Genomic DNA, 144,179 nt, shown 5'->3' on the forward strand with positions numbered 1-144,179 from the left:
AATGGGTACAGGGCAGCCTGGTGCTATGTAGGTAAAAACAGAGGGGTACTGGCCAGTGTAGCTGGATGCCTTTTTCTATACGAAGTCTATGGTTAATGGTAGTAATGAGAGAAGTCCACAGCAATCTTCATGCCAAAGCTGATTGCGCACTGGGTGTGATCAGCATTCATTACCCCACTGGTTAATAAGGGCCTTGTCATCTGTAGAGGTTCTTGGTGTGAAACATCAACATCCCGTGGCCAGCTGGGTGAAGCTGTTCTCGGGAACCCTGGGGAGATGCAGCTAGACTCAACTCCAGGTCAGTTGAACTGTGTTTCATTTGAAGGGATGAAATAAAACATTTAGACTACTCTTGTGTTAGTCAGATGATGCAGTGTGGGGACAAGGTTAACTTTTGGAAGCCCAGGTAGATTAATGGATACCAGTCCGGGCAGAACAGCCATATGGTTTCAGAGTGCCATGGGGTCTCTCAGACTGCTGGGGGAAGGGAGATGGCAGCATTTGTCTCTGACTGTGGAGTAAGACTCCATTCTAGAGATGGAATATTATGCAGGGGCTACTCCACAGTCAAGGTTGCAAAGGAGTTTCCATTATAATCCTGACGTTTTTTGCCCCCGACCTACTCCTCTGCCACTAAACTCCACAAACAAAAGGAATATCAGCCTCAACTTTGGCAGGTTAGATCTGGGACTGAGGTTGACATTGTCTACCCAATGTGAAGGGAATTGGACAAGGCTGTCCAGAATTATTACAATCCTCTGAAATTAGTGGTGTTCACCTGCATCCAGGTCTTCTAACCTCCTTGGAGCAGAAAGAAGAGAAATAAAACTTTATTGGACTCACTTAATTGTGTCCAAGACTAGTGATTAGTTACTTAGTTTTTAGTTTTAAAAGTTGTTAAGATTTTGAATACTAACATCAGATAGGCAGAGTGGCTCCAAGGCACTGAAAATAGGGTGCCAAATGACCTCTGGAGAGCTACGCTTTCATTTTAAAAAGTAAGGTTCTAGCCCGTCAGTATGAAGTGACTGCATTTTAGGGTTGTGCTCGTCTCGAGGCCCCAGCAGAGATCAGGGCCCCATTGTGCTAGGTGCTGCACAAATACGTAGTAGGAGCGGCCGGGCCAGATCCTCCGATGGTGTAGAGCAGCACAGTGCTGTGGAAGTCAACGGAGCGACTCTGACGTGCATCAGCTGAGGATCTGTCCTGACATGTTGACTATCTAAATAGACACGACAGCGAAGGCGGGGGGAGAGAAGGGGCTGCGGTGAGAACCAACTTACTCTCAGCCTTATCTACACCTGCCCCAGATTTTTTTCCCTGGGAGTATCGCGCATTCGGTTAGTCATTTCTCAGCAAGAAAAAGCATCAGGAGCAACAGGGCTCTGAACCCAGAGGGGCTGGAACAATTTGTGGAGTGGGGGTGCTGAGAGCCATTGAATCAAACTGTCAACCCTGCATAGGATGGAAACCACTTCAAGCCGGGGGGTGCGGTAGCCCCCCCAGGACCCCTAGTTCCCGCACCTATGTCTGAACCTGCTAAAGTCCATGCAGTATGTGTGGCACTAGCCTTCAGAATCTAAGACAAAGCCTCCAGTAAGGGACAGAACAAAGCCACAGAGAAGGAAACTGAATTATTTGTAATCAGGGGGTGGAGCGGTTCCTTGGGGGAACCACCCCACTGTCCATGGGCAACAACACACCTGGCTGAGACGGGCCAGACATGTCTCTCTCTGCAGTGGCTCCGAGCACTGTCCAAGGCAACACACGGACGCTCAGGCAATGCCAGGAGCCGGCCTCCCCTCAGGAGTCACGTACGCTGCCCCTCGCAGCCCAGGGAACTCGGAGCACGCCTGGGCCTGCGCTCGGCTGTGGCTGCCCTAGGCCCGTCAGTCTGGCCCCAGGGCTGAACTTTCCCGCTGGCTGTGATGAGCAGTGAGCAATGGTGCTCTATGCCCCACTGTGGGGCAGAGCTCACTGTTGTCAGCATGTTGGCCAGAGCGTTGCAACAGGGCGTCAGCCCTGGGACAACATGATGCCAAGGAATCACCCCAATTCAAGTGAGACCTTTTACCTTTCTCTGTGCTATATTCCACTTTCCCTGCCGTGAGAAAATACAGCCTGCAAAAAGTCTAACTGCTCTGTTCTCAGCTTTCTCCTGTGAGCAATAAATCACCCAGGGTGGGAAAAGAAACCCAAAAAGAGCAAGGAAAAGAAAAATGGGCAGGGAAGCAATTTTCCAACACCACCGCTGGTGTTCAAAGAGCTGCAAGTTCCTTACATCAGACTCTGGAGTCACTGCTCTGTTTCTGACCACTCCCATTTATAAAGTTTAACAGCCACTAACCCCTGCCTGGAAGTTCTTACTTCTGAAATCCATTTGCAAGCGTGGACGAGGCGAGTGGGACGAAAGAGCCGTCCTTTGTGTCACTGGCAGAAGGTGAACAGCTCCCAGCTACCATCCCAGCTTTCCCGAGGGTAAGCAACCACATGGCTTTATTTTCCTCCACTGAACTCTTATTTTTGGTTGGGTTGTGTCCTGGTCTTGCTCCTTGCCTTTAAACAAACCCCTTCTCTGGCTGGTTTCATAATGTTTTGTTACAGTGGCTTTGCTTTCTAAACAAGTGGGTCCTATCTACCTGTGTGTGGATCAGGATGTGAAGAGAGGGAGTGTGTCTGGTTTAGCAGGATTGTGTCTCTTTACAGAAAGTGTGGTTAGAGTTAGGGAATGGGTGTCACATGTCCTGTGGTCATTTCTCGGCTTTGCTGCTGACCGGTTGGGTGAGCTAGGTAAGCCATTCAACCGCTGCATGACGCAATTTACCCATCCATCCGTTGTTAATAATAATAATTCCTGCCTAGCTCATGGAGGAGTCATGAGGCTTCATTAATTAATATGTGTAGATGAAAGGCCCTGTAGCGGTGCCAGGTTTTTGTGTATGACAAAAGCAAAGGGCACCGCCAGAGGCAGTAGCTCTAATCTGACTGGGGGAGTGAGAGGAAACAGCCCAGTGAGGCTGAAGAGAGCTGCCCAGTGGAGCAGAGCTGGCCAAACCTAATTCTTGGGTCAAAAATCAAAACTCTTAAGGGCAGATGCAGACATGCATGGCTGAGAAAGCATTGCCTGGGACCGGCCTACAGAGGGGCACTTGGCTGACAAAGCATCCAGGAAGCAATTTACCGACTGCAAGAACGAGGTGGATCCAGAAAAACCTCTCGCTGATCCCCCCACAACACGCACTCCCACGCATGCCCTCAGCCCCATCTCACCCCTAGGGTATCTCAGCCACGTCCCACTCTGCCTGCTGCACCTAACAAGCCATTTGACCATTCTGCTGGAAAAGCTATTCACAAAATCCCCTTTTCACAACCCGCCCCCACCCCTCGGCGTCCTACCTGATGTGTCACGTGTGAGCCTCTCGGACAGGGACTGTCTTTGTGCAGTGGCTGTACAGGGCCTAGCACATGCCAAACAACCGTCACAGGGACACGTTCAAACCTCCCAGGAGTGGACGGACAAAACAAACCAGAGCTACTCGTAAAAATCGTCCTAGTAACCATGAGAGCAGCATTCCTTTAACCACACTCTCTGTTACAAGTGCTATTAACTGAATACAAGTCCCCAGTGTGCCAGCACTGGAATAGACACAGATGCTAGGAAAGGAGGGTATCTTTGGCGAGGCTTTTCAATCGGGTGATTGACGGGCAGCCTGCTAGTGGGGTCTAGAGGGACTGCAGCAGGGCCTCTTTCCCCCTATGGTTACTGACTATATACACACCCGCATTTCCATTTTCCCCTTTTTAAGTCCCGTGTTTGGGAAAGTACCTTAAGCACCTGCGTAGATCCCATTAACTTCAATGAATGGGGGGATAGATTTAAGCAGGTAGCTAAGGCCCAGCTCCACAAAGGTATTTAGGCTCCCAACGTCCATTGGAATCAGTGGCAGTCAGGAGGAACCTAAAAACCTTTGAGGACCTGGGCCTAAGCACTTTCCAGACTCAGGGCCTGAGCACTTTTCCACTGGGGTCAGTGGGAGCCTTTCCATTGCTTTCAGTGGGTATTGGATCTGTCCCTCAACCCCGCTAATTATTCTTAAATCTGCCTCTCGTCCCTGAATCAGGGCTTGACAGGCCAGCAAACAAATTACTTGCTGCTGTGGCAATGTTTTAAAAAACAAACCATCAAGCCCAAGAGAACAAAAGAAAGACTCAAATCCCAAAAGCAACAGCATTCTGCCCTTCTACTTTCCCTGCAGCTTGCAGGGCTGGTGGGAGATGTCTGCTGGGGTAAGGCCACCAAATCTTCCCTCGCAGCAGGACTAAATGAACCAGGAGCAACTAGCCTAAAGGCTGGTCATCATTTCTTGCTTTGTTTTCCCTCTTCCTGTGCTTTTCTTCTTCCTCTCCTCCCACCCCCCCTCTCTCATTTGCTGTCTCACTTTGTTTCTACTTTCCTTTTCTAGCTAGTGTGTGCTCGCTTTCTCTCCCTCCTGTATTTATTCTCTCTTGCGTCTGCCTGTCTTTTTGCTTTCTTAGAAAAAACCGCTCCCGCGCCCGGGTTTCTTAAAGAACTGTAAGCGTGAGGAGAGTTCTGTGGGGCTGCACATGTGGCCCAGGCTAAGACTGGCTGTGGTTAGCAGAGGCAGGCTCACAGGCGCTGAGAAAGCAGTGTCCAGAGGGTTCAAAATGGTGAAGAAGGGGTTAATAAAGCAGCTTGGGGAAATTGTCCAGCAGGCAGCATTTCAGAAAGTACAGCACATGGCCTAAAAAGCAGGAGTAAATAATGAACCCAAACACCTGAAGAGTAATAATTATCAACTGCCAGGGAAAGTGATGGAAATACAGAGGACGGGAGCTCAAGGGACACCGGCACTTGCTTCTGGAAAGGAGGTGTTGGAGCAGTCTCAGGGATGGGGTTAAATCTAATCAACAATGAGCTGTGGAACAGTGTGTCAGTCACCCCTTGTGGCTGGCAGGAAAAGGGTTAAAATCTCATCCGATGAAGTGAGCTGTAGCTCACGAAAGCTTATGCTCAAATAAATTGGTTAGTCTCTAAGGTGCCACAAGTCCTCCTCTCCTTTAGCAGACACGCCTTCATCACCTGCCTGTCTTTACTATCGGGAGCCCAGTCCTGGGGGCTGGGCTCACCTTGGGTTAATTACCCCATTAGAGGGGAAATCCAGGGCTTATAAATGGAAGCACATGGAGTGAGCTACTCTCTCTTAGGGGCTGGATTACTCCTGGAATGAGGGAGTGACTCTGGTGCTGAGATACTCTTTGTTTATTGAGCTGTGGCTCTAGGGCCAGTGGGTTGTTCCTCTGAAGCCCTTGGCCTCAGTTGGCTTTGCCCTCTCCCAGGCCAGAGAACCATTTCATCTTTCTAAAATGTCTTCTCTCCGCAGGTTCCAATCTGCTGACTGCTTGCTTTCCAAAGCGCTGTCAGCAAAGCTGCCTGCTTCTGTGCTCTGAGGCTCAAAGGCTGTCCCAGGTTAGCAAACACTGTCCTTTTATCGCCCTGATACAGGAAAGAGAACCGCAGTCTGTCTGAATAGTGGCCCCTCTGCTGCATTCATCTCTTTCTTGTCAAATACAACACGGTTTGGGTTTGGATTTTAAAAACTCTTTCCAGCTCTCTAGGGAGAGCCATGGGGGCTCCTGCAGCCGGTTAGCTCTCTGAGACTGGGATCAAATAATTGCCAGGAGGCAAGTGGCAGACAGCTGTTTAATGCAACAAATCATTAGGAGGCTGAACATTGGCTTTCTGCTTCCTTCCCAGTCACACACAACCTATGGGCCTGATTCTGATGTTGGTTGCATGGGTGAAACTCAAACTCAGTGGTTTGAGTGCAGTTGCTCTTGGATTATACTGGTATAAGGGAGAGGAGAAGTAGACCCTAGAAATCTCCAGCAGCTCACCCTATGTTCTGCCTCTAAGAGGACTTCACAACACATGGCCACACTGTGGGGGAAGGAAGCCTGGCAGCAGCATGCCCCAGGCTGGAATGAGCTGATCTTTACCCCTTGTAACCTTCATGTTATGCTTCTTATGCAGCAAACTATTAGGATGGCTGCTAGGAGGCTATTCAATCGGACCTGGGAGCTTCGGGAGGGAGGTGTGTAAGTCTTCTAAGCGACCTAATATGAAAAGGCTTTAGAGCCGCTCAGACAATCTAGACAGACTGAGACAGCCATTTGCCTGACCTCAGCCTAAACCCGCTGCTCAGCCAGAGTGTGTTCTGATAAGACTAAGACAAAGCTTTGCCCCTGTACAAAGGGGAGCTTCCCCAAATACCCTCATTCTTGACTCTGGAGAAAGGAAGCCTCTATAAGCTCCCATAGAACACTTTTCAGATGTCTGGCTTGCGTCCAATCTTAGCCACAGCAATGGTCTCTAATTTAGCATGCGCATGGGCTCACACCATATAGAACAGAGAAGGATGATGCCTTGCTTGTGTCCGAGTCTTGTTTCTCTGGAGGTGCTTCTTTCAGATAAAGTCTCTTAGACGTTTTGCCAAGGCCTCACCCAGTATTTTAATGTAGGCATGTTTTTGCTGTGTTTTTTAAGATCTCTTATCCTTATGTTCAGGTCAAAGGTCCCTTATGTTGAAATTGAGTAAGAGCCGATTACGATGTTGGGCAGGTTATGATGTCAGAGGGGAAAGGTGCCTCATGAAAGAATGAACTCCTGTTTCTTAAGCACAAATATCTGACAGCTGACTGTTGGGGCAGAAGGTGGCAATGACTCAGCAATTGGGGGGCAGAGACTTTGATGTGAAGGCTCTGTTCCTGTCTCCCCTTCTTTGTCGAGACCAGAAGTTCTGTTTACATGCTAATTCTTGTCAGGTAGGGGGACCAGATGTCCTATTTTTATAGGGACAGTTCTGTTTTTTGGGACTTTTTCTTATACAGGTGCCTATTATCCACCACCCCCATCCCCTTTTTTCACAGTTGCTATCTGGTCACCCTGTTGTCAGGGATCCAAGATCGTGCCTCTTGGAGTTTCTGTGGTGAGATCGGTCACGTCAGATTGATTAGAGGTTGCCGAAAAGCAGCTATGAAAAACTGCAAGGATGAGAATCTTGCAAATGAATAGGGAAACAATTTAAAAACACCGCTCCAGAAATGATCTCCAAGGTGCTTGTATTTCAATGTCAGCAAAAAGAAAAGGAGGATTTTTGGCACCTTAGAGACTAACCAATTTATTTGAGCATAAGCTTTCGTGAGCTACAGCTCACTTCATCAGATGCATTCAGTGGAAAATACAGTGAGGAGATTTATATACACACAGAACATGAAAAAATGGGTGTTTATCATGCACACTGTAAGGAGAGTGATCACTTAAGATGAGCTATTACCAGCAGGAGAGTGGTGGGGGGAGAAAACCCTTTGTAGTGATAATCAAGGTGGGCCATTTCCAGCAGTTAACAAGAACGCCTGAGGAACAGTGGCGGGGGGGGGGGGAAATAAACATGGGGAAATAGTTTTACTTTGTGTAAGTTAATTGTATCCAATTTGCAAATTAATTCCAATTCAGCAGTCTCTCGTTGGAGTCTGTTTCTGAAGCCTTTTTGTTGAAGAATTGCCACTTTTAGGTCAGAAATCGAGTGACCAGAGAGATTGAAGTGTTCTCCGACTGGTTTATGAATGTTATAATTCTTGACATGGTGTGTGGTTGCCCAAAAAGAAAATAACAGAACGCCACTAGCCGTCACCTTCAGCCCTCAACTAAAACCTCTCCAACGCATCATCAAGGATCTACAACCTATCCTGAAGGACAACCCATCACTCTCACAAATCTTGGGAGACAGGCCAGTCCTTGCCTACAGACAGCCCCCCAACCTGAAGCAAATACTCACCAGCAACCACACACCACACAACAGAACCACTAACCCAGGAACCTATCCTTGCAACAAAGCCCGTTGCCAACTGTGCCCACATATCTATTCAGGGAACACCATCACAGGGCCTAACAACATCAGCCACACTATCAGAGGCTCGTTCACCTGCACATCCACCAATGTGATATATACCATCATGTGCCAGCAATGCCCCTCTGCCATGTACATTGGTCAAACTGGACAGTCTCTACGTAAAAGAATAAGTGGACACAAATCAGATGTCAAGAATTATAACATTCATAAACCAGTCGGAGAACACTTCAATCTCTCTGGTCACTCAATTACAGACCTAAAGGTCGCAATATTACAACAAAAAGACTTCAAAAACAGACTCCAATGAGAGACTGCTGAATTGGAATTAATTTGCAAACTGGATACAATTAACTTAGGCTTGAATAGAGACTGGGAGTGGTTGAGTCATTACACAAAGTAAAACTATTTCCCCATGTTTATTTCCCCCCCCCCCACTGTTCCTCAGGCGTTCTTGTTAACTGCTGGAAATGGCCCACCTTGATTATCACTACAAAGGGTTCCCCCCCCCCGCCCCACTCTCCTGCTGGTAATCGCTCATCTTAAGTGATCACTCTCCTTATAGCGTGCATGATAAACACCCATTTTTTCATGTTCTGTGTGTATTTAAATCTCCTCACTGTATTTTCCACTGAATGCATCCGATGAAGTGAGCTGTAGCTCATGAAAGCTTATGCTCAAATAAATTGGTTAGTCTCTAAGGTGCCACAAGTCCTCCTTTTCTTTTTGCGAATACAGACTAACTCGGCTGCTACTCTGAAAAATGTCAGCAAATTGTCTCCTAAGGACAATGGAAAGAAAACTTCCCTAATGTGCTGACAAATATTTTCCTCTGGGAGAAAGGGAAAGTAGAGGGGACCAACTTGCACATCCTGTTTCAATGTAACCTGGAGATCTTGGATTTAGAGAGATGGCAAAACCAGACAGTTTAACTTCATATTAATGTTTATGGTGGAGGAAGGAAGGTATTTTCTGCTGGATATTTTCTTTTTCTAGTTGATGATGACCAGGAAAACAACAATGTTTCTGTGTTGATTTTTGTGGATTTTAAGGTTAGCTAACGTCTTATTCAGTGTCAATCAACCCTATTTCTTTACCCACATGAAAATATTTAGTTACCTAAGGGCTGCTATTTGTGAGGTTCAAAACAATCACTACATGTATCACTTAAAAATCTCAGAACTAGAAATTCCAATGTAAGGTTGGGTTTAGATTGAGTTATGTAACTTTAACTCCTTATGGGCATATGCACAGGCCAGTAAACAGAGCAATTATCACTGACCAGAATCCAAACAACTTCATTCTGCCTCTGTAACAACACACTAGCAATAGCCACAGACTAAATCAGCCTGTTGTAGAAACAACACAACTGTTCCATATCAACATGAAAACTTCCAAACCTTAATGTCAGTGCAGAAGTGTTACAAAATCTGGCCTTTTAAACAACCGTACATAACTCTCACTGTGCTCCTATAACAACTTGGGACTGTAGAAATAAGCTACAGACAGCACATCTTCCCCCTGAGCAAAATAGTTCCATGAACCCGCACTTAGAGACATCACTGGAGGTGAAGCTAGTGTATGGACACAGTTGAAACCTAAATCAAAGGCAAGATCAAAACTATGTCTTTGGATTAAAACACCTGGTGTCAGTGTTGTTCCAAAGCTGAGATTCATTATATCATAGGTATGTGCATATAAGCTAACATATAGAAAAAGAATTCTGTACAACAAATCACAGTGTAAATTCTCCACCTAGAAAGTATACTCCATGTTGAATATAAAGGACTAAGAGACGTACAGGGGTAGAGCTTAAGTTGTCTTAGTGCTGTTTCTCCTGCAAATTTAAGGCTGGAACAACCTGGCCTGTGTAGTCATGATCAGCTTGTCCATCATGTAGACTTTAAACAGTAAGTACACATGGGCTGAGTTTGGTTGATAAAAGTAATAGTGTATCTTTAAATCAAGACTGGATGTTTTTCTAAAAGATCTGCTCAAGGAATTCTTTTGGGGAAGTTCTCTGGCTTGTGTAATACAGGAGCTTAGACTAGATGGTCACAATGGTCCCTTCTGGCCTTGGAATCTAATGACCACAGGCACCAGTCTGGATACTGATGGTTATCAGTGCTCTCACCCACTACCTCTCATCCTTCTCAACCTGCAACATGTTAGTTTCTTACGGGTCAAAATGTGGGTCTCCATTTACCTACCTTCCAAAAGTTTCCTTTGTCTCAGCCTGCTCTTTGGATCTCTTGCAAACACCCCCCAACACACACTGAAATTATTCTTGTATTAGAATCGATAAGTGTAACAAATGGGAAGCTTTCGCACTTGTGATGTACTATAGAGCGTGAGGCGTATATTGGAAGTTAAAATCCTATCCTGTGTATCTTAAGGTATTCCAAAGGGTTTACATACCTTGTAGGGGACTTCTGTGCATCTCCGAGGCTAAAAAATAGATCATATTTCAATATTAATAAGCTAATATAGATGTTTAGTGGAACTTCAGGGTGGGTTTTTTTTCTACCTTTGGTGGTGGTTTCTCTCAGGAAAGGAATAACACCTTTATTTTAGGAAGCATAGAACCTTATCGGGAATTACTTTTTTATTGTCAAACTACTTTAGCGTTTCAAGTTAATACAGCCAGCACGTTTTTTATAGTGGCTCATGCCCTGAAGCAGGAAAACTTGGGTCATAAGTAGGCAGAGGGCTGGCTGGCTGAGGGATTGATAATGAGATTTTTGGGGTCTTTAATGATTAGGTAGGTGGTTGGTTAAAATCGTGTCTGTTGCTAAAGACCAAAAGTTAACATCTGATGGCATTAACTGGCGCCCCTGGAAAGCTGAGCAAGGAGGCAAAGAAGTGAAGTGCTCATGTTGCCAGAGGAAGGAAGGTCCAGGGGTTAGGGCACTATGACTTGGCACAACTGGTTCAAGTCCCTGTTCTGTCACTGTGTGACTATGGGCAAGTCACTTAGTCTCTCCCTGCCTCAATTCCCAGTCTGGTTTTTTTTTTTAATAACAATATTTCCCTACCTTGCAGGGCTTTGAGGCTAAAGGCACTAAAGACTTGAGTGGTTCAGATGCCATGGTAATGAGGGCCATATATATATACCTAAGAAGATTCTGAACACTCTCCATAGGAGAGGTCCCTCTTAATCAGAAGTCAGACATACGGATTAACTCTTGGTTTCATTTATAAATAAGGACTTCAGCCTGCAGGGCTCTCAGTATGGTACTTTTCATGAGCACTAAATAAAGATTGAAAGGGGTGAGTTCTTGATTCTTCAGTCAATGTTTAACTAATGTCCTCCTCTGAGGCTGTTAATTGAAAAGTAACTAGATGGAGGGAACTCAACTTCATGAACAAGGGAGTACGAACATCAGATACTGGGAATTCCTCAGAGTGCTTTTCAAGAGAAATATAGTTAAATATTGCTAGTGCTAAGTAGATACTTTGGCACTTGGAAGAGCAATTACTGCTACTTGGGAAATTGCATGACAGGACAGGAGCTGATAAAGATTTTCAACACTTGTGAGAGCTAAGGGGGAATTAGAGAGGTTCTGTAGCAGATGATCACCAGTTAGATTTGAAACTAAAATTCGTGCTGGAAAACCCAAAGTCTCTGTTGGAAAACTTCAAATGATTATTTTTAGATGGAATTTTCTGGAGGAGGGGGAGGAAGGGTTGGTTTTCCAGCTAGCTTAAGCTTTCTCTGCATCCATTACCCTCAAGTTCTCTCCAGATTGTGAAGTTCAGTCTTTGGAAGGCCTAATATTCCCTTGGAGGGGTTGCAAACCCTTGTCTGCCAAAGCACTCTGAATGAGCTGTGCACACAGACTATAACCTACTGCTCCTGACAATGTCACGGCCAGTTAGCCATACTTTTTTTTCAGCTGAACTGTATCATGTTCTAGTCAAAATGTATCAAGAGGGGCAAGTGGTAGGTTCTCTCTCTTTGGGTTTAGGGCTCTGCTAGCTGCCCTACTTAAGGAGGGGAGACCTGGGCTTCACTCAGACCTATACTTCTCCAATATATCTGCAAAGATATTGGACTATGTTCAAGCCCTAGACTCAAGACTGGAAGAGATGTGTGACACTGTTCAGGGCAACTGAACCTGTGTTCCCCTTCCAAGGTCCCTGGGCGAAGACCTATGTCTCTCCCTCCTGAGCGGGGTTTATCCGGGTTGCACCGTGCCTGCCTATGCTGCAAGTTCCCCAACAAACCAGACTGCCTAAACAGGCCAGAGCCTGTGTTTTGCTTTCCTCTCAGCGGCTATAAACAGCATAGTTGCCCACAGTCGTAAGTTACCACAAAGCCCTCTTTAAGCAAACACATTTATTCTTAAGGTGAAAGCATTCTAGAGAAAACATAGTAAAAACATAATAGTTCCTGTACACATGCTAAAAGCTTACTAGCACTCAGGCTTATGGGCCTCAGTAGGCCAAAGTCCTTCCCACCTTCCTTGGAAGGCTTGGGGCCCCCACTTGGACCAGAGGGCCTGTCCATTTGCTGGATCAGAACAAAAGCCCTGAGTCAGTTTAAACTCAGGCTGTTTATCCAAAAGGCCTTTCATTGTCTATTGGTCTCTGGAGAATCCAGTTTGAACCAGTATATGAGAGCCTCCCCAGGAGGGGTGGCACTTCTCTGGAGTGTTACAACCTGTGTGAATTTGCCTAATCACCCTCCTCTGTTCTTAGTTCCTGGGGGACTGGTGGGGTGGGGGTCACCTCCCACATGGAATTGCATACAATCCCTGTCCCACAATAATACGTAAAGTTAATCCAGTAAACGCTCCCAAAGATAGTCCAGGAAATTGCCAGATCTGTCACAATGTCCAAAATGCTAACAGAACTGAGGCTGTGTAAGAAGGAGACAGTCAGCAGGCTGTGCAGCGTATGACACCCATTGTTCACTCAGTTTAACTGAGCCCTAAAGAACTTCCCTTAGATTTCTTTCGATGTGAAGAAGGGTTGTAAGGTTGGTAGCTGTGTTCAGAAATGGTTTGATTTTAATTGTGTACCCACATTGAACTGACTGAAATGCCTGAATATTAGGTCAAAGACACCTTCTGATAAACCCTGGTTATGTAAACCTTATCTGTTACTTTCAAGGAAAGCTAATCTATGTGGGAGAACAGACATATGGTCTCCTCGACATTCTTAAACATTTCAAAAACTTCAAGAAGAGGGAAGAAGACCAAGTACACCCTTTCCCCTTCCTTTCTCTGCTTAGATTTCTACTTTGACACTTTGGATAGCTCTGCTATCAAGTTGATACATGTGTAAAACGGGGAAATAAGATGTAACACGCCAAAGATCTCAAAATGTTTAATCCCAAAAGAGATGTTTTAATGCCTTTTAAAGGGCTGTTTAGAAACCAACCTAAATAACACTGTGATCTGTAGCCTCTCTACAAACAAATGAAGGATACTGCTAGAAGTGTTCAGGCACACACTGATGCATCGTAAGTGATCCTTGTCAGCCAAATGTTGAAACCACAAATCTACAGCTGTTGCTGAAAGGAAACCACTTCTGATTGATTTTTGAGAAAGTTTTCTTATCTCTAAACTTTCCTCTAATTTTAGACACCTTTTTAAAGACTTGCCAGGAAATTAGCACAGGAATCTTCCCAAGCATGTTCCCAGATTTCAGGATTAGACAGACACAGCTGGTGTCTCTTGCCATCCTGAAAACAATCAATCAATAGACCAAATGGATTATATGTGGTGGTACTGTTAAGAATCGGTGACTTTACTACAAATTCCTTCCTTGTAACAAAGCACGGAACTACTAATTAAGTATAATTAATATGTGACTAAATTTGTTACAAATGAAGATTGTAAATAGGCATCCTTATTTTAGGAATAAGAGTTACTAGCAAAAGTGAGTGTTGAAATGTTTATGCACGTACTATTGAATATAGGAATGTTAGAGATTTAAGAGTAGCAATTGATAATTTAGCATAAGATATTGGTTAGAAATCATGTTCCTTGTTTATATTTCTGGACATTATTCTACATAATGTCAAAAACAGAACAGCTAGAGTACTCAATATTAGGAGCTAGGGTCATTATTTTATAATGAACTCTGGAAGTTATTTGAAATCAAATTTGGGGAAGAAAATCTTCCTACACTTGAAGGCAGGATGGGAAAAATTTTCCTCAAATTAAAGCTAATAGCAAAAAGAATGAAGCATAAACTTTAAACTTCACAATTAATGAAACGTTGAGAAAATAATCCCGAAATTTACAACAGAATGTGACTGTTCATTGTTTCATGAAGAATTAGCAGAGAACCAAACTAAAAACTTCTGAGATAATTTTGTTAGTATTATACACTTATAATGCCAAGTAAGAATTAAAAAAATCCAGGAAAGAATTGCAACTACATGGGAAAACTAACTTTTCTGAATCGTGGATGCCACCTATTGGATGGGTAAAAGAGTGCAATGACACCAGACCTGCCACAACGATGGATTCACCTGTAACCTGAAGATGGGACAACAACACGTTTTGGGGATGACCAATAAGAAGGCACAAAATCATGACAATGATCTTTCTGGGGGATGGTTCAACTCATCAGTCCATCTGAATGGAAGAAGAATGCATAAAAGATGCACCACCACCAGGTGAGTAGAAGCAGCCTCATTTGAAGATCAACAGATCCTGAGTGCAGAGTTGTCTTGATCTCACCCAGAGAGAGTGGCTACCCACTTCAAGCAAGGAATGATCAGTCATTTGAGTTTCTTTAAATGAGTCCTTCACAGACAAAAACCTTTGGGTTTGGCTTCTGGGCCCAAAATTCCAACTATAAGTCCAGCTTGGGAAAGAGGAGGCTTTCCTGAAGATCAGAGACACTGAGAAGATCCCACCACTACTAGAGAAAACTCCAAAGACCACTGAGTTAAGGCTGAGACTATCCTAATCTGCTCAAAGAGTGGAGGGACTGGGAAATCAATATTTATTGCTAAAATATTCCATAGGGAAATTCTGCACTTCACAGGTAACACAGAACTTGGCCTTGGAGAGCAAACATTTTGCTAACTTTTGTTATGCGCTTTGTCTTTGACAGACATCCTCTCTTCTCTGTGCAAATTAACTTGGATGGCATAATCATCCCCACTGCATCCAACTCCAGCTTTTCCAGACACTGCTCACTTTGCCTGACTTCAACTTTCCCCTTACACACTGCTTGACTGCACTGCTTCATTATCTCTCACCATTTTAAACACACATTAACACACAGAGCTAGAGCTACACCATCCACTCTGTATTGTTATAACAATCTTCAGCTAGGTGTGTGTATGAACACTCCATGACTTTAAGTAGTAATGTCCAATGACCTTGATATTTATCTCTTTGAATCCTGTGCTTAGTCCTAGAAATACCACTTTCTTAAACCAGGATTAAAACGGAATTGCTAGTTTACTTTACTAGCCTTTCACTGACACTGCTCAGCAGTATCCTGTCTATCTTGTTAGCTTGTATCTTGATTTTTTTCCCCTGTAGTCTATATTTTTGGGCTTAGACAGATTAGATTTTTATCTGTAAATGTGGATTTCATCATACACACAAACTGATGGAAAAAACATTTCCCTCTACGATAATGTAAACTTTACAGTGAGGCCAAGTAAGAAAAATGCTGCTTGAGGACTTATTAGAATTTGATTTAAGGATATTTACTTTGTATATTTTGACGTGTGATGTTGATAATTTGTGTTTTAATGATTATAAAGCTTTAAGTTTTTTAATCTCAACATCTGTCATTAAATAATTCGCCCCCCCCCATTGTCTGCCCTTCCATAATTTCCTGCATCTGTGAACATTTAAAGAGATAAAAATAGGAGAACTTAAAATAAATATATTAGCCACTGAAATTATAAAAAAAAATCGGATTCAGCCAAGCCTAGATATTTTTGATAATAAGTTGAAGTCTAGTATTGTTTTGTGACATAGTTTAATTTATATCTGGTTATATGGCAGTAGTCCTTTAATTATGGACATTGAATTATGCTACCGGTGCCTGACGACTATCTCAATTGAATAGAAATACTCTTTTGAAGCAATAGCATTCCAAGTAGACAACTGAATGCCATTGTGTTTGTCACTACTTTGTTGAACTTTATACTCCCATCATATTAGTCCTTCGGACATAGCTAATCAAATTATCTTTTTTTAATTTCCTTACATTCTAGAATTTCCCACTTGACTAAGATGTTGCTCTTTAAGCATTAATACCTGTTTATACTGTAATGATTTACAAACTCTCTTCTGGTGGCTGGTTTTGTTTTATTTTTGTCAATAATTTTTCAAAATCAAGTTCCTCTGTTAATTTTGGTTGGCATCTGCTAAATTCTAGGAAAGTAACTCTTGTTGACAGAACATAGGATCAGCTCTCTGGAATAATCTCATAAGTAATGATTATCAATACTTCCATCTGTTTGTGTTTTATTTTCGCTGAGCTAGTCCTACGAGAATCAATTAGTTAATAAGTCCATCTAATCGACTTTTTTCGCAGCTTTCAATTTTGATTTGGGTTTTTTGGTGACTTTAACTTTACAGTTACCTGGCACTTCACCCTGTGCCAGCCTCTCCGAGGGAAGAAGGGAATTTAGTTTCTGCTGCTAAGGGCTTCGTAAGATGCGGGAGAGACCCGGTGTGCAGCATGCTGGATGAATTGAAATGGGTGAATGCCATAAGAACTACCCTGAACACCAAGAAGTCCTATAGACAGAGACTTGTAATAAACGGTGAGGTCACATTTATCTGTGCTGTGTGTTTAGGAAAGGCTGGTAGGTAAAGCAGAAGCTTCCCAATTTAGATCCACTGGACTGCTTGACTGTAGCTGGAAAAGAGTATCTGTGTCTTTTGATTTATGGGATGATTCTGATTCTCTGTACAATAAATATTTCAAGTCTGGGATACCTGGTAACAAATCCATGGCCACCTTGGACTGGATGGCTACAGCAGCAACAGAGAGTATATTTCCTATTTCAAAGGCAAGGTACCAATTGTGCTGAAGGGAATTTCCATTATCTGCTAGCAATATTGGGCCTATGACCTACAGCTGAGCTATTCTGGTTTCACTGAAGGGCAATGATGTGTATGTACACACTCACCAGTTCTTTTCAGTGGTACATGAAACAAGACCCTTATTGTTCTGGGTAATGTGTTCACAACCTAGGAGTTCTTAAGCAACTCTATCAAACTACAGTGTTAAAGGATCCCCACAGTTACGTCTACTAAGGATTGTGTAGCTTGTGTAATAACACTCCTGGAGAAGTTGTTTGTAGGGACTAATCTTGGAAACTGCAGAGCTAAAAGCATAAGCCTCTACTGCTTGAGCTAAAAGACCAACCAAATCTGTCAGCTCAGAAGCAGTAGCAGGCTCATAAACCACTAAGCACGATCTAGCACTAGAGAGGGACAAAGACCATAGCGAGTTAGTAGACGTTCTGCTAGGATAAATCTTAGCAAAACCACTAGAAGCAGGTGTGTGTGAATAGAGACCAAACAGACTGATTATTGTTTAGGGTTCAAAAGAAACAAAAATCTTGAATGTTTTCTGCACAAAGGAAGTGGAACTAACACCTGAAATCACTGTCATCTGAACCTGCCGTGGACACGGTCAATATATTCTCTGCCTTTACTGCGGTGGTTTTAGTTTTCTTTTTCCCATTGCTAGAAGGCGTCCTGTGGAGCAAATAACCACAGTTTAATGGGCTGTAGAGAAGTGATGAGTTGGGATGTTGTTGCACACAGTGTCTGCTGGCCCTGACCCTACTAACAGTTGGAAGAGAGTTTGGGTGAACGCATAATTAGACCCGCAGCTTCCAAGGATATAAACAATGGCTAACTAGGCTTGAATAAATCACCCTAGCGATGATCAAGGTTTCCAAGGCTGATGAAATCAATTTGCTTTCTCTGTTACACAGAGGTAAAGTGAGTTCATTGGCTGACATGTGAGCGAGGAAATGATGGTTTATTTAGCTTAATGGCTAAACCTGCCTTTAGGGGGAGAATGAAAAGAAGTCATACATCAATCTTGAATATCATCTGGTACCCTAGCAGCTTATTGGCAAATGCTGTAACCTAAGTACAGAGATGTATGGGGAAAAGCACTGACAACCACGACTGAGGGAATGGTCCCTGGGAAACAAGGGATCCTACTCTAACTGGTAGGCTAAAGGCAACATGCTGCTTCGGAAAGTGATGGGATCTGGCTGCGCCCTCTTCCTATGAGCTGCGCTGGTGTCTTGGGAGGAGAGAATCCAGATATCTTTCTGCCTGCGAGTTTTTGGCTAATGGACAAATGTTGGCTGCTGCTACTCTGCACTGTGCTAGAAAGCACTGCTATCTGCTGTGATTGAAACGCCCATCTAAGCTATGATAGCCCCACTTTTCTGACTGCTTAGACTTGCAGGGGTAGTCCATAGGCGGACTGTGGGCCAAATCCGGACCGCCAGACACTTTTGGATGGACTGCAACATCTTTTTATTTACTTATTATCACTAGTATTGTTATTGGTTTTGTGTTCTTTTTCTCCTGAGTCTGGACCTTGACGATACTTTGACCAAGGAATTTGGACCGTGACAAAAAATAATTAATTGCCCCTGGTTCCTGATCTGGAATGCCTTGTCTCTTGGGCCACCGTGACCCGAGACCTTAAACCAGTGGTTCTCAAACTTTTGTACTGGTGACCCTTTTCAAATAGCAAGCCTCTGAGTGTGACACCCCCCCACCCTGCTCCTTACAAATTAAAAACACTTTTATATATATATATTTAACACCATTATAAATGCTGGATGCAAAGTGGGGTTTGGGGTGGAGGCTGACAGCTCGCGACCCCTCATGTAATAACCTTGTGACCCCCAGAGGGGTCCCGACCCCCAGTTTGAGAACCCCTGCCTTAAACTATGTGCATTAGGAAATTCTGGCCTCCAGGGGAAAATACCAAATTCTGAGATGTTTAGCTTTCTGGAGCAGGGGTGTGTGTGTGTGACTGTGACTGTGACTGTTTCAGCTCTTCCAGGTGGTCCTCCAGAACCCTCTTAATGTCCCCCCTTCTGTTCTCCTCATCCTGCTCCAGTTCTCAGGGCAATGCAACCTGCCTTCTGGCACAGGGGGGGCTTTGCCTCCCTTCAGAGCCACTCATTGCTGGTCCTTCATGTGGCCAGAAGCGAGCACCATGAGGCCTACTCCCAGCCCCTGGTAAGTCCGGCACAGCAGTCTGAACTTGAATCCCCCTGCCTGGCAGTAACTAGGCTGTTGTGCTGGGTTTTTAAATAAAGCTTCTGTATGTTTAAGACTGTTAAAGTTGTGACACAAATTAACACAGCTCACTGGTAAAATTGCTCATACACCCATAACTCTGTTGTTTGCTGTTCTTCCCCTTCATGAATTCAGACAGGTCAGCCTTGGCTTTGAATTTCCTGCCTAGCATTGGACAATGTCACAACCCTGATGTCTGAGAAGTAATTGTAGAGCCTTTAATTACTTTATAGCCCCTCTGTCTTGGTCTCCTGCTGCCGAGAAGCGCTGTCTGACTGAAATCCTAACAAAGCTTCCCCAGAGCTGCATTTGGCGAGAGGGTTCAAAGGTTAAAACCACTTGCAGAACACAGCTTGCTAGAGAGTTCCAGCACTCGCGGCTTCAGGTGGCAGCGCACAGTAATTGTTCTGACTAGTCCCACCAGTAAATCCTTGGAGAAAAGAGCCAACTGCAACAGGGAAAAACTAGGCTGTCCACTTAACACACGCGGTCTCTGCCACCTAGCCAGAGGCATCAGGTGAGTACTGAGATGTTGGGCATAACATCGGCCAGTACTTCTTAAACTTCATGCATCAACATTCACAGGCTTCCTTCCTATCTTCAAAGCTGCAATGCAGTGGCTCTTGTGCGTAGGGGAGATGTTGCCCTGTAGTGGTGGGGCCTACAATAGGCTCGGGAACCTAGTCGCTTTCCTTTAACTCAGGCAGTAAAGACCTAGTGTGTTCTTGGCTCTGGTTCTAGTCCTGGCTCTCCTCAGGATTGCCTGCTTTTCCTGTAGCTCAGTCCTCCAGCTTCCTACAGGGACCAAACTTTTTCTCTTGCTCTCTTCCCTGACATGATCCGTCTCACGCAGCTGCATTTTGTCAAGGTGGCTTCTCTTTCTTCCGGCTGTAGGTCCACGTCTATTCAGTGTCCTGGTTGGCCCTTCCAAGTGCATGATTTTTCTTCCTGTTTCCACAGGACTTGGGCACAGATTATACTAGTTAGAAACAGAAACGTACATCCTCTTAGATCACAGGAGTCGCTGTGAGGCTGGGGACCTAGTCTCCTGACAGAAGATGCTTTGGATGCTCCACTTATTCTAAGCCCAAAGGACACTTGGGAGCTGAATTCTGAGCTGAGAGTTAAGCTGAAACACTGACTGTGACACTTGAACACAGAGCCCAGCTCTCTGATAGGCACAGCCCTGCCGATGGGGCCTTGCAGAGCTGCACAGCCCCCGCAGGAGCATGGGGGAGCTCCCTCCCAGGTATACAGGCTGGGGCACTGACACAACCCTTCCCTGTGTTCTTCCAGCTGGGCTGAGCTAGGGCGTGGGAGGTCATGTCCTGGTCTTAGCCTTACCCTCTTCAGAGTGGCTGTCATCTGCAGGGGGACTGGCCGGGCTTGACTCCCATGCATGGGGCTCAGGGGGTCAGAGGCTCTGTATGCTGTGTGCGGTCGCCTAGCAGCTGGGCCCTTACTGGTCTGGGATGATGCCCATCACTGTGGTACTGGGGTAACTTGCACTGATTATAAACAGTGAGAAACAAGAAGTCCCTTTTAAAATAAAGGGCCTCTGATAACCCCCTCTCCCCCATTGTAAGAATGGGCCACCTATCTGTCAAAAGCCTGGCTGGATAGGTCAGATAAGTCTGACACTGTGCCCCACAGCTGCTTGCCAGACCCAGGACGGTCAGGCCACCGAGCACCGCTTCCAGTGATCCAGAAGCTCCAGCCTCAGGACTAGCGATCATGCCCTGTGCTGCAGGGAAGAGGGGTCGTCCTTCAGATGAGCCACAGAAAAGGAGACCTCCTGCCCGGTGACAGATCCTGCGGCACTTTCTGTAACACGCCGAGGACAGCCAGTCCAAACTCGTGGCCAATAAACAAAACTGTCTTTAAGGGTCCAGGCTGAGTGAGCTATTGTTGGAGACATAATGGCTGCTCTGTTTCCAGGCACAGTAACTGTATGACAAGTATGCCACTGATTTTTAGGACGGTCTGGTGTAAAGCAAGCTGGGAACCTGTAGGGAGAGGCTTCACCCTTTCCTCGCCAGCTGCCGGTCATTAAGATTCACATGCGTAAGGGCACTGGCAGTAGATTAGTTCTGTAATGAGCGACGAGGCTTAGAAAGCTTTCAGTGCATGGGTGCCAGGAGCAATGCAATGGCCACTAATAGACAGAGGGCCAGGACGGCGCACTGACCTCTGTCCGGCTGGAGTGCTACGTGTGTGCGGGGGTGTGTGTGTTCAGCTAATCTCCTCCCTGATGGGCCAATCTACCCACCCTGCTTCCATCCTGGCTGGCCTGCTCCCTCCAGTGACCTCTGCACTGGCTCCCCCCATAGCTCGCTGGTACTGCATGGGCCTCTGCCACAGGGCAGCGCGAGCTCGTCTGACCTGGCTGGAAATCACATCCTGCCTTGGGGCCGTTACATGACTGGAGAGGGTCAGTCCCGTCCGCTCCTCACACGATGCCTCTGCCTGGTTTCTCTCTGCGCACGGCAGATGCTTTGGGGAGGGGAAATCAAAAGCAATTAGAAGAAGATACATTACCCAGTACCTCCAGTGCAGCTGTTTCTGGGGAAATAAGGCCCTGACTACTGGGAAAGCAAATGGTTTCTGTTGCACCCAGGAATGGGATAAAAGACCCCTTCTGAGTACTCTGCATGTCGTACCACTTAGCGTGGGTTGTGCGTACATTGGTATGTTGCGTCTAGCGGGACAGCGTGCTCAGACTGTCAGGATTGAAGGTGTGTATCATGCAGGTCGATGGCTACCCCATGACCTTGCACAGAGGGAGGGCAGCTGTTTATTCTTTGGGTACCTTCGCTCTTCCACAAGTGACAATAGCTGGGGATAGTTAAAGTGTAATTGTGTCTTTGAATTGCTTTGATTCCAGAATTTGAAAACACAGCGTTTTTCCTGTGAAGTCATTGCCAGACATTTATAATTTATTTCATCTTAAATCAAGTTCTGTACCTGGGGCTTTTCCTGACCCTGCCGCCTCTACTCTCTGTGGAACTACACATTGCTACAATGTGAAGTAATCTACCCAAGATGCTCGCTGTGTTAATTACTGCATCGTGCCTGCTCCTTTTGAAGAAGGATGGGGCAGCTCTTGCAAAACTGTTCGCTGGCTTAAAATCTTAGTAAAAGGAGCAGGGTTTGAAGAGCTCTGTGCTTATAAACTGGAACAATGGTGATGCTATATTAATAGTAAATAGAATTATCTGGGCCGAGGGGGTGGGGCTCTGTTAACAGACGAGGAGGGAGAATTCTGTAATTGTTCTAAAATGCTAGAATCCCTGATCTGCTCCTTGTAATCGATGCTCAACATGAAGACCCAAAGACTCTTGGAGGGACACAATGAAGTAGTGATGGAATCAATAGACTATACCTGTGAATGAAAAATAAATCTAGGGTAGGGAATACTTGCACTTGCTGCAGATCAGTAGGGCCAGGGTCGTTAGCTAATTGATTGACTGAGCTACTGGCAATTAGGTTTGAATAGCCAGGGAGACCTGATTTAAAAACCAGAAGGGGGGGGGGGGCGAATGAGATGTACAGACCTTCTGTGAGGGGAAAGGAGGAAAAAAGAGCAATCCTGGTAACTGCCATCCAGTAAATCGAACTTCAGTCTCTAGTGAAAAAAAACGAACAGCGGCTCAGCTCCTGCGAGCAGGAATGGTTGTTTCCATTATTCCCCAGGTGCTCTCATGAGCAGGAAGCTGCAAGAGACCGGCCACGCCAGACAGCAATGAGCTTTTTAATGTTGATTGAATTACAGACTGTTGACTGCTGGATCTCAGGAATGTAACAGAGTTGGAGTCTGTCACAGCATTTGATAGGGCTCCCCAAAGTTAACTGAGATGGATGGCATCTGAGCACTGTCCCGCTGACCCTGAGGACTCTTACTCTCACGCGACTGCAAGAACAGGCGTGCCCAATGATTTCGTTATGCTTTTTGGCGTGGGGGTGAGTTTTGAAAGTCAAAAGGGGTAATTAGGCTCCCAGGTCCTAACTAAGGCAATGAGAGTTGGGTGCCCATCTGCCCAGGGTGCCTTTGAAAAGCTCCTCGCTATCTACCTCCCTTCCAGACGGAGTAGGCCGAGTCTCTAATTTCTCTGAATGGAATGCGCCTTTGGTGTCCTTCAGTTGCTCTTCCCCGGACCTCCCCTGCTTCAATTGGGAGTCGAGAGAGGAGACAAGCAGTGAGAAACCAGAGTGTGAAACTAGTTAGATGGACATTCATTTCCAGTGTATTTGAAACAGGCTGCTGGAAGCAGCCCACTGGTACCAGGTTCAGCGATTGCCTGTAGGCCCCGTGGGGATTGCCTGCTCATAGTGTCTCTCTCCTCAGAAAGATGAAGAAGCGCTATTTGATAGTTGGGATTCTGACTGGCTTCCTGGTGGGCCTGGTCCTTTTCTTGGGGTTTTTCTTCGGACTGCGCTCAGCTCTGCAGCCCCCAGCGCAGGATGGACATCTCTACAAGAAAGCAGCTGTAGCCACGGATGCTGGGCCGTGCTCAATAATTGGAAGGTATCTCTCTTTACTCATGTCCGTACATTCTCTTAGCTATTGTAACAAAGTCAAGGACCCAAACTCTTCTATTTGCTTTCGCTCAGGAACTGCTCTGCTAGCCCTCTGCCTGTGGCATGCACTAGTGCTCTGTAATCTGTCATTAAGGTCAGGATACCAAAACGGAGGAGTCTTGCAATGCTTGGTTTGCTCTCCATGCCTGGGAAACATGGTTGCTGGCAATCTAAGCTATGTACAATGGGTCCAGAAGGATGGGAATTGCATAAATGACTGAAATAAACTTTTCAAGCTGCTTTTAAAATCCATTTTTCCAGTCTCCATGGGGATTTTCAGTGGCCAATTCCCACTTTACATTTAAATGGGAACTGGACATCTGAATGCCATAGGCAGCTCTGGAAAACCTCAGCAGGGTTTTCAAGCTGATCTTAATCCAGATCTGTCCAGCCCACACCAGCAGGAGATCGCTGCTTTTTAAAAATTACTCTGTAAGATGGGGGACGCTCAAGAGTAGAGGATGCTACCAAGGGAGAGCTCGGTTGTCTGCAGGCTTCTTCCCTGTGAAACTGAACCAGGATGCATCTTTGTCATCTTGAATAAAATGCTGAGAAGGCGACCAGATGCTGCTTCCCTCCTGCCTCTGTGCTGAATCAGGCAACGCCTTGAGAGCCTGGGCACAGAAGGAGGGAGTGGCGGCTGTGATGGGATGCTGAAACAGTCTTATAACGTTCAGCCACTAGGTGATGCCATGGGTAACATACCTTATCTGAGCCGCTGGCCTCAGAGAGGGCAGCTCATTAAAGTATCTCTTAGACAGAGAACACCTCTCGTGTCTCACTCTGTGGCGGAAGCTCTGTGGCCAGTCCACATCTGGTACAAAGGCCTGACTGTCTGTAGCTGCCCTGCGATCAACCCTGTACAAGGAGGTCCTGAAAGTGCTGGAGAAGAGGGCTCTGTGCTGCCGCTGGACCATAATTTTGTTCTCTTTTGCCGGCTCAGGGATATCCTTCAGCAAGGAGGGTCTGCAGTGGATGCTGCAATTGCAGCTCTGCTCTGCGTGGGCCTCATGAATCCTCACAGTATGGGAATCGGAGGGGGTCTCTTCCTCACCATCTACACCAGCACAGGTAAGAGGGTCTGTCATAAATGATGGGCAGCACTTCACTTGAGACATGGCTCTGTCTAAAGCAAAGTTGTTAATTCTATCCTAGCACAGGGCGGGTCTGATAGACATCATGCCCTACCAACGCGGGAGTTAGCTCTCAGTGCTGTAGGGATCTAGTTCAGAGGTTCAGTAACACAAAGCCAGTGTGCTGTGTCTAGAGTGAAGAGCTGATGCCAGCCTTATTCCTTGTGTCTTTAAAGGGAAAGTAGAAGTCATTAATGCAAGAGAGGTGGCACCAAAAAATGCATCCCTGGACATGTTTGGGAACAACACAGAGCTCTCCCTTAAAGGTAAGGAGACGTCAGGTGGTGCTGACATGTTGATTCCAGCCAGTGGATCCTTGGGCTGTTCAAACTTTAGCTACTGTTGCAATATCTCCTGGGTTCAAAGTACTTCTGACTGTTCTGAATCTTGTGGCTGGAGTTGGCCCTACCCAGCCACCTGGGATTCTCACCTTCTCAATTGCCCCAGAAATCTCTTCCTCCTCCTGCTGATTGGTGCTGTGTATCGTCACTTGTCCAGGAGATCAGAATGTACTGTCTCGTCCGTGACAGTCAGTCACCACAGTGCCCATTGTCTCATTCATACAAAGAGCAATGTAAAAAATCAGTCTTAATACACAACTGTTAAGGGGCCATATTTTGTATTGCCATGAACAGCATAGCATCTGCCCCATGCTCTGATAGACAAGAGCCCCTGCTGTTAGGTCTCACCCATGCTTGTGTTGCCCTGAGAGCCATCACTCGACTGTCTTATTAATGGTGGCTCCAGTTGGAGACCTAGAGGGTCCAGAGGAGAGGCAGAAATTCTCCTGACTGGAAACAGAACCATCTCTAAAAGACATGAAGTAGCTAAACCAACTGACTTCCCAGAGTGCTTTGAGGGACCTAGGAAAGCAAGTTCTTTTGCTGGGGTACATCTGTATTTGAGGCGGGGGAGAGAAAAGTCTCTGTGGGGAAAACTGGTATCCGAGGACTACGTTACAATTTGGGGAGGTGCCAATAAAAATGGGACTGTCTAGACGAGGTGCACATCATTGCACCAACCCATGGACTGAAATCCCATTCGCATGGGTTACTTGTACAGTGCCACATGTCCACACCCAATAGCCATCCCAGTGCAGGTGGATGCAATGAGGGTCCTATGGTTCAGCTGTGGTTGTATTTGTGCCCTTTCCTACAGTCTTTCGCCCTATTTTTGGATTGGAAGCCATAAGCTGCTTCACCAGTTCAGCTAGCTCCAGCGACGCCATCCCACGCTGCAGGGCCTCGTGTTGGGTAAAAACCCCAAACCCCTTGCTACCAGCAATTGCTTCAAGAGTTTCCGAACATGTACAGGGAGTGGCTGGAGCAAAGCCAGCTCCGTCACACAGCGTGATTGTATGGGTGGGCTGAAGTGTTGCAAAGGCAGGAGATGCGACCACCCATTTCATGCAGGCGATTCCCATCAAACAGCTTCCTTGCTAAGTGAACATGAGAGCAAGGCAGCGTTTTTCAGACTAAACTCTTCTCTGCCAAAAAAAGCAGTTTTGCATCAACTGAAACTGTTTGAATTCAGCAAGTAGCTTCAGCTTAAAAAAAAGAAAATTCTGCATACTTTGATTTGACACTTCTGAAATGAAACATTTTGACTTTTCTTCTTGAAACAATGTTTTCATTTAGAAATGTAGCTGGATTTACTTAAATAGTAAATAAACACACAATAAAAAACCCCAAATGTTTTGGATTGAATGAAATGTTTTGTTCAAAAACAAAACTTTGTTTTATTTTTGTTTTTTCGGTTTGGTGAGAAACTCAGCTTCCAGTCCAATTTTTTTCCTGGTTTCTCTCCCCCCTCCTCTCCCAGTTTGGCCACTGAAGCAAGAAACCAATTGATTGCTCAGCTCTAGTGAAGACCTGGCCATGGAAGGGGTCCCCTTCACTTCTTATGGAAATGAGTAAACGTAAAGACAACTCTGTCTTTGCTCTTGCTTAGTGTTTGTTGCCCAATGGCCTAATGTATTCCCTGTCTGCTCCAGGGGGCCTGTCCATTGCGGTTCCAGGAGAAATTCGTGGCTATGAAATGGCTCATAAGCGGCATGGCAGATTGCCATGGAATAGCCTGTTTCTGCCCAACATCAAGCTGGCGAGAGAAGGGTTCCCAATTGGGAAAGCTCTAGCAAAAGTCATCAAGTCAAAAGAGAAAGCGATTGAAAGCAACCCCTCACTGTGGTAGGTAGCGCTTTGGAGCCTGCATCGGTGCTATTCTAATTGCCCCTGCTTGGACTGGTAGCAAGCTTTGAATGCAGAAACTTCAGAACCAGCAGTTTGAGCCTCTGTCATTTGAGCTCAAGGACAAACCCCCATCCCTGGCTTCTGTGGTAGCTTTGATCTCTTATGTGGACCAGCTACTAGTCTATTAGACAAAAAGAGCCACTCTCCACTAGTGTAGGTTACACTCAAAGTGCTGAGCCTTGAGTTTGTTTTAACTCTGAGGCAGGAGTTCCTTGTGTGTATTGTTCAGTGAGCATGCATGGCATTACTGTCTTGGTACTTGTGTCTGGGGGACCATGTGAATAGCATGTCTTCTAACTCAGCAGTCCTGGTTTTCTCTTGGAAGCTGTTAGCCTGAATACTGTGCAATTCAAAGCCAAAGATGTCTGTGGTGAAGCTCAATGTCTCAGCTGATTTACTCACTCTCTTTTCCTTTCCCCCTCAGTGAAGTGTTCTGCAGAGGAGGAACGATCCTACACGAGGGGGATGTCATCAAGATGCCCAAACTAGCAAACACCTATGAGACTTTAGCCAATGAGGGAGCAGATGCCTTTTACACAGGGAGTCTGGCACAGCAAATTGTCAAAGACATCAGGGAGGCAGGTGAGAAACCAGGGGCTTGAGTATCTTTTTTTTATACACCCCAAACTTATTCATCAAGAAGAGCTGCAGAAGCTCCACTTCCATGGATGAAAATCTTTGCTGTGATACCAAGTCTCTGATTTAGAAAAACTTCTTATAATGGCCAAAGAAAGTGAAACCCATTAGCAGCTGGCTGAAGTTGAGTCATTGGTTATAAGTCAGTAGTCATGGGGCTGATGATTTAGAGCAGTGGTTCTCAACCTTTCCAGACTACTGTACACCAATCAGGAGTCTGATTTGTCTTGCATACCCCAAGTTTCACCTCACTTAAAAATTACTCGCTTACAAAATCAGACATAAAAATGCAAGTGTCACAACACACTGGAACTGAAAAGTTGCTTACTTTCTCATTTTTACCATATTACTATAAAATAAATCCATTGGAATATAAATATGGTACTTAAATTTCAGTGTATAGTATATAGAGCAATATAAACTAGTCACCGTCTGTATGAAATGTTAGTTTGTACTGCGTTTGCTAGTGCTTTTTATGTAGCCTGTTGTAAAACTAGGCAAATATCTAGATGAGTTGATGTACCCACTGGAAGACCTCTGCGTACCCTCAGGGGTATGCATAACCCTGGTTGAGAACCACTGATTTAGCATCTTATTGGAGATAAGCAATTTTTTGGGGAGAATTTTTTGTGCCCGATTTAAATTTAATCTTGGGGGAACAATAAAACAGTGTAGACTCTTTTCCAGCCAGTAAATAACCTTAAGTGAAATCTCTGATCCAAAGATCTTTTGCTTTTAGACTCATGGGAAGTACTGACTTCCCATAGCAGATCAGGGTCTGCTGTCTAATCTGAGATGCAACCTCTGATAATAGTTTATACCTAAAAACATAGGCCCAAACCATGTGGCCTTAATCTGTTCTGTCTGTGGGAATAGGGCTCTTACCCTCTGTAGGCCACTAAATGGTGACAGAAGCATAGGCTTAGCTAGTACCTTGTACATAGCTCTGGAATTCACAGAACCGTAGTAACCCACCTATTGTGTTTGTCCTCCTGGAGCAGTGAATTCCTCCAGCTGACTATATACTGTTTTTTGTTTGTTTGTTTTTAAGTAATTCCTTCAATTGGTTGTAAATGCTCTGACGCTTAACATCACTGAGTGCCCCCCTCCCCCCCGTTCTTGTATTATGGGATAATGATCCACAGCTTATAGCGCTTTTCATCAGATCTCAAAGCACTTCCCAAAGTACGATGGGGAACTTGAGGGACAGAAGGGGTAAGAGGAATGGCTTGGTTTTGACAACATCAGTACATAGAAGCCACCAGTCTCTTCTGTCTTATCCTTTCTGTGCTCAGTCTAATCACCTTCATTGCCCTTCTCAGGAGCTCTGTCAGTTTTTACTGTATTTTTCTTAAGATGAGGTGATCAGAATTGGATGCAGCCTCTAGATGGGCCTGGGCCACCTTTGCATGTCCTGTCCCTCTTCTGTCACTTGTCAGCCACATCTCTGAACACCTAGGGCCAGGGACACCTAGTTCACCCATTTTCCTTCAGTTCTGTCCGGGGGCCTGTCAGCTCGTGGGGGTAGGAGCCTTCACAAGAGTTTGTCTAGCTCACACCATGCTCAGCACTCTGGTGCCTGAACTGCCAAAGTCCAGTTTATCAAAAGTGCTTGGCACCCACAACCGGGGCCTGCTCTTCAGAACTGCTCTGCACCCCACCCCCCTTGTTCTCAGTGGGAGCTGCTGGGTGCTGAGCTTTCTTGAAAATGTGGCCACAGGTTCTAAAGTGCCCTTGAGCTAAAATAAATTAAAATCACTCACTGTTTCTCACCTGGGTGTATGGTCCACCTGGCTGGCTCCCTCAGGAATGCTCTCTGACCCTCTGAGTGCATCCCTTTCAGGGGACGTAATACAGCATGGATGAGACTCCCCAAAAGCAGGGAGGGTGGAGACAAATAATCCCTGTTCATGCAGTGTTGGCCACCACTTTCCTTCACCGCACTCTGAAAACCCTGCATCAGTTCCCTTCCTGTGAGGCTGGAAACAGACAGCGCCAAGCACTCCGCTTGTGGGGGGCATAAAGCAACTGCATCCACCCCAGCATTTTTCCTCCTTGTAAAACAAGAGGATTCTGTGGCTCGCTCCTGGATGTTACCAGTCTCCCACAACAAGAGAAGCAGATGGCCAGAATCCTGGCTGGTATAAGTCAGTCCAAGAGTGATGCAGATTTTTGCAAGCTGGGGATATGGCCCTGAGTCAGAAAGGGATAAACCCATCTCCATTCACACATCCCCTTAACTCAGTAAATCTGTGGAATCTCACTGGTTAGATCACAGTCATGGTGAGTCCACTGCATTCCCACCACTGGCAGTCACAGCAAGGATGGGGAAAAGGTTCTTCCTCCTACTGGAGATCATGTAAACCCAGGGCCACAAATGGCTTTTCTCTCTGTTCTAGGGGGCATCATTTCAATGGAGGACCTAAGAGACTATACTCCTATCCTGAGTGAAAATCCTTTAAACATCACAATCGGGGAGTTCACCATGTACACACCCAGTGCCCCCGTGAGTGGCCCGGTGCTAGCACTCATCCTCAACATACTGAAAGGTAAGAGCAAGCCTCAGTGAGCCACACTGTGACAGGCAATAGCAGCCTTGGGATTCCCAAAGACTGTGGCTGTTCAGCTGACTTGCTCTGCCATAGCAATCCTGGGTAGATAAACAGCAGCATTCTTAATCGACCTCAGTTCTGAAGTGGCGAGTGACAGAAGGCTGTTAGCAGAGCACTTTGTACATCTGGGAATCAGCCCTCTAATTCCATAAATGTAGGGTATGGCTTCAGCATATGAAAGAAAAGGCTCAAGAACGAAAAAGATTCTCTTGATGGGTGTCCTCTGATACCTGCATGTGTGGAAATGAAAGGGACACTGCTCTTTGAAATGTGCTTACCTGCCATTCTTGCAAGTAACACCTAAGGTCACTCTAACAGAAACTAGAGGACATGTTCTCTCTGAAGTGCTTACAGCAATCTGTATTGTCAGTGGCCTGTTTTTTTTCCAAATGGGTCTTCCATGCAGCAACAGCAGAAAAGGAAAAACTAACGGTGACTGTCAGACCCCAAGCAGTGGCTGTTGGGGCTCAGAGGCTGGGGCAATGCCTGCTTTGGAGTCTTTTCTTAAAATTACTAGATTTCAAGTTGACCATCTTTCAGAGCCAGTTCCTGTTTGCCACCCACTGGCCATGTGCTTTCAGATGTGCTCACAATGTACTATCTACTATTGCCAGGATTTAATTTCTCCAGTGACAGCATCACGACCATGGAGAAAAAGGGTCTGACTTACCACCGCATTGTGGAGGCCTTCCGCTTTGCGTATGCCAAGAGGACTTTACTGGGAGACCCAGCATTTGTCAACATTACGGAGGTAAATAGCAGAGAAGTCACTGTATTCCCTGTCCTAAAAGCAAGATCTTTCTGCATGTCCAAAGCATTATGAAAGCCAAGTGGCGACTGGCTTTCAGCTTCCAGCAGGGGACTCCTGATAGTTCCAAGGACACTTCAGAATTCTGTTTGCCATCCGCAAGTTGATGAAACACAGATCTGAATCCAAATATAAAGCCATATGTTACCACTGATCCATGGCTGACCTGCCAGGGATATAAAAATGAATTTCCCCTGGTGTTTGTGGGCAGTGTGCAGCCATTGGTTTGCCAGTAGAATTTACAAAATATAGATAATGCTTTGCACTTCCATAGCAAGTTATGTGTTCAACACGCTATACAGACAATAACAGACTATGAACAAGGATAACTCCGCTTGTCTGCCTACCTCACGGGGATGGTGACAAGGGACTTCCATAAAGTGCTTTGACAATGAAAGACGTGAACGGGCCTCAGTGATATTAATGTCAGTGTGTATAGCGTTCTCTTTATGAAAGCTTGAAATGCTAGCCGCATGGGGTCAGCTTTCTGTAAGGAACAAAGAATTCCAGACAATTTTCAAGGTCTGATGTGAGCCATCTCACATGGGTTCCAGCATTCTATAATTAAATCTTTAATTGAAACTTATTGGTAGCATTGAGCTGAATTTGTCTCTCCTAACAGGTGATCAGGAACATGACCTCTGAGTTCTTTGCAGATAACCTACGGGGGAAAATCAATGACAACGCAACCCATACAGTCGACTACTATGAGCCAGAGTACTACACTCCAGATAATGCCGGTACATCCCATCTCTCCGTTGTGGCTGATGATGGCAGTGCTGTGTCCGCCACCAGCACCATCAACCAATAGTATGAGTTCAGACGTTACTTCCATGTAGGCCTCTGCCATCTTCATAGTGGTTCTGTGGTTGGTATAAACATCACTGGACTGGTATCTCCATAGTGGGTTAGTCGTTGGTAGAGGAATTGCTGACTGGAACTCCCTTTACTGGAGTCATATAGGTGCCACTGTTCTGGTAAGACTTGAACTGGACTTCTAGACTCTATACTTTTCTCTGGTCTAGTCCTGCCAGGTGCTGAGCACCCTCAACAGTCATTGAAATCCATGGGAGCTGAGGGCACGTTACAGGTCAGGCCCCTAATGCTGAGTCCCATGCTATTGAGTAGGACACATAAGATCTAAGGCCTCCATTATGCTGCATTCAAGCCCACTCTTGTTTAATTTTGCCATGACCTATTCCAACCCCTCTGTCCCTGAGCTTTGCCGTCTGGGAATCCCCTACCACACTCAAGTACCTCTTTTCAATTAATGTTTCCTTAAATTGTCAGACTCTTCCTGTTTCTTTCTTTCCTTCTGTCATCACAAAGGAAGTATAGTTACTTCAGCTGCTCTCCCCATTATCGGCACACTAAGTGTTGCACTGTTGTTGGCTATTAAGAGAGTTCTTTAGTTAGTGAACAGAGGCTTTATCCTTATTTACCAGACTGCAGCCAGGATGGCCTTTCCTCCCCTCTGCTCAGAGTGAATCTTTCCTGCCTGATTCTCCTGGTGAGCTCAAATCCAACCTATCAAAATGCCTGTGACGTGTCAAGTGTTGGGCTGTGGCATCACTGAATGAATCGGGTGCGAGACACTAGCGGGTTATAAAGACGATTGCAATTTATTCAGTTGCCGAGTGATTTAATCAGTAATGAGAAAATGTAAACAAAGTACATGATGCTGCTGTGGCGTTCTGGTGAAATACTGCCTCTGTTCTGGTAGAGATGGGTCTGGATCCGAGCTTGCAACTCAATCCCATCTCCATGATGCATCTCTACCCCTAGGGCGGTTTGGATCCGGAGTTCAATCCGCACATTTAGGCACGTTTGGGTATTTGGAGGTTTGGTTTGGCTCCAGTATGGGAAATCTGGGTCCTGATTCTCTGCTGTCCTCACACCTGGGATAGTTACACATGCAAAGTGTCTGTAAATAGAGTTTCCCACTCATGTCGGTGGCAGTGTCTCCTGTACAGAGAAGGTTACTACACAACGTGAAAGGCAGAGGAGAAATGGTTCCCCCAGGTTAGATCCAGAGGTTGGTTAATGCCCCTCTGTTTGTCTGCCAGGCGCTCTCTGAGTGCAGGCCTGTCCCTTGTAGGGTGCTGAGGTCTCACTCTGAGATACAATAGTTTCATGTAGGGCTGTCAAGCGATTTAAAAACTTGCGATTAATCGCACTAACAATAATAGAATACCATTTATTTAAATATTTTGGATGTTTTCTACATTTTCAAATATATTGATTTCAGTTACAACACAGAATACAAAGTATACAGTGCTCATTTTGTATTTATTTTTTATTACAAATATTTGCACTGTAATAAACAAAAGAAATAGTATTTTTCAATTCACCTCATACAAGTACTATAATGCAATCTCTTTATCATGAAAGTTGAACTTACAAATGTAGAATTATGTACAAAAAATAACTGCATTAAAAAATAAAACAATGTAAAACTTTAGAGCCTACAAGTCCACTCAGTCCTACTACTTGTTCAGCCAATTGCTCAGACAAATAAGTTTGTTTATATGTGTGGGAGATAATGCTGCCCTCCTCTTGCTGAAAGTGAGAACAGACGTTTGCATGACACTGTTGTAGCAGGCGCTGCAAGATCTTTATGTGCCAGATGTGCTAAAGATTCATATGTCCCTTCATTCTTCAACCATCATTGCAGAGAACATGCATCCATGCTGATGATGGGTTCTGCTCGATAACGATCCAAAGCAGTGCGGATAGATGCATGTTCATTTTCATCTTTTGAGTCAGATGCCACCAGCAGAAGTTTGATTTTCTTTTTTGGTGGTTTGGGTTCTGTAGTTTCTGCATCTGAGTGTTTCTCTTTTAAGACTTTTGAAAGCATGTTCCACACCTCATCCCTCTCAGATTTTGGAAGGCACTTCAGATTCTTAAACCTTGGGTCGAGTGCTGTAGCTATCTTTAGAAATCTCATGTTGGTACCTTCTTTGTGTTTTGTCAAATCTGCAGTGAGAGTGTTCTTAAAATGAACAACATGTGCTGGGTCATCATCCGAGACTGCTATAACGCGAAATATATGGCAGAATGCGGGTAAAATAGAGCTGGAGACATACAGTTCTCCCCCTAGTAGTTCAGTCACAAATTTAATTAATTTGTTATTTTTTTAACGAGCATCATCAGCATGGAAGCATGTCCTCTGGAATGGTGGCCAACGCATGAAAGGGCATACGAATGTTTAGCAGATCTGGTATGTAAATACCTTGCAATGCTGGTTACAAAAGTGCCATGCGAACGCCTGTTCTCACTTTCAGGTGACATTATAAATAAGAAGAGGGCAGCATTCTCTCCCGTAAATGTAAACAAACTTGTTTGTCTGAGCGATTGGCTGAACAAGAAGTAGGACTGAGTGGACTTGTAGGCTCTAAAGTTTTACATTGTTTTGTTTTTGAGTTCAGTTATGTAACAAAAATCGACATTTGTAAGTTGCACTTTCATGATACAGAGATTGTACTACAGTATGTGTATAAGGTGAATTTAAAAATACTGTTTCTTTTATCATTTTTACAGTGCAAATATTTGTAATAAAAAATAATATAAAGTGAGCACTGTATACTTTGTATTCTGTGTTGTAATTGAAATCAATATATTTAAAAATGTAGAAAAACATCCAAAAATATTTAATAAATTTCATTTGGGATTCTATTGTTTAACAGTGCGATTAAAACCGCGATTCATTGTGATTAATTTTTTTAATCGCGATTCATTTTTTTGAGTTAATCACGTGAGTTAAATGCAATTAATCAACAGCCCTAGTTTCATGTGATCTACAATTTACCTGAAGCTTGTCCTTGACCTAGAGTCTGGGTTTGACGTGCCTTCCCTTCTGCTTGTTCTATTTAGCTTTGGCTCAGAAGTTCGCTCCAACGTGAGTGGAATCATATTTAACGATGAGATGGATGACTTCAGTTCACCTTACATCATCAATGGCTTTGGTGTCCCTCCCTCTACTGCAAACTTCATCGAACCAGGTAGCACTTCACGCCCTCTCCTTAGCCAGTATCATGGCTGCCTTTTGCATACCAAAGTGATGCTGACTGCCAGCTAAAGAGCAGCATCCCCTGACCTCTCATTGACTCTGTACTGACATGACTGACATCATCCTCTGACCTCTCACTGAGTCGAGGTCCCTGTCACATGTTGGAAACACCTATGTTCTGTATACTACATCACTGATAAAAGCTCATTAACTACAGATCACGTTTCCTTACTGTGATCTGTATGCACTGGCTGGCTGAGAGGAACACAAGCATTTGTAGTGTCGAGGAAAACACCTGGGACTTGCTTATCCCCAGCTGTCTGAAGCCCTCACAAAGGTGAGCTCAAAAATCACTCCAAGTGCAATGCTCCACAACTGCAGGAGAGCCTTGGACATCGCTGATCAGGGAGGCAGTAAGAGTGAATGTGGGAGGCCCTGGGAGTGGTGCACAACCATGCAGCATTCCAACAATCTGCGGGCTGCAAGTAATTTGCATAAATATTTAAAATGCATTTGTGTCCGTGTGTATGCTCTTCCTCCCCCATGATACCTTTGGAATACAGCTCTAAAAAAAATACACTGTCTTTTGCTAACCTTTAAACCCAGGTCTCTTCCCTTTGCTTCCCTGGTTTCCATTTTTTTATAGGTGAAGTGGAGTCAGAGAGGTACACCCCCCTTTATGTAAAAGCTGCCTTTTGCCAATGACAAGGGTGGATCATGGGGCAATGAAGATGAGATGGAGGCAGCCCGGCTTCCTCAGGGGGCAATTTAAAGGACCTGGGGCTCCCAGCAGTGGCTGGAGCCCCAGGCCTTTTAAATTGCCTCCAGAACCCCACTGCTGGAGCCCTGGGGTAGCAGCTGCGGGGCTCCAGGGGCTATTTAAAGCCCTGGGGTAGCGTCTCCGGCAGCTATTTAAAGCCCTGGGGTAGCGGCTCCAGGGCTCCCCTGCTTCTACCGCCCAGGAAAAAGCTGTCACCCTAGTGCTCTGTTTCCTCTGATAAAGGCTGTTGCTGTTCCTCTTTGGGCACTGCAGTGATAGGGGGTATGTGTGGTCTAGATACAGAGAAGTGCAAAATTCAGACACTAACTTTGAATGCCCTACGGTTTTGCCCTTTTTATTTACAGACAGAAGGGCTCAACTGAGCAATTGGGATCTGGGATTCTGAATTCCACCTCTAAAGCACAGCCGTGTTGGGCAGGATCTATAAAGATGCTCAGACCCACTGCAGTGCTGCTTTTGTGGTCCATTCTGCTTCCTGCTTATGTTTTTTCTCTGTAAATATTTATGCTACAGTGGTTCTGAATCACCTGAGCAGCCCTGTATACTGGGGTGATCTCCTGTGTCCCGTTCAACCAGGTTTAGAGGCAGTATTGTATGGGTAAAGCCTAACATGCTGAGGAATCTGGCTGTCTTTCACTGCAGTATTTTGAGACACCAATGTCCAATTTCTCCAGGTGCCCCCACTACCCCAGGGCTCTGGGGGCTATTTAAAGGACCGGGGCGGTAGAAGCAGGGGAGCTGCAGGCCCTTTAAATAGCCCCCAGAGCCCTGGGGTAGCGGTGGGCTCTGGGGGCTATTTAAAGGGCTGGGGCTCCTGCTGCCTCTGCCGCCCCGGTCCTTTAAATAGACGCTGGAGCCCCGCTGCTTCCCCAGGGCTCCGGCAGCTAATTAAAGGACCAGGGCAGTAGAAGCAGGGGAGCCCCGGGCCCTTTAAATAGTCCCTGGAGCCCCGGTCTGCTGCTGCTACCCCGGTTGGGGGGGGTAGGAGAAAGGGGGGCACTTACCTTACAGGGTGGGCTGGGGCTGGCTCTGACCTCCCATCAGCCCCGCCCCTTCCGCCCTAGGTCCCGCCCCTTCCGGGGGCCAGAGCTGGCCCCAGCATACCTGTAAGTCACTCGACTTACTTTCACCCCTGGATGGGGGGCCAGGGGTTTAGTGCAAGGGATCCTCCCCAATCAGATCTAGAGCTACAGAGGTTCTCACCCAGACAGAAAAGTGACCAGGAAGGGCTCATTCCTCAAGGATGAATTCTGAAGCGGACCCCTGGCCTCCAGTGTATGGGTGCACACATCTGGGTAGCTGGCACACTGAGGTGTGCCCATATGTCAGGGATCAGCTTAAAGCCCTTGTAGTTCTCACTCCCACCCCCTCTACAAAGCCAACGACAGGGGAGAATCCCCTTGGCAGCTGAAGAGAGAGACTTGTGCGCTGAATCAGCAGATCTGGGATCTGCAAAAGACCATCGGTAGCAGTGTTCTGTATTTCTAGCCTAAGCAAGCTATGGTGGTGTGGATTCAGATGCTGAGCATGTAATTAAGTACAAGTTAATGTCTGTGTGCACTCTTACAGGTAAACGGCCCCTGTCCTCCATGTGTCCATCAATCCTAGTGGATAAAACAAATAAGATCAAGATGGTGGTTGGTGCCTCTGGAGGAACAAAAATCACCACAGCAACAGCACTGGTATGTGTCACTGTGGGATGGATAAGGAGACAGATAGTAGAGGCCAGACAAGGTTGGAGAGGTGGCTGAGTTACTCCATCCTGCTTCTCATTGGGAAGGCTCCCATGAGATTGCCTTGAGATTCATAAATTTTAAGGGTAGAAAGAAACATTTTGACGATCTAGTCTGACTCCCTACAAAATGCAGACCTCACCCAGTAATTTCTGCATCAAGCCCATAACGTCTGTGTGAACTATAGCATATATTTTAAGACATCATCTGGATATAAAGACTGCAAATGATGGAGAATCCACAGCCGCCCTGTGTAAGTTCTTCCAGTGATTACTTGCCGTCACTGTTAAAAACCTGCACCATAATACTAGTCTGAATTTGTCATTTCCAACCATAGGATCCCATTATGCCTTTTCCTGTTTGGTTAAAAAGCCACTTACTGACGAATCTCTTCCCCATGTAGGTAGTAATAGACTGTGATCAAGTCACCACTTAACCTTCTCTTGGAGTAAACTCAATGGAGAGATTTAGGAAACTCAGTCTATGAGAAGTTTCAGAGTAGCAGCCGTATTAGTCTGTATTCGCAAAAAGAAAAGGAGTACTAGTGGCACCTCAGAGACTAACCAATTTATTTGAGCATAAGCTTTTGTGAGCTACAGCTCACTTCATTGGATGCATTCAGTGGAAAATATAGTAAGGAGATTTATATACACACAGAACATGAAAAAATGGGTGTTACCATACACACTGTAACGAGAGTGATCACTTAAGATGAGCTATTACCAGCAAGAGACCGGGGGGGATGCGGGGGGGGGGGGGAGGAAGAAACATGGGGAAATAGTTTTACTTTGTGTAATGACACATCCACTCCCGGTCTCTATTCAAGCCTAAGTTAATTGTATCCAGTTTGCAAATTAATTCCAATTCAGCAGTCTCTCGTTGGAGTCTGTTTTTGAAGTCTTTTTGTTGTAATATTGCAACCTTTAGGTCTGTAATCGAGTGACCAGGGAGATTGAAGTGTTCTCCAACTGGTTTATGAATGTTGTAATTCTTGACATCTGATTTGTGTCCATTTATTCTTTTACAATGCCGTAAGCTTTTGGAGGCATTTAAAAAGGCTACTTTAAAAAGCATCTGTGTGTCCGTACAACCCACTGTTGTTTCCACTAAGCCCCGTACTTGTGTACATTTCTGAGCACGTGAAAATTTGTATCTGTCTCTTTGCATGAGATGTTCCTGAGTGCAAAAGGGTGAATTTTTTTTAGGCTGCTGAAAGAGTTACTGGGTCAATAACACCTGGTTAGCAAATACAGTAGTCTACTATCCTTGGAGGTAAGGAATCCAAGTCAGATTTGGTACAATGTTCCAAGCTTCTGAGGTAGCTTTCATGGTGTGCCCTGCTTTGGGGTGATAATGGTCCAAGTACATTTTAACAGAAGACCAGCAGAGGCTGCTGTTGAGCCTCACTCTGTATAACTTATTCACAATTAAGGGGACAATCTAGGTCACTTACCTCACAGGCATGAAAAGTTATTAACTTATCCAATATTTATGTTTCTGAGAGCTACATGGTTTGCATGGGAACTGCTCCTTCATGCATTTCTCCACATGCAGGACTCTCAAATGGCAGCTGTGCTGCACAGCTACAGTTCACATTTACTGGAACTCTGAATGCATCCGATGAAGTGAGCTGTAGCTCACGAAAGCTTATGCTCAAATAAATTGGTTAGTCTCTAAGGTGCCACAAGTCCTTTTCTATTTACTGGAACTCTAACTTGGCTTAATTTGAGTCCACTTTAGAAATGTGGATCCTCATGATTCACTGTACAAACTTCTTACAGAAGCAGCCTTACGAAGTGTTTATGGTTAGCACAGGAAGAAGCTGTCACCCTAGTGCTCTGCTTCCTCTGATAAAGGCTGTTGCTGTCCCTCTTTGGGCACTGCAGTGAGAGGGGGTATGTGTGGTCTAGATACAGAGAAGTGCAAAATTCAGACACTAACTTTGAATGCCCTACAGTTTTTCCCTTTTTATTTAGACAGAAGGGTTCAACTGAGCAATTGGGAACTGGGATTCTGAATTCCACCTCTAAAGTACAGCCGTGTTTGGGCAGGATCTATAAAGACACTTAAATCCACTAGAGTTCTGCTTTTGTGGTCCATTCTGCTTCCTGCTTAAGTTTTTTCTCTGTAAATATTTATGCAGTAGTGGCTCTGAATCGCCTGAGCAGCCCTGTATACTGGGGTGATCGCCTGTGTCCCGTTCAACCAGGTTTAGAGGCAGTATTGTATGGGTAAAGCCTAACATGCTGAGGAATCTGGCTCTCTTTCACTGCAGTATTTTGAGACACCAATAACCGATTTCTCCAGGTGCAGGTCATGTACTAATGCTGCGGCTTTCTGCTTCATCCAGACAATCATCAAATCCCTCTGGTTCGGGTACGATATGATGAAGGCTGTGGAAGAACCTCGAGTTCATGATCAGCTGTTTCCCAATGTCACGGAGCTGGAGCAGAATGTAGAGCAGGTCTGTCTTCTCTGGGAAGGATTGGGGTTGGGGGTATGATGTCCCACATGATCCTGGTCTCCGCAGGCACCGTGGGAATGGTTTCCCTTTGTTCCATTGCATAATGTTTGTCTGTTTATGAACATAAGAATTAAAGCTGGGCAAAGCTTTGGCCTTAGTCCACAACAAGGAGTTCAAGGGCCCATCATCCATGGGGGTTTGCACTTGGAATTTTGGCTGCAAACAAAGCCGGAAATGCCAGTACTGCAGAGCTGCCCTTGGATTTGCCTGGAGGGAATTTAATGTTGTCCTTGGCCCTGCATAGCTTAAAAACTTTTTAAAATACTCAGCCTGGGCTAGGCATGAAGTTTGTAACGACTACAAACCCAGTGAATTTCAACAGGCTTTGTCTCTTAATGTATTACTCTCTTCGTGATCCTGAAGAGTTGGGTATGAAGCTGAGTCGTTCTATGGCACCTGAAGGATGGCCAAGGAGATATTCATTCAGTGCTGAGATCACCCTTGGAAATCCATAGAAAACTTCCACTTACATGGGACCTTTGCTGTCCTGTCAATGCATTGTTACACTGGTGTAAAACCTGCCTTCAGTCTGGATTCAGAACGACAGATACCACTCCACTCAAGCCAGCAGACCTGCTTCTCTGACTCACTTCTCTGATACACTAATCTGTCACCCTAGTGCTCTGCTTCCTCTGATAAAGGCTGTTGCTGTCCCTCTTTGGGCACTGCAGTGATAGGGGGGTATGTGTGGTCTAGATACAGAGAAGTGCAAAATTCAGACACTAACTTTGAATGCCCTAGGGTTTTTGTCCTTTTTATTTCGAGACGGAAGGGCTCAACTGAGCAATTGGGATCTGGGATTCTGAATTCCACCTTTGTCATAACCATACAGCTAAGGGTAGCATAAAATCCCTCCTTTACCTGTAAGGGATTAAGAAGCTCGAATAACCTGGTTGGCACCTGACCAAAAGGACCAATAGGGGAAGAAGATCCTTTCAAATCTGTGGGGGGAGGGTTTGTTTGTGTGGCCTTTTGTTGTTCTCTCTGGGACAGAGACGGACTAGGGCAGGAAAAACCATCTCCTAAAACCCTACCTGAAATAAGCATCCAAGATTAAAACAATTAAGGAAACGCATTAGCTTATCTTTTGTTTTAGCTTGTGAATTTTTCCCTAAGAGGGAGGTTTATTCCTGTTTTTTGTAACTTTTTGCCTAGAGGGGAATCCTCTGTGTTTTAAATCTTATTACCCTGTAAAATTATCTTCCATCCTGATTTTACAGAGGGGCTTCTTTTACTTTTTCTTTATAACAAAGTTTTGTTTTTAAAACCTGATTGGTTTTTAGTGTCCTAAAAACCCGAGGGCTCACCTTGTTTGCCTATTTGGTTGGTATATTATTCTCAAGCTTCCCCAGGAAAGGGGGTGAAGGGGCTTGGGGGGGATATTTTGGGGAAACAGGAACTCCAAGTGGTTGTTTTCCTGAATCTTTGTCTAACTCACTTGGTGGTGGCAACGATACTGTCCAAGGACAAGGAAGAATTTGTACCTTGGGGAAGTTTTTAACCTAAGCTGCTAGAATTAATCTTAGGGGGGTCTTTCATGCAGGTCCCCACATCTGTTCCCCAGTGGGAAGGGAATCCTGACATCCTCTAAAGCACAGCTGTGTTTAGGCAGGATCTATAAAGACCCCCCAAACACACTGCAGTTCTGCTTTTGTGGTCCACTGTGCTTCCTGCTTATGTTTCCTCTCTATACAAAGCACACCGCTGAATTGCACACATCATTTTCCCAAGCTCATACAATGTGCATTCCTTTGCCTTTATCCACATTGAATGTCATCTGCCATTTTGTTGCCCAGTCACAGAGTTTTGTGGGATTCCTTTGTAACCTGCTTTGGCCTTAACTGTCTTGAATAATTGTGTATCATCTGCAAATTTTGCCAACTCATTGTTTATCCCTTTTTCCAGATCATTTATGAAAATGTTGAACAGTATTGGTCCCAGTATAGCCCCTTGGGGGACACCACTATTTACCTCTCTCCATTCTGAAAACTGATCATTGTTTACTATCTTTTAACCAGTTACTGATCTATGAGAGGACCTTCCCTCTTATCCCATGACAGCTTGCTTTGCTTAAGAACCTTTGGTGAGGGAACCTGTCAAAGGCTTTCTGAAAATCTAAGTATACACGATCTCCACTGGATCACTCTTGTTCACATGCTTGTTGACACCGTCAAGCATTCTATTTAGATTGGTGAGGCATGAGTTCCCTTTACGAACAATCATGTTGACTCTTCCCCAGCAAATCATGTTCATCTATGTGTCTGACAATTCTGTTCTTTACTATAGTTTCAACCAGTTTGCCCAGTACTGAAGTTAGGCTTGTAATTGCCGGGAGCGCCTCTGGAACCTTCTTTATAAATTGGTGTCACGTTAGCTATCCTCATCTGGTATAAAAGCTGATTTAAATGATAGGTTACAAACCACAGTTAGTAGTTCTGCACTTTCACATTTGAGTTCCTTCAGAATTCTTGGGTGAACACCACCTGGTCCTGGTGACTTATTACTATTTAGTTTATCAAGCTGTTCCAAAACCACCTCTAATGACACCTCAGTCTGAGACAGTTCCTCAGCTTTGTCACCTAAAAAGAATAGCGTAGGTTTTTGGGAATCTTCCTCACATACTCCACAGTCAAGACTGATGCAAAAAATTCATTTAGTTTCTCCGCAATGGCTTTACCTTCTTCGAGTGCTCCTTTAGCACTGTGATCATCCAGTGTCCCCACTGACTTTTTGGCAGGCTTCCCGCTTGTGCTGTTACTTTTTGAGTCTTTGGCTAATTGCTCTACAAATTCTTTTTTGGCCTGCCTAATTATACTTTTACACTTGACTTGCCAGAGTTTATGCTCCTTTTCTATTTTCTTCAATAGGATTTAATTTCCAATTATTAAAGGATGCCTTTTTGTCTCTAACTGCTTCTTTTACTTGGTTTAGCCATGGTGGCACTTTTTGGCGCCTCTTACTGTGTTTTTTAATGTGAGGTATAAATATAATTTAAACCTCTATTATGGTGTTTTTTAAGTTTCCATGCAGCTTGCAGGCATTTCACTTTTGGGATTGTACCTTTTAATTTCTGTTTAACTATCTGCCTCTTTTTTGTGTAGTTCCCCATTTTGAAATTAAATGCTACTGTGGTGGGCTTATTTGGTGTCCCACCACCTCCACATGGATGTTAAATTTAATTATGTTATGGTTGCATATTACCAAGTGGTTCAGCTATATTCACCTCTTGAACCACATCCTGTGCTCCTTTTAGAATTAAATAAAGAATTGCATTCTGTCACTTAGTAGCAAAACTCCTTGGAAAGCCGGAGAGAGGAGGTAGCTGGTTGGAGGAGTGGGAGGGTGGAGATGGTGGAACAGGTTTCTGTGTGGAGCTACCAGCAGCAGAGGGGACCTGGCAGTGGGGGCAGCTCAGGGGTACAGTATACTTGTGCATTGCGTGTGAGGTACATAGCATGTACTGTGTAATCTCTGTCTGCATCCTTAGGTGCCTCTCCTGTTGTGTGTTTACCCCTTCTCTCTGCATTCCAGGGCATAGAAGTGGAACTAGAGAAGAGGAAACACGATATCAAGAGGACTAACAGTAGTGCCGTCGTCCAGGCCATTCTGCAGACTGCTGATGGCTGGGCTGCTGTGTCTGATTCCCGGAAAGGTGGCTTCCCAGCAGGCTACTGAACTCACTCAAGTTGCTCTGACAGCCTGCTGCTTTGCGGAACTAGCAACCAGCTTACATGTGGGGAGAGGGAGGCAGGGAATACTTGAGCACTGCAACTCAGGGACTGTCACAGGAAAGAATGAATTTGCCTGTGGTTCTGCTAATAGATCGGGACAGATGTTTTCGAGGGCCATTATTGAAAAGTGCCTTTCAACAGATCAGTGTGCTAAGAAAAAGCACAAATCTCCCAGAATATACAGCACCTACCTAAAGGGTCTAGTCCCTACTCCTGCTCACCAGGGATTGAGTACACAGCATTTGGAAGGTCCCCAGCTGCAGAAACTGTTCCTTTATTTTTCAGCTTTATCCAGCCAGTGGCTGTCCTTGCCTGTCTTCTAGCAGTGACCGCATTCCCAGGAGAAATGTATGATGGCGTGTGAATGGGATGTAAGGTGCTGGCCACTCTACACTGTAAACTAGTACATATGAGCTACAGTCTGAAGAGTGATTGGGATAACCCTTCTCCACAGCCTCACCAATTTTTTAAGACTATCGTCTTGCTTCTCATTTCAGGAGTTTGAGGGATGATGAGGTAGCTGAAGAAGTGATGGTGCCAATGTCTGTTGTTTGTTTTTTATCTGTTCAAAAGCTGTAAAGGGAAGACAGAGGCTACCTGTTTAATTTATGCTGAAAAAGAATTACAGGCCTATGGAGGTAAACATCCTTGCTTTCACCTGTACAGTACACGTGTCCACAAGGAACCAGGAGGCTCTATATGACTGAGGCTCTGCAGCAATTTGGCTCCTTGCTGCAACTCCTTCATGTCCCAGAGAATAGGCACATCTATCTACCCCCTTATCTATGATGAGTCTTCCCTTCTCCCCTCACCCCAATTTGTCTCTCACTATTATCCTTTCTGACAGCATGCAAGAGTCCAAGGGAAAAAGGAAGGAAGCATTTAAAGCTGAATATCATAGTATAAACCACTGCCACCCACTACAGCATGGCATCTTGTCTTTCAGTTACAAAGCATAACTTCTGAGGGGTCGGTTTGGTTATATCACTTTGATGTGGTGTCTAGAAGGTGAAAAAAGAATAAGGGGTGGGGGGGATGCAGGGTGCCCATCCTTAAACTCCAAATTTGATGCAGTTGAATACATAGATTTTTCTTTCTTACCTGCCGCTTACCCCAAAGACTTGAATATTGCAGTTGTGTCTTAGATGAGTGTGAAGCTGTGGTTTCAGCCAACTGTCCCCCTTGAACTTTTGAGTTGCTTGTGACTTTCAGCCATCTTTATAACGGAAATAAGCACATTCTCCACCTTCAGAGCTCGGGTTCATTCATTTGGATTTGAGATGCAAGGTGGGTAAATAAGGCCCAAGCACCCTCGCTGCCTACTGAAGTCTCCCCACCGGGAAACCCTGTCAAACTGGCAGCCTGCTCCTCTCTCCATTGTCTGTTGGAGTTGGATGAAATCCAAGAACTCAAATATAACTGGTCTAAACAGGATTTTAAAAATCTATTCGGTTGCAATAACTGGTGGCATTAGTAACATAAACAAGACTGCATTGAAAATGAATGTTAACCTGAAGTAGCTCTCTAAAGAACAAGCTCAAGTATTTGTTCACCTGTATTTTAAAACAAGCAACCAAAAACAAAATCCACAATCATAACAACTAAATGAAAGTCAGGTCATTCAGAAGGTATACCCCAAAGGATTTTGGAGCACAATGGCAATTGTGTTCCTAAATCCTTTAGGTGTGGAGCAGGTCAGGAACTGACTTTTTCCTTCGAGAATTTCTGATGAAAACAAATGTTTTCATCAATTGTTGCTGAAAATGCTCAGATTTTGCAGTTACTGAAATTTAATTTCTTAAATGTTTTGGGATGAAAACTTGCTTTTCCAAACTCCTTTTTTTAATGAAAAATATCAGTTGAATTCATTTCCTGTCCCATTCTATATAGGTCCTTTGGCTACAGGGCAAGATTCTCAAACTTTTTCCACAGTATGTCAAGGTTTAGCTGTCACGGTGTTGCTTTGATAATACAGAAACCACAATATGAGTTATTTTCTAGCTGACAAACAAGTGCCAAAGTATGGCCTTCAAAGATTTGACCTGAGTTGCACTGATTATGTTTAAAATAAATAAATAAATAAATCCATAACTGTGCACTGACATGGCATGATTTAAAGTCCCAGTAGAGGAAATTAAGTAGACCTTGGGTACTATTTTGGAACGCACCAGAGCAAATCATTCTAAAATGACTGCTTTAGCGTCTCCAAATCTTTATAATGACACCAGTTTTCTCACAGCACTCTAATTAAAGGAGCCTGATAAGCTCCTTAGCAAGAGTTAGGCTGTTGCTATTTCACAATCATTGTGGTAATTTTCAGACCCCCCCCACAATTCAGTGCATAATGCAGGACCCAGGGATCAAGCCATGCGAGCACAGTCCAGGCAAAGACACCCTTGTTTCAGAGGTGAAGTGCAACATGTGGCTGTTCAAAGCCGCCTTGCTGCTATTGTAAGAAATGCCAGAATGACTCGGGATGGTAGAGAAATGGAAACCACACTGCTGGTTCCATTCTCTAAGAACTGATCAGTTGGTGGGTGAGGTAGGGCTGCAGGCTAAAAATTCCCAGCATCTACAAGCCATTTGTAAAAGTAGTTTATTAAAAATATAGCTTTGTAAAACAAACTTCACCTGGAAAATAGAAACATATCCTCTGCTCACAGTGTCATGTAAAGTCTATGGAAGGTGGCAGTGTGCAGATAAACTGGCCCCTGCCCTTGGCAGCAATCAGCCTGGGGGAGCCAAACATTGGAGAAGCCCAGGGCTAGACCTGAGTGATGCTGGGGTCAGGCTTGAGGTGTAGTATGGTAGCAAAAATAGCTCCTGCCTCCTTCCAGCCAGTTCCTCATTTTTAAACACACTAAGCAACATTCACCCAGCCAAAAGTAATGACCGCTCTAGCGCTACTTCTGTTCAGTTTATCGGCCTAGTGTTTTATGGTTCTACGTGACAGTTCTGCTGGCATACAGTCAGTGGGCCTGCTCTTGAAGAGTTGGGTCCATTTTTGAAATTACTGTTTTGGGCCTATGTAATTACCCCAGAGTGGCAACTAATTGTAGTCATCAGTGCTACCACTGAGATGTCAGTCTACCTGCAACTCAGGTAATTTGACTGCTAAATCACAACTGCAAGCACCAGACTGTCACAAGTATGTAGGTGACCTTAAAGAAAAAGCAGGGCCCCTATCATTCTACATACTATAGAATGAGTGTTCGCCAAGCAGCAACATTCTTTTATCCTGTACCATTCTGCCACACTTACATTTACTACTTGTTCAGGCAAGCACTTTAAAACGTAAGCCCCGCTTCAGGAAAACACATGCTTTACATACTTGTCAGAGTAAGAAAAAAGAAATTTGTTTTCCAGACAAAACATCAAGATCCTGTTGTGGTTCTAGTGCAACCATATTGCTGTATGAGCCAACAGTATGATGCAGCAGTAGCTGCTCATGGAGGTTGATGCCATAAAGACAGTTTCTTGGTGTACAATTCCTGAAGGAAAACAGCTCTCTCTGTAGCAAGTTTCATTTTCAACAGCATTGAAATACATCTATAGGCTGACTTTGTTTCTCCAAGTTAATAGATTTCTAAGTGGCTTGCATTTTATTTACATGATGGGGCTTATGGGTAGAAAAGGCAGGCATCCAGCAATCTGGTTTCATAAGATATAGAATTTTTTTTAAAGGCATGTACTCAGCCATTTGTGACAAAACGATTACAGTGAGAAGGGTTTGCGGAGACATAAGCATGAGTTTAAAAAAAATGGCGGAGGGATAATGAGACTGGAGTAAAAAGACTAAGGTCTGACATGAATGCAACTGTTTTCTTTTCTGCATAAGATGGGTTAACAGAATAGGGATCTATTAATGCAAAAAAAGCCAATATAAATCTGTTATAGGCAAAGCTTTAAAAGTATATAATATTCTCAAATTCCTGTATGCAAACAAGGGTTTCTGTACATGTAAGTGACTGCAGGTGAATTTATAGAGGCATGCTGAATCTTTGGTCCTATGAATTTTTCTAAAGCCCATCAGTGTACAAATATAAACAATGTGACTGCATGCCCAATCATACTTGTGGCAGGGATGAGGCACAGATAACCCCCAAGGCTGCTCATGTCTGCCATTTAACAAGCACTAGGCTGCTCCCCTGCTACAGGTGTATTAGCTATGACTGTTCTTTGACATGTTCCTACACTCCTCTCCTCAAATTCTCTGAAAAACTTAGGTCACTTACAGTAGTTAATCAGGGGCAAGTAGTTTTTTGTGGAGCACAATTCTTCCCAAGGATACAGGCGTCAAATAGTCACAGAGCGCACAGCACCACGCTAGAACAGGCCGCATCACGTCTCCCTGCGTTGGTGGGCGCTGTAACAGTTCCAGTTAGGAAAGGCTCATTGCATATTTGTGAAGATGTACTAGAAATCCTGCTGAATTACCCTACTCTTACCTGCACCCTTATTTTAAAGGGTCCTCCCAGAACCCATGTCACTCCTGTTTTGAAGCAATATTAATTTCCTTCTCCTGTGCATCCTCACTTCAACTCATCCAGGGGCCTGGCTTCTGCTTCACTATGGAACACGTCTCGATAAGGATGAGCAAGGAAATCTGGTGAAGGCTTAGGGCTTCCTGCCCCCAAAGGAGAGGTATAAGACTGGAAGATTAGCTGTAATAATACGTCATCAGTTCCTTCCAAAGGAGAAAAGAATTCACATTATCCACCCTAATGCACAGTCACACTTTGCATGGCTCATTTGTAGGGACTCCCTCTTATGCAGGGCCTAAGAAACCTTCAGTGCTGCTACAGAGGTGGCCCTCATTCCTACAGTAGCTGACTGCCGCAACAGACACTGTAGTACATAGACCAGGTCTGTGCTAATGCTAATGTCAAATGATACCCGTGGGCCAGGCAAGGGTCCTAGGATTGCAAGAGCTAGACAAAATGTTGTTAGACTCACTCCCTTAGTGTGTGTCCAAGCAAAGCTGTATCTTGCAGCTCTGCTGTGCAACTTGGTGGTGCTGAAATACACCTGAGGAAAGAAAGTCATCTGTGATAACTTCCTATTTCACGTGAATGGTGTGGCCAGAAAGCACATTCACACATGGGGGGGTTTCCAAAGCCAGAAAGAAACCAATCCCACTCCTATCTGAGGATCTTCAGACTCTAGGGAAGATAGAGTCAGGTCCCTGAGGGCAGCTCCCACTGGCACTGGGCCTGGTTCCCCTTTCCAAATTCCCACTGCGTGGTAAATTCCTGATTTCTGGATTCATATTCTAAATAGCTGCTCTGTTCACAAAATATATTTCTATATATCACACAAGTGCTGGTCCATTGTTCTCTGGACCCAGCTAGCCAATATAATAAATGCAGGGTATGATTCTAGCCAAGACTGGCTGACTAGTGCCTGTAACAGCTTGAAGGTAGCTTGCCATATATTGGAGGGTCAGTTGTTACTATGAGTCTCACCCACTGCTAGGTGGCTTCAAGAAGTCCAGCTGGTACAGGAGATGCCAGGGGTGCTTCCAGGATAGCTGGTGCTCTGGACCCAGTTATTTCATACTCTTTTTAGCTAGAATAAAATGTTTGCTACAGCACTTCTTCTTAATACCCAGATGACTTCCCCATCTTCCTTTGATCAGAATAAGCAAAGATGCATCTTCCTTCCTTTGAAATCCCCTGCACAACATTCAGGAATAAGAGGGGTTTCGATTCACGGTGTCCTCTGCTCAGCAGTCCCAGCTTAACATCCTGAAAGGGAAGGAGCAGAAAAAATAAAGTAAGTCTCGCCGGGGCCTCTGTTGTGTGTGCTCTGGGCTTATTCTCCCATGAGACGGAAAGATGTTGTGCAACTGGTCCAGAGACTGGATTCAAATAAAAAGAACATCAGCTGGAAGTGGGACCCTCCTAGCATTTGGTGTGGTGACAGACATGGCAGCACTCAGTTGCCTGCCAGTTATATTTGTAACCCACACCAAGGACAAGAAACAAGTGCAGGGAGAACCAACGGAAGCTGCTCACCTCATCAAATTTTGGCTCGAACTGGATGGAGTTGTTTGTGGAAGCATGGAGAACTGGCAGAGAGATGGCATGCTCCAGGTCATAGCCAAACCAGAGTTTGTTCATGATTGCCTGCAGTGGAACAAACTCAGCAGTTAATGAAGGTGAAGGGTGAGAAACTGGGTCAAATTCTCATTTACACTCGTGCAAACCCAGAGCCACTCCTTTGAAGTCTTTGGGCTATAGCCTGCTTGTATGGCAGCATAAGTCTGAAGTAACTCTAGAAGTTACAGATTTACATCAGTAATATTTAGGATCAAGTGAGAGTGACTGCTCTCCCTAGGCCTGGGTGAGCACCTTTGACAGCTTTAGTTCTTTGTCAGGCCTCTTGAACCTGGTCAAACTAGTATATGCAGTTTCCCCCACAGGGCGAGTCTTCTCAAGACTTGCTACCTACCTAGGGATTTCCATTAATTACCCTCCAGTGATGTTGGTTTCTCCAGGAAACCCTGTAACTTCCTCACAGAGCCATGAAAACACCTATAGGGTTGATCCACTAGTCTTTTGCTATGTGCCCATATCTCACATAAACAACTGGCCATGAAGGTGCTGTGCACTATACCAAGGGAGAGCAGATTATTCCCCAAACCTGTTGCTCCATGGGCCCAGGAGGGCTAGACACAGTTTCCTTCAACAGAAGAATACTACCCTTGAAACAGGTGGAGGGACAGGAACAAACACACACAGATGTTCCCTCCACACCCCAGGACTCCACAGCACTCACTGGTCCAAATGAAAGGGACAAAGTTTGAATCTGTCTTGATTCTCCCTTGCCTCGTCCACAGCAGCACTTTGTGATGCTGTTTGAACATCAGCCCAGCTGTTATTAAACTATTAAGAACAATATCCAGAGCTTTAACAAGCTTCAGGGATAAGTCTTTTTGTTGCTGGCAACCAGGGGTTCATTTTTCATTTAGCCTTCTCTAAAAATAGACTACACACTAGAACAACAGGCCCTAAGGGACAGGAGATGGGCTAGAAGGCTGATGTTGCCCATCCCTAACTGCGGCCATTCAAGGCTGGGTCAACACCTTAGCTTACAGTGACTTCCTCCGTTTCCTGTCAGAGAGGCCTGAACTAGCAAAAGAGGGAGGCAAGAATGAATGTGACTCAACATCCAAAGATGATGGTTCCAACAGTGAAGGGGAGATGTGCCTCTCGAGCTGGCCAGAGAGTGACTATGAAATCCTTTACCCCACCTGGAAAGCAACCTGGGGAAACTTTGGCCCCAACCTCTATGAAAAGGAAGTGATTTTCCCGACCCCCAACCTCTAATGAGAGGAGTTTTTAAGGACAGGACTAGCAATTGCATCAGGTTTGTGGAAGAGGACATGGAGTGTGCAGGATGGCAGGAACATTCCCTATCTGGTCTGGGAGATGGTACCAGCAATACCAGTTTTAATAAGCTCCCATTTCATCCTCTCTACCTCCAGTAGACACACCATCTCATGCTTTTAGCAAGAAAGTCTAAGCCATCCCTGTGGGGCAATGACAAAGCTGCCATGAAATAAAGGAAACTCCAGTTCATGGTGATGTTAAAACCCACCTGGGCTAGTGTCCAGTGTAGTCACAAAGGCTGGTGGGCCTGCAGCACCCTCAAACACTATTAATAGCACCGACAAAAGGAGCTGCAGCCCCCTCTGCCCTGCAAGTAGGTTTATGAACATTTCACACGTTTAGTAGGAGGAAACTCAAATGAAGAGCAGTAACTTTAGTGCTCCCTCCCCTGCTATGCGGTCACTCGCTCACCAAGGCAGTGGCGCTGATGATCATGTCCCCTCCTGAGCCTCCAATCACCAGCTTGGAGTTATCATCTTTGGAGATAAGAATGGAAGGAACCATGGCAGAGGGGGGTATCTCTCCTAGAGAAGATGGAGAATGAGTTATTGGCCCATCTGGCCATAGGGGGAAAAAACCAAACTTTGTTCATTGCAAATCTCTGTCTGTCTCCTCCCTGTCCCACACTGAACCTCACCCGTTCCCCTCAGCAATTCAACTTCCCATCAGTTGTTCCAGAAATACAAATCTTGGGCATTTGCTTTTGTCTCCCTTAGCCAGAGGCAACTCCTTGGAAGCCCAACCTGCACTAGAGGAGGCCTGTAACTATGAAGATGCTCTCACAGTCCTGCTTAGCTCTGTAGTGTGCTGCAGCCTCAAACTTCTTTGGGAACTGCTGAAACTAGACATCAGTGATAGGCACAACCTGGGCACACCTATATTCGCAGTAGGACTATAGTCACTGTTCTGTCAACCTCTGGCATAGCTGAGCCATGGAAGAGTTCCTTGGGGTGAAACTTATCTGCCAACGTGGAAAACAATGCGCCAATAGCCCCAGGCTCACACACTTTATATAGACCTATAGGGTTGTACAGCTATAAATACACCTCTGGCACTGTAATAAAACTATTTAAATTCTTGGTGGATGCGTGTGTCTTGTGGGGATTAGTATTTTCCCCGCAATACGAGTATTGTGAAGTCACTGGGAGCCGAGAGTAAGCACAGCAGCATTTATCCCTATATGAATAGTAGTTACTTTTCTGAGTTCAGCTTCTCAGCATTTTGCCTCTGCTTTGTATGCCCTGGTTAGAAAATGACTGAAAGAGTTTTACAGACCCAGGTACTGCACTAGTTCAGAACAAACTCACATCCAGTTCTGGTCAGAAAGGGATCAGGGAGGAAGAGTAACGTCTGACCCTTGGAATGTCCTGCTGGAGATCATTTCCCAGGGTGCACTTCAGGCTCAGAACTATGAGCTGACTGCTCAAGATCTGGGAGCACACCCAAAGGTTTGTGGATGCTCACAGCACGTTCTGGCCTTTTGTTAAGATAAGAGTCGACAGCTCTCACCGCTAGTGATCTTGTTTCTTGGCTTCTTTTTGCAGAAGTCAACGAGCTCGTTATTTAAAATGATCCCAGTGTTTGGAGAATATACCATTGAGCCAAACCTGAGTGGAGGGAAAGCACATGTGAGATGTGGGAGTCCAGGACTGTTATGCCAAAGATCACCAACAGACAGAACAGCAGAGAACCCTTCGGGAATTACCACTGGCCATGCTGCACCATGCCAGCCTAGCGCTGCCATATACAGAAGCCCACAGAAGACTCTGCTAAGCCCATATTCAGCGCAGAGGTGATTATACCACTGTGCCAGTGCCTTAAGGCTGGGGTACCTTTATATTTACTGTTGTGTGGCCACAGGCTGTGTGGGTTGCTGAGTCCACTATCTGTAAGGAGAGACAAGAGAGTTTTACCTTTTGTATGGCTAAATTTTGAAATCAGAGTAAATATTACGCCCCTGCGCTGGGCCAGAGACATCACTGAATGGGCGACAAAACTGAGACACTTCTACTTCCTAAGCCAGCTGAGTCCAGGTGCTTGTAAAAGAGTTGCTGGCTGTCACTTTCTAGGGCACCTCTCAGTAAGTGGCTCAGTAGCAAAAACTACTGAGCAAGTTGTTTGTCCTGTCTGACTCCCGAGTGGACGTGGCAGTAGGTGGATTGGGGCTACATCCCTTGATCGCACGGGCAGTTTCACTGCTCCAGCTGGGAACAACCAAACTCAGATGGCTGGCTGAGAAAGTGTAGGGAAGCTCAGAGGAAGGCTGTCCTGTGGGTAGCTACATCCCTGCCCCTGCCTTGCCTATTTCTGGGAAACTGAAACACAGGCCATTGTATTGTTCATAACCAGCTTGGGAGCCAGGTAACTGGCTGTGCCAGTTTGTTACTGGAGAGTAGGATTTGTGTGTCAGTTTCAGTACAGACCCAGGCCATCTGGTCCCCTCCCTATGAGGACAGCACAGCAACCCCCCCCACACCCTCCCCCAGAGTGGCAACCTGTGAAAGAGTGAAGGTTGGGGAGAGACAGGGGAGACCTGAGACTGAAGCCATTTCCCGAGAGTCACAAGTTGGGCAGCAGCTGGCTTTCAGGTGGCACTACCCATGCTCGTACACTCAAGGAGCCCCATGAACCTGCTCAGCAGAGTCCCAGTCACACTCCCCCTGGGTGACCAAATCACCAGGCTCTGGTCACTTACGGCTGGTTGATAGTGCTGGTGACAGACACAGCACTGCCATCTTCAGCGAGGACGGAGACGTGGGAGGTGCCGGAGCCTATGATGCTTGGCTGTGAGAGATTGTAAAAATTGTCTGGATGGTCACCTCTGTCATCTATACGGTTCCTGACAAATTCAGCAAAGGAGTTGGACAACAGTTCCTGAAAAATCACCTAGGAATAAGGCCAAGGGCAGTGAGATGACCCTTCCAGAGCAAAGGGATGCTGCTGCAGGCTGAGGAGGAGGTCATACGGTGATGAAATTCAGAGAATCTACATCACCACTCAAGCACTGTCAGCATCTGTTGCCCAACTGCTCCCCACAACCTGCCTCCTCAGACAACACTAAGCAGAGCTCTCAGTGCTTAATAACCAACTCCTGAACAAATGAGAACACTCCGGCAAACGACAACAGATGACGCCTGTAATCCAGATCCTCTTTCCTGCTTCAGTTGATCAGGTGAGCTGTAGCTCACGAAAGCTTATGCTCAAATAAATTTGTTAGTCTCTAAGGTGCCACAAGTACTCCTTTTCTTTTAATCAAAACACTGACATTGAGACTGTCTGAGAACACAGGGCCCAATTCTGCCACCCTCAGCCAAGCTGAGCAGTACTGTCCTCCACAAGTTGTCCCACTGATTTTACTTCCTCCCCATTGCAACAGGACTACACAGTGTAAATTCCTACTCAGCACGAGTAATCATGAGAGAAGTAACATTTAATGTTGCAGTGTGGTGTTCTAATGAACCTTAAGGGGAACTGGCAGGTTGTTTGGAAGGTTTATTATAGGGAGTTTATGACAAAGAGGTTTCAAAACAGAAACAGCAGCCCTGCATCAAAGCTATAGAGAAGGCAGGAAAGGAGGAAGGGGCCCCAAGATAACAGCTGTTCTCCACGACAGTGTTCCCTATCAACTATCCAATAGACAGTCAGTACAGGAAGCCCAGGTTTGCACATATTCATCTTACAAGTAAGAGTCCTACTGAGATGAAGATGCACTTGGACCAGTGAGCTGTGAAACTTTATGGGGTTTGGGTACTTGAATCTTATTAGCAAGGCAACATTGACTGGACTTTAAAATACATGGACAATTAACAGCAAATTGATTTCCATTTCTTCCCTTCCCCCCCGACTGTGCTGCAGATGCGGTCTGAGATCTGCAATGGCATTTCTGGCTGCCTCATGGCACTGTGCCGGCTCACCTGCTCTATGCCAGAGAACTGCGGGTCATCCGATTTTGGCTTTTGCCCATTGCCAAACTTCAGGGCCTCTGCAATACGATGGTAGGTCTCAATCTTCCCATCGGTCGACGTCAGGGACTGTGGCGTGAATTTAAACTCTTTGGTGCAGGGTAAACCAAAGGGATTAATGGAGTAAGGAAGACAGCCAGCTGCATTATATCATGAGTCCTAATCCTATCTACTCTTTCTGTCCCATCCCTATTCTTAATCCATTTCTTCCCATCTGAGAGACTTGATCCTGCAGACTGTGCAAGGGCTGGGAGCCAGGAACACCAAAGTTCTAATTCCAGCTCTGAAACCAATTCTCTTTGTGACTTTGGGAAAGTCAGTTAACCACTTTGCCTCTGTTCCCCTAGCTGTATAATGGGGATAATGATGCTTACCTACCTCACAAGGATGTTTGGAGGATTAGTTGGTTCATATTTGTAGCATGCTTTGAAGATAAGGGCCAAGTAGTGTTATTACATGGCTGTTTCTGATCTCATCCTGCCCCTCCACCCACTGTCACTGCCAGTGCCCTTCCTGTCCATGTAGATGGTACATGATACAGAAATCTGCCTTTCATTTCACAGATTACCTTTCAGTACGTTGAGGATGAAGAGAAGAACAGCACCCCCAGCAGGTGCTGGAGGGGAATACATTGTGTATCCACCCAGAGAAATATTCAGGGGTGTCATCACTTTTGCCTTGAAATTCTTGAGGTCACTCAGCATCAGACTGCCATCTTCAAGAGAAGACAAGAGAAGCACATGCCATTGGCGTGATAGCTTACTCTACAGGCACCTGCCATAGGCAGAGAGAACCAGATGAATACCTGCAAGCCTGATGAATACTGAGTACACCGGCCCCAGCATCCCCCCACCTATCTTTTGCCCTTCCTCTTTTGTGTGTCAAACCCAAGGACAGGAAAAGACTGATACAGCTGGTGAAACAACTGCACAGTGACCCTGGCTGAATGACGGAGCAGAGGCTGGGTTTCAGGCTCCACTCCTGAGGCTGAGCCAGATCATGTCTGCCCCCAGTGGAAAGGGAAATGGCACGAGTTGCCCTGCTGTAGAACCCTCAGCTGTATCAAAGTCAAGGCTACAGCTTTCCTGAACATAGACCTATTCTCTTAGCTGAAAACCCTATTGCGTATAATCCTAGGCATCAGGGCTCAAATCCAGGCCTGGTGTAATTCCGCAGAGTCAGCTGAGTTGCACCAGGAAGTATCAGGTCTAGCATTTTCACCAATACTTGTCATGATGCCAATTTTTAAAAAAGGTGACTAGTGACTTTGAGTGCCTCAATTTTGGGGGCCACAAACGGAGTTCTTTGCATTCATCTTTACTGAATTTCATCCTGTTGACTTCAGAATAATTTTCCAATTTGACAAGGTCCTTTTGAATTCTAATCCTGTCCTCCCAAGTACTGTACTTGCAACCCCTCAGTCTGATGTCATTGCCAAAATTTATAAGCATACTCTCCACTCCATTATCCAAGTCTTTAATGAAAATACTGAATAGTACTGGACCCAAGACTGACCCCCTGCGAGACCCCACTAGCTATGCCCTCCCACTTTGACAGTGAACCACTGATAACTTCTCTTTGAGTATGATCTTTCAACCGGTTGTGCACCCACCTTACAGAAATGTCATCTATGAAGTATAACTGTTACCTACTTTCATGCTTTATGTCCTTCACCAAATCATGTGCTATCTTGCCCTCATAAAATTCTCTGGCTCCCTTCTCTGCTACAACCTTCAGTGTCTTCAGCAGGGTTGGCCAGAAGATGATTTCGTCAGGTTTTAGGACCTCACCATTCTTAAAGAACAGCTTGCTGTTAAGAGAGAATGTCCATCAGTTCAGGTTTATAGCGTGCGTGTGATTATTTCTCTCCCCTAACAGAGTCCCCATTTGCCAGCCAAAGCTTGTTTCTTCTGTGTACAGTTTGTCCTGGTTCTCCAAAGCTCCACTCCATACCACCAGGGGAAGGCCTGTCTTCATACAGTAACTCTCCCTTGGTGAGCATGTCTCCATATCAAGTCCCACACAAAGATTCCTCACTCTGGGCCTGAAGCTGCAGCCTTTATTCAAGTAATCCCAGTGGGAATGCTCACACGAGTAAGACTGCAGGTTTCTGCCCTGTCAGCGGACAGTTGCAACACTGTCAATGTCTTTCAACTGAGGCAGTCTTCACACATCCAGTCCCCCATCTCTTATTCTCAACGTTCAGCTGCACTTACTAAATCATCCCTCTGTGCAGAGCCACTCAGGAGGTGCTGACAAAGCAAAGATATTTCTATTATATTCCCCCATCCTCCCAAAACAGATTTTTCTTTCACCTGCAAAAATTGACCAGTTGCCAGCAGAGTATTCCGAATTCAAGCCCATTCAGTGGCACATTCTTTTCCCGCACACCATAGGCGCTGACTCTGTGGTTGCTCTGTGGCTGAAGCACCCACAGGGAAAAATTAGTGGGTGCTCTGAGCCCACTGGCAGCCAAGCTCCCCTCACCCCCTGCCCCACCTCGTCCTCCTCCCCTGAGCGCGCCGCTTCCCTACTCCTCCACCTACCTCCCAGTGCTTCCCGCCCGGCTGCCACCAAACAGCTGTTTGGCAGTGTTGACACGGTCCGGGAGGGAGAGGGAGGAGCGGGAACGTGGTGCACTCAGGGGAGGAGGCGGGGAAGAGGCGGTCCCAGGGCGGGGATTTGGGTAAGGAGAAGGAGTTGGAATAGGGGCAGGGAGGGGGCGGAGTTGGGGTGGGGACTTTGGGGAAGGGGTTGGAATGGGGGCGGGGCAGGGGTGGGAATAAGTGGGGCAGGGGCAGGGCCTCGTGGAAGGGGTGGAGTGGGGGCAGGAGCAGAGGGGCGGGGGTCGAGCACCCTATGCCGCAGACCCATGTGAAATACAACTTCTCTTACCACAAGGATGACTTTTTCAAAAAGGTCTGTAACAACGGGTAACTGAGAAATTTCCTTAGCACTTTTGGCATTCTAATTCCATGTGTAAGGAGCTTGATGGTTGGTTCAAATAGCAATTTCCATGGCAACCGCCCATAGCGCCTGTGGGCTTCTTCGTATCCACGAAGCTCCCCTGGGACTGCAATCCACTGGCTCCCTGCACAAGCAGTTATGATATTACTCATTGCAGTAACCCCTCCCCTCATACATTAATCACATAATTCCTGGTCACATCCATCTGGAGGCCACCACTAACAGCTATGACATGCTAAGACTAAGGGAAGCAGAATCTAGCACCAGGAATTTCCAATGGTTTCAAGGCGTGGTCCACCCCCTTCAAACCCACTGGTGATAGCACAGGCCACCCCCACCCTCCTTATTCCATTAGAGATAGCACAGACCACTTCCTCCTCCCTGCCCATTACTGATAACCCTCCCCCAGCCACCTGTCTCATAAGCGATAGCTCTGCAATTGCTTACATGGAAAAACAATGTCTATCTAGCAACTGAGCAGCGGACACAAGTCAGGGAGCCAGCACCATGTGGCCAGCCAATTCACCACAAAATAGCAACAACTGCCCTCAGATGATCGGGGCACAACCAGAGTTTTCCCAGAGTTCTCCCCTGCTCTGCACCCACTCCCAACCTCTCTTCCCCACATGCTCTCCCTGCTCTCAGCCCCCCAGCTGCTGCTTCTGCACCCAGCCCTACACACACTCCCCTCCTGCTGCCCCACACCCAGCTCTGACCTCTCCCCCCCCTGCACTCAGCCCCAGAGACCTCCCTGCCCCACAACCAGCCCCGAGGCTGTCAGGCTGAAGAACACCACCTCCACCAGGGGCCAGGCATTTCTGGGAGCCCCAGAACACATCCTCCTCCTGCATCTCCACTTCCCAGTAAGCTCCAAAAGCCTGGATCCAATTCTCCCACCCTCCTTGGCACTGGGAGTTCCTGGTGCCCCTGCTCCATTTCTCCCTGGGGGTTGACAGAGGAGCGATCAAGCTAAAGTTCCAGTTCCGGTCAGGGGCCAAGAGGGGGCCTGGGACCTCTGGACCCTCCCCCTCTTTGCGCCCCAGCAGACCATCACTATAGGCTACAACTTGCCGAAAGTCAAACAGTGAGTCAGTGGCAGAGCTGAGAATAGACACCCCAACACACTCCAGTTTCCTGTCTTATGCCCTATCCAGCAGGCCAGTGTTTCTCAAGCTGGGGAGCATGTATAGGGTCTTCTCCACATGCACCGCTGTACAGAGTCCAGTGACATTCACAGCCTGGATGCTGACCTGATCCATGAAGGGATGGAGCAGGAGCTGTGATGATTAGTGGAAAGGGTGATGTAAATACCTAGATAGGGAAATAGAGACTGTACCCTCTTCAAGGAGCCTATTCACCCACACAATGCCTCTTGGATCTCCTGTTGGGACAGCTGAGCTCTGTTCCTTTAAGAAACAATAATGGCTTTAACTTTTCTGTTCCTCTGCTTATCAGTCTGCAAAAGAGGGACTCGAATACCTCCTTCCCTGGAGTGTCCTGAGGCTTAATTCACTAGTGCCTGTAATGTGCTCTGAGACCCTTGAATGAAAGGTTCTAGGGAAGGAGAAGCATTTGCGCAAAAGCAGCAAGGGTAGATCTCTTGGTCTCTTCCTAAACAAAAGTATCTGCAACCCAAGTTAAAGAAGCTGCTTTTCTATTAGCTGGTAGTAGTAACAGCACGTGTATTCTCTTTACAGAGCAGCGTGGGGGTGAGACAGAAAAGATAGTTTCCTGGTTATGGGTTTGTATTGGAACTCAGGAAACCTGGATTCAATTCCTGTCTCTGCCACAGATGCCTTGAAGGATCTTGGGCAAGACACTGAGGGCTTGGTTTTTCAGAGGGTCTGAGCACCCACTGACTTTAATTGTTCTCAGTGGGAGCTGCTGGGTGCCGAGCACTAGGAAAATGCAGTCCTACTTTGAAGATTACATATAAAAGGCACCTCCTTACTTAGCCAGTCTGCCCTGTGTGTGGTCAGTCACCTCTGCCAACTTTAGTGACAAAACTAATTTTTTTAAATTATTTTTACTACTGCAGAGTCAACACAGCTACGAGACAGAGTGCTGGACTCTAGTCCCTGTGCATCAACACCACTGCTTGCTAAGTTCAGTCATAGTAAGATCTGTGCAAACCCACTGACAGCAAGGGAATTGCCTGGATGTCACTGAAAGCAGAATCTGAGGACAAGGAAGTTTGCACCACCACAGGGGGCCTGATTTGGCCTGTAAAACTTTTGCTCCTGGTAACAATGCAGGACAAGAAAAATCCTGTTCTCAGATCTCTGGCTGAGTTTGGTGGGAAATCAGTCAGAAAGACAACCTCTCTTTCCTTGCAAGCTTTGCAGTCTGATACGGTGTCGCTGAGACACAAACATGCCCCCACCATGCCATTTTTGCTGTCATTTTTCAGAGTGGAACTGCACATTGAGCCACAGACAAGGACAAGAACAATGAAGTACAGAGCTGTCAGCTTTGACTGACAAATAATGAGTCTTGCTTTGGAGCCTGATCCTACAGGCGTTTACAACAGCCTGCAGCCCTATATTGACGTAAAAGTTTAACCAGTTAACTGATGAGCTTGATGCTTACCGGTTTCTATTAACAATTAAACTCCACTGGGGTCCCAGCTGTTGGCTCCGCGCCTGGGGCTCTGTTACTGCCTGCACCCGGTGTTCATCTAAGCATGCTCAGTACATCGGCTGAAGCCACTGCCCTTCACCCTGCCCTTATTACCCGTAAGATTCTGTGGACTGCTTTTGACAGGGGTTAAAAAGTGGCAAAGGGGGGCGAATCGGAGCAGGAGGGTGGCCAGGGTCTGAGCAGGGGGTGGAAATTTACTGGTCAGGGGAGTCAAGCAGCTGGAGGCAGCATTAGGAGAGGGGCTAAATGGCAAAATCAGGGGAGGGGGTAGGAGGCAGAGTTAAACCCAGGGTGAGGCGCTGGCAGAGGGTGTCGGAGGGCAAAACCCAACACAGGCAGGGGCAGAGGGGGTAGCAGTTAGCCCAGTGGGACTGAGACACTAGTGCTTGGCAAAATAGTTGGTTGTGGGGCGAGAGGCTTTTTTATTTGAGCAAAGTGGCTTTTTTGTATGGTCACACGAACTGAGCATGCTCAGTAACATCTGCTGAAGCCACTGCCCTTCACCCTGCCCTTATTGGCCATAAAAATCTGCTGACTACTATTTACAGGGGTTAAAAAGGGGCAAAGGGGGCGACTCGGAGCAGGGGGATGGCCAGGGTCTGAGCAGGGGGTGGAAACTGACTGGTCAGGAGGGTCAAGCAGCTGGAGGCAGAATTAAGAGAGGGGCTAAAGGGCAAAATCAGGGCTGGGGAGGGAGAAGCAGGAGTTAAGCCCAGGAGTGAGGCACTGGCAGAGGGTGTCAGAGGGCAAAACCCAGCACAGGCAAGGGCAGAGGGGGTAGCAGTTACCCCAGTGGGATTAAGACACCAGTGTTTGCAAGGGGCTTTTTTATTTCCCCCTCTCACACAGACAACACCTCTCAGCATGGGCTTACCAGGGCTGGGTTCTTAAAGGCACAGGCACAAGGCTGGGTTCTTAAAGGCACAGGCATCCCAACGCCTAGTCAATGCAGCTCCTCTTTGTCTGATCTAACCTACTGAGGCTATGTCTATGCTACAAAGTTCAAAGTGCTGCCGTGGGTGCTAGTGCTCCTGGTAATCCACTGCAACGAGGGGATTAGCTCCGACCGCTGGGAGCCAAGCCTGTCCACTAATTTTATATGTATCCCATACATCAGTGGTTCCCAAACTTTAACAGCCTGTGAACGCCTTTCACTAAATTGTGAAATCTTACGAACCCCCCTCCTAAAAATGAATATTTCCAGGGATTTAAGTTTATATTTCCTCCGCACTCTGCAATCCGTGGGGCTCCTGCTGCTGGACCCCGTTGACTGCCCTGGTCAATTGAGCTACTCTGAGCTCAGGCTGCAGGTCCTGCTGACCGCCGGGGCTCAGCTGCCAGCCCCAGCTGCCTGGCCCCGCTCTTCCTGGGGCTTGGGTTGCCAGTTCCGCGTGGAGCGCTGGGTTTCAGGCTGCTGGCTCCCCCGCTGATGGGGGCAGGGCTTGGGCTGCCAGCCCCAACTGCCCTGCCCTGCTCTCCCTGGGGCTTCGGCTGTCTGCCCTGCAACCGGGTCCCATCTGCTGCCTCCAAAGCCCCGGGTCCTCTGGCTGCCATGAGTGAAATTTTTCTGGCAAACCACGGTTTGGGAACCACTGCCATACATAAACGTATACATAATGTTTACACCTTTTTTTCTAAACCCATTAACCTGCCTGGCCCTCCTCACTGTCTGCCATCTCAACAGAATCATAGAGCTTGCATGACTCTGCACTATTGTCATGAGCGTTTGCACCCAAAGGTGCCTGCTTCTTTACCATTTGCAGATCAGCAAACATACATGTGGGGTGTGACATTATACTCTACATGCTTTATGAAAATATGCTTATGATATGGATATGACATAGCTAAAATATACTTTAGGCAAGATGGCTAATGTGGGGTAGCTTCATCACACTGCAGTGTTACAGGTAACACATCCCTATAGTTCGCAGTTTCGTACACATGTATGTGTGTGTGAAAATGTTATCTGTAGGACCGTGCTACCTGCAGCAACGACAGGTCCTACTTTGCTAAAAAAGGTATTTCAAGCAGTCTCATATGTAAAACCAACCTGATAGCTTTCTTGAACAGTGTAACAAGCCTACAAGTGGTAGATATGGTATATCTTGCCTTTAGTAAGGCTTTTGATACTGTCTCCCATGACCTTCTCATAAACAAACTATGGAAATGAAACCTAGATGGAGCTAAAATAAGATGGGCACAACGAGTGGGGTTACCAGGGATCAGTTCTGGATATGTTTCTATTCAAAATCTTAATGACTGAGATAATGGCATACAGAGTACACTTATAAAGTTTGTGAAAATTTAAGGTCTAGAAAACATGACCTATGAGGGAAGACTGAAACATGATAACAGTTTTCAAGTATGTACAAATAAAGTAGCATCTTTTTACTGCACCAAGCTGTCTGAAAGGAAAACAGTCCAATTCCAGTCCTTACCTACTTGGAGAGAGCCTGTACATTGATCTAACAAGTCTTGTTTGATATTTTCTGGAGCTGTTTCACGAGCGTTAATCACCACAACCTCTCCTGGAAATAAGAAGGGAAAACACATAATAATCTCTTCCCAGTGTCTGGTACGTTTCATTCATCACAGTTAGAGGAGCAGAAGGCAAAGTGCTGGAGTTTATGCTTTTTTGTGGAAACCAGTGAGGGTTGGAGTCCCACTGGATCATGCACTGTGGAGTCCATGAAGTCCATCACCAAACAGGCCAAGCTCTCATGTTATGTTTATGAACTCTGCAGCAGGGCACTTTCCTTCTGCAGAGTTTACGTCTTCCTAACATTTTAAGAACAGTACATCTCATACTGCTGGTCCCTTTGACTCTTTGTTTGATCTGAAAGCGAGATCATGATCCAGGATAGACAGATGGGTTAATTCTGGCTCTATTGATCTTAAAAACTGCTGTGGCCCTTTTATGGTACTTCAGTGGTGCAAAGAGGCACACAGTTGGCTTAACCAGTTAACCAGGAATTCTCATCTCTACATCGCTCCTGCACCTGCTGCAGGGGGCCTGGTTGCAAACTGCAGTCAAGTGGCCATTCATTGGCGTATTGCAGAGGTGGGCAAATTATGTCCTGGAGTGTCCTGCCGGCCCTTGAGCTCCCGGCTGGAGAGGCTAGCCCCTGGCCCCTCCCCTGCTGTCCTCCCTCCCCTGCAGTCTCAGCTTGCCGTGCCACCAGCCGGGCAGCGTGGCGGAGTGGCTGGCTCCGGCTGGGCGGTGCGGTTGCCAGTCCTGGTGCTCTGAGCCGCATGGTAAGGGGGCGGGGAGCGGGGGGGTTTGATAAAGGGCACGGGGTCCCAGGGGGCAGTCAGGGGACAGGGAGCAGGAGGCAGCTGGATAGGCGTGGGAGTCCCGGGGGGCCTGTCAGGGGTCCGGGGTGTGGATAGGGGTCGGGGCAGTCAGGGGACGGGGAGCAGGGGGAGTTTGATGGGGGTGGTGTTCCAGGGGGGCGGTTAGGGGCAGGGAGTCCTGGGAGGGGGCGGTCAGGGAATCAAGGAGCAGAGGGGGTTGGATGGGTTGGGGATTCTGAGGGGGGCAGTCAGGGGGTGGGAAGTGGGAGGGGGCAGATAGGGGGTGAGGGCCAGGCTGTTTGGGAAGGCACAGCCTTCCCTACCCAGCCCTCCATACAGTTTCGGAACCCCCATGTGACCCTCAGGCCAAAAAGTTTGCCCATTCCTGGCGTATTGGAACAAGCATGGAACCTTCTCCATCAGACTCCACGGCACCTTTCCTCACAGGAGGGCACTAGACTCTGAGAAGGATGCATTTCAAAGGTTCACTGGACTATAAAAGAGGGGGGCAAAGAACCCCAACTTATCTTTCACTTTGAAAGACAAAGGACCTGAGCACCTTGGACTTTTTGGAAGATCCTGACCAAGGGGTCAGTCAGCTGTCTTGTTGGGAGGAAGCATAAGAAGCTCACCTTGAAACAAGACTGTAGCTTGGTTAAATCTTAGTCCTTAGAAAGCATTTTTCACTTTTATTTGCTTATAACCATTTCTGATTTTATCCCTTACACCTGAGCTCACTTAAAATCCTCTCTTTTCATTAATAAACTTATTTTCCATCTAAACCAATCCGGTGCTGTGTTTGAATTGAAGTAATCGTGAACTCTAGTTAAAGCAACAGACTGCTGAGGTTTTGTCTCTTTAAGGGAGCAAATGACTGTATTACTTCCCTAAATGTACCAACAGAGGGCTGGACTTTTCAGGGCAGACAGTTTGGGGGAAATTCGGGAGCAGGGGTGGCTTGGCTAATAGTAACCAGGGCTGCTGGAGAACAGGGAGTGGCTGTGGTATAAAAAGCAGGCTGCTGGAGTTGCTGAACCAGGGTGGCTTTTATCACATGGATACTCAGTGCAGGCTTGTATGCTGGCTGGGAGCACCCAGACAGGAAGCTACAGCAGCAGAGCATTTTAAGGCACTCAGAGTTATACAACAAATGGTAACACAACCTCATACTGGTGTGGGCTGCACCCCAAAATGTGACAACCATGCCCTCTCTTATTCTCCTCTGTCCATACAAGTCCCTGAAACCATCCAATACTCCATATTCATCTGCCGCTATCAGAAAGACACTCCATTTTCCCAGTGCAACCCGGAGAGCAACACAACCTTAGACATGCAGCACCACAGACATGCTTACAGACTGGCTATTGATAATCCTTGTACCTGAGGCAGGCTAAGAGGCAGGGCATGTGTGCAGCTTATATTATTATGCAACAATAGACCACACTACTGTAATTCATATCTGCAACAGAGAGTGCTTAAGTCCCTTTCATGTGGTAACGAATGGGATTCTCCCACCAGTAAAGGGGGAAAAAAGTGAGGTGAAACAGTAGACTTTAGGAGGGTGTTGGAACCACAAATGAATGTTGCATTTTGGGATGGCAGCTGGAGTACTGTCTATACCATATCAGTAAGTGTGTGCCCACGCAGCCACTGCCAGTACACTGGCAGAGGGTTACGATGTTCTGAACAGGAGAATAACTATGTCAGCAACAGTGGAGTTTGGTTGGTAGGAGACAACACACCAGGCTGTGCTGAGGGAAAGGAAAGTTTTGCCAGCACAGCTTTCTAATGTAGGTCAGTCCTGCATATTTCCAGACTTTGTTAATTAGCTGGTTTGTTTGCTTTAAACTACAGTATTATTCTTACTGCTAATGTCTATAGGCTACGTTGGCTGGGATAAGCTCAGGCACTGTAAATACACTAAAGCAGGAACATAACAAAACTTTGAGTTCTAAAAGCCAAACAAACAGACAAGTCTTATGTCAGGGCCTGAAAGTGGCTAGACTTGAGCATAGCTAGATTGCCAAAGGGAGTAAATTGCAAAATTAGAAGGCCTGAGTCTCCGCAAAAAGAAAAGGAGTACTTGTGGCACCTTAGAGATGAACAAATATATTTGAGCATAAGCTTTCGTGAGCTACAGCTCACTTCATCATAAATTTGTTCATCTCTAAGGTGCCACAAGTACTCCTTTTCTTTTTGCGAATATAGACTAACGCGGCTGCTACTCTGAAATCTGAGTCTCCACAGTCTGTCTCTTTGTGGAGTCCCTAACACCCACACAAAGTACTGTTCTGATCTGGCAGCCTTTTGCCCAGGCATATGGTAAAGGACACAAGATGCAAACTTGCCACGAAGCATTTGGTCCAAGGTCTCACCAGACATGGAGAGTCACATCCATCCCTCAGCACAGTCACAGCAGGGATGAATATGGCCCAGAGTATTTACACTTAGATTCTCATAACAAATGCTTCCCTTCTGATCTCATCTGCATTGGCTGAGCATAAGGTGAGCACCAGCCCTTCAGTTAACTGGGATTGAGGCCATTCTGGGTTTGCTCTAATGCCTGCCTAAAGTTCAGACATGGTTGAGTTTTTCACCTTAACTCCAACATTCCCTCACCTCCACGAGATTGCTTTTTGAATTACTGCGATACCCTACTCACACTGTTGTGAGTAAATGGATGTCTGTTTACAGCCATCGCTCTACGGGAACGGATAGGTAGGTCTGGGAATACAATACCATTCTAACCAGGGAGTGCAGCTTTCATTGAAAAATGCTTCGCCTGAACTTCCAGGACATTGGCTTGTGCAAGGCCACTGAATGAGCATGCTGGTGAATAGACTCTAAACGCTATGGGAGAATTACCTGAGAAGGGACAGGCCCTTACCATACCTGTGGTTGCATTATAGATGGTAAAGATGACACCTCCTCCCAGACCCATACTCTGGGGGTTCAAAACTGACGTGCAGACCAGAGCAGCAATAGCAGCATCCACAGCTGAACCTTTACGTTGTAGGATGTCCCTGTATGAGAAAGGAAGAGAAAATATTGTGAAAGGCCAGGCAGCACAGAACTGAGCTGGCTCATGGAAGATCCTTCCTGCTTGTAATGCAAATGATATTCAGGTGGTAAGTTGGGAGAAGTAAATAGTTACGTGGACTGAAGCAGCTGGGGTGATTTCACAAAACTGGGGGAAATGAGTTACAGTAGGTGGGAAAGGAAACTGGACAGAGAAGAGAGAACCTCTGAAAAAAGAGGTACAATTCTGTGTGAGGATCTAAAATCTGCACAAGGAAATGACACAGCTAGGCCATGCCTACCAGCCAGAAGACTTATTTAGGCTGAGCTGAAGGATGAAAATAGAGAACAATCATCGGAAATTTCTATGGCTTTTTAAGCCACAGCAACAAGGCAGATCAGGAAATGATCATACAGAGAGGAGGAAAGCTACTGAAAACCAGAAGCCCCCCCAGGAGAGCACAGCACACTCTATAATGCAGAGACGAAGTCTTCACAAATGTCTTAAGTAACGTAAGTGATTTGTGGCTAGTTCAACTGCACTACTTTCCAGCTTCTACGACAATTAGACAAGGCACCATTTGGTCATTGTGGGGGGGAAGGGAGAAATATGAGTTACAGGTGGATGGGAAACAAGCCCCTGGATCTGAACACCAACTCTGTGGAAATTCAGGGCCGGATTCTTTGCTCATTAACAGCAGTGTAACCCCACTGGTTTAAGTGAAGCTACTCCAGACTTACACCAGAGTGAACGAGCTCAGTCAGGGCACTGGATCCCAATCTAGGCTTCATTTCAAGCTCCTTCCAGTATGCAATCCTCACTATGGAGTGGTGACCTGTGCCTCCAAAGCAATGGCTGGATCCACAGCTCTGTTCCATATCGCACTGAGCTTGGAGGAAGCTCAAATCCCCACTCACTGCAGGCCAGGCATGTCCATACCTCTATTTATAATATATTCTGGGGCCCTCTGACCATCTTCCCAACACTAATGAATTTAGCCTCACAACACTCCTGGCACACACGGACGTATTCTTCCAACTATACAGATAGGGGAACTGACGCACAGAGAGGGATTCTGGGACCTGCCCAAGATCACACATAGAGTTTCTAGCAGAGCCAGGAACAAAATCTAGATCTCCAGTCCGGTGCCCTACCTACAAAGCCACCCCTCTTGTAGCATGAGTTTAACCCCTTATATAATGAATGATGTCGCTGCTGAATGATTATGAAAGTACCTTGCTCCCCTCAGATGAAAGGAGCTTTAGAAGTGTAGCTCAGTGGGCCAGCTTACCTCTATTATATTCACTGCTTTGCATTATATTCTGCTTTATTATATTCAGCAGTAATGCAAGGAACCTACAGGCTTGTATCCTGTAAGACACTGGCTTCAGCAGTTAGCATGAGGCCTACGAACTTAGGTAACACATATGTTCTGGGGAACTGGAAGTAGAGTGTAGGGGGGAATTCTGTCCATAATGTTATCAGCTCACCACAGAACATGAACTGAAACTGGCTTCTGGATGGAATATGTGACTGCAAGAGTGCCCTGGCAACAAATTGACGTATATGATAATGGGGTGAAATCATAAATACACTAACTTATAGAAGGATACCTTAACACAGGTAAGGAGATGAAATGCAAATAAGGAAGAGGGGAGAAACGCCTACTGAATATGCATTAGAGATGCGTAATGTCAGCATAACATATTATAAAAGTGGCATCCCAGCCTGGGGGCAGTAGGGAGAGGTAGCCCTTGGGAGGGGCCAGAATGATGGCCACTGGTGAAGATGAAGAAGGTGACGGTGATGAGGAAGATAATGGCTAACATTTCAGGTTGTTCTGCAAGGGATGGTATGAGTATGGATGTTCAGATGTACTTTCTGTATTATCTCTATCTACCTTACTGAGTTAGAGTGTGTGTGACTTTGCTAAATGTATTAATAAATTATTTATTTGTAAATATAAAAGAGTTCCTGTAGTGTGAGTGTTGCACCTGTGCACATCGGGGATCCCAACTATATAATTTTAATAATACTTGGCCTGATCTTGGGACAAGAACCTGTCAACCCTCAAAGTGATACAGTAACTGGGAATTTTTATTCATAATCTATAGATCAGGCTACAGGAGTGAAACATTAATTACAGGAGGGCAACAAAAATGATTAGGGGTCTGGAACACATGACTTATGAGGAGAGGCTGAGGGAACTGGAATTGTTTAGTCTGCGGAAGAGAAGAATGAGGGGGGATTTGATAGCTGCTTTCAACTACCTGAAAGGGGGTTCCAAAGAGGATGGACCTAGACTGTTCTCAGTGGTAGAAGAGGACAGGACAAGGAGTAATGGTCTCAAGTTGCAGTGGGGGAGGTTTAGGTTGCATATTAGGAAAAACTTTTTCACCAAGAGGGTGGTGAAACACTGGAATGTGTTACCTAGGGAGGTGGTAGAATCTCCTTCCTTAGAAGTTTTTAAGGTCAGGCTTGACAAAGCCCTGGCTGGGATGATTTAATTGGGGATTGGTCCTGCTTTGAGCAGGGGGTTGGACTAGATGACCTCCTGAGGTCCCTTCCAACCCTGATATTCTATGATTCTATGATTATTAAGATCACGTATTTGCATGGAGGCTAAGCAACAGGAACTACCCTTCTTACAACCGCACCCTCGTACAACTCCAGATTAACCTCAATTGACTCTCTTAGTGGCAGATTCAACCACCCCAGTTTTCAGGACTGTTAATCCTAAATGTTCAAAAGGCATGAATCAGGCCCCCCAAAATCATGAGATACTATTGAAAACCCTCATGATATTTAAGCCTAACACATGTGGATGCCATTTATTTCCCTTCCGGTTTTAGTGTCTTTAGGGTGCACTTAGGTTCTGTTTTCAAGCTTTTCTCTGCAACTGGGAGGGCTAGAAACTTCTTTTTTAAAACGAAAGCTGCTATTCTCATCTAACCACACGCCTCCAGAAGTTGGGGCTTTAAGAAACACACCTCATACCACGACAGTCGGCAACAGTGAGGTTTGTTTTCAACCACTCCTCTGCTGGCCAGACAGGGACGCCAAGCAAAGAAGTTGTTAACTCCACTCCCTGCCCAAGACCAAAGCATGTCACCTCACAACACACTTCAGACAGTATCTGTTGGCTCAGTAATCTGAAGTTGTTCAAGTAGATGCAGACCTGTATTCCGCATAGGTGTGTGCACACCCAGCGTGCCGGTGCCAGAGACTTTGGCCTACCAGTGCCCATAGAGGGGCAGTGCTTGCGCCTCAGGGCTGCGGCCCCTCTCCTGGCTATATGAGGCGGTGTTGACCCTGCTCAGTCCCTTCTCACCGACCGTGGCTGGAGTTGAAGATCTGTCTGTGATTGTAGTCTTATAACCTTGCATTTACTCTAAGCCTAGTTTAGTGTACATAAGTAATTAGTCAGTAGTTAGATAGCATTAGTAGATAGTGTTCCCCCCTTGATGCCCTCACCAGGCTTTAAACACGGTCCTTCGTGTGGAGAGGCGATCCCCAACAACGACCCCCTCCGCCCCACGCTGTGTGTTTTGTCTCAGCGAGCCCCATCTTAAGAGTACTGTTTGATCTGTAAATTGTTTAAAAAGCGGACTCAGGTGGCACGGGACCTTTGCCTGAAGCAACACCTGCTTCAACAGGCCATGCGGCCTGATCGGTACTAAGGTCCTCCTCGGCCAAAGATTGCCCTCAGGCTTGAAAAGTGCTGCCGTCTCTCATTCCGGGGCAGGCACCTCACCGAAGGGACAGAGGAGCCATTCTCCATTATCGACATCAAGGAAGATGTCTCATAAGACCAATCAGGACCATTCCAGGTTGCGGGGCAACTCCTCTGCTTCCCCCAGGAAAAGTACAGACTGGCACATGGCTGGTTCTGGAACATGGGATGGCACGGGTTCCTCTGACCCTTCCCTGGTACCGAGTGGAAAGAGCAGAAACCCTGTGCCATTGACTCCGGTTCCAGCCTCTGGGCATCCATTGAGTCTGGTACTGACGAGGGAGATGCCGGGACCGGTATCATTGACAACCCAGGCAGCTGCAGACCTTCTCTGCCTTTCGGTCCCTAACTTACCATTGGTCCAGGACTCTCCCAGGGCTGTGCCACTTATGGTCCCTCTGATGGAGCAAGCCACTGAATCTATGTGTTTGTCAGCACCGCATCCAGACTCTTCCCTTGCCATGGTGGGGATGGAGCTGGCACCGGAATCAGTGAGGGGGACCACGGCACCAGGACCCTCTTTGGCCCCGCTGCATTTGACTCCGCAAGTGCTCCCATATCAGCTCTCACAACCCTCAACATTGACACATTCAGGCACTCTGGTACTGATGTTTGTGTGGAGACCAACACTGCCTATGGCATCAGCACAGAATCACAGAATCGTAGGACTGGAAGGATCATCTAGTCCAGGCAGGGAGAATGCTAGGTTGATTGCGACACCTGAAGCCAATTGGGGCTGGCTGAAACTAGTTAAAAGCCTCCCAGTTAGTCAGGTGGGTGTGCATGTCAGGAGCTGTGGGAGGAAGCTGCGCTGTTGGAGAGGCTGAGTAGTACACACCATATCAGGCACAAGAAAGGAGGCCCTGAGGTAAGGGTGAAGTGGAGCTTGAGGAAGTGAGGGCTGCTGTGGGGAAGTAGCCCAGGGAATTGTACATGTCACGTTCCTAAAAGGTCAGCTACCATAGCTGATACTATTAGGGTCCCTGGGCTGGAGCCCGGAGTAGAGGGTGGGCCCAGGCTCCCCCCCACCTTTGCCCCCTGATTAATCACTGAGACTGGGAGACAACAGAGAATGTGCAAGGAAGGATAATTTCTCCTCACCTCCCTTGCTGGCTTATGATGAAAATGGCTCAGTAGACTGTGACCCTTATCTCTAGATAAAGAAGGGTTATGTGGAGGGTCACAGTGAGCCTCTGAGGCTAGCGAAATCCGCCAGGAAACGCGGGACCCATGGAGGCAAGGACAGAGCTTTGTCACAGTACTTGAAATTTATGACACACTCATTACCATGCTTGACACCACATTGCGTTTGCTTGACCATCTGGGACTCATTTTAAACACTGCAAAGTCAACCTTGGCTCCCACACAACAAATCAAGTTCACTGGGTTCCTGTTAGATTCCATGAGGTCGAGGGCATTCCTACCGATGACCACTTCCAAGCAACTCAGCAGCTGTGCCTCAGTCTGCAGTCTCAGCCATCCATGACAGTCCACGTGTGTCTAAGCCTGTTGGAGCTACACGTCTGCTTGCATGCAGGTGGCCCAGTTCACCAGGCTGCACTTTTGCCCTCTTCAGATGTGGCTCAGGATGGCTTATCTTCCTGCCCTGCCTTCTCTGGGCAGGCTGGTTCCCCCCTTCCTCCATCAGTCCTGGATTCCTTGCGCTGGTCGGAGTCCCTCCACAATGAAGTGCTAAGGAGTCCCCTTCGCTCAGCCCTCTCTGACAAAGTCAGTGGTTATCTAAGCTTCCCTTCTGGATTTGGGGGGCTCAGCTGAACTCATTAAGGGTGTAGGGCTTGTGGTCGGTACAGAAAACCTCCTTCCATATCAATGTGTCGGAACTTCAGGCCATCCACAATGTATGCCATGCCTTCTGGGACTGCATCAGACACTCAGTGGTTCACATACTGAGGGAAAATACCACCGCAATGTACTATGTGAACAAGCAAGTTCCAGGTTACTCTGTCTGGAGGCGATCAACCTGTGGCAGTTTTGCATCGAGGAAGACATCACTCCAGTAGCAATCCATTTCCTGGGGGTGCAAAATCGTCTTGCAGACCATCTCAGCAGGGTTGTCTTCACAACATGGGGCATCTCCATGATCAACCTGTTTGTGACAAGGGAAAACAGCAAGTGTTATATGTTCTGCTCCTGGGAGGTCTGCAGGCCAGGCTCCATCTCTGATGCCTTCCACTGCAGTTGGCAGTTAGCTCTTCTGTATGCCTTTCCACCTATTCCATAGTTCATCAATGCGGATGGGGCCAAGCTCATCTCATTGCTCTAGTGTTGCCGAGATAGTGCTGGTTCCCAGAGCTCCTTGCTCTGTCAGTTCAGCCTCCCATACCATTTCCTCTCCATCCTGATCTGCTCACTCAGGTTTACGGCCACACAATCCATCCTGCGCTCAGCTCCTTGAACCTTACAGTGCAGTGGCTACATGTCTGAATGAAGAGGAGGAGCAGTGCTTGGCGGCTGTCCAACATGTCCTATTCAACAGTAGGAAGTCCTTCACTAGAACAGCCTACTTAGTGAGCTGGAATAAATTCTTGGTGTGGTCCTTGACCCGTGTGACCCAAATGACAGGGGCTTCCATTAGGACATCTTAGAGTACCTGCTACATCTTCAGAAATTTGGCTTTGTGCTCAGTTCCCCGAGGGTGCATTTGGCAGCAATATCTGCATTCCATCCCCCAATTTAAGGGAAGTCAGTTTTTTCCACTGCTATAGTGATGAGATTTCTGAAGGGGCTTCTCCGCTTACATCATCTAGTCCAAGAACCAGTGTGGGACCTAAACATGGTCCTGGCAGCTCTGATGGGCCCTCCGTTTGAGCCCCTTGAGGCCTGCCCACTGCCCCTCCTGTCTCAGAAAACCACATTCCTGATAACCATCACTTCAGCAAGGGTGTGTGTGAGTTGCAGGCCTTAATGGCTGAGCTGCTTTACTTTGTCCTTGGGGAGCTGAACGTAACACTGCGATCACAGTGGGCTGCTGGAACAATTTTTATAGTGGGGGTGTGTAGCCAGACAGACAGCCCCCCCCCCCAAGACCAGCATTGCTGGGAACACACGGAACAGGGCACTTAACATGAATTCCAGCACAGCCTTTGAAGCTGTGAGAAGCACAGGTGTGCTGCTACAATGTGCCTCTGGGAACGTATACAACAATTGGGCTCACAGCAGGCAGAGGCGCTGTGACAGACATGGCTCTTAGCCCCTACTAAAACAGCATGATGCACACACACCAACATCCTAGGTGGGAAAATATTTACCCTGATAAAAGAAGTGTCCAGTAGTCGAAACTTATTGTTTCTCCCTTGCAAGTGTGAACTACTCTTGCGAGAGCTGGCGTCACCCCGACAGACCAGCCCCAATTTAGCATAGAAAGGAGAAAGAGAATAAAGGAGTACAGAGGTATAAGTAGGGGACCTACAGCACCATGATTTTTGAGTGCTTTTCACTATCTATCTGCTGGTCAGATAAGTGACAGCCTCCCAAGGCTTCTGCAGCTAAGAGGGTCCCTAAGCCTTGTCCCTTATTCGTCTTTCCGCGGAATTGAGTGACCGATCCTGGCTTGGCACCGCTGGAATCGAGAGATGCAAGGAGGGTAAGAAGCACCCACACCTGATCTCCTATCTTTAGTGTACACATATTTTGAAATAGAGCTCTATACTTTGTTTTCTCTCTTTGGGATTGTAGCTTCAGTTTTGTAACTTGTTTGTGTGTGTAACATCTCTACACTTAAATAAGTAGGCACTAGCAATTTTGTAACCACATGATTAGAATCTAGTTTAATAAATTTTGGTAACCATTTATGCATAAGCCTGACTTGTTTCTCTGGTTTACTGTGAAGCAGCCAACACAATTAAAGAACCTCAGCCGTTTTGGCTGTAAAGCCTGGCCATTAGGTGAGAGTACTAAGAGCCTAGCGTTGAGTTGTGCCGCCTCCACGGGGCAAACTCTTGGGGCACCTGTCAGTCAATCCTGACTGCCCGCTGCGAAGGAGCTCTGAGCTCTAGCAGTTAAAGTCACGGGTGTGGAGAGGCTCTTAGTGCTGCCATTGGGGCACCTGTCAGTCAGTGTTGACTGCCCGCTGCGAAGGAGCTCTGAGCTCTAGCAGTTAAAGTCACGGGTGGTTAGGACCTTGGGGCATCCGTCAGCCTAGCCCGGGCTGCCCGCCGCGAAGGGACAGTGCGTCCTAGCGGTTAAAGTCACGGATGGTATAAACGGGCATAGCTGGCACCTCACCAAACATCCCTGGCCATCGGCTAACAGATTTGGCGTCACGAACAGGATTGTGATATAGGCTGCACTACAGTAACACAATGAAACCAGTCATGATAAACACCACAGAATTCCCTGAGCTAGAGAAAAGTTTGACCCAAGAGGGATGGGGAAATCCTCTGTGGAGCAAAGAACTGCTGGAGAAATATTGGGGAAAACCAGCAGAGATCTGGCAGCATTTCTGTAACTGGAGAACTGCCTGCAAGATGAAGAAGGGGATGACAATGATCCATCCACCTCTTCAAAAACAAAAAAGGGAGGTAAAAAGGGAAAAGGGAATAAAGCTCCAACACACTTTACCAAAATTACCACCCGCCAATATACTCCCATGGAGTTAAAAACAATCCAGGGAGATTTTGCTAAAAAGCCTGAGGAAGGTATAATAGAGTGGCTGGTCCGCCTCTGGGACCCTGGGGGTGGATATATACGCCTGACAGCCCAAGAAACTGAGCGCCTTAACTTAGGTGCAGGAATATTCCTGGAACACTCAGAGGGGAACACCCATAAAACACTTTGGTCTCTGGCTTGTCGATGGGCAAGAGGAATTTACCCAGCAGACCGAGATGAACCCACAGTAATGCACTGGACCAACATAGATGAGATAAAAGCAGCTCTATTAACTGTGGCTGTCATTAGCATGCTTGGCCAAAACCCTCAAGAGTTAAACTATGAAAGTCCATGGGAGGGTCAGGTAAATGTAGATGATCTCAGACCCCTGCTTAAGGGAGCTCCGAGTAACCATAGGGCTATGGCACTGTCCCTTAGAACAGAAGCTGCAGCACATAACAGTACCTTTCGGGCACTGCTAAACCTTCTGGTGTCATACTTTAGAGAATTCGGAGACATCAGAGCACTGACAGGCAAAGCTAAGATGCGTTCACTTCAGGGAAACAAGGGGGCACCATCTAAAGGACATAAAAACAAGCGAGAGCCAACCCAGGAGGAAAAGGAGCTTAGAGCCAAGTTGTGGAGACAATGTCTGGCTTTAGGTTATCCCAGAGAGGTGATAAATGGACTGCCCACAGAGCGGCTAAAATTATTCACCACCTTTAAAAGAGCTGACTGGGAGACAACTAATGCTACTCCCAGTGCACCTCTGCAGCTCTCTCCTCCCCCGCCACCTACAGACACTCTGTATACTCCATTGCTCCAGCAACTGCAAGAGTTACCAGAGCAGGGAAACTAGCTTGCGGGGGTCAATCTCCTCTCCTAATAAACCAGCTTAAATCCAAAGAGGAGAAAACAACAGCAAAAGACCCCCGGATACATGTAACTGTAAATGACAAACACATTATTCCTTTCTTAATGGACACAGGGGCTCAAATGTCCATGATTAAGCGAGAAAGTTTTCAGGGCTTGCCACTTACTGGCCGAAAGCAGGTACTTGTTACAGGAGTAAATGGCAGTACCATAACTTACCCATTAGTTAAGATAAAACTGGATATCCCATTGCAACCCCACCATCAGCCCCGAAAATATGAGGTGATTTTGGGCAATGCCAACATACTGGGCATGGACATTTTAAGAGGAAAGAAGGGAAGGATTAATGGGGAAAGATGGGCTTTTGGAGTCAGTTCTGTTCCTCATGCCACCCACCTGGAAGAGGAGAGCCCTCCCCACTATTCTTTAAACTTACTTAGCAGCGCGCCTGCTCTCCCACCCTCAACAGTAACAAACATAAAGCAGTATAATGTCCCAGCTGAGGCCATAAGCCCTGTTACTGACCTGATCAAAGATTTGGAACAGCGAGGAATTTTAATTCGTACCCACTCTCGCTTTAATTCTCCTGTGTGGCCCATCAAGAAGCCAAATGGCAAATGGAGACTCACTATAGACTATAGGAAGCTAAACAGTAACACTGGACCATTAACTGCAGCAGTCCCTAGCATAACAGATATTGTAAACACCATACAAACCTGGGATAAACCCTGGCTAGCAGTATTAGATGTAAGGGACATGTTCTTCATGGTCCCTTTGCAACCAGCTGACCAGGAAAGATTTGCTTTTACTTGGAGAGGTGTACAATACACTTTTATCCGAATGCCACAAGGGTTTAAACACTCACCCACTATTTGCCATGGGGCACTGGCAAAGGTCCTAGATGACCTTATACTGCCACCCAATGTACAAACTGTGCAATACATTGATGACATCTTAATAGGTGGGAAAACCTCAGAAGAGGTACAGGAGGCTATGAATCAAATCAAAGGAGCACTAGAAGCCCTTAATTTAGAGTTACCAGCTGAGAAATGCCAAGGTCCCTCCCAAGAGATAAAATTCTTAGGTACTGTATGGATGGGAGGTAGGAGGTCTGTGCCTAATGACACTGTGCAAGAGCTAAATCAGGCACCCTCCCCTGAAAGTAAAGATCAATTGAGACAGATTTTGGGAACCCTGGGGTTTTGGAGAAAACATGTACCTGGCTTTGCCATTATAGCCAGACCATTGTACAATTTGTTAAAGAAAAGTGCTGCCTGGGAATGGGCTCCTGCCCATGAGGAAGCCCTCAGGCAACTGATAGGGGAGATACACACCTATCAGGCTCTGGGTCCCATACATCCTGAAGCCCCATTCCATTTGTACCTAACTGTGGGAGCCACTGGAATGTCTTATGCTCTCTGGCAAGAAAGTGACACTGCTCCCAGACGACCAATGCAGTTTGGTTCCAAGTCATGGCAAGGGTCACAGGCTAACTACACGCCTTATGAGAAGGTGCTTCTGGCAGCTTACACAGCCTTGAGAGAAACTGAGGACTTAACTCAGGATAAGGACATCACAATTCACACTCCTCTTCCAATCATTAAACCTATATTGGAAGGGAAAGAGTTACCACCTGGTGTAGCACAAAAAATGACTATCCAAAGATGGGCACTTTACATACACCACAGGGTAGGTAGTGCAGACACTGCACAAAACCCCACTATGATTCAGGAATCCCTATGGAAAGTAGGAATGCCTGATGAATACCGCCTACCTCCACAGCAGTCTCCTATTAAGGATGCTGCCCCATTTGATCCTTCTAAGCCTGAGGGAGTATGGTTCACTGATGGCAGTGCCAGGCTGGTAAAAGGAAAATGGAAGGGAAAAGCTGCAGCAGTGCCTGCAGACACCTCTGCAGCACCCCTAACTGCTGAAATTGATGGGTCAGCACAACTTGCAGAATTGGCTGCAATTAAACTGGCTTGTGAAGCAGGAGCCACCGCAGTATATACGGATTCCTATGCGGTATGGGCAGGTGCCACTCAGTGGATCACTAACTGGAAAAATAACCACTGGGAAATAGGAGGTAAACCAGTATGGGGACTGGAATACTGGAAGTGGTTATATCAGCATGCCCTGCAACAACCTCTGTCTATAGGACATGTCTCAGCTCATCAGAGGAATAATACCCCAGCTGCACAGTTAAACAATTTAGCCGATGCAGCTGCCCAGCTCTTTACCACACAAGTAGAATGGGAACGCTTATATTCATGGTTACATGATAATTTAGGACACACAGGAAGTGATGAGTTAGTTCGGCAAGCACATATCAGGGGGTGGCCTATCACCCACAGACAGGCTAGAGACCTGGTGCAAGCCTGCACTATTTGTGCTGAGACTAGAAAACATATAGCAGAAGGACAAAGATTTGCCAGGCTAAGAGATGGGAAAACACTATGGGCAACCTGGCAGGTCGACTATGTCGGACCACTGCCCACTACAAGGCAGAGGTGGAAATACATCTTGACTGGGGTAGAAATTGTTTCAGGGATTGGTTTTGCATATCCAACCCGATTGGCAACAGGGTTGTCCACAATTATGGGACTAAACCGCTTAACAGCAATTGTCCCAATGCCTCAAGAAATCCAATCAGATAATGGTTCGCATTTTAAGAATAAACTTATAAGGGAATGGACCCTTAACCATGGAGTCCAATGGACCTTCCACCTTCCATATCGACCTCAATCTAATGGCATGGTCGAGCGCTGGAATGGGTTGCTAAAGAATCACTTGAAGCCTACTGATGGCACATGGGGAGACAGACTGGACGAAGTGGTGCAGAGATTAAACAACAGACAGACTCCTACAGGAAGTCCAATCAGCAGGGGATTCTTCCCTACAGGGAAAGCTATCTCCCCTGCCAGAACACCACTGCACAGTTCCAAGTATGCTCCTGGAGACACTGTGGTGATTAAACACCCAGCCCTGGGAACCTTTACCTGCGTTTTGCACGCCTATAAAGAGAAAGGTGTATGGAGTGCCTTAAATGCTGATAAAAGGCTAATAACCATTACAGAGGCTTGGATCGCATCCAAGACCGGCTGACCATGTGATTTATTGCAGGAATGGTCCCATGGTTCCGAGCAACCTGCCAGCTAACCTGTCAGCAAAATGGACCATGCAGCAGACCTGTTTGATCACTAGAGACTACTATGGACTGTTGATATATTTGCCATTACTTATAATAGCAGGTGTAATTTTTGCTTTTGGTTTTAAAATAAGTTTTTTTAGCTAGAACACGACCCACCAGAGATATGTTCCTGCAAGCCCTCATGATCCTTCTGTTGGCTCCAGTCACCTTGGCAATACCAGAACATCCTCTTCGGGGAGCAATCCAAACCATCGCCTCAGCTGCTGCTGCTACAAATTGCTGGATGTGCACCTTGCTAGATTCAACCAATGGACTGGGAATTGAATTTGTACCACTCAGCCTAAATGATTGGTGGAACAAAAGCGACATCTTTCAGTGGAGACCAGTATGATACACCAACAACCCTCGCATTGACTCGGGGGGGGTGGGACAATGGCATCGCACTGTTTGGGGACGGCCTGTGGAATATGTAACGGGATACACTTGGGATTTTCCCTCTCCCCGTTTTTACATTCGGTTGTAAATACTGTTTTAACCATTTTAATTATTGTAATTGTTTTTTGTGTAACTTTATGTATTATGAAGCGTTTGATTCAAACTGCTCTTTCCTCCACACAAATCAGATACCTAGAGCTAAAAAGGGATCCTAACCAATTCCGCGAACCCTCATCCTCTAATTTGGTTGTTGGGTATTTCTAGATTTCCCCAAGGAGGGCAAGAGGTGCTGGCATCACCGCCACCTTGCAATCTGGGATGTAGTGTGGTGCATCAGGGGGTGGAATGTAGCCAGACAGACAGCCCCCCCCCCCAAGACCAGCATTGCTGGGAACACACGGAACAGGGCACTTAACATGAATTCCAGCACAGCCTTTGAAGCTGTGAGAAGCACAGGTGTGCTGCTACAATGTGCCTCTGGGAACGTATACAACAATTGGGCTCACAGCAGGCAGAGGCGCTGTGACAGACATGGCTCTTAGCCCCTACTAAAACAGCATGATGCACACACACCAACATCCTAGGTGGGAAAATATTTACCCTGATAAAAGAAGTGTCCAGTAGTCGAAACTTATTGTTTCTCCCTTGCAAGTGTGAACTACTCTTGCGAGAGCTGGCGTCACCCCGACAGACCAGCCCCAATTTAGCATAGAAAGGAGAAAGAGAATAAAGGAGTACAGAGGTATAAGTAGGGGACCTACAGCACCATGATTTTTGAGTGCTTTTCACTATCTATCTGCTGGTCAGATAAGTGACAGCCTCCCAAGGCTTCTGCAGCTAAGAGGGTCCCTAAGCCTTGTCCCTTATTCGTCTTTCCGCGGAATTGAGTGACCGATCCTGGCTTGGCACCGCTGGAATCGAGAGATGCAAGGAGGGTAAGAAGCACCCACACCTGATCTCCTATCTTTAGTGTACACATATTTTGAAATAGAGCTCTATACTTTGTTTTCTCTCTTTGGGATTGTAGCTTCAGTTTTGTAACTTGTTTGTGTGTGTAACATCTCTACACTTAAATAAGTAGGCACTAGCAATTTTGTAACCACATGATTAGAATCTAGTTTAATAAATTTTGGTAACCATTTATGCATAAGCCTGACTTGTTTCTCTGGTTTACTGTGAAGCAGCCAACACAATTAAAGAACCTCAGCCGTTTTGGCTGTAAAGCCTGGCCATTAGGTGAGAGTACTAAGAGCCTAGCGTTGAGTTGTGCCGCCTCCACGGGGCAAACTCTTGGGGCACCTGTCAGTCAATCCTGACTGCCCGCTGCGAAGGAGCTCTGAGCTCTAGCAGTTAAAGTCACGGGTGTGGAGAGGCTCTTAGTGCTGCCATTGGGGCACCTGTCAGTCAGTGTTGACTGCCCGCTGCGAAGGAGCTCTGAGCTCTAGCAGTTAAAGTCACGGGTGGTTAGGACCTTGGGGCATCCGTCAGCCTAGCCCGGGCTGCCCGCCGCGAAGGGACAGTGCGTCCTAGCGGTTAAAGTCACGGATGGTATAAACGGGCATAGCTGGCACCTCACCAAACATCCCTGGCCATCGGCTAACAGGGTGCTGAGAGCCATTGAACCAAACTTTGTAAACCGCATATATGATGGAAACCACTTCAAGCCAGGGGGTGCTGCAGCACCCCCAGCACGCCTAGTTCCAGCACCTATTGATCACACCCAAAGTTTTTATCTGAGGTGGTCTCTCGGATTCATCTGAATCAGGCAGTGTATTTACCTGTTTTTCCCAAAGCCGCACCTCTTCCCCAGGAGAACAGCGCCTCCATAATCTGGATGTCAAGCGATGTCTAGTCTTTTATCTAGACAGGACTTAACCGATTCGTGCTTCACCTCACCTGTTCGTGTCATATGCAGACAGCATGAAGGGGCAAGCAGTTTCGGCACAGACCATTTCTAGATGGATAACATCCTGTATCAAGGCTGTGTATGAAATAGCTTCACCTATGCCTCCTCAGCGGATACGGCTCACTCCAAAAGACTATAAGTGATATCGATGGCATTCCTCAGTGATGTTTCCATACTGGACATTTGCAGGGCTGCCACGAGGTCATCTATACATATGTTTACAGACCATTATGCTATTACTGCATCTTCACCAGTGGAGGCAGGCCTCGGAAGGGCAGTTCTGTGATCTCTATTGCGTAGGCTCCAAGCCCTGCCTCTAGATTGGGGTACTGCTTGTGAGTCACCTAAGTGGAATACATGTCTGCATCTATTCAAAGAAGAAACGGTTACTTACAGGAAGTGTGGTTCTTTGAGATGTGACCCACCCTTCATCCCCTCTGCACTGGAGTCTTCTCTCATGGGCTTTTAGTGCAAAGGAACTTTAGGGGGGGTCAGGGTGGCGCCACTTCACATACCCAGGGGAGGGCCACAGTCAGGAGGTGCGATTCACTGTCTTCTACGCATACTGCTAGGCTAGGTAAAAGTCTCCGGCTCCAGCACATTGGACGCACACACACCTAAGCGGAATACATGTCTGCATCACATCTCGAAGAACCACAGTTACATTAAGCCACCGTTTCTTTTGTCATTAAAGTGGGTCCGTCCCCACCCCCCCACACTGGCCCTAATTGCCTTAGCACCAAGTAGCACATAGCTAAGGATTAGCAACAGGATGTGCTCAATATTCCCTGGATGCTACTCTCTAGGAAGAGTAAAGCCTAGTCTCCACTAGAAATGGTTTCCCAGTATAGTTATATTGGTAAATCCTCTCGTCTAGATGCAGTTTATACTGGCAAAAAGTGCTTTTGATGACAGAGCTTAGTTCCCTGAGTGAAATAAGCTATCCCAGCAAAACCACGTTTATGCTGTATAACTGCCCCTACACTAGGGCTTTTACCAGTATAGGAATGTCACCTGCAAAAAATTCACCCCCCTAATCAGTCTTACTCTACTAGAAAAAGTTTCTAGTGTAGACCTGGCCTAAGAGAAAAGGGAATTGCACTTAATCTTACCCACTGATCATGAGCCACCTCAGCTTGTGGGGGCTTGTTTCGCAAGTACCTCTCAGAAACACATTCGTTTAGATCTGCAAGAACATTTTTTGTGTAAACAGGTGGCCCTTACAGTTGGGAATTTTCCATTAACATTATCTTGACTGATGTACTTAAGTCATGCTAAATTACTCTGATAGCTGATCCCAACACAGCCAAAGCCAGGAGTGAAATATCGGATTAGGACACTAGCCGGGGCATGCCTGCACAAACAGCTCTGTGAAGGCATCAGGCTGTAAAATTGGGTCCCTATGTGTAGCACTATTTATATTTGGTTATTTGCTCTGAAACATCCAGGATTAGCCACTACTAGAAACAGAATACTGAACTAGATGGGCCTCTGGTCTGCTCCACTGGGGTTATTCCAATGCTCCCACAGAAATCCCTGGAATATCTACTTCAGAGACCAGGTTTCCAGCCTGGCTTTATCTCCCAAGTGGAACAAATCTGCCACTCTCCACTTGTTCCCCGAGAGGATCTTCCATGTGAAAAAGCAGCAGCGAATGCAGAGCCTTGGGGTGGTTAAAGATGTGCTGAAAGATGTGTCTCTCTTCCCTACTTCCGCCCATTATAAGAAGTTCCCTTCACTGCTGGACAGGTGTGGAGTTTTTTTTCCTAGCACAAGAGGTTTTAAGGGAGTAGGGACAGGATTTTAAATATAAAAAGCCCATGACTATCATATGAGCTGCTGACCCTTCCGAGACCACAGATTCCAGCTCTTGAGTTTACAGCTATATTTATAATTTATGACAATGTTTGCAATTCCTATAACCCACATTCACCATTGTCCTATGGCCCCTTGGCCAATATCTTTTTAGAGCAACACAGATAAATCACTCACACCCTCCTGAACATTTAAAATTATGTGAGAAATACCACAGCCTAAAGAACCCCTAGGCTCTCTTCATTCACACACTACAGTGGTTGCTTATTTTTGCCAGAAGATGAGCAGTTCTTGCATTATCCCAGGAGATACACTGAGTGTTTACCCTTCATGGACAATTCTTTCCACCCGATCCATATACACATGGGAATTCAGAGCCAGTGCCCTCTGCATTTTAAATGCATTAGTTCAGTGTACTCCTGTGACACATGGCCAGAAAGGGTTAAGCAGCTCGCAGGCTAAATAACCCAGATTCAACCTTTAGAAACATGTTAGAAAACTATGTAAATGGTAATTAGGGCCATTTCATGTTAGATGGGCTAGAATTTTGAAATGCAATCATGTATTGTTAGAGAATTAGAGGTGACCCTAATCGCATGTGTTTACTTATATCTTGTTAGATGTTAGCCATGTAAACAGACAGTTCCTGTCTATTACTATAGCTATTGATTCAGAGATCAAAAGGAAATATTAATATTTAGATGAAATGTGAGTGAAATAATGTCATTGTCTATATGTCTCTTTAAAGTTTGTGGTAAGCTGTATATGAACTACTTAATGGATAAATTACCTTATGTTAATCCATGTAGTTAATTACTGGTGATATTTGGGAACCAGAAGGTTACATCAAAGGCCTATTTTTCACCCAGGACTGTATGGTCAAGAGGCTGTCAGAAAACTGTATAAAAACTCTTGGGACCTGATCCTTTCATCTCAGATCTGCTTGATGTTTTATGCAGGGGAACCTTGACTGAGATCTCCAGTCCCATCTGGATCATCCTGAATATTAACATTGGACTATATAACCTATGGACTAATTCTGAAAGAACTCTTTGCAACTACAAAGCTCACCATCCTATGAATGATCTCAGAACTGCACTCATGTCTGTACGCATACTGATCTTTAAACCAATACTCTCTCTCTTTTCTTTTTAAATAAATTTTAGTTTAGTTAATAAGAATTGGCTGTAAGTGTGTATTTGGGTAAGATCTGAAATATTCATTAACCTGGGAGGTAATGTGTCTGATCCTTTGGGATTGGTAGAACTTTCTTCTATGGTGAATAAGATTTTCAGTAATTCTCATCATATTTGACTTGGGTGTCTGGATGGAGACCTACTGCTGGGTTGCTTTAAGGAAGCTGTGTTTTGGTTTCTGGGTAACCAGTATGGTATTGCAGAAGCTGTTTTGAGGCTAGCTTGGTGGATCTAAGTACTGGAATGACCACCAACTTTGAAGATTGTCTGCCCCATTCTTTGCAGTTTGCCCTAATTAAGTAATCTCAGTATGGCTCCCCTGGGACCACGGTCACAACTCTGTCAGCAAGTTGGAGTCTATAAGTCACACACATGCTCCCAAGGGCCTCAGTCTGCTGCTTAAAGCTTTTAAGTTCCCAACAAAAGCAACTTTTACTTAACAACAGCAACACTGTGTGATAAAACACTATTTAATTACTACAAACACTTCTAGGGTTTTATAGAAATGCCACATATACAAAATGGTTAGACTTCAGTGTGTAGTAATGCACTCTCTCTAACACAACTTGACACAAGTTAATAAAACTCAGGCAAATTCAATGCTTTAAAATGTGATTCCAATTGAGGTCAATGGGAGGTGCCCACAGACAAGCCTAAGAATGAAAATAAATAATAATTGTACATTAAATAGTCAGGCTGTTCCTGATATCAAAGATTCATCTTGTGGATCCCACTGAAGTCTAGTTAGAACTCATGAGAAGTCCACTCTTCACTCATGAAAAGTCACTACTCATGCTTATTAACTGGAATAAGTAATTCACAATCCAGGCCAATGCTGATGAATGTACCTCACTAACCTGGGGTGTGGCAGCAGAGGGAGAGGGGGAACAGGTGGAATCTTGTCTGCCATTGGTTAGGCAAATGACGAGCTGTAGTTTCTGCTAAAAGCTATTCATTTTATATGTTGCTTCATCCTTCCAACCCACCCCAAACATTTGTCTGTTGCATCGTATCTCACATGTTGTGAGCTCTCTGGGGTAGGAACTGTCTTCTGTTTTCATGTCTCTACACCACGTAGCACTAGGACTGGAGGTTCTAGGTGCTACAATAATACAAATAATAATAACGTTGTCAGAGCTAAGTAGGAAGCGATTCCTTTTAACAATCTGCAAGAGGATCATGAATCTTCCTGTCAAAGTAGAGCATGTTTTAATTTTTAATCCATTGTTTTGTTAACACACATTAACCATGCTATGAAACCTACACTAGATGACCATGAAAATATGCAGTGTTTAATGACTCCTAAGTGCTTTACATACTCTTTTTATTGACTGATGAAAACATATGTAATAGTGACTTTACCCATTCCGAAAATGCAACCATCTCTGTGATCAAATACAGCATCTGTCCAAAAGCACATAGCACTTCTTACTATTTCTCAACGGAAAGGTGACATTTCAAGAAGCTCAATGTCCCTCTCTCCCAACACTGTATAAGGGCACTGGACTGATATAGAGGGAAGGTTCATAGAATCATAGAATATCAGGATTGGAAGGGACCTCAGGAGGTCATCTAGTCCAACCCCCTGCTCAAAGCAGGACCAATCCCCAACTAATTACCTTATGTTAATCCATGTAGTTAATTACTGGTGATATTTGGGAACCAGAAGGTTACATCAAAGGCCTATTTTTCACCCAGGACTGTATGGTCAAGAGGCTGTCAGAAAACTGTCAGAAAACAGATCAACTCACCCCAGCCAGGGCTTTGTCAAGCCTGACCTTAAAAATATCTAAGGAAGGAGATTCCACCACCTCCCTAGGTAACGCATTCTGGTGTTTCACCACCCTCCTAGTGAAAAAGTTTTTCCTAATATCCAACCTAAACCTCCCCCACTGCAACTTGAGACCATTACTCCTTGTTCTGTCATCAGCTACCACTGAGAACAGTCTAGGTCCATCCTCTTTGGAACCCCCTTTCAGGTAGTTGAAAGCAGCTATCAAATCCCCCCTCATTCTTCTCTTCCGCAGACTAAACAATTCCAGTTCCCTCAGCCTCTCCTCATAAGTCATGTGTTCCAGTCCCCTAACCATTTTTTTGCCCTCCGCTGGACTCTTTCCAATTTTTCCACATCCTTCTTGTAGTGTGGGGCTCAAAACTGGACACAGTATTCCAGATGAGGCCTCACCAATGTCGAATAGAGGGGAACGATCATGTCCCTCAATCTGCTGGCAATGCCCCTACCTATACATCCCAAAATGCCATTGGCCTTCTTGGCAACAAGGGCATACTGTTGACTCATATCCAGCTTCTCGTCCACTGTAACCCCTAGGTCCTTTTCTGCAGAACTGCTGCCGAGCCATTCAGTCCCTAGTCTGTAGCGGTGCATGGGATTCTTCCGTCCTAAGTGCAGGACTCTGCACTTGTCCTTGTTGAACCTCATCAGATTTCTTTTGGCCCAATCCTCTAATTTGTCTAGGGCCCTCTGTATGCTAACCCTACCCTCCAGCGTATATACCTCTCCTCCCAGTTTAGTGTCATCTGCAAACTTGCTGAGGGTGCAATTCACACCATCCTCCAGATCATTTATGAAGATATTGAACAAAACCGGCCCCAGGACCGACCCTTGGGGCACTCCACTTGATACCGGCTGCCAACTAGACATGGAGCCATTGATCACTACCCGCTGAGCCCGACAATCTAGCCAACTTTCTATCCACCTTGTAGTGCATCCATCCAGCCCATACTTCTTTAACTTGCTGGCAAGAATACTGTGGGAGATTGTGTCAAAAGCTTTGCTAAAGTCAAGGAACAACATGTCCACCACTTTCCCCTCATCCACAGAGCCAGTTATCTCGTCATAGAAGGCAATTAGATTAGTCAGGCATGACTTGCCCTTGGTGAATCCATGCTGACTGTTCCTGATCACTTTCCTTTCCTCTAAGTGCTTCAGAATTGATTCCTTGAGGACCTGCTCCATGATTTTTCCAGGGACTGAGGTGAGGCTGACTGGCCTGTAGTTCCCAGGATCCTCCTTCTTCCCTTTTTTAAAGACGGGCACTACATTAGCCTTTTTCCAGTTGTCCGGGACTTCCCCGGATCGCCATGAGTTTTCAAAGATAATGGCCAATGCCTCTGCAATCATATCCGCCAACTCCTTTAGCACTCTCGGATGCAGCGCATCCGGCCCCATGGACTTGTGTTCGTCCAGCTTTTCTAAATAGTCCCGAACCACTTCTTTCTCCACAGAGGGCTGGTCACCTCCTCCCCATGCTGTGCTGCCCAGTGCAGTAGTCTGGGAGCTGACCTTGTTTGTGAAGACAGAGGCAAAAAAAGCATTGAGTACAATTAGCTTTTTCCACATCCTCTGTCACTAAGTTGCCTCCCTCATTCAGGTTGTCCCATACTGTATCACCAACACCATTTCTTGCAGCATCTGGGGTTTTCCTTAGGTCTCTCATCCAAGTACAAACCCAGACTAGCTTGTGAGTGTTGCATCTGATGAAATCATAGTATTAGATGGCTTGGTTTGAATTTTAGGAACCTTTTCATACCTTGGCAACTGCCAATATCCTGTTCTGTTACCGATTATGACTGTGAGGGTTGAGACACTTGGCAAACACAACTCTTTTAAAGGAACCTTTCCTGTAACTAGGGTAAGTTTTGTGGTTCCACTGATCCTGGATTTCCATCATAGGCCGCAATTCCCACCATCTCTCATAGATGCCCTACACATGCCCCAAGACACTAGACTCCTGCCCAGTTACATATTTCTCTCTACAATTGGACTTGTAGCATCAGTTTGCAAGGAAGGCAGCAGAATTCAAAGGACAGGCACCATCCAGAGCTTCGAAGCAGCACCACTAATATCAGGTCTCCAGTCTATTCTCAGCAGCACCAGACAGTGAACATTGACCCTTGGAGGGTTCCCAGCAGCAAGAGCAGCAACTGACGAGCAAAGGTCTATCACCAGGGAGAGACTGTTTAGAGTTTAACAATCCCTTCAGGGGGGAGCAGCAAAGGAGAGTAAATAAGAGCCTGGCTCCACTCCACGCCCACATTTCATTCCAGTCTGTTAAAGCAGCCCCAGCCAGAGAAGCTCTTGCAGAGGAATCCAGAGGGATTTCTTATGGTGGATTCAGGAGACCACAGTGGAGAACAATCGCAAACAAAAGATCAAGCCAGCCTCTTCCTCACAATGCCAAATGGTTGCTCCCAGCAGGGGTCTTACAACCCTGGCTGACTATGCGGTGCCTTAAGGCTCTGTGTAATTGCATTAAAAAAAAAATTCTCAGCAGTGTCCCAGTTATCTGTTTTATTTTCATGGGATACAAACGGCCACCAAGGCCCTTCCCCCCCCAAACTGCTGCAATTTTCCCAACAGTGGGGAGATGAAGCCAGGCATCCCTGCTGAAGCCATGGCTGCATTTGTAACCTCTCCCATCAGTTGGTTTTACACCTGCAAGGACTTGTACGGTGCACAGCAGAGGAAGCAATATCATTCTGCACCAGAGGCTAATGGTGTGCACGGAGGTCAGGTGAAACGTTGGACATAGGCCTCCACATAGACAGGCTGAGGTTCAAGCACAGGCTAAAAAAGGTCTGGGCAGATAATGACCAATTTTAAGGAGCCAAAGATTAAACGTGAACACCTGTAATTAAAAACGAAGTGTTTAGATATGTAGGCTTTGCTGCTGCTAGGCAGGGCGAGCCTGGTGGCCTCAGAGCAGCTCTCCCGTCTCTGCAGTATCACACTGCTCTGCACATCTGTCCTGCTTATCCATTTCTACCTCACACTGAGATGACAGGAGCCATGCTGCTGCTGCTTTCGCTACCGTCCCTGCCCCCTCCCTGTGACTTTTTTTCCCCCTTTTCTATTTTTACTAAAATTGTAAGTTTTCCCATTTTTTGCCACGTCAAACAATCGGGCCTAGTTATGATGCAGGAGGCTATAAAGCTTCTAGAGCCTCCTGCCTAAAGCCAGTTAACAAACAACTCCTGCAGTAGTAGCAGCTAAACATAGAGACAGCACAACTCTCAGATACCAGGGGGTTAAACTCTGGCCCCACTGAAGTCAAAAAGAAAAGGAGTACTTGTGGCACCTTAGAGACTAACCAATTTATTTGAGCATAAGCTACAGCTCACTTCATCGGATGCTTATGCTCAAATGAATTGGTTAGTCTCTAAGGTGCCACAAGTACTCCTTTTCTTTTTGCGAATACAGACTAACACGGCTGTTACTCTGAAACTGAAGTCAAAGTCCGTTCAGTTCTTGACTTCATGGGGGCTGTGATTTCATTCTGGGATGATAAAAGAAGGATCTCTGCTGCTATTGGGTAAATTCTGGAAATGTGAAGGCATTAAACACTCTTGGGAGATATTTCTTCTTCTTCATGCAAGCTTGGGCCTGAGATGATACCAGCCCTTGACTTGGCTGACTCAGATGGCTTATCAGGAGTAAAGGAAACAGCTGTTTCTATGGAATGTTTAGTGGCCAAGCTGATAATTCTTAAACTAGGAGGAGATCCCTTGGGATGCAGAGAAAGATTAACAAGAAACACCGGAGGTCTTCAAAACTGCAAATGACTTTTGTAGCGTATCCTTGGCTTATGAACTGGGTTTCATATTAATGTGAATATCGCTTGGTTGTAAAACGTTTGGCCTTCCCAGCTCCCCCATCCTTTAGGGGCTTAGCCACAAGGAAACTAGCAAATCTCTTGGGGGATGCTGTTTCGAAAGAGACTAGTTTCCAGTATTCTCCTTAGTATGTACTGGGGAAGTTGGAAAATTGATGGCTGCTGGGAGGGAAGGTCAAGTCAAGAGAGGATTCCCGGCTGCAGTGATTCCCAACTGGCCCTGCCTTTCCTCTGCTAGGAACAAACTCTTCTTCTGTGGTCTATCTTTCCAAAATCCTCTGTCACCCCCTGTTGCTGGCTCATGCCCCCACTTTCAGTTTCAGAAACAGTAGCAGGCAAAACAGCACACTGCAGTTGTGATGGTTGGGGCGGGTGGGTTTCTGCCCAGAGCTCTGAGCAGGCAGCCCCACCAGAAGGTGGATGGAGGCAGGCGGGGATGGGAATACATAGTCCTTTGTCTGCTTGGGAGGAAAAGCCTCTTCTAATGCTCACACAGGGGGTTATAATGACCTAAAAATGCAGTGAAGGGAAAGGATGCACTGTGACTGGGAGCTTCAGGGCATGTGTGGGGGATGGTACCTGGTCTGAATACACCTCCGTGCAGAATGCTAAGGACAAACAGATTCCTCAGGGTTCATGTTTAGATACTTCTCTATTTGTACTCTTTGTGGGCCAAGCGGGAAAGAGACCCCATTGTTGGAGCTGGACTGAGGCCACAAAATTCACATCTGTGGATTTCAAACATCTATGGCTCCCACAAAGGAAAAGTTTGGGTACACTCAGGTTTCCTGCTCAATCTACTACAGACACTCTCTGTCCAGGGTCTGCAGACTGGATTAGCAGGAAGAGACTCAATAATATAATAGTCCTTTCCCTCTCTCCATCCTCCATAAGCATACCATTACACCACAAAGGACCTAGTTGTCTTTCAGCACTGGAAATCCTTCTATCACCCAGAAGCCAGAGATGCTTTCTCTTAGCCACTGAGTTCGTAACAATAAATCTAGCACAGAATCTGTGAGTGATGCCAGTAAGGATAGTGAGACTTCCCATATGTACAGCTTCTTTCTCTAAAGAATATGAAGGGCTTTACAAACATTATAGTGACCCAAGCCCCAAAAACATCCACGAGATGGAATTATTATCATCATAAATCAGGAAACTGAGGCACAGAGAGGTTGCAAGTTGCCAACCACAGGTTAGTTGAAGCACCTGGAGTAGAACCCTGGAGGTCTGAGTCAGCTTCCTCAAATCACTGAGTTATACTGCTGCCGAGGTTCAAGTACGGGGGCAGGTCAGTGAAGAAGACAGACTTTCCTAAGAGCATTCTCCCAGCTTCACTCACTGGTGAAGTTACAGACAAACACTTCATTAGAGGGGGAAAGAGCAGTGCCCAAAGGGCTATGTCTTCAGGACAGCAGGGAACAGCTTCTCCTGTTATAAGGGGCCCAGTTCAACTCCTCTTGAAGTCAATGGAATCTTTCCTTTGCGTTTAATTGGAGTTGGATGGGGCCTGGCTATCAAACACTATTAATCAAACACTCAGGAAGCTTGACAGATGCTGCAGTATGTAATGCTACAAGAATCTCATCTCCATTCATTAATGGATGCTCATTGTAAAGCATGTGGCAGATATTTTATTAAAAAAATATTTTGACTGAAGAATAAAAAACCAGCAAAGTTTCAAAATCTGGAAATAACTAGGTCAGGGTTCAGGAGAGCTGCTTCTACTTTAGGGATTTGAGCCTTTGTAATCACTTGAGTCACTTTCATTCAGTACTGAAAGAGAAATCCAGGGATAAAAAACTGGATAGTGTCAAAGCGACATGGGCTGAAGGGAGCTCTGCGTGGGACGGTGGGGAAGAGGCGATGGCAGCTCGGACACAAAAGCGTGAGCCAGGAGGAGAGGGCAGGTTTCAGAGATGCTATAGAGGAAGTAGCAGTGGGATTTGGTGAGAAGCTAGATGCTAGGAGCAGGATGAGGCTCAAGGACGGGGTGAAAGTGAGCCAGTACGGGCCGGCACGGCGTACCGGTAAGAAGCCGGTACTAGCCCGTATGCAGCCCATGTTAATGTGCTGCCACGGCAAAGGACCCTCCTTAAAGCACTGCCGTGGCAGTGCTTTAACATTGCTGCCCCTTCCCCACCCCCGTTGGCAGCTCTGCCGGTAGGGACCCTACTGGTAGGGCTGCCAATGGGTGAGCCAAAAGGGGCAATGATATTAAAGCACTGCCGCAGCACTTTAACATCGTTGCCCCTTTCCACGCCGCAGGCCACTGACTGGGGGGGGGGGAAGGGGGCAGGGGAAAAGGGCAACTGCCCCAGGGCCGGCGATTTAAAAGGGCCCGGGGCTCCCAGCGGCTCCTGCTGCTGCGGCAGCAGCCGGAGCCCGGGCCCTTTTAAATCACCGTCGGAGCCCCGGGTGGCAGGGGCCAGGCAGCGCGGATGGGCCGGCTGGGGGAGGTTGACCCCCCCCAGCCCCGCCCCTTCCGCCCGACGCACCGGCCCCCGTACCGGTAAGAATTTATTATTACTTTCACCCCTGCTCAAGGATCATACTATGTGACAGGGAGGGTGGTCCAGTTGCTGATGAAAAGAGGAACCAGAGAGAGGGGAAGGTTTTGGAGGAAAGGAAAGTCCTCAGTTGTGTCAGAGGTCAGAGAGGGAGCTGAATGTGTGGGAAATGGGCAGAAGCAGGGAGTATGGTGTAGTGAGGTAGATTTCCAAGTCACCAACATAAAGGCAGTGGCTGAAGCCCTGGGAGCAGCTGAGGTGACTGTGAGGTCACTGTGGGAGAAAGCCTGGAGGGAGGAGAAGAGCAGACTGATACCTGTATACAACAGTCCCCACCACAGCATTGGCATCTGAATAGGAAAATCCCCATGTTAGCTGAGTTGGATACCTCATTCGTTTTCCCGTGGCTTTCAAGCATGTGCCCCAGCAGTGCAATAGCCCTGCCCCTGGAGACCTTCCTGAAGCATGGACTCAGAAACACCACCACCAAGAGGGTTTTCTTTATTGTCCAGTCTGAAATGCTGGACAGAAAACAAAGAGGTGTGGAAAATATTCCACTTAGGAAGGGACAATCAGGTGCACATATACAAAATGGGAAATGACTGCCTAGGAAGGCGTACTACGCAAAGGGATCCGGGGGTCATAGTGGAACACAAGCTAAATATGAGTCGACAGTGTAACACTGTTACAATAAAACAAACATCATTCTGGGATGTATTATAAGCAAGGCACAAGAAGTAATTCTTCCGCTCTACTCCACGCTGATTAGGTCTCAACTGGAATACTGTGTCCAGTTCTGGGAGCCACATTTCAGGAAAGATGTGGACAAACTGGAAAAAGTCCAGAGAAGAACAACAAAAATGATTAAAGGTCTAGAAAGCATGACCTATAAGACTGAAAATATTGGGTGTGTTTAGTCTGGAGAAGAGAAGACTGAGAGGGGTTTACAAGTACATAAAAGGTTGTTACAAGTAGGAGGGAGAAAAATTGTTCTTCTTAACCTCTGAGGATAGGACAAGAAGCAATGGGCTTAAATTGCAGCAAGGGAGGTTTAGACTGGACATTACGAAAAACTTCCTAATTGTCAGAGTGGTTAAGCACCGGAATAAATTGCCTAGGGAGGTTGTGGAATCTCCATCATTGGAGATTTTTAAGAGCAGTTTAGACAAACACCTGTCAGGGATGGTGTAGATAATACTTAGTCCTGCCATGAGTGTAGGGGACTGGACTAGATGACCTCTCGAGGTCCCTTCCAGTCCTATGATTCTATTCTAAGTGAGGTTTGGATGAAGCTATCTGTCTCAGGAACCTCTCTGGCCCCCATCACCATAGGACCTGAGCACCTCACGATCGTTAATGGATTTACCCTCACCGCACCCCTGTGAGGCATGGAGGGAGAACTGAGGTACAGTGAGAGACTTGCCCAAGATCACCCAGAAAGTCTGTGCTGAAGCAGGGTGTTGAATCCCACTCTTCCGAGCCACCCATGTAGCTCCCTAACATTGGGCCATCCTTATTCCAATAGCAAAGCAATGCTCCCTGACTGGCCATAGTGGCAATAAACGTGAGTCAGAGCTGGCTGCTAGCATAACACTCAGTGCAGTTAAGAGAAAATGAAGCCTTTGAAATGTTGCTGCTGTCATAAGTGGCTTGAGTCATGGGTCAGGGTCCAATCACGTGAGGCACTGAGCCCTCACCTCCTACTGATACGGCTACTTGCTGAGCCAGGTGTCTCAAATTCCAAAGCTAGCTGCACCTCTATCCCCTTCGTGGCCTCCTTGAGGGCATCCTACTCAAGTCTCAGACCTCTAGCCATCACCTTACTCAAGGAAGAAACCCGCCTTTCCCTCCACACCAGAGATTTAGTCAGCAATTCTTCCTACAATTCACTGAGAGAACATATCTTGACAGCCACAGTTTACATGCATACCTGTCACCTCTAGCAGATGTCACCCCCCCTTCAATGTGGAGACCTTGGTGGGGTCCAAAGTCCTTCATACCCTATGTCAGGGTCTGTCCCACACAGTGTCATGAGTTCTTGGATCCAAGGAGAGTGACACCCCCTTATGAGAGGCTGGTCACATTAGAGAGTTCTCCGTTCTTTGGTAGCCTTCTTCAATACGCACGAACCAGGAGATGCCATTTTCCCCAGAAGGGTGTTGCCTCTCCAGACTTGTTTATTTGCCTAGGGATTTGCTTTAATTCCCCACCCTTAGTTCTTGCAGGAAACTCCTGCATCTCCTGCCCCTCCTCCTCAAGTCCACACAGATACACACAACACAAAGTTGATACAATAGTCTGAGGAATCTATGATTCATTAGCTTCTACAGGCTGACAGTTCTTGATAGTTCATTCATGCTTATGTGACGTTGCCCCTCTCCTGCCCCAATCACTGCATTGCCTGTCTCGTTTCCAGAAATAAATTAATCCCTTCACACCCAGGCATAACAATACAAAGTGAGAGGGGAAACTCAGTCATACCTGTTTCTATAAAGATCTATCCGAAGTTCCCCAGCTCTCCACACAAGGGATCTGGAGAACTGCCTTTATTTCTTCAGCATTGATTAAGATAATTAAGTGAAATAATTTCCCCATGCTTCCTTTTTTATGGATATAAAGGACATTTTGACCAGCCTGGGCAGTGTTGCCCACAAGCGTAGGTGCTCATCTTTCCCTGCAGCCTAACACCACTTCTCCCCTTTATGTTCTCCTCCTCACCGTCTCTCAGTTTGTTTCTAAAGTCTTGCTGAACAGAGATTACTGCCCAGTGAAGAGAGATTAATCTACTGCCTGCTTCTCCTTAAGAGCTGCCTTCTGGGTTCCAGTTGTAGTCACACTCAAATACCAGTGACAGTCATTATCTGCAACCTCAGGAAACAGACTGGTCTGCAGAGCAGCCAAACTTAGATGTGAGAGAAGGAAAAGGAATATCCTACTGGTATGTACAGCTAAGCATGTCTGACTTCAGAGCTCCTACACCAGGAATGAACTTGACTTGACCTATGATCAGGAGCTTGTGCTCAGATATCTGACATAACTCTTTAGACTGAGGATTAGGGGAGAGGGTAAGACCCAGTTCCTCCTGCTCAGTCACTGGGAAGTGCTGGTTTTAACTATAATCTCTAGTATCATCTACCTGTCTTTCACTCTGGCTCTATAGCTTGCACTACATACACAAGTTCCAAACAGAAAAGTCCATGCACATACCTGCCAATGTCTGAACAGATTTCAGTGTCAGCTGCTACAGCAGCATGCAGATAACTTCCAGGAGCACACTTGGGCAGCGCCAGGATTACAATGACAGAAACTGCAATAGCCAGGAGCCCTAGGACCAGCAGCACAAGACAGCAGATCTTCCTTTTAGACATGGCTATCCTGACCTTCCCCAGTGCAGCAGAGAGAGAGGATTTCAGTCCTGTTGTTCGTAAAGACTTGCGTCTGGCTGAGACTCTTGTCTTGTCTTGCTCTGGGGCAGTGAGAGCTATAGGAGGGAGCTTGCATTAATGGGCTCATTGACTGCCCCACAGTGGCTTTGACGGAAACAGTCTGTTAAGTGCCTTGATATGTCTGTTAAGAAATGTGTGTGCAGAACACTCTTACGCACACAGATCTCAGTAAAAGACTTTTCCCTCTCTTTTATGAGCATAAATTGCTTTTTTTGGCAGAACACTCCAAAGATTGCTCTGAAAGTTGAGATGAAAACTATTAACCCATTTACTCCTGGAGCATTTCTAGTGGAAAATCTCCAACCTTTCACAACACTTCCCTGCTTTCAGAGGCTTTGTCTACACTACCCACCTTTTAGCAACACAGCTTTGCCGCTACAGCCGTGCCACTAAAAGGCATGAAGTGTAGCTGCTGTTTGTCAGCAGGAGAGAGCTTTCCTGCCGACAAAAAACTTCCACCCCCAAAGAGCAGCAGCAGCAGCAGCAGCAGCAGCTGCCGACAAAGGGCTGTTCACACCAGCGTTTTTCGTTGGTAAAACTTTTGTCGTTTGGGGTGTGTGTTTTTTTAACACCCTGGGAGGACAAAAGTTTTTCCAACAAAGTTCCAGTATAGACAAAGCCTAATTCTCTGCACATGCCAGCTGCAAACCTCCAAGCAAAGGTAGATGAAACAATATGGACCCTGTATCATGCAATCTCCCTGGGACTACATCTTTGGGCTAAGCCCCGGGATCCTTACTTATACACTGATCCTGCAAACACGTATGTGCTTAACTTCTTCCATGAGTAGTTCCCATTGACCACAACAGGTTTCAGAGTAACAGCCGTGTTAGTCTGTATTTGCAAAAAGAAAAGGAGTACTTGTGGCACCTTAGAGACTACCCAATTTATTTGAGCATAAGCTTTCGTGAGCTACAGCTCACTTCATCAGATGCATACTGTGGAAAATATAGAAGATGTTTTTATACACACAAACCATGAAAAAATGGGTGATTATCACTACAAAAGGTTTTCTCTCCCCCCACCCCACTCTTCTGCTGGTAATAGCTTATGTAAAGTGATCACTCTCCTTACAATGTGTATGATAATCAAGGTGGGCCATTTCCAGCACAAATCCAGGTTTTCTCTCCCCCCCCACACCCCTCCAAAAAAACCCCACTCTCCTGTTGGTAATAGCTTATCTAAAGTGATCACTCTCCTTACAATGTGTATGATAATCAACTCATACACATTGTAAGAAGAGTGATCACTTTAGATAAGCTATTACCAACAGGAGAGTGGGGTTTTTTGGGGGTGTGGGGGGGGGAGAAAACTTGGATTTGTGCTGGAAATGGCCCACCTTGATTATCATACACATTGTAAGGAGAGTGATCACTTTACATGAGCTATTACCAGCAGGAGAGTGGGGTGGGAGGAGAGAAAACCTTTTGTAGTGATAATCACCCATTTTTTCATGGTTTGTGTGTATAAAAACGTCTTCTGTATTTTCCACAGTATGCATCTCATGAAGTGAGCTGTAGCTCACGAAAGCTTATGCTCAAATAAATTGGGTAGTCTCTAAGGTGCCACAAGTACTCCTTTTCTATTGACCACAACGGGACTCTCATGGTAGTAAAGTTAAACATGTAGGTAGATCACTGCCTGAGTTTTTACTCATTCTTTCCTCAGACAGAACTCCCACAGACTTTGATTTTCTCTACACAGAGTGACCTCTTGTACCTTCAACCAGAATGTACTTTATTTTAAATTCAGAGATCAAACAAAGAGAACCAAAGTAAATTCCTATAGAGATAGTATGTGTGTGTCTCCTCTGTAACAGTCTGCACTGAGCTGAACACAGAGTGACTGCTGGTCTCTACAGACAGCAAAGTCCTTGTACATTTAAGGATATATCGCAAAGGCATAAGATACACAGACTTCAATGAGAATTTTGCCTGAGTAAGAACTGTGTAAAAATGAAAGACTTCAAGATCTGACCATTTTAAATATAGTGAAACTCACCCATTAAGAATTACTAACACAAAAATAAAATTTTTATAAGAATCAATTCCCTGGGCCCCAAACCATTATATTTACCTCTTAATTTTCACTGCAGTCATTAACAGAATTGCTGTCTAATTAATCAAATGGGTACAATAACTTTAAAAATCCTTTACTCATGTATCATTCCTCTTTTTGGAATTCTGTACCATCCTTCTCTCAAACTTTTCAAGATGTGTCAATTTGGAAATTGCTTACCGAACAGAAAATAGACATCTCTATGGATAATGAGAACATCCACAGTTACATTAGCTAGGGTACAATAACTGTCGAGAAATATAAGCCATTCTGTTTTAAGTGGGCTAAACAACCACTAACTGATGGAATTGGGAAGAAATTTCCCCTATGGGCAGGTTATTCCAAACTTACCTGTTATGGGATGTCTTCCACTTTCTTCTAAAGTATCTAGTACTGAGCACTGGTAGAGACAGGATACTGGAAGATTTGGACCAGTGGTCTTACCTGGAATGACAATTCCCATGTTCCTATGGAAGAGTCTCTTGAGACCCCAGCTCTGCAGTACCCTGAAGAAAATACGTGCTGGCTCAAAAGAGTGCAGGATCCAAGACCATCCAATACTTGACTTCTCACAGTAAATTTTCCTTCACATGGGCACTGTAAAGATTAATTAGCTGATGTTTGTGAAGGTCTTTGAGAATGCAAAGTGATATATAATTGCCGAGTGTTATTAAAACTGGTAAGAATAGAACACCTCGTCTATGAATACATCCTGGTGGTAAATATTTATCATATTTTCCATTGTAGGACAGCATGTAGTTCATTCCTACACCTTGGAGTCTATAACCTCTTTGCTGAGGAGTTCTACTCCACATAATTACCTGAACAAGATGTCACGTCCCTGATAAAGGACTCATCTTGTTAGTGGGTTTGTTTTGTTTTTGAGAAGACATTGAAGGAGGTTATCCATGCATGTGTACTTCAGTGTTGGGGTTTTCCAACAACTGTCTCAACATGGAATGGGTTGTGGGGAAGCTCACAGCTACTCCTGTCCAAACCTCTCCCAAAAGAAGACTCTACAGGGAATGGTGCAGGAGCAACTGGCTAGGAAGGAGCTTAAAGACTATAGGGAATTGTGTAAGAATGCTGAATATGGGGAGCTCACACATGACACACAGTGGTAGCTGTTCCAATCCCAACCTCTAGGAGGCACTATAGAGAAGGTGCGGGTTCTGGGGGAGCCAACATCAGCTCATGCTAGTCACTAAGGCAGCTGGTCTGAGTGTTGGAAATACTTTCCTTGCTCATTCCAGCAGCAGTATTTTGGACTAAGAACTCTGGCAAGCTCAGTGTAATTTTAACTGAGATACAAACATATCCCTGACATGCTAATCCAGTCTCCATGAAAATTCTTTCTCCCTTAATGAGTCTCTTTTCAAATGGCAGCTTTTCAGTTTGCCTCTCTCGGAAACCATTTTTATGAGAAAGGCAACCCTGCTCTGGTGATCCAGGGGGTGGGGAAGAAGTGGGAGGGACTCCAGAGGGCAATAGGTAACGTTCTTTAGGGTATGTCTACACTACGGAATTAGGTCGAATTTATAGAAGTCGGTTTTTTAGAAATCGGTTTTATATATTTGAGTGTGTGTGTCCCCACAGAAAATGCTCTAAGTGCATTAAGTGCATTAACTCGGCGGAGTGCTTCCACAGTACCGAGGCAAGCGTCGACTTCCAGAGTGTTGCACTGTGGGTAGCTATCCCACAGTTCCCGCAGTCTCCGCTGCCCATTGGAATTCTGGGTTGAGATCCCAATGCCTGATGGGGCTAAAACATTGTCGCGGGTGGTTCTGGGTACATATCGTCAGGCCCCCGTTCCCTCCCTCCCTCCGTGAAAGCAAGGGCAGACAATCGTTTCGCGCCTTTTTTCCTGAGTTACCTGTGCAGACGCCATACCACGGCAAGCATGGAGCCCGCTTAGGTAACCGTCACCGTATGTCTCCTGGGTGCTGGCAGACGTGGTACTGCATTGCTACACAGCAGCATCAACTCATTGCCTTGTGGCAGCAGACGGGACAGTACGACTGGTAGCCGTCATCATCATGTCCGAGGTACTCCTGGCCACGTCGGCCAGGAGCGCCTGGGCAGACATGGGCGCAGGGACTAAATTTGGAGTGACTTTACCAGGTCATTCTCTTTAGTCCTGCAGTCAGTCCTATTGAACCGTCTTATGGTGAGCAGGCAGGCGATACGGATTGCTAGCAGTCCTATTGCATCATCTTCTGCCGGGCAGCCATGAGATGTGGATGGCATGCAGTCCTTCTGCACCATCTGCTGCCAGCCAAAGATGTAAAAGATAGGTGGAGTGGATCAAAACAAGAAATAGACCAGATTTGTTTTGTACTCATTTGCTTCCCCCCCTCCCCTGTCTAGGGGACTCATTCCTCTAGGTCACACTGCAGTCAATCACAGAGAAGGTGCAGCGAGGTAAATCTAGCCATGTATCAGAGTCCAGACTAACCTCCTTGTTCCAATAAGAACAATAACTTAGGTGCACCATTTCTTATTGGAACCCTCCATGAAGTCCTGCCTGAAATACTCCTTGATGTAAAGCCACCCCCTTTGTTGATTTTAGCTCCCTGAAGCCAACCCTGTAAGCCATGTCGTCAGTCGCCCCTCCCTCCGTCAGAGCAACGGCAGACAATCGTTCCGCACCTTTTTTCTGTGCAGACGCCATATCAAGGCAAGCATGGAGGCCGCTCAGCTCACTTTGGCAATTAGGAGCACATTAAACACCACACGCATTATCCAGCAGTATATGCAGCACCAGAACCTGGCAGAGCGATACCGGGCGAGGAGGCAACGTCAGCGCGGTCACGTGAGTGATCAGGACATGGACACAGATTTCTCTGAAAGCATGGGCCCTGCCAATGCATGCATCATGGTGCTAATGGGGCAGGTTCATGCTGTGGAACGCCGATTCTGGGCCTGGGAAACAAGCACAGACTGGTGGGACCGCATAGTGTTGCAGGTCTGGGATGATTCCCAGTGGCTGCGAAACTTTCGCATTCGTAAGGGCACTTTCATGGAACTTTGTGACTTGCTTTCCCCTGCCCTGAAGCGCATGAATACCAAGATGAGAGCAGCCCTCACAGTTGAGAAGCGAGTGGCGATAGCCCTGTGGAAGCTTGAAATGCCAGACAGCTACCGGTCAGTTGGGAATCAATTTGGAGTGGACAAATCTACTGTTGGGGCTGCTGTGAGGCAAGTAGCCCACGCAATCAAAGATCTGCTGATATCAAGGGTAGTGACCCTGGGAAATGTGCAGGTCATAGTGGATGGCTTTGCTACAATGAGATTCCCTAACTGTGGTGGGGCCATAGACGGAACCCATATCCCTATCTTGGCACCGGAGCACCAAGCCGCCGAGTACATAAACCGCAAAGGGTACTTTTCAATAGTGCTGCAAGCTCTGGTGGATCACAAGGGACATTCCACCAACATCAACGTGGGATGGCTGGGAAAGGTACATGACGCTCGCAACTTCAGGAACTCTGGTCTGTTTCAAAAGCTGCAAGAAGGGACTTTATTCCCAGACCAGAAAATAACTGTTGGGGACGTTGAAATGCCTATAGTTATCCTTGGGGACCCAGCCTACCCCTTAATGCCATGGCTCATGAAGCCGTACACAGGCAGCCTGGACAGTAGTCAGGAGCTGTTCAACTACAGGCTGAGCAAGTGCAGAATGGTGGTAGAATGTGCATTTGGATGTTTAAAGGCGCGCTGGCGCAGTTTACTGACTCGCTTAGACCTCAGCGAAACCAATATTCCCACTGTTATTACTGCTTGCTGTGTGCTCCACAATATCTGTGAAAGTAAGGGGGAGACGTTTATGGCGGTGTGCGAGGTTGAGGCAAATCGCCTGGCTGCTGGTTACGCGCAGCCAGACACCAGGGCGGTTAGAAGAGCACAGGAGGGCGCAGTATGCATCAGAGAAGCTTTGAAAACCAGTTTCATGACTGGCCAGGCTACGGTGTGAAAGTTCTGTTTGTTTCTCCTTGATGAAACCCCCCCGCCCCTTGGTTCACTCTACTTCCCTGCAAGCTAACCACCCTCCCCTCCTCCCTTTAATCATTGCTTGCAGAGGCAATAAAGTCATTGTTGCTTCACATTCATGCATTCTTTATTCATTCATCACACAAAATAGGGGGATGACTACCAAGGTAGCCCAGGAGGGGTGGTGGAGGAGGGAAGGAAAATGCCATACAGCACTTTAAAAGTTTACAACTTTAAAATTTATTGAATGCCAGCCTTCTTTTTTTTGGGCAATCCTCTGTGGCAGAGTGGCTGGTTGGCCGGTGGCCCCCCCACCGCGTTCTGGGGCATCTGGGTGTGGAGGCTATGGAACTTGGGGAGGAGGGCGGTTGGTTACACAGGGGCTGTAGTGGCAGTCTGTGCTCCAGCTGCCTTTGCTGCAGCTCAACCATACACTGGAGCATACTGGTTTGGTCCTCCACAGCCTCAGCATTGAATCCTGCCTCCTCTCATCACACTGCCGCCACATTTGAGCTTCAGCCCTGTCTTCAGCCTGCCACTTACTCTCTTCAGCCGCCACTTACTCTCTTTAGCCCGCCACCTCTCCTCCCGGTCATTTTGTGCTTTCCTGCACTCTGACATTATTTGCCTCCACACATTCGTCTGTGCTCTGTCAGTGTGGGAGGACAGCATGAGCTCAGAGAACATTTCATCACGAGTGTGTTTGTTTTTCTTTCTAATCTTCACTAGCCTCTGGGAAGGAGAAGATCCTGTGATTATTGAAACACATGCAGCTGGTGGAGAAAAAAAAAGGGACAGCGACAGCGGTATTTAAAAAGACACATTTTATAAAACAGTGGCTACACTCTTTCAGGGTAAACCTTGCTGTTAACATTACATACATAGCACATGTGCTTTCGTTACAAGGTCGCATTTTGCCTCTCCCCACCGCGTGGCTACCCCCTCAACCCTGCCCCCTCCCCGTGGCTAACAGCGGGGAACATTTCTGTTCAGCCGCAGGCAAACAGCCCAGCAGGAACGGGCTCCTCTGAGTGTCCCCTGAAGAAAAGCACCCTATTTCAACCAGGTGACCATGAATGATATCTCACTCTCCTGAGGATAACACAGAGAGATAAAGAATGGATGTTGTTTGAACGCCAGCAAACATACACTGCAATGCTTTGTTGTACAATGATTCCCGAGTACATGTTACTGGCCTGGAGTGGTAAAGTGTCCTACCATGAAGGACGCAATAAGGCTGCCCTCCCCAGAAACCTTTTGCAAAGGCTTTGGGAGTACATCCAGGAGAGCCGCGAATGCCAGGGCAAAGTAATCCTTTCACATGCTTGCTTTTAAACCATGTATAGTATTTTAAAAGGTACACTCACCGGAGGTCCCTTCTCCGCCTGCCGGGTCCAGGAAGCAGCCTTGGGTGGGGTCGGGGGGTACTGGCTCCAGGTCCAGGGTGAGAAACAGTTCCTGGCTGTCGGGAAAACCGGTTTCTCCGCTTGCTTGCTGTGAGCTATCTACAACCTCATCATCATCATCATCTTCTTCGTCCCCAAAACCTGCTTCCGTGTTGCCTCCATCTCCATTGAAGGAGTCAAACAACACGGCTGGGGTAGTGGTGGCTGAACCCCCTAAAATGGCATGCAGCTCATCATAGAAGTGGCATGTTTGGGGCTCTGACCTGGAGCGGCCGTTTCCCTCTCTGGTTTTCTGGTAGGCTTGCCTCAGCTCCTTCAGTTTCATGCGGCACTGCTTCGGGTCCCTGTTATGGCCTCTGTCCTTCATGCCCTGGGAGATTTTGACAAAGGTTTTGGCATTTCAAAAACTGGAACGGAGTTCTGATAGCACGGATTCCTCTCCCCATAGAGCGATCAGATCCCGTACCTCCCGTTCGGTCCATGCTGGAGCTCTTTTGTGATTCTGGGACTCCATCATGGTCACCTCTGCTGATGAGCTCTGCATGGTCACCTGCAGCTTGCCATGCTGGCCAAAGAGGAAATGAGATTCAAAAGTTCGCGGTTCTTTTCCTGTCTACCTGGCCAGTGCATCTGAGTTGAGAGTGCTGTCCAGAGCGGTCAAAATGGAGCACTCTGGGATAGCTCCCGGAGGCCAATACCGTCAAATAGTGTCCACAGTACCCCAAATTCGACCCGGCAAGGCCGATTTAAGCGCTAATCAACTTGTCAGGGGTGGAGTAAGGAAATCAATTTTAAGAGCCCTTTAAGTTGAAATAAAGGGCTTCATCGTGTGGACGGGTGCAGGTTTACATCGATTTAATGCTGCTAAATTTGACTTAAAGTCCTAGTGTAGACCAGGGCTTAGTTATACAAATCCTGTAGCATACACATCTTTCATTCAGTAAAGGGAATGAACAGAACCTTAAGGGCCTGACGTTGCGGGGTGCTGAGTACCTGGCGGGGTGCTGAGTACCCTGCACTCTCATTAACTACAGTGGAGTTCTGAACAGGAGTAAAGGTCTCCATGTGAAGATTCTTTTGCCACATCAGGACCTGGGTTAATGGTGGTCTATGAATGGAATAAAGAACAGTGAGGACCTGCACTTTCCTCCATAACCCTACCTAACTTTCCATGGACATACAGAGGCACTGCTGTGGTAGCGGTTGCAAATAACAAGCCTCTAAAATGTCTTAAAAAATTGCAAGATAGTGATACAGTTTGCAAGGAAAATTACAAGGCCTCAGTCCATCCCTATCAAGAACAAATCCACAGGATGGGGGAGACAGGAGGGAAATATCCAAAAGCAGATCCCCTCACATTTGTCCTGTCAAGTAGTTGTTGCTACGCAGAAAAGGTCTGCCCCAAATCTTGCCATTCACAGGGTATATTAAGGAGGCCCATACCCTTGTACAGTGGCTCTGGTCCCCAGTGGCCCCCTTTCCACTCAAAAGGGGGGAGGATCCAACTGAGGAGGGTCCTCTCCATATGCTGATCTAGGGGGAACAACATATGGCTAAGATTTTAAACATCAACATTTTAATTGTACAACCTACCAAAATGTATCAGGCACTTGAACATTTTGCAAATGAGCCTGTACAGGCCTGGAGTTAATATGCTGCAGGGCCTCACTTGTAGCAGAGGTGTGAAAAGGGGAATACAGGTTAGCAAAAGGAGATAAACGTGAAGTGGAAAAAACGGTGGATTTTCACTGTATATTTGCACTATTCGCATGGGCTCAGAAGGATAATACAATACCTGCGAAGGGAAGGGCTACGGAATACGGTTTCTCTGTAAGTATGGGCAAAGATCTTCATAGGCTGGAAATAAAATGTAACAAAACAATCTCCTGTTATAATACTTCACATTCATGTGGCTCCTTTCAGGTAAGAATTGCAAAGTGCGTTACCTTCATTACTTAAGCCTCACAGTGCCCCTATCCAAGACTGCAGCAGAGCCAATATTAAAATCCACAAGTCATGACTCCCAACCTCCTGACATAATCCCTATGCAAATTCCCCTATTAACTAATATCTTCTCCTGTTAGAGACTTGAACCCAGCAACCTAAGGACTCATTTGTCTGATCAGATGCTAAATCTTGACGTATGGAAACTTGTTTCATAGTATAACAGCCTCAAGGCCCTCAGTTCAATCCCCATCACTGCACTGCATGTCTGACCTCCAGTGCACTGTCTACATTGGCGCTTTACAGCGCTGAAACTTGCTGCACCCAGGTGTGTTTTTTCACACCTCCGAGCGACAAAGTTGCAACGATGTAAAGTGCCAGCGCAGATAAGCGCTAAGTGGCTTGGCAGTGTGTACACCTCGGGAGTTACAGCGCAGAAAGCTGCTTTACTGCGCAGAAACTTGCCACTGCAGACAGGGCCTAACTGTAACCTCTCAGGGCACATCTTTACTGGCTTGTTGCTATGCCCCTCGTGGAGGTGGTTTTTTTAGAGCACAGTATCTCCATGAGACTTTCTACACTACACAAGCCACATTGAAGCGCTGGAGCTGAATCACACACTTGCAAAATAAACTTTCAGGATTACCAAACTCTACCCAGGTAAGATTGGTGTCACTGAAGATACAATTCAGATTCAATTCAGTGAGGTCAGGACTCATGTGACAGAACTGCCATGAATACATCATCATTCTCCATGGGAAACATGAGTTAGGTAAGACCATCCTGCAAGTCTAAGCCTAATTCATTAAGAAACTGATTACAGTAATATCTCACCCTCAGAGATGTTCCAATAAACTTCTTTCACAGACTAGACTCCTTCCAAGTCTGGGCCCAATCCTTTCCCCTGGTACACTCCTTGTTAGTTCCAGCAGACATCTTAGGTGGAAACTAGGGGTTTTCTCATGGCTGGCTCCTCTTTGTTCTGTTCCACCCCCTTTTATAGCTTTGGCACAAAGCAGGAATCTTTTGTCTCACTGTGTCCCCACCTCCCCTTCTAAATAGAAATGTACCAGATTTAAGATGGATTCCAGTATCATGTGACATAGTCACATGTCCTGTGAGACCTCATTCTTCATTACCCAGGGGCTGGCCCACACATACACAGGAAGGCTTGCAGGTAAATAAACCCATACACAACCAATTGTCCTAGTCAATGGGAGCCATCAAGATTCTAAACCACCATGAATGGCCCACACTTTGCATAGTTACAATAGGACCTCAGAGTTATACTTCATATTTCTAGCATCAGATACAAGGATCGCGCACCCCCACGGTGCCGCCGAAAAAAGGAGAGGGGAAGATTTACCGCAGGCGTGCTGCCAAAAAAAGAAGGAGGGAAGACCTGCCGCAGGCGTACCGCCGGACGGGAAGACCTGCTGCAGGCATGCAGACCTACTGCTGAAGAAAGAAAATAGTGGAGTGCCATCCGTCGGCGCTCCTCCCACCGCGCACCCCCTGGGATCCTCTGGCGCACCCCACTTTGGAGACCACTGCAGTAGATTATTAGCTTTGTAATTATACCTTACAAGAGACCTTTTAGGGTGACCAGACAGCAAGCGTGAAAAATCAGGACAGGGGGTGGGGGGTAATAGGACCCTATATAAGAAAAAACCCCAAATATCGGGACTGTCCCTATAAAATCGGGACATCTGGTCATCCTAGACCTTTTGCATAAAGCATATTCCAGTTACATGCAGCGTGGGGCCATATGGATCAAGGATGCTCGGGAGTGCAGTGCTTGTAATGCTAGGAGGTGATTGTGATTGGTGCAGACGATGCAATATGAAGGTTTAACAGAATTGTCTGTTGCTTTCAATTAATATAATAAAGACTGCTTTCAAACCAACACCATTCTTTTATTAAAAAACAACAACCGGAGGAGAGAGTCAAACAAAAAAACCCATCAGCAGTGAGGGGGATGGGAAGGTCCCAGGAGGAGGTGGGGTCCCGGCACTGGTGCACTGTCTACACTGGTGCTTTACAGCGCTGAAACTTGCTGCGCTCAGGGGGTGTGTGTTTTTTCACAACCCTGAGCGAGAAAGCTGCAGCGCTGTAAAGTGCCAGTGTAGACAAGCCCTCAGTCCATTTGAAATCTCAGGAATTCACCTTGTATAATTAACTTCCTTTGCTCCACTTGCAAACACCTTTGAAACTGTGGATAGTTTTTTAAAGGGATAACAAAGAGGAGGGTGGGATGCTCTGTGCTTTTATCAGATAGTTTGTATCTGATAAAAGCACAGAGCACCCCACCCTCCTCTTTGTGATGCCAGCTCCTCTGCTCTGTATGGCAACATTCCAGGGAGCATTTGAAAACAGTGATGAGAATCAGAGACAAAAGGCAGCTGAGCTTTCCAGAGGTATGCAAGGGATCTTAGATTTTCAAGTGCTGCATTTCCCCCAGACTTACTCTTTTGCAGTCCCAAATCTTAAATAGGGAGTGGACATTGGGGAGGCGGGGGCGGGAGAGGCTGACAAAGAGTATCACTGAACAGACAGCCAAGTACAGCTATTCAGAACATAAAGTTAGTTTCAATGGGCCTTTGTCCAATAACCAACCCCCCCCCCCACTGTCTTTAAATAAAGCAACTTAAATAGATAACAGTCCTGAAATGACAAGACCACACATGTCAAACTTCAGCAATGCAAATTCTCATTACTTTATATGACAATCTCTCTCTTTCCCTCTTCTTTGGCTTTACACTGTCTAAACTGCATTGTAACAGCTGTAAGATCAGGCTTGTCTCTTGTTTGTATTTGTCGGCAGAGAACCACGCATATCTACAATGCTGTTACTATAATAAACAATTACAGTGATAGTCTTGGACAAATGAGACAGCTCTAAATCAAGTTTACTCTGGTTGAAAGATTCTGGGAAAGGTCCCAATCATCATGAAATGAGAAACTAAATTGGATATATTCTTACATTGTTCTTTTCCCCTTCCAGGGAAAACGTATTTCTAACCATGGGACTCCAGTTGTTTCTAATATAATTTACATGAGCTCAAGAGGCATGTAAGGACACTTGCAACAGTGACTAACTGCGGTCTCTACAATTGTGCTCATAGTTTCGGGGGTGTGTGTGTAAATTTTTGGGGGTACTTTCTTTTCACCTAGGTCTTTGAGGGTGCATTTTCTTGCATTTAATTTTTGGATATGCAAAAACATAGCTGTGTGCATATAAACTTCCTTTGCATACATGTGGGCTGTACTGAATTTTGTGTGTGAAGGTATGAGGTTTTGTATACATTAAAAATGAGATGTGAAAAATGAGTTCCCAGAAATTTTTTAAATTGTGATGAAGAATTTTCTGCTCATGTCTCACTTTCTTGTATTGATTCTTAGCCTGTGTGATAAAACGCATGTTCACCAAATATAGACCCTGATACAGGAAAAGAGTTAAGCATGTTCTTAATTTTAAGCACATGCTTAGGTGCTACTGAAGTCAGTGGGTCTGTTGACCACATGTAAAGTGTTTTCCCAAATCGGGGTCTTAATGCTGACATCCCTCCCACCTTTAAAAGGAAAGAGATTAGGTTCATGGAAGCAAGTGATACTGTTCTAGCTGAAGGTAAGAAACCTGGCTCGGCTCCATCTGAGAAAACGCTGTTTCTGTACGGTCTTTCAGCATGTAAAAAGAAAGGGAGATGAAACTCATCATAATTTTCTGTTGCTCAGCTTGGTTTACCTCTTTGAGGGATATGAGTAGGAGATAAGTGGAGGTATATGTATGCCTGGTCACAGAACATACAGGGCCCTACACTACTTCTTGTCATTGTCATCAGAAAAAGGAAACTACAGAAACTGTACTTTAAGAGACCTAGGCTCCTATGTGTAAAATACACTCCTGTGCAGGCAGACAGCGTGCAGCTGATGCACTACTCACTTACATCCTCAAACCAAAGGTTTTGAGTGGCGTACCAGCCTTGTGAAACAACATGGCTGTGTGGTTAGATGTTCGGCTGTGTGCGTGTATTCTCCCTGTGTGCTGCCCAAACTCTGCGCAGACAGCCGGCACAGCAGACCTCAAGCGAACAGCCCTATGACCACAAGATCCATTAAGGTACAAAGGCAGCAGGCCAGGTTTATTGTCGACAAAGCATAGTAACAGCACCTGGCAGACTCTACGAGGATACTAAGACATGTATGCCCGTGACAATGGACACAGCTCGGTGAACGGCAGTACTTTTCATTCCCCCCTCGGCTGGACAAAGATACTCCCTCTGAGATACATCTTTATACCCTGATACAAACAAGTTACGTACTGCCTCTGACATAGTTAGTCATTGCCCCCCGACGTGGCTAGTTATTACCCATCGCCTTGTACATGTTGGTTTGATCAAAACATTTTTATTACATACTGTTATCCTGACCTTATCTTTCAGGAGGAGTCATTGTGTTCCTGTTATCCTTGGGGAACCTTGGGGTACTACTTGATATCGCGATGCGTACTCTTGCGGGAGTGCTCTGTGCTTAGCACTCCTTAGGAATGTGCGTTTCTGCAACATCAGCCCTGTTCTTTCCGGACTCTGTGAGCTTGCAAGCAGGCAGAGCCTGAGGTTTGCTTGCAGCCTGACTTTTGCTAACTGTGCTTTATGTCGGCAAAGCTTTGCCCACTCCTTTAGCTGAGGCCTCATCCCAGGCCTCTGATACAAGGGCTTATCTCTCAGTCTCTCCTCCGACTGCAGGCTGCTTTCCAGTTCGGGACTATGTAGCCAACTGATCTACATTTTATTATTTTTACTCCCTAGAGGCCCAAATATATTCCAGCCGAGTTGTGCTAGGCACCATACAACCATACAGACCATTACATATTTCATGGTTAAAAATAAAAAGGAGACCAAGAGTAAAAGAATGAGGAAATGAAGTAGGGCATTAACTTGGAAGCATCAAAACACAGTTGTTCTGGAACTTCTCCTGGGGTTGACTCCATGCTAATTTATGGCCAGGGTCTGTAGGAGGAGTCCCAACAAAAAGCTGTGGTGAGACAGCCAAACTGTTGATCCTTTGTTCTCATTTGGATGAAATTCTCTCTTTTGCAGAGGATCAGTGTAAACCCTCAAAATAAGGCTTAAATGGGATTTAGCAGTGCATAGGCCTTGAGCTGCCCCACTGCACAGGGATGAGGTTCATTAATTTATTTTAAATTATTATATTTGTTGAAGATAACCAGGCGGTTTCCAGAACAGCACCAACACTTTACCTCTAATCTCAACAGTGCAGCCATACTCCAGATTAGATTAGTGGAACCTTGTAATTTCACCGTTAACTCTTTAATTGGATTTTGGAACGAATCCAGCAGGACATGTTTTCTTAAAGACAAAAACTCATTAGAACAATTATGGCAATGACCGCAAATTATGAAGCCATAGAACAAAGAAGGGGCTTGTCTCCCACCCAGAAGTACCTACAGTAAACTTTATCTGAACTTTGCATCGGCTAAATTAGGTTCAAGAGTACAGTAGTGAACAAAACTATTGTACTTGGACTTTCAGTAAACCTCTGACAAGGTCTCTCACCAAAGGCTGTTAAGCAAAGTAGGCAGTCATGGGATAAGAGGGAAGGTCCTCTCATGATCAATAACTGGTTAAAAGAGAGGAAACAAAGGGTAGGTATAAATGGTCAGTTTTCAGAATGGAGAGAGGTAAATAGGGGTGTCCCCCAGGGGTTGTACTGGGACCAGTGCTGTTCAACGTATTCATAAACGATCTGGAAAAAGGCGTAAACAGCGAGGTGGCAAAATTTGCAGATGATACAAAACTACTCAAGATAGTTAAGTCCAAAGCTGACTGCAAAGAGTTACAAAAGGGATCTCACAAAACTGGGTGACTGGGCAACAAAATGGCTGATGAAATTCAATGCTGATAAATGCAAAGTAATGCACATTGGAAAACATCCCAACTATACATATAAAATGATGGGGTTCTAAATTAGTTCATCAAGGAGACTCACTTTAGGCTTCCGGATCCCAGCCATCATGTCTCCTGGACAGAGAGATATGTTTCACTCCCTCCGGGCCAGGAATTTTAAGGCTGCATAGCTCTCTGATTTACACTGATAATCCCAAAAAGAAAAGGAGTACTTGTGGCACCTTAGAGACTAACCAATTTATTTGAGCATAAGCTTTCGTGAGCTACAGCTCACTTCATCGGATGCATAGAATCCCAGCAACCCAGATTGCCTAGAAAGGCCAGCACCTGCATTTTGCCTTTTTGCAAGGGCTATGACCAGTGTATTGCCTGCAGGTATAAGTTATTACACAGCTCTTTCTAAGCAAGCACAATTTGTTCTGAAAGTAAAAACATTACAGAGAGAAAATTAAAACAATAAAAGAACCTGCACGCATGCTAAAAAGCTTAGCAGAGATCATTGCCAACTCCAATTTAGGGCTCTGGTAGGTGTCAGTCCTTCAAAACCTACAACTGGGTTTTCCTCATAGTTACAAGTTCCTACCAGTCTTTAGGTCAGGAACCAGAAAGAAGGCAGGGTAGATCAGCTGTTTCTTTATGCAACTCAGGCCTTAGAACTTGGTTCTGTAACAGTTAATCAGCAGGCAATCACCCCCTCCTCAGGGCTTACCTTCAAAAAGGCCAGTTTTTTTCATAACCAGAGTTGGGGAATTTGTATTAACTCCACCCTTGTCCCCCGGAAAGCCATTCTACAATAAGAGAACTTACTGTATGAGCTACAGGAGTTCATCAGCCCCTCTCCCTGCACAGAGGCCTTTGACCCCTCTGTTTCCCAGCAGTATTTCCTTATTTGTCAAACAGGCACTGAGAAATGACTGACTCAAATTCTGTTCCATTATCAACATCAAAGCATGTATCACAATATGTCCAAAGAACAATACAGTGGAAAACTGCATAGGAAATTACTTGTAACCACACTCAGTGCAATGATGATCACAAAAAATTAAGCTCTGGAATCTTTCTGGCCATGATTTCAGATGTTGTATTAATGTTCAGTTATTTACTCCTGAGGGCATTCTGCGCCAAAAAAAATATAAAAATTCTGTGCATAATACTTTAAAGTTATGCAAAATTCTGCAAATTTTATTTGTCCAATAAACGTGGAGGCTCCAGCATGGCATTGGGCAGCACAGGCCACTGGCTGAAAAGAGGTGGGAGATCACCCTGCAGCTTCCCCCAGGACACGGACTCAACGGTGAGGCTGCACCCAACCCTGACACAGTGCAAGGACCAGGCCTGCTCCAGAAACACCCCAGGGCCCTGCCCCTCCATGCCAGGTGCACCAGGTGTGGGCAGGCAGGCTCAGCAAGGCAAGATCCAAGTGTGGAGGGGCTTAGTATGGGAGGAATCCAGGTGTGGGTTGAGAAGGTTCTGTGTGGGGCAATCTGGGTGCGGGTGGCTCAGTGGGGGATCCAGGTGTGGGGGGGATCTAGATGCACAGGGGCTTGTTGGGAGGTTCTGGGTTCAACAGTAATGGGACTCTGTAGGGGGGTCCAAGTGAAGGTGGTTGGGGCTCAGTGGTGGGGTTCAGATGCTAGGGGAGTGGAGCTGAGTGAGGTGGGGATCCAGGTGCAACTGGGTGGGGCTCAGTACCATGGAGATCCAGGTGTGTGCAGCTCGTTGGGGTGGTCCAGATGCAGGGGGAATGGGGCTCATTGGGGGGGTTCTGGGTGCAGGGGGTGGGTGATATTTGGTGGGAGAGTCTGGGTTTGAGGGGTCTGTCTTAACGGGGATTGGGCGGATGGGGGGACCAGCTCCCTGTACAGTGATCCCTCCCCCTGCAGCTGAGGAGCAATGGGTGCAGGAAGCGCAGGAGGGGTGGGGTGGAGTTTGCAGAGCTTCCTACAGCTGGGGAGGAATCTGGGGGTGGGTCTAACACGGTCCTGGATGCTGTGCAGGGGAAGAAGAAGTCCTGTCCTCCCCAGCCCAGCCAGGACTAGCAGCTGAGCCTGGCGCAGGGTAGGAGCCACCAGGCGGGTCTTCCCCACAGTGATTTACCTCTCTGCCAGCTGCCCTGCGCACCTGAAACATACTGCTGGGGAGGGTCGCATGACCGCTCTTGTGGCTTCCCTTTGCTTCCCTGTCAGAAAATCATTTTTCTGCAGGGAAACAAAGAAATCTGCAGGGGACATAAATTCTCCACATGCACAGTGGGGCAGAATTCCCCCAAAAGTATCATTTACATGTTTTTCCCAATCGGACTGCTTTATTCATTATTAGTATCTGTAAAGTGCTGACACTGTGTTCAGCCCAGTACAAGGCACAGAAATAAAGACTGACCCTGCCCCAAACTGCTTAACAATGGGAAGACAGCTTTATAATTTAGCAATCTTCCAGGGATTTATGTGTGGCTTCAGTAATGGATAGACCTTATGTTGACTTCCAGCAGAGGAATGGTGTCATGGGATATATGTACCTCATGCTGCTGATTGACAGTCTCTTGAAAGCTGGGAGGATAAGAAGACTGGGAAGCAGAAGGGTAAGATGGCTAATAGAGTGAGCAGGCTGGAGAAAGGAGCTCCTGCCAGCACACGACTAAACAGCCACAGCAGAGTCAATAGCCCAGGAGGGGACTGACTGATTGACAGGCTGGAGAGCCTGCCGAGATCCAGAGGAAGGTAGGAGGGAGCTCAAGGCACTGTCAGAGTCGAAGAACCCTGATCCTGCTTATCTAGTTCGAGGGCCCCTGAACTGGAACCCAGTGGAGTGGGCGGCCCTGGGTTACCTCCCAACCCCCTGATGAACTTGGGAGTGAAGAAAGGGTTTTCAGACTCCTCGGCACCAGGAATAGACTTGGTTTGTGTCTTTTCCAGGCCCGGGAGTTAGCCAGATGTTCACTCAGAAAGCAACAGGGCCAGTGTTCCCTCTAATTTTTCCCACATACGTGAGGAATGAATTTTGTTATGTGCACCAATATGGAGATGATGTGTGACACATCACCTTCATATTGGTGCACATAACAAAATTCATGTGGTGGGGGTGGGGCCGAGGGGTTCGAAGTGTGGGAGGGGGCTCAGGGCTGGGGCAGAGGGTTCGGGTGCGGGGGGGGGAGGGGGCGGAGAATGAGGGCTCTGGGATGGGGCCAGGGATGAGGGGCTCAGAGGTGGGCAGCGGGTTGGTGTGTGTGGCGGGGTGAGGGCTCCAGCTGAGGGTGTGGGCTCTAGGGTGGGGCTGGGGATGAGGGGTTTGGGTGCAGGAGGGTGCTCCGGTGGGGAGAGAGGACTCTACTCAGCTCTCTCTCCCCGCAGCAGCACCTGGGCTGGGGGGAGAGGTGCCTCTCCTTGCAGCAGCAGCTTCGGGGCTGGGGCCGCGGGATAGGTGCTCTTCCCCCAGCTGCGACAGGTCCGGGCTGGGGCTGGGTTTGGGCTGCCCCTCTCCCGATCCCAACTCAGCCCCAGACCTGCTGCGGCAGGTTGTGGGTCGGGCTAGGTTGGGGCGGCGAGAGGGGCTCCTCTCCACCGGCCATGGCAGGTCCGGGGCTGGGGAGGGGCCAGAAGAAGGGCGCCCCTCCCACGAAAGGTCCTGGCTGGGCAGGTTCCCTGAATGCCTGTGTGGCGCTAAATAGGGTGCTGCACGGCCATGTGGCCACGCAGCTTATAGGGAACTTAGAACAGGGCCTGCCCATATGGATTAAAGGGGCACTCACAGGAGCAAGAGGCGGTTTCAGGACGTAGAGCCTTCAGGAAACCCCTCTCTTTCTGTCACACTTGGAAAGCCAGGCTGAAAAACTTGTGCTATGGGCTTTGTGAAGTTTAACTCACTGTGCTGTTCAGGGCTGATAATGATTTGCACGCAGGGACCAGCTGTATCTGCAAAGATTACACACATTCGGTGTAGTTCTAAAAACTCCCTAATGAAAGTTACTAGAATACAGAAGCAAAAGAGACATTTCTCCTTACAGTCCATCTGATGACAAGCTCAGCCTCACTCTGGATAATGGAGCAAGGAGGGAATTTTTGAGATATTCCCCCAAAAGAGGATTTTCAAATGAGTAAATTCTTCCAGGAATTCCAGGTAAACATGCTGCTGACTCACAGTGAGCTCAGTCCCAAAGTGCTTAGTCAGACTACCCTTCTAGTGAAGACAATGAGTCAGGATTAAGGCATGGGTCCAGCATTTGTTTCAAAATCTATTGTAGGGAAGATTTCATTGGGCATGAGCAACAGGTTCCAGGGAGAGGAGGAGGAGACTTCAGAGATGCAAAGCCTACCCTTCCCTGCAGCTCATGCTGGGGCTTTGCAGCCTGGGCCTACACGTGTAGGTCTGTACTGCAGCTGGGAGTGTGCCTCCCAGCTGATGTGGACATACGTGCTAGCTTCACTGGAACCAGTGCGCTCAAAATAGCACTGTGGATGTTCTAGAAGCATGGACTAGCGACCCTCGCTCAGACCCAGGGGGTCAAGTGGTCTTGTGCTTGGATGGCTAGTCTGTGCCACTGCCCGTGTACAACATCCATGCTGCTATTTTTAGTATGCTAGCTTAGGTGGAGCTAGCATGTGTCCAAATACCCAGGCTGGAGGCAAGCTCCCAGGTGCAGGGTGGACATACCCTAAGACTTTTCCTACTGGCATGGTTCATTCTGAGAAGGGGAAACTGGCAAAATCTACAATAGCAAAATGGAACCAGAAGACCATTCCATTCAGGATTCCCAGCCCATTTCCCGATTGATACACTGGAGAGCCAAGTGACATCCATCCACCGCTCTGGTTGAGGTGCACACAACTAGAGGGTCTGTTCTCTTTTAAGAAAACAGTGTTACGGGTTTGAGGCAAGGTGGTTGGATCAATGGTTCTGGTTTTAGCCCATCTCTGCTTACAACTTCTTTGTTCACGGTACACCCGGATTCTCCACCCATGAGCTGCAGCTCAAACACAAACCAAGCAATCAGCACTACTGAGTTTAGAATAAAGCCATGCTGTGCAAACTGCTTTCCTTCCAAATATGAACTTCCACCTCTTCTCTCCCATCACTTCCTCCTTCCTCAATTCTCCCCCCTTACTTGTTAGGATGATCCTCTCTTTAAATGCTGGGCCAGATCCTTGAATGATGTAAATCAACAAGCTCCACTGAAAAAATCCACACAACCACCCAAATAGAGTGCAAACAGAATCTCCTCTGCTAGGGAAGAAAGATTAATTAAGTCTGCTAGGGACTTCACCATACAGGCCTAATTTGCCTGGAAATTATGATAGCTAGCTATCACCATTTAACTAGCTAACTAGATCCTGTGTTTCTCAGAATTCCGGTAAACAGCTATCTGCACATCTCAGTACAAATAAGAGCAGAATAAGCTAATAATGGAAAGCTTGCTTCTTTCTTTCCAGCTATCAGGGAGTAATCACATTGCTGTGTATTGGCCTACCATGCGGGCCCTGGCAGAAAGCATGAAATAGCCTCAGTTTTATGCAAGAATACAAGAAAACATTGCTTCCTTGACCAGATGGTCAAGGAAAATTAGGTCGGTTTTGGGTTTTGTTTTCTTGGCTTTTTTTCTTTCACTTGTGTTTTACTTTGAAAATCCCCACTGGTGCAGGATCTTCAAGAGAGTGGTTTATGCTTTCAATTTCTTGCACAATCTGCCTTTGGAATTTTGCCTTAACTACATGGTTACCCACTTTCCCACAACAGCTCACTACTTAAAAGAGTACGTCCTCTCTCAGCTATTTCATAGACTTTGCTTTAAAGAGAAACTGATCTTGTGCCAGCATGCTCTCCTAGTCTGAATATGGGACAGGGGATAGGAACTCCTGAGTTAAATCTCAGCCCTGCTACTCACTCACTATATGGCCTTGACCAAGTCACTGACTTTTGCTCTGCCTCAGTTTCCCCGTCTGTAAAATGGGAGTAGCAATAGTTGCCTGCCTTGAAGGAGTGTTGTGGGGAATCAATCAGTTAATGTCTAAGGGTAGGTCTACATTGGCAGAGTTACAGCATCGGAAGTTACAGCACCGCTCAGAGAGCGCTGAAGTGCAACTGCTGTTGTGTGATCACACTGTCAGCTGCCTGAGTAATAGTGTGTTCACACTTGTGGCACTTGCAGCGGTATTCGGAGCGGTGCACTCTGGGCAGCTATCCCACCGAGCATCTCTTCCTCTTCTGCTGCTAAGAGTTGTGGGAAGGTGGAGGGGGTTGCGAGGCATCCTGGGTCCTGTCCCAATGCCCTGTGATGCATTGCTTCGCATCCCTGTGCTTCCATCAGCATTTGGCGCTATCTTTCAACAGTTTGTGTATTGTGCGCTCTGCCTCTTCGGGCTGCAGGAATGGATCCCGAACGGTTGACCAGTCTGCTGCTCGCTCTAACACATCACGAGTGGCAGTGGAGTTATTCCTTAAACTACAGAGGCAAGAGGAGTGCGACATTGATCTCACCACGCGTACTAGCTATGACACGAGACTGCCTTTGGCATTCACGGAGGTGCTGACCACAGTGGAGCGCCGCTTTTGGGCTCAAGAAACAAACACTGAGCGGTGGCATCACATCTTTATGCACGTCTGGGATGGTGAGCAGCGGCTGCAGAACTTTTGGATGAGGAAAGCCACGTTCACTGGCCTGGGTGATGAGCTCGCCCCAGCCCTGCAGTGCAAGGACACGAGAAGGAGAGCTGCCCTGCCATTGGAGAAGCGTGTGGTGATTGCACTGTGGAAGCTGGCTACTTCAGACTGCTACCGATAGGTCGCTAACCAGTTCGGAGTGGGAAAGTCGACATTTTCCACAGGCTATCTTCATTATGGAAGATATCTCACTGCTGAGGGTGAACAGGGAATCAAGGGAGGGTCTTCTCCAAGACTGCGGCTTCCACCCTGGGCCCTACGTGGCTTGCCTGTGTGCAGCAATGGTCTCCCCTCCCCCAGTGACGGCAGAATGGTGCGGGGAAGTTACCGTTAATGGGGCAAGACACAAAGCAGCTCTGCCAAAGAACCTGTGGCATCAGATTGCCCAGTACCTCGATGCGAGTTTCTGGAGATCTCTGAAGGAGATTCCCATGAAGTGAGGGAGTCGATCAACACCTGTTCGGCCGCTCAGACGAGGCATGTGATGGTACATGCATCATCCAGACACAAGCCTGCATTCTGCAATCCTCCTGCTCCCAACAACTCGCTTCAGCGATTCCCAAAATCAAATCCGCTTACCAGAGGCCTCCTCTCCTGTTTGCGCTTCGCCAGCATCTGACAGCTGTGACTGGCTAGCCTCCTCCAGGGTAGAGAAGAGTTCCTGGCTGCATGCATCTCTGACCTACAAGTCGTCCTCTGCCTCTGGGTCACCTTCCCGATCCTCGTCTAAGATTTCCTCCTCCTGGCTCGGTCCACTCTTGACTGGCACGCGAGACACCAAAGTATCCACAGGGGCCTTCGCAGTGGAGGTGAGGTCACAGTCGAGTATCGCATCCAGCTCTTTGTAGAACCAGCAGCTCATGGGCGCAGCACTGGAGTGGCAGTTTGCCTCCCGCGCCTTGTGGCAGGCATTCTGCAGCTCCTTCACTTTGACCCTGCACTGCAGTGTATCCCAGTCGTGGCCCCTTTCTGTCATGCATCGTGAAATCTGTTCATAGGTATCATAATTCCTACATCTGGAGCGCAGCTGGGACTGGCAGCCTCCTCTCCCCAAATGCTGATGAGGTCCAGCAGCTCAGCATTGCTCCATGCAGGGGATCGCCTGGTGCGTGGAGCAGGCACCTGGCCAGCTGGAAAGATGCGCTGAGATCACTGCATGCATCACTGAGCAAACAGGAGGAGGACTTTCAAAATTCCCAAGGAATTCATGGGGAGGGGCTCACGGTTGGTCACTTGCGGGCAGGGCAGTAAAGTTCAAACCGATGACCAAAAAGGCAAAAACAGGCATTATGGGACACCTCCCGGAGGCCAATCGCAGTGCTGTAATCGACCAGGGTGTCTACACTGGCACCGCAGTGCTGTACCCCCGGCGCAGAAAGCTACATGCCTCTCGTTGGGGTGGTTTTTTTACAGTGCTACAACTAAGCAGTTTCTGCACACTCAGTGGCTTGGCAATGTGTACACCTCGGGAGTTAAAATGCAGAAAGCTGCTTTACTGCGCAGAAACTTGCCAGTGTAGACAAGGCCTAAGAAGTGCTAGATGCGTGGTGAGCATTTTTCTGAGAGTGGTCCAGGGTGAGATTTTGTGTGTTAATGAAGAATTATTCTTGCCCTGTTTTCTATACTGTAAGTTCTGTTTAAAGATTGAGGAATGTGCCTGCTTTCCCCACTATTCCCTGGGATGGCAGCTGCTGAATTTCTCTGCAATGCTGTGGTGAAGCTCATAATGTACCAGTCACTTTCAATTTAAAGGAGAAGAAAATGCAGATGTGTCAGTGTTAGCAGCAAACTCAGTGGCTGCCACAAGTTTCAAATGTGAATAAACTGAATGCCCAGATCTCGCATTTGGATACTCAGATAAGTACTTAGGCAGGTGAACTGTGCTAATGGAATACGGAACTGCATGATTGCAAGATGATTATTAAAATACACATACCCAACGACACTCAAGCACGAACAATGTGCTCAGCATTATGTTAGAGACATAAAGGAGAAAGATTCTAATTACAGAGAGGATAAGGAAAAAGGAAATGTTTTTGATAATCTTAAACAACACAGTTCACTTACTGCCATTTCCCATAGATCTGACTTGTGTCATGCCAACTTGATAGGAAAACACAATACTGAGCAGGAGTACTGGTGGCACCTTAGAGACTAACCAATTTATTTGAGCATAAGCTTTCGTGAGCTACAGCTCACTTCATCGGATGCATCACGAAAGCTTATGCTCAAATAAATTGGTTAGTCTCTAAGGTGCCACTAGTACTCCTTTTCTTTTTGCGAATACAGACTAACACGGCTGCTACTCAAACAATACTGAGCATTGCTTCTGGTGGGCCATACCCACAGAACCCAATATTGGCCTTTCTTCAAGCTATTTAACAGCAGTTCTAACAGAAATAGGAGCTATACTTTATCCTTCAGTTTACTAACCAATCATTCACCACAACATGCCTTGGCTGGATTAGAACCAAGTAGGCAGCAAAATGCTCTAGAGCCAACTCCCTGAGCCTTTCAGCCAGCCAAGGGGAAAGTTTGAAACCTGAATCCCTCCCTACTACTGGGAAAATAGCAGAACAGTTCCATTAGCTCAGCCAGTACAGAAGAGATCAATCACACATGAGTGGGACCGCCATATCCCAAAAGCAACGTAGTGTACATATAGGTCAATTCATCACAGAGGGAGACTGGCCACTTGGGTTATTTGTACGAAGCTGGCATGATCAACTCACAGGTCTATATAGATTTTTGAAGGAGAGGAAACAGCAAGTTCTAGACTTCTGTTCTCCTTCACTCTTCAAAGTCAGATCCCTTGGGAGGATGGGCGGGGAGGAACTATGTCAGTGCCTTTTCTACCTCGGCACCCCATAAGGCTAAATATTACACTGGCTTGCTCCGTAAGACATCACGTTCGTTATCAAGGAATAGGACATCCAGGCCTACTTTTCTTCCAGTACCAGCGTAAATCAGGAGTAACTCACCTGAAGTCACTGGAAGCACACTGTCGTACCACTGGTGCAAAAGTGAGATGAGAATCAGGCTTTGGGTCTGACGCTCAGGAAAAATGAAATCAAAGGAAAGTCAATGTAGCCCTCGTCCTCATTGTATGTGCCACTCAAAGCTGCTAAACTAACACGATAGCATGGTCATCTTCAAGATTCAAGCAGAAGCAGCTATTTAACTGCCCCAGGGTATCAGCTTGGGACAGTTGTACAGTGGTCACACCTGTGTCTATCCCAGTTGGGGCTCCCAAGTAGAGCCCTGTGTGGGACTATTTTTTTAAACCCGCTCCCAGAATATCCACTCCCACCTGGTCCACGCGCTTTCACCCCTGCCCCCCACGCCCACGCCTACCCCTCCCCCCACAGAGGCCTGGGAACGCTCCCCTCCCCTTTCAGAGGCTTGGGGCCAGCCCGCCCCCTGCCCGCGGGGGGGCAGCGTAGGACACCAAAATGTCTAGGGACAGCCCTGTAAACAACGCATGGAAATAATTAAAAATTTTACCTCACAGCTGATCTACACTGCTTCAACTGGAGGATATTGGTCTTTTTTTCTCTTGATCCTCTTTCAGTCTCCTCTACTGAAATAGATCCAACTATGGCAATATTTATTGTTCTTCTGAAGATGTTTACAATTTTCATTCCAGAATGCTGAGAAAAGCTTTCTGTTTTTTTAAAAGGACATGACACTGGATTGTTTTAAATCTTTTTTTTTTTTTTTTAGGTATTGTTTAAAATCATAAAACAGCAAAATGACAATAAGAGCTTGTCTACATGAACATTAGTTTGCAGAAGCCTGCCCCTTGTCTGGGTGAACTCTGCTGATGTACATTAACTGTTCGTTAGGGTGCTTTGATCAAGTCCTCTTTGATTAGATCGGGGTGGCCAACCTGTGGCTCTGGGGCCACATGCGGCTCTTCAGAAGTTAAGATGCGGCTCTTTAGGCACCGACTCCGGGGCTGGAGGTACAGGCGCCAACTTTCCAATGTACTGGGGGATGCTCACTGCTCAACCCCTGGCTCTGCAACAGGCCCTGCCCCCACTCCATTCCTTCCTGCCCTCTCCCCTGAGCCTCCCTGCCCTTGCTCCTCCCCCTCTGCCCCAAAGCCTCCTGCACGCATGAAACAGCTCATCGAGAGGTGCGGGGAGGGAGGAGGTGCTGATTGGTGGGGCTGCTGGTAGGCAGGAGGCGCTTGGAGCAGGGTGTGCGGGGGAGTTGATCAGGGGCTGCTGACATATAACTGTGGCTCTTTGGCAATGTACATTGGTAAATTCTGGCTCCTTCTCAGCTCAGGTTGGCCACCCCTGGATTAAACCAAAGTGCTCTAACGAACTGTTGACATGTCTCAGCAGGATCCACACTGACAGAGGTGGAAAGAAAAGGAGTACTTGTGGCACCTTAGAGACTAACCAATTTATTTGAGCATAAGCTTTCATAAGCTACAGCTCACTTCATCGGATACAAAATGTGGAAAGTGTAGAAGATCTTTTATACACACAAAGCATGAAAAAATACCTCCCCCCACCCCACTCTCCTGCTGGTAATAGCTTATCTAAAGTGACCACTCTCCTTACAATGTGTATGATAATCAAGGTGGGCCATTTCCAGCACAAATCCAGGGTTTAACAAGAACGTCTGGGGGGGGGGGTGTAGGAAAAAACAAGGAGAAATAGGTTACCTTGCATAATGACTTAGCCACTCCCAGTCTCTATTCAAGCCTAAGTTAATTGTATCCAATTTGCAAATGAATTCCAATTCAACAGTTTTTCGCTGGAGTCTGGATTTGAAGTTTTTTTTTTGTAATATTGCAACTTTCATGTCTGTAATCGCGTGACCAGAGAGATTGAAGTGTTCTCCGACTGGTTTATGAATGTTATAATTCTTGACATCTGATTTGTGTCCATTTATTCTTTTACGTAGAGACTGTCCAGTTTGACCAATGTACATGGCAGAGGGGCATTGCTGGCACATGTTGGTATATATCACATTGGTGGATGTGCAGGTGAACGAGCCTCTGATAGTGTGGCTGATGTTATTAGGCCCTGTGATGGTGTCCCCTGAATAGATATGTGGGCACAGTTGGCAACGGGCTTTGTTGCAAGGATAGGTTCCTGGGTTAGTGGTTCTGTTGTGTGGTATGTGGTTGCTGGTGAGTATTTGCTTCAGGTTGGGGGGCTGTCTGTAGGCAAGGACTGGCCTGTCTCCCAAGATTTGTGAGAGTGTTGGGTCATCCTTCAGGATAGGTTGTAGATCCTTAATAATGCGCTGGAGGGGTTTTAGTTGGGGGCTGAAGGTGACGGCTAGTGGCGTTCTGTTATTTTCTTTGTTAGGCCTGTCCTGTAGTAGGTGACTTCTGGGAACTCTTCTGGCTCTATCAATCTGTTTCTTCACTTCCGCAGGTGGGTATTGTAGTTGTAAGAATGCTTGATAGAGATCTTGTAGGTGTTTGTCTCTGTCTGAGAGGTTGGAGCAAATGCGGTTGTATCGCAGAGCTTGGCTGTAGACGATGGATCGTGTGGTGTGGTCAGGGTGAAAGCTGGAGGCATGTAGGTAGGAATAGCGGTCAGTAGGTTTCTGGTATAGGGTGGTGTTTATGTGACCATCGTTTATTAGCACTGTAGTGTCCAGGAAGTGGATCTCTTGTGTGGATTGGACCAGGCTGAGGTTGATGGTGGGATGGAAATTGTTGAAATCATGGTGGAATTCCTCAAGGGCTTCTTTTCCATGGGTCCAGATGATGAAGATGTCATCAATATAGCGCAAGTAGAGTAGGGGCGTTAGGGGACGAGAGCTGACGAAGCGTTGTTCTAAGTCAGCCATAAAAATGTTGGCATACTGTGGGGCCATGCGGGTACCCATAGCAGTGCTGCTGATCTGAAGATATACATTGTCCCCAAATGTAAAATAGTTATGGGTAAGGACAAAGTCACAAAGTTCAGCCACCAGGTTAGCCGTGACATTATCGGGGATAGTGTTCTTGACGGCTTGTAGTCCATCTTTGTGAGGAATGTTTGTGTAGAGGGCTTCTACATCCATAGTGGCCAGGATGGTGTTATCAGGAAGATCACCGATGGATTGCAGTTTCCTCAGGAAGTCAGTGGTGTCTCGAAGGTAGCTGGGAGTGCTGGTAGCGTAGGGCCTGAGGAGGGAGTCTACATAGCCAGACAATCCTGCTGTCAGGGTGCCAATGCCTGAGATGATGGGGCACCCAGGATTTCCAGGTTTATGGATCTTGGGTAGTAGACAGAATATCCCAAGTCGGGGTTCCAGGGGTGTGTCTGTGCGGATTTGATCTTGTGCTTTTTCAGGGAGTTTCTTGAGCAAATGTTGTAGTTTCTTTTGGTAACTCTCAGTGGGATCAGAGGGTAATGGCTTGTAGAAAGTGGTGTTGGAGAGCTGCCGAGCAGCCTCTTGTTCATATTCCGACCTATTCATGATGACAACAGCACTTCCTTTGTCAACCAACCTTCCACACAAACTTCCTCGTGGCTGGACTTTACTAAAACTAGACAAGCCATTTACAACACACACTTTGCTTCTCTACAAAAGAAAAAGGACACTAAACTTTCTAAACTACTGCATGCCACAAGGGGCCACAGCAATGGTTCCCTCAACCCACCCAGCAATATTGTTAACCTATCCAACTATACTCTCAGCCCAGCAGAAGCAGCTGTCCTATCTTGGGGCCTCTCCTTCTGCCCCTCCACCCCCACGAACATGATACAGTTCTGTGGTGACCCAGAATCCTATTTTCGACGTCTCCGACTCAAGGAATATTTCCAACATACCTCTGAACAACATACTAATCCACAGAGACCTCCCTACCAACACTACAAAAAGAAGGATTCTAGGTGGACTCCTCCTGAAGGTTGAAACAGCAGACTGGACTTCTACATAGAGCGCTTCCGCCGACATGCACGGGCTGAAATTGTGGAAAAGCAGCATCACTTGCCCCATAACCTCAGCCGTGCGGAACACAATGCCATCCACAGCCTCAGAAACAACTCTGACATCATAATCAAAAAGGCTGACAGGGGAGGTGCTGTTGTCATCATGAATAGGTCGGAATATGAACAAGAGGCTGCTTGGCAGCTCTCCAACACCACTTTCTACAAGCCGTTACCCTCTGATCCCACTGAGAGTTACCAAAAGAAACTACAACATTTGCTCAAGAAACTCCCTGAAAAAGCACAAGATCAAATCCGCACAGACACACCCCTGGAACCCCGACTTGGGATATTCTGTCTACTACCCAAGATCCATAAACCTGGAAATCCTGGGCGCCCCATTATCTCAGGCATTGGCACCCTGACAGCAGGATTGTCTGGCTATGTAGACTCCCTCCTCAGGCCCTACGCTACCAGCACTCCCAGCTACCTTCGAGACACCACTGACTTCCTGAGGAAACTGCAATCCATCGGTGATCTTCCTGATAACACCATCCTGGCCACTATGGATGTAGAAGCCCTCTACACAAACATTCCACACAAAGATGGACTACAAGCCGTCAAGAACACTATCCCCGATAATGTCACGGCTAACCTGGTGGCTGAACTTTGTGACTTTGTCCTTACCCATAACTATTTTACATTTGGGGACAATGTATACCTTCAGATCAGCAGCACTGCTATGGGTACCCGCATGGCTCCACAGTATGCCAACATTTTTATGGCTGACTTAGAACAACGCTTCGTCAGCTCTCGTCCCCTAACGCCCCTACTCTACTTGCGCTATATTGATGACATCTTCATCATCTGGACCCATGGAAAAGAAGCCCTTGAGGAATTCCACCATGATTTCAACAATTTCCATCCCACCATCAACCTCAGCCTGGTCCAGTCCACACAAGAGATCCACTTCCTGGACACTACAGTGCTAATAAACGATGGTCACATAAACACTACCCTATACCAGAAACCTACTGACCGCTATTCCTACCTACATGCCTCCAGCTTTCACCCTGACCACACCACACAATCCATCGTCTACAGCCAAGCTCTGCGATACAACCGCATTTGCTCCAACCCCTCAGACGAGACAAACACCTACAAGATCTCTATCAAGCATTCTTACAACTACAATACCCACCTGCGGAAGTGAAGAAACAGATTGATAGAGCCAGAAGAGTTCCCAGAAGTCACCTACTACAGGACAGGCCTAACAAAGAAAATAACAGAACGCCACTAGCCGTCACCTTCAGCCCCCAACTAAAACCCCTCCAGCGCATTATTAAGGATCTACAACCTATCCTGAAGGATGACCCAACACTCTCACAAATCTTGGGAGACAGGCCAGTCCTTGCCTACAGACAGCCCCCCAACCTGAAGCAAATACTCACCAGCAACCACATACCACACAACAGAACCACTAACCCAGGAACCTATCCTTGCAACAAAGCCCGTTGCCAACTGTGCCCACATATCTATTCAGGGGACACCATCACAGGGCCTAATAACATCAGCCACACTATCAGAGGCTCGTTCACCTGCACATCCACCAATGTGATATATACCATCATGTGCCAGCAATGCCCCTCTGCCATGTACATTGGTCAAACTGGACAGTCTCTACGTAAAAGAATAAATGGACACAAATCAGATGTCAAGAATTATAACATTCATAAACCAGTCGGAGAACACTTCAATCTCTCTGGTCACGCGATTACAGACATGAAAGTTGCAATATTACAAAAAAAAAACTTCATATCCAGACTCCAGCGAGAAACTGTTGAATTGGAATTCATTTGCAAATTGGATACAATTAACTTAGGCTTGAATAGAGACTGGGAGTGGCTAAGTCATTATGCAAGGTAACCTATTTCCCCTTGTATTTTCCTACCCCCCTCCCCCAGACGTTCTTGTTAAACCCTGGATTTGTGCTGGAAATGGCCCACCTTGATTATCATACACATTGTAAGGAGAGTGGTCACTTTAGATAAGCTATTACCAGCAGGAGAGTGGGTTTGTGGGGGGGGGGGTGGGGGGGGTGAGAAAACCTGGATTTGTGCTGGAAATGGCCCAACTTGATTATCATACACATTGTAAGGAGAGTGATTACTTTAGATAAGCTATTACCAGCAGGAGAGTGGGGTGGGGGGAGGTATTTTTTCATGCTTTGTGTGTATAAAAGATCTTCTACACTTTCCACAGTATGCATCCGATGAAGTGAGCTGTAGCTCACGAAAGCTTATGCTCAAATAAATTGGTTAGTCTCTAAGGTGCCACAAGTACTCCTTTTCTTTTTGCGAATACAGACTAACACGGCTGTTACTCTGAAAACTGACAGAGGTGGCAGGCTAGTGCAGGATAGATTGACAACCCATTTTAAAACCAACTAAATGTTCACGTAGGCAAGCCCTAACACACTTAAATAATTCACTTCAATCAATAGTTTATTAATGTTAATATTTCACCCTGTTACCTGAAAAGCGCTTTACCAGAGGCTACTCTGACTTGCTCCAGAGGATCAGCCACTGGATCTGGTGTGGGGGAAGGGAGTTAAACTGGTTTAAATCTACCCACCACTGGGACCTCGTCACCTCCAAGCACTCCTTTCCTGGAGCGGAGCTGAAGATCTGGCCCTTGGTTGGTCATTTGCTCTGAGTTTCTTCTGCACTAGGTCACCTCAAACCTCCTTTAATCCAGTCCCGGGACATTTGAAGAGGCTCAGCTGTGACTGGCTGGAGGGGGCAGCAGATTAATAGTGAGAAAAAAGGGGTGAGCCTCCACTTGAGAACACCAGGACTAGCCACATTTACTGCCTCAGAGGACCTGAACCAAACACAGCACCCTCGCAATCTGAGTGGCCTCAATGTGCTGTCAGCCTGTCATCCAGCCTGCTGCACCCCCTGCACTGTGCATAGTGAGTCCAGGGCAATAAGCTCATCCCTGACAGAGGTCCTGTCAGCTCGCTACAACACAGGCCTCCACTAAAATCCTCTAACCTTCTCCCTTCCAACAAACCTCTCTGCAACATGCCAATCCCTTGCTTCTCTGGGGGATGAACTGTGAGAAATCTGAATAAAAGTCCTAAAGGGACATATGGAACTAAGGGGACTGCTGTGAGAGCAGAGGCACTATTTGTGCTATGAAGGGCCCTTTGACCAGATAAACTGCAGAGGGGAACTTGCATTTTTTCTCAACTCTTTGTGGCTGCTCTCCAGAGCAACTCTTAGCAAAGACTAAGCCCCAGAGGAATTTAGGAATCGGGGAGGGGAGATTGGGAAAGAAAGCCTAAAAGAAAGACCAGATTTTGATGAACTGCCGACTGCTAAAAAAATCCCCAAACTAGGTTTTGTTTGAGTTTAATTATGATGACCGAACACTTCAGCTGGTGTTTATTATGCAAAATTACAAACAAAACTGAAAGGATGCGCATCAGGAGAAAACAAATCTAATTGCTAAGCACTCCATGTACTTGGTCCTAAATCACTCATAGAGAAGGATGCTAAAGAAGAGAATTTTATGAATTGATTTAATAACTGCAGATGCCTTAGGTTGTGGGTTGTCTTGGCCAGTAAATCCGTGTCAGACAGGTGATATGAGCACAGTGTGTTAGAAGAGCTGAGAACATTTATATACAGAATCATATCAAATCACAGTTTACAAATGGATTGATGAGCTCCATTTCCTATGACCTACCAGCATGCTGAAGGCAGATTCTGATCTCTTTAATACTGATGTAAATCCCAATTAACTCTGCTGAAGTCAAGAGAGTTAATTCTCTGATGCAATGGGAATCAGAATCATGCCACTGTGTATGCATTTGTCTCATTAAAAGCATTCATTAAAAAGTGCTGGGGAATGTGATAGAGCGTACTCTCATTTGGCCTAGGCTGAACTCAGCAGCTACTGCACACGCAATGCAGCTTCCATTGATGCATCTTAAATGGAAGCAGACACTAAGGCCTTGTCTACACTGTCAAGTATTTTCACTAAAAGGCAGCTTTTAGCGATGAAACCGCAGAGGTGTACACACTGCAAAGTCACTTTTTGAGACAAAACTCCTCAGTTGCAGCACTGTAATAAAACCACCTTGAGGTAGAGTGACCAAATGTCCCGATTTTATAGGGACAGTCCCAATATTTGGGGCGCTGTCTTATATAGGTGCCAATTATCCCCCAGCCTCCGGCCCGATTTTTCACCCTTGCTATCTGGTCACCCTACCTTGATGAGAGTGAAAAGGCTTCTCGCGCAAAAGTTTTATCACCATAGTGCCAGTGTACTGCTTGCTTTTCTCGCCGTAAGTGGCCTCCGGAGATGTCCCACAAGGCCTGCGGTGACCACTCTGCTCATTGTTGTGAACTCAGCAGCCCTGCAGGATTCACCTCTCCCCTTTCAAAACTCCATTCTGACAGCCGGTGTGCTGTGCAGTGCTGCTCTGCTCCGGGAACCAGAGAGCCAGTCATTACCTTGGAACACTCCTGCTGTCTCCCACACTATGAACACAGAGGCAGGCAGGCAGGGGTGGATATAAATATATGTGTGTGTGTGTGTGTACTGTCTGTCCCCCTGCCAAACACACATGCTCCCAGTCACACACTCTCCCTCCCCCCGACTTCAGTCGAAAAGCAGTTGGCAATCTAGTAGGATGCCCATGGAACAATGGGATTGAGAAACCTTCATCATGTGATGCTGTACCTGCCCCATGAGGCATTGCAAACCCTTCCCAAAGCACCCTGCCACCAGTTGCACAGTGGGATAGCTACCCACAGTGCGCGGTTCTCCTTGTTGTTGCAAGAGCTGCTAACGTGGATGTGCTCCAGCAACAAAAGGAGCACAGTGTGGACACGCAACAGTGGTTTAATTAAAGCACTTTAATAAATGTGGTATAACTTTTGGCAAAAAAACTTGGCCTAAACTTGTTTTGCATGTTGTTAGCTCCCTGCAGCTTTCTTAGATTTATGGGTGTTCAACAGTATGATGTATAAAATGACTGAAGAGCTCAGTAAATCTCCTACCAGGCAGGGGTCCAGACAATTAACACTAGTCACAGTTGTCACAGTTGGCTTGGCAGCAATAGGCCCCTTTGTTGGCATTCTCACCTTAGAGACCCAGGGCTGATTGGGCCATTGAGATGACACTCTATCTCTTCCTCTCTAGAAAGTTGTGCACATCAGGTCAAGGTTGGAGTATTTACATTAGCAGGACATTATGGGGAAGCTTGAGTGGTCACTTCCTGAGACACACCCATTACATGAATGAACAGGTTTTCACTTTGTAGGGTTATTACTCTGACATCTATGACCAGCACTAATATAACTTTAATATTTAAATTACAAAAATTAAAAGAAATGGCAATGGACAAGTGGTGACCTGTGGGATGAACACTATGCTGGCTAGAATATCAGAAAGGGACACGCAGTGCAATCTTGTATCAGAAAGGGCACTGGGGTTAGATGGACACTTTGCAATTCTCCACTGCCTGCCAAACTAAAGATCTCAAAGCACTTTACAAGGTTCTTCTGAGGTGGTCTCCAGTTTTGTGCCTTAGTTTGGTTATGGAAGCAACTGTGCAGGCCTCTAGGATTGGGATTTTCAAAAGTGCTCAGCATTGGTCTAAGTCGGCTCCCATAGGAAACAACGGCAAAACTGCTTTTGACTCCACTGGGAGCAGAGTTAGACCAATCCTGATTGCTTCTGAAAACCCCACCACTAAGGGCACGTCTTCACTGGCTTGTGTAGTCGTGGCATAGCGCTGGGAGAGAGCTCTCCCAGCGCTCTAAAAAACCCACCTCCATGAGGGGCGCAGCTTCCAGCGCTGGTGCACTGTCTATACTGACACGTTACAACGCTGAAACTTGCAGCGCTCAGGGGGGTGTTTTTTCAAACCCCTGAGTGAGAAAGTTGCAGCGCTGTAAAGTGCCAGTGTAGACAAGCCCTAAATATCTGCATCTGACAACACCCAAAAAACAATCAATCAGTCTACTAGGACCCGTCATTTGTCTCTGGAATCTAACAGCAGGTGTAAAATTGGAAGATGGTATGAGAGACCTTTGTAACCCTAGCGAATCAAGTATCACACCCTCTCTGTGGGTTAGGGATTGTACAGTTCCCTTCACCTACTACTGAAATGCATCCACCACTGGAGAATATCTGTTTAAAAGAACATAGCAACACTACACAATATAGGACAGGAAATGAAGAAAAATACTGTGAGTAAATTTAGGTAGGAGACTTGAATTCACAATGGTAACTACCTGGGGAATTTTAGCTAGTCAGAAGGCACCCAACAGAACTGGAATCTGATCAGGACCCTCGTTTTATTAGCCCTACTCTTACAAAAAGTTGCCAGGAGCTCTTAAATGATCATATGTGGACGGGACCTGGAATGTATGCCTCATTTAAAAGGCAGCACCTCCAGCAATACAAAACCTTCCATAATCATGCTGCAGTATTGGCTTCATACTGACAGTGAAAGAAGAGCGAACTCTGATGAGTTGAGTCAGCAGTCACTTTCTTACTAGAAATAAAGGAAATGTAATATAATATCCTGGGAATGGGCTAGAGCAAAGCTACAAATGGCTGAGTGGGGTGAAGCAATGCAAATGACTATGGTTAAGCCGTTGAGTAAAGGTCCAAGGAACTGAAGAAATAGGGGTATAAGTAAAATAAGCAGGTTAGCTATGTGAAACATATTGCAAAGGCTACAAAGTGCAACAGATTTCTGGAATTAGAGAGCAGTTGTCAAAAACAGGAAAGATTAGGGGTTTCAAAAACAAGGAAGTTCAGTGGGGAAATTCTAATCCCCACAGGAGCTCTGTGCAATACTGATTACAATTTAATGGCAGGGTCCAATATGAGGATGGAATTAACTAATCTCTGTCTAGATATGATGGTAACATTGTGGGAGTTGTGTTCTATCACCCTGCAGATCGTCAACTTGTGCAGTCCTAAGGGAAAAATTATCTATTCCTCCCCAAATTCGGCCATGCTTTATCCTCTCTGCTAATGGGATTTGAGGGATACTCTATGACCTGGTCTGGACTGTGTTAGGAGCAACAGTAATGTGTCATCTGTAGCTTGGGTTGCCAACATTATATTTAAAAAATAAGGCGCTGTTTTCTTAGCACCCCTTTCCCCCAGTATTATCATCATTATTAGGATTGATAATAATTTATAAGCAGTAATCACCTACATTCGCCAGGGCTATGTCTCGCTGCTTTTTTCAGCACTCAGCAACTCCCGAACTTGTTGTACAGAGATGAAAAAATACGAGATGTCCCTTGTAAAAAGGGACTGTTGGCAGCTCTATCTGTAGCAGAGCACTTTAATTCATAAGCCCCCGGGTTAGTTGAGAAATCTTCCCTATGGCTATGGAGCTGAGAGCTCAAATAACCTCAGCAGAGTTGGTATCATCCTCCCAACCCATATCTTCCCAAAAAATGTTTGGGGAAATAGCTGGTGGATCTGTGCAGAGGAAGATTCACAGGCCTCACCACCAACATAGCACTGCAGGCACTTGCAAGTGTTCAGGGGCCAGGGACATACCTTCTCTGGAGCACAGCAGGCAGGGATCACTGTCCTCCCCACATTGTGCTGCCCAGTGCTTTGTAGCTAGAGTATGGTTGTCCCCTGTGCAGGGGAGACTTCAGCAAGGGAGAAGGGGCTCCTGTAGCCTGGCCCTACATTTCTTGGCCTAGTCAAACTCATATTAATACTCTGCATTTCTCAGGCACCTTTTGTCCAAAAACCTCACATCACTCTACAACCATGAACTGGTCCTCCAGACATGTCTCTGAGTTACTGTTGGCAGAACCCCATGTATTCCACAATTCTGTGGTCATGGAATTCACCTCTTCACACAGAAACATGCTCCAGAACACAGCTTTCACTGTAACAAAATTATGCTCCCAGCCTTCATGGCTGTGAAGAAAATCTTGAAAACCTGAGTATGCAGTGTTATCTTCCTGAGTCCACAGACAGCCTGAAATCATAACTCTGAGAGTTGCTCCATTTATCTTAATCGGTAGTTCAGTCTAAAACCTAAAGGTAACCATCTGTGGCATACTGAAAACCAAATATATGGAGGCAGTGTAAAGAAACCAAACATCAAAATAATTGATACAGGGTATGCAGTGCTGATGATAGTGTGATCAGGTACCTGGAAGGGCTACACTGAAAACGCCACACTCAGGGCAGACTGCAAGAAATTGCACAGACAATTCCTAAAGCTGGTGGTTTACTCTATAATTAGATTCACCAATCCAATAACAAAAGAACTTCTGCAGTACTACACTGGTTAACTAGAAGCCAAACACATAATTTAGTCCCCTTTAGGAATTCCAGCCCTTGGCTCCCACCCAATCTAATACAGTGAGAGGTTATTGAAAACTCATTTCACCATATGTGAGGTTCTTTCTAATCGCAAAGCATCAGACACACATCCCAAGGGCAATATGAATCTCAGATTTTACCCAAATATCACACTGTCAGCCAATCTTTAGTAAACTAACTAAAGAGTTAATAATAAAATAAGACCGTTATAAATGGTCAATAGATCATATGTATACAAATGATTGCAAAGTCCTTATATCAGGTTTGTAGCAGTGATGGAATAGATGGCTAGCTTGTAAAGTCTCTCTGGTAACTTCTAAAAGATTGGCAGGTCTTCAGTCCATAGTTCAAGATGCTCCTTTTAGTTGTAAATCCACAGTCCAGAGAATTATAGCAGGAAAGAGGCAAAATGGAGGTGTTTCAGGTGTCTTTGTAGATCCTCTGCCACGTGCATGGAAATGTACTGTCCCAAACAAAGATCACAGCCCCTGTCTGTGGAAAGTTACCAGCCAAGATGGAGTTCAGGGTCACATGAGTATATTACATGCCCCTACATGTTTTGCTGAATCACAGTGGGTTGTCAATGGCTCCTGGCTGTCTGAGCCATCCTCCGGAAGAGCTATCTGGATAGGATGAGTTTCTTCAATGGCCCATTTTAGAGCTGGGCGTCCTTGATGGGCCATCAATACATAGCTGCCTAGCCCTAATGTAAATTCTATCCAGTGGGCGTCACTCAGGAACAAAACACAGGTTGGAGATACAAATGTACTGTATAGCCAATACTCATAACTTTAGATCCAAAGATGATACATGGATAGATTGTAGTTTTTTCATTGACACCTTACATGATACGTTTTGTGAAAGATTTGTTGCAATGTATAACAGTGATAATATCAATGAAATAAAATGGTCATCTTTAATCATAAAATGGTCAGCTTTACAGATAGTGTCCATTTTCAAATTCCATTCCATTCTCCATTTTCAAAATTGATCTGAAGCTGCTGAAGAATTTCCACCAAAAGCCGCAGATTCCAGTGGCCTTGCCACAGATTTTAGGTGCAGCTTACTACAGAGTACATAGGGCTTTGGACTGCAGAGAAACCTAATTATCCATATTAACAAAGCAGAGGCATAGCAAGATCTGAGTGACTTGCCCATGGCTTCATGGCAAGTCAATGGCAAACTCAAGAATGGAACCAAGGAGTCCAGACAGAACTGTTTGGGACAATACATGTGATGTGAGTTTCCTAGGAGGTACTTGGGAGGAAACCCATTATCTAATGATTATCTGCTCCTGGAAACTCCAGATCAAAGACCCCTGAAAGGTAAAGAAGGGACTAAATTTTCATAAGTGGGCTAGTTCTGAGCTGAGGGTGCTATGAATTTGTGACCACAGACAAGACCCTTTTCCGGGGTTTTGAAGGACTGCTCCAGTCAGAGCCCATGTTAAAGTTGGGGTGATCTCTGGTTAGCTTCATTTGCATGTGTGTAGGTTCTTTTATTGTTTTTAATATGTTTTCTCTGTAATGCTTTTACCTTAAGAATAAAATATGCTTGCTTTTAAAGAACTGTGTGGTAACTGTAGGCAGTTACACTGTTATTAGTCTCCAAAGAGACAAAAAAATAGGGTTACTTAGACAGACTGTCTTTTGCTGGGAATAACACAATGAAGCAGGGAACTGTTCAGTCTGGCAATACCCTGCTCAGGAAGGAGAGAGAAGCGTGTCTCCAACCAAGAAAGGCAATGTCTAGGGAGCAAGAAGCTTGAGAGTGGATGACCTTGTTGTACCACTAAGGCCTTGTCTACGCTACAAAATTTTGTCACCAAAAGTTATGCGCTTTCCTAAAGTGCTTTAATTAAACTGCTGTTGCATGTCCACACTATGCATCCACATTAGCAGCTCTTGCATCGACAGAGAGCAGGGCACGGTGGGTAGCTATCTCACTGTGTAACTGGCTGCAGGGTTTGCAGTGCCTCATGGGGCAAGTACAGCGTCACAGGATGCAGGTTTCTCAATCCCATCATTCCAGGAGTATTCTAGTAAATTGTCAACCGCTTTTCAACTGAAGGGGGAGGGGGAGGGAGAGGAAAGTGGTGTGGGAACAGCAGGCTGACCGAGGTATCCTGAGGCAGGGGAAGGGGGACACCCCCTCCATCTCAGACCCTGGTTCTGCTCAGCACAGAAGTCTCTCCCAAAGCAACCCGCACTACCTACCTGCCTATGGTTCTGTGATTCCCTCCGAGTTCTCCCACAGCCTCCTCAGCTGCTGGGAGCAGCATCCTGAGGAGCTCTGTGAGCTCTCCCAGCGGAGGAATGTCAAAGTAGCACAGCAGTCGGTCCCTACCTGCTCCCTGCAGCAGCAGTCTGCCTGTTGCTGTGTTCCTAGTGCTGGGGAGAACAGCAGCATTCCACTCTAATGATTTGTTCTTTGTTCCCAGAACAGAGCAGCTTGCTCAGCTGTCAAGATACTTTCAGGAGCTTTGAAAGGGGAAGGGCACATGCCTGCAGGGTAGCAGAGATCAAAACAGTGAGCAGAACGGTCATGGCAGGCATTGTAGGATACTGGGGGAAGCCAGTTATGTCGAATAACAAACAGCAACTTTAAAAATTTTATTAAGATGATGTTAAAATAAAAAGAAAATGGTACAGAGTTTAAGCATAGAAGTTTCTGCTTATCAGGGGATAATGTACAGATTATCAAGGGGTGCGAAGTTCGGTTTAGGATTAGCTGGCGTAAGGAATACATAATCTGCAATATCCCCAATTCAGGGTAAAAGGTTAACGGGTCAAAGTACAGACATTGAGATATGAGGGTATGTTGTTCATATAACGGTTATGTTCAGGTGTGGAGTATAATGAGTGGATACAATGATGAGAATGGATTTACCCTCATTTGGTGAGATTTAATGTTCAGTGAGTTTATGGTTCCAGTTCATATGTTCCAATGGAAAAAGTCTCTCGGTCCCTTTCTCGTAGTTGATGCATGATGTCTACACTGAGGCTTTGTCATAAAAAGCTTTATGCCTCTTGTCGAGGTGATTTTGTTTTGCCACCAAAAGAAGCTTTGTCGTGTGTACACCTCCCCTGTTTTGTTGGCAAAAGGCAGCTTCTACCAACAAAACTTTGTAATGTAGACAAGGCCTAAGACAGACTACTGGGCCAGATCCTCAGCTGACAGGCATGAGCAGAGTCAAGAAGAATGATACCCCCCAGGATATAAAACTGTACTTATCACATTTTATATTATGTTAGGAAGATATACCTCTTAGTTATGTCAATTTTTGCCTTGCATAAAGTGTTTGGTTGGAGTCTTCAATTGTTAAAAGGCAAATGAGGAACAGGAGTTCAATACCCCTCCTCATTGTAAAAGGATGTGAAGATATTCTAAGATATTGCAAAGAGAAGTGATGTGCAGGTACATCAGACAAACTAAGAGCCTCTTATTGTCCCTTGTGTCAGAATATACTCCTGTATTCATACCCTACACACTACTGTAATAATCTTTGTACAAAGTATGCCTTGTATCTTTTAAAAACTAATAACTTGCTGACCAATAACATCATCGTGAAATATATATTAATTAATTATAATTATATTATATTATATTATATGTAAAGTTATGAACATAACCTGAAATCATGACTGAAGTGTGTTTACCAGACAAGTCTGAAAGATAGGCAAACCTGTTTCTCAAAGACAAAAGACAAGTTGACACCTCTAGACAGGTGTCATCAAATGTGATGGGCCATCACCTATCAAGTGGCCATTCTTTGACAAGGAAAGGGGTCAGGAATAAATAGATCTGCATCTTAGCAAACAACAGCTAACACCTCTTCCCCACAAGACTTCATGTCTCCTTGCTTTCAGCTGTAAAGAACTTTATCTAGGGAAGGTCACACTCAGGAAAATGCATTTCAAAGGGTGACTGAACTATACAAAAAGAAAAGGAGTACTTGTGGCACCTTAGAGACTAACAAATTAATTTGAGCATAAGCTTTCGTGAGCTACAGCTCACTTCATCGGATGCATTCAGTGGAAAATACAGTGGGGAGATTTATATACATAGAGAACACGAAACAATGGGCGTTACCATACACACTGTAAGGAGAGTGATCCCTTAAGGTGAGCTATTACCAGCAGGAGAGCGGGGGTGGGGTGGGGGGGAAGAACACCTTTTGTAGTGATAATCAAGGTGGGCCATTTCCAGCAGTTGACAAGAACATCTGAGGAACAGTGGGGGGTGGGGGTGGGGGAAATAAACATGGGGAAATAGTTTTACTTTGTGTAATGACCCATCCACTCCCAGTCTCTATTCAAGCCTAAGTTAATTGTATCCAGTTAGCAAATTAATTCCAATTCAGCAGTGGTGGTGGAGGCTGTCCTCTTGTTCATATTCCGAACTATTCATGATGACAACAGCCCCTCCTTTGTCAGCCTTTTTGATTATGATGTCAGAGTTGTTTCTGAGGCTGTGGATGGCATTGTGTTCCGCACGGCTTAGGTTATGGGGCAAGTGATGCTGCTTTTCCACAATTTCAGCCCGTGCACGTCGGCAGAAGCACTCTATGTAGAAGTCCAGTCTGTTGTTTCGACCTTCAGGAGGAGTCCACCTAGAATCCTTCTTTTTGTAGTGTTGGTAGGAAGGTCTCTGTGGGTTAGTATGTAGTTCAGAGGTGCGTTGGAAATATTCCTTGAGTCAGAGACATCGAAAATAGGATTCTAGGTCACCACAGAACTGTATCATGTTTGTGGGGGTGGAGGGACAGAAGGAGAGGCCCCGAGATAGGACAGATTCTTCTGCTGGGCTAAGAGTATAGTTGGATAGATTAACAATATTGCTGGGTGGGTTAAGGGAACCACTGTTGTGGCCCCTTGTGGCATGCAGTAGTTTAGTGTCCTGTTCCTCAGATGTTCTTGTCAACTGCTAGAAATGGCCCAGCTTGATTATCACTACAAATCACTTGATTATCACCCCCCCCCCCCGCTCTCCTGCTGGTAATAGCTCACCTTAAGGGATCACTCTCATTACAGTGTGTATGGTAACACCCATTGTTTCGTGTTCTCTATGTATATAAATCTCCCCACTGTATTTTCCACTGAATGCATCCGATGAAGTGAGCTGTAGCTCACGAAAGCTTATGCTCAAATAAATTTGTTAGTCTCTGAGGTGCCACAAGTACTCCTTTTCTTTCTGCGAATACAGACTAACACGGCTGCTACTCTGAAACCTGAACTATACAAGGGCAAAAACACCTTAAGTTATCACTCCCCGTCTATCTCTCTCTTTTCAGCTAAGCAGACAAAATAAACAGCTGTTGGACTTGAAACTTGGTCAGCAATGTACTGAAAACCTGTGGTAAGAATTTCATCTTGAACTAAGTCTAGTTTCACAAAAAGAAAAGGAGTACTTGTGGCACCTTAGAGACTAACAAATTTATTCTCTAAGGTGCCACAAGTACTCCTTTTCTTTTTGCGAATACAGACTAACACGGCTGCTACTCTGAAATAAGTCTAGTTTGTTATGTTTAATACTGAGAAGAATTTTATTGTTCTTCTTGTAATCATTTCTGATTTTAATGCCATAATACTTGTACTCACTTAAAACCTCTCTCTTTGTAGCTAAATAAACTTGTTTTATTCTTTAATTAAAACTAATCCAGTGTTGTGAACTGTGTGGGTAACTCCATTTAAGGTGGCAAGCTATTGTATTTTGATCCCCTTAGAGGAGCTACAGACCTAACCTATCTGGACTGTCCAGGAGAGGGCTAGACAGTGCAGAGACATGTTTTTTGGGGGAAATCCACGACTGGGAGTGTATTGGAGTCTATATACAGACATTCAGGGAATGACCTGTATGCTGTTTGGCTGCTTGTGAGGAGCCCAGATTGGGAGCCACAGCAGTAAAACATTGTGAGGCATCCCAGGTTGAGGGACAGGTGATGACACTGGTCCAGATTGCACCTCAGAATGTCATACCCCTTCACTCCCCCTTGTCTCTTCAGAGAAAAAAACAGTTTTAAATCAACACAAAGAAATCTAGAAGTATTACAAATGAAATCAATTTCAATAAGAAGTGCTCTAAAGTCTTCATTCATTCCACTTTTAGGAAAACATGTATACTTGGGAAATTGTTGGTTACTTCTAACCTCAGGTTTCCACTTCAAGGTAAAAGCCTTTGCTTATTCTGTAAATGCTTAAGATGCTACAAGCTCTTTTTGCGATGTTCCTTTGAAACATTTTGTATATAAATTCAAGCATCCAATTCAATAACTTCCTGATATCACTGTTATGTGACTAGTGAGATGTTTTATGTACCAATATGGAATCAAATGACCTTGCTACAAGTGGTTACTTATAAAGAAGCCATTTGAGTACTAAAATATTTATATCAATTTGGAAATTAATTAGTTACCTGACAACGCTTAAGTAACTTCCTTACCATACTCGGGAACACAACAAAAATTATTAAGGAAAGTTGATATGTTCTTTAATGACCATTTAAGTTTAAAGATTATCTTTAAGAATCATGTACATTTTAAAAAACTGTTTTAAAAGCTGAAAGACTTTTACAGAGAAAATAGAATGTTTGGACTGCCCTGACACAGAATTTCAACTCCTTTTAAACCCTGATGGCAGTGAAAGGATATCTCAGAAAATAAACATAAATAAAGAGTTAAAATTCTACCTTTAAAGACATTCCAAGAATTTTCCATCACAAAGACAAAAGCTATAGAACCATAAACCTGTAGAAGAATTACAACCTTGCGGAATATGCTTTAGTAAGATTGCATATGCATGAGCTGAAAATACTACAAAGACATTCCAGAAGGGTGCTGAGCCCATGAAAATATTAGCCACTGTCACCTTTAGATCTAGCCAAACCACTGGAAAAGGTTCATCTTCTACCTTCAGTGCAACCACAGAAACTCAGTATCTCTGAACTGAGATACCAGCTCTCAGAACTGATCTCAGTGTCATCTGTTCATCTCATCTCTTCCAAGCAAGCAAACAGGAGCAAGAAAACAGCTAAGACGACAACGAACAAAGAAGCCACCACACAATATCAAGGAGATGCAACCTCCCAGTCCATTGCTGCTTCTACAACATGACATCATTGAGCCATTAATGTCCTTGGCAAGATGAGGTTTTCAAAAGCAGCACCAAGGGACTGGATTTAAATTGTTCTTGTAATAGTCTTATTGGGATATTGAAATACTATTGTGATTTAAGGCACTAATATTTTCTCCTGTTAAACACCAGATTGTTCAGACTGGTTTCAGAGTAGCAGCCGTGTTAGTCTGTCTTCGCAAAAAAGAAAAGGAGGATTTGTGGCACCTTAGAGACTAACCAATTTATTTGAGCATAAGCTTTTGTGAGCTACAGCTCACTTCATCGGATGCTGTGAAGTGAGCTGTAGCTCACGAAAGCTTATGCTCAAATAAATTGGTTAGTCTCTAAGGTGCCACAAGTACTCCTTTTCTTATTGTTCAGACTGTGTTTCTCAGTTTCAGGGAACCTGCATCTGCATACCCCCACTCTGTGGTCAACTCCAGGAGTCCTCAGCCATCACCTGTCTTTGGGCAGGGACCACTGTCCCATTTCCTTCTGACTGGGTTTTTTTTAAGGCTGCACAGATTCCTGCTTTACACTATGTTATCCCCAGCAAGCCAGTCTGCCTAATGGCCAGCACCTGTGCTCTGCTTTCTCTCCAAGGTGCCAGCCATTAAGACTTACCACACAGCTCCTTTTAAGCAAACACATTTATATTCTTGGTAATTAAAAAAAAAAGCATTACAGAGAAAGCATATAAAAACTATAAACAGATTTAAACACACACCATTAGTCACCCTTCAGTCTTACAGGGCCCTGTGACAGGGTATACAAATCCCACACTGAGCAACAAGGAAATACTCTGGGCTCTGCCAGCCCTCCTACGCCGCACCTATAACAAATGTGCCAACTGGAGGAGGAGTTAAAAGACAGGGGAGAAGCTCGTTTTGGGGCAGATCAGGCCCAGGGAGGAGAGCAGAGCTGAGGGAAGGCAGAATCTCTCCCTAAACAACTGCCCAAAGGTCCCTCCCTGAGAGAAGGAAGGGCCTGCTGCAGGATACCCTGGGAAAGAAACACTCCCTCGCCCATGCATGCTGGACTTGATTGATCCCCTTGCCGTTTGGACCAGCCCAGCAGGGGAAAGCCCTTGGACTGAGCTGGCCCTGGGATGCTGGGCCATACCACAAGAGGAGGCAGTTGCCATCTGAGAGAAAAGGAGAATGACCTCACTACATGCAGCTGCCAGAAGCTTTGTAGTGAGCAGACAACCCTCACACTGCCTTACCCCAGATGCAGGGAGGTGGTAGGAAGTGACCCATTGAGGCCACCTTAAGCATCTCTGGTTGTCAGAGCACTGATGGCCCTCAAAGGGCCCTGGATCAGAGTCTGGTGGAGTGGGAGGGCCCTGGCTGTATTACCAACAATCCCCCTGCATATCACAGGCCTAAGCCCTGACCACTAGGAGACGCTCCCCTACCAACCAACCCCAAGTGAGGGCTAGCACAAGCCCTAGTAAGCCAAAGACTTTCCAGTCCTTCCACAACAGTTGGTCCCCCCCTTGGACAGAAGGTTATGTCCTTCTGCTGGATCAGAAAGAAGGCCCTGAATTAGTTTAACCACAGTCCTTTTATATCAAAAGCGCTTTTTTTGTCTGTTGGTCTCTGGAAAACCCAATATGAACCAGTATATGCAAGCCTCCCGAGGGGGTAATGCCACTCTGGAAGTGTTTATAATCCGATTCCCCCTTATCACCCCCCACTGCTTTTTGTTCCTGGAGGAGCTGTGATAACCCTCCCATCTGGAGTGGCACACAATCCCTGACCCACAGTGACACACAAACGTAATACAATATGGTCCACAAAGATATTGCATAGAACTGCAAGATCTGTCACAGTGTGTACTTGTGGAAACTAATTAAGTTTGGTTTCAGAGTAGCAGCCGTGTTAGTCTGTATCCGCAAAAAGAAAAGGAGTACTTGTGGCATCTTAGAGACTAATAAATTTATTTGAGCATAAGCTTTCGTGAGCTACAGCTCACTTAATTGGATGCATTCAGTGGAAAATACAGTGAGGAGATTTATATACACAGAGAACATTAAACAAGGGGTGTTACCATACACACTGTAACAAGAGTGATCAGGTAAGGTGAGCTATTACCAGCAGGAGAGCGGGGACAGGGGGCACCTTTAGTAGTGATAATCAAGGTGGGCCATTTCCAGCAGTTGACAAGAACGTCTGAGAAACAGTGGGGGGTGGGAATAAACATGGGGAAATAGTTTTACTTTGTGTAATGACCCATCCACTCCCAGTCTTTATTCAAGCTTAAGTTAATTGTATCAAGTTAGCAAATTAATTCCAATTCAGCAGTCTCTTGTTGGAGTCTGTTTTTGAAGTTTTTTGTTGACGAATTGCCACTTTTAGGTCTGTAATCAAGTGACCAAAGAGATTGAAGTGTTCTCTGACTGGTTTTTGAATGTTATAATTCTTGACGTCTGATTTGTGTCCATTTATTCTCTTACATAGAGGCTGTCCGGTTTGGCCAATGTACATGGCAGAGGGGCATTGCTGGCACATGATGGCACATATCACATTGGTAGATGTGCAGGTGAACGAGCCTCTGACAGTATGGCTGATGTGATTAGGCCCTGTGATGGTGTCCCCTGAATAGATATGTGGACACAGTTGGCAACGGGCTTTGTTGCAAGGATAGGTTCCTGGGTTAGTGGTTCTGTTGTGTGGTGTGTAGTTGCTGGTGAACATTTGCTTCAGGTTGGGGGGCTGTCTGTAAGCAAGGACTGGCCTGTCTCCCAAGATCTGTGAGAGTGATGGGTCGTCCTTCAGGATAGGTTGTAGATCCCTGATGATGCGTTGGAGAGGTTTTAGATGGGGGCTGAAGGTGATGGCTAGTGGTGTTCTGTTATTTTCTTTGTTGGGCCTGTCCTGTAGTAGGTAACTTCTGGGTACTCTTCTGGCTCCGCCCATCTGTTTCTTCACTTCAGCAGGTGGGTACTGTAGTTGTAAGAATGCTTGATAGCCCTGGTCTACACTAGGACTTTAGGTCGAATTTAGCAGCATTAAATTGATGTAAACCTGCACCCATCCACACGATGAAGCCCTTTATTTCGACTTAAAGGGCTCTTAAAATCGATTTCCTTACTCCACCCCTGACAAGTGGATTAGCGCTTAAATTGGCCTTGCCGGGTCGAATTTGGGGTACTGTGGACACTATTTGACGGTATTGGCCTCCGGGAGCTATCCCAGAGTGCTCCATTTTGACCGCTCTGGACAGCACTC

The 144,179-nt window shown here is 46.1% G+C and overlaps 3 protein-coding genes across 5 annotated transcripts; 1 reads left to right on the forward strand and 2 right to left on the reverse strand.

The window, feature by feature from the left end:
- The first annotated feature begins 2,349 nt into the window (after nt 1-2,349).
- Nucleotides 2,350-46,479, forward strand: GGT1 (gamma-glutamyltransferase 1). 2 transcript variants are annotated; one of them, XM_074973205.1, is made up of 14 exons: nt 2,433-2,478; nt 5,403-5,488; nt 23,547-23,726; nt 24,723-24,850; nt 25,089-25,178; nt 26,906-27,098; nt 27,586-27,743; nt 30,197-30,346; nt 31,024-31,160; nt 31,840-32,027; nt 35,094-35,221; nt 37,580-37,692; nt 40,094-40,207; nt 43,799-46,479. In XM_074973205.1, the coding sequence occupies exons 3-14, from the start codon at nt 23,551-23,553 to the stop codon at nt 43,940-43,942; spliced, it is 1,719 nt and encodes a 572-aa protein (XP_074829306.1). In that variant the 5' UTR covers nt 2,433-2,478; nt 5,403-5,488; nt 23,547-23,550; the 3' UTR covers nt 43,943-46,479. The 2 variants fall into 2 exon arrangements, with proteins under 2 accessions (XP_074829307.1, XP_074829306.1); XM_074973206.1 differs by lacking the exon at nt 5,403-5,488 and having other exon boundaries at nt 2,350-2,478.
- Nucleotides 45,945-96,951, reverse strand: GGT5 (gamma-glutamyltransferase 5). Its single transcript, XM_074973208.1, has 12 exons — nt 96,345-96,951; nt 67,148-67,278; nt 63,400-63,489; nt 58,250-58,445; nt 57,007-57,164; nt 55,923-56,069; nt 55,307-55,443; nt 54,088-54,278; nt 52,902-52,999; nt 51,804-51,916; nt 50,016-50,126; nt 45,945-49,745 (listed from the first exon to the last, which is right to left on the reverse strand). Exons 1-12 carry the CDS (start codon nt 96,503-96,505, stop codon nt 49,599-49,601), a joined length of 1,680 nt encoding a protein of 559 aa, XP_074829309.1. The 5' UTR covers nt 96,506-96,951; the 3' UTR covers nt 45,945-49,598.
- Nucleotides 96,952-102,958: 6,007 nt separating this feature from the next.
- Nucleotides 102,959-105,892, reverse strand: LOC141999471 (uncharacterized). 2 transcript variants are annotated; one of them, XM_074972939.1, is made up of 4 exons: nt 105,833-105,863; nt 104,504-104,602; nt 103,999-104,407; nt 102,959-103,404 (listed from the first exon to the last, which is right to left on the reverse strand). In XM_074972939.1, the coding sequence occupies exons 2-4, from the start codon at nt 104,579-104,581 to the stop codon at nt 103,097-103,099; spliced, it is 795 nt and encodes a 264-aa protein (XP_074829040.1). In that variant the 5' UTR covers nt 104,582-104,602; nt 105,833-105,863; the 3' UTR covers nt 102,959-103,096. The 2 variants fall into 2 exon arrangements, 1 of the variants encoding a protein (XP_074829040.1); XR_012642018.1 differs by lacking the exon at nt 104,504-104,602 and having other exon boundaries at nt 105,833-105,892.
- Nucleotides 105,893-144,179: the final 38,287 nt, after the last annotated feature.

This window comes from Natator depressus, chromosome 15 (assembly GCF_965152275.1).
Source record: "Natator depressus isolate rNatDep1 chromosome 15, rNatDep2.hap1, whole genome shotgun sequence".
Classification (NCBI taxonomy): Eukaryota; Metazoa; Chordata; order Testudines; family Cheloniidae; genus Natator; species Natator depressus.

Coding starts and splice junctions, on each gene's coding strand:
- LOC141999471 (XM_074972939.1), bottom strand. CDS start 104,581: ATGCAGAGCTCATCAGCAGAGGTGACCATGATGGAGTCCCAGAATCAC. Junction 104,408..104,503: donor CAGCATGGACCGAACGGGAG/GTACGGGATCTG, acceptor AAAATCTCCCAG/GGCATGAAGGACAGAGGCCA. Junction 103,405..103,998: donor AGGCGGAGAAGGGACCTCCG/GTGAGTGTACCT, acceptor TTTCTCCACCAG/CTGCATGTGTTTCAATAATC.
- GGT5 (XM_074973208.1), bottom strand. CDS start 96,505: ATGTCTAAAAGGAAGATCTGCTGTCTTGTGCTGCTGGTCCTAGGGCTC. Junction 67,279..96,344: donor ATCTGTTCAGACATTGGCAG/GTATGTGCATGG, acceptor TTTCTCATACAG/GGACATCCTACAACGTAAAG. Junction 63,490..67,147: donor CATCTATAATGCAACCACAG/GTATGGTAAGGG, acceptor TCTTATTTCCAG/GAGAGGTTGTGGTGATTAAC.
- GGT1 (XM_074973206.1), top strand. CDS start 23,551: ATGAAGAAGCGCTATTTGATAGTTGGGATTCTGACTGGCTTCCTGGTG. Junction 23,727..24,722: donor CCGTGCTCAATAATTGGAAG/GTATCTCTCTTT, acceptor TTGCCGGCTCAG/GGATATCCTTCAGCAAGGAG. Junction 24,851..25,088: donor CACCATCTACACCAGCACAG/GTAAGAGGGTCT, acceptor GTGTCTTTAAAG/GGAAAGTAGAAGTCATTAAT.